Here is a 140,289-nt window from a genome sequence, read left to right on the forward strand (position 1 = left end):
GAAAGGAATAAAGAGAGAAAGAGAGAGAGAGAAAGAAAGGAAGGAAGGGAGAGAGAGAAAGAAAGAAAGAAAGAAAGAAAGAAAGAAGGAAGGAAGGAAGGAAGGAAGGAAAGAAAGAAAGAAAGGAAAGAAAGAAAGAAAGAAAGGGAAGAAAGGAAGGAAGGAAGGAAGGAAGGAAGGAAGGAAATTAAGAAGGGAGGGAGAGAGGAAGGAAGGAAAGTATAAAGAAAATAGGGAAGGAAGAAGATAAAATGGAGAAAACTTGGGAAAAAAATGACATTGATCATGTCTTAGCAATGCATACTTTAAAAGTCAGCCTTATCCTGGGAGTTCCCGTTGTGGCTCAGTGGTAATGAACCTGACTACTATCCATGAAGATGTGGGTTCCATCCCTAGCTTTCTGGCCTTGCTCACTGGGTTAAGGATCCAGCATTGCTGTAAGCTCTGCTGCAGTAGCAGATGCAGCTCGGATCTGGCATTGCTGCAGCTGTGGCATAGGCTGACAGCTGCAGCTCTGATTCAACCCTAGCCTGGGAACCTCCATATGCTGAGGGAGCCTACATAACTACAGTATTTAGATATCACATGCCCAAATAATTTAATTGAATTTTCTAACTGCCTCAAATAAATACACGGTTTCTTTTTTTAATGATCCAAAGAAAAAGTGTAGAATATGTGCCACTAACATCTTGGGTGTGATTACATAGAAATTCATCATCTGAAAGCCTAACATATATTTTGCTATAATTAAGTATACATTTAAACACATAGTAATAATAATGATTATATTTCATAATTTCTTCTGTTATAACACAAAAAAACAAACCAAGTAGTCAGAGATCCTGCACAAGCCTTGTGAGATAATTACAAATGGCAGGAAGTCATTTTAATGGAGAAATGTATAACGTTTAGAGGGCCTTTATGTAGCAATCTCATTATTTATTTATTTTTTTGCTTTTTAGGGCACACCCAAGGCACATGGAAGTTCCCAGGCCAGGGAGCTGCAGCTGCTGACCTACACCACAGCTCACGGCAACGCCAGATCCTTAACCCACTGAGCGAGGCCTGGGATTGAACCCACATCCTCATGGATACTAGTTGGATTCATTACTGCTGAGCCACATCAGGAACTCCCCATTTTTTTACTTTTTTATTATTTATAATTTTGTTTTTTATTTTTAATCTATTCTATGTTTCAGGGATTTTGTTTTGAAATTAATTTTTAAAGAAAGTTGCTTTTTAGTTTTCTACAGTAATTTGCTAACGAAGTTGGCTATAAATCTAGACTCAATTAAATCCACCTATTCTAAAGATAGGAAGTCATAGTATATCTGATGCCTACTAAACTACTAGGGAAAATAAGAATAACAATCATTATTTGGTGAAAAGAATATTTCTCACTGTATATGTAATGGCAAATTATTCCCTTGCGTAACAATTTGCAGAAGCTGGATAATATTTTTTTCCAGATACTCATTTAGCAAATATTTAATTGTCTACACAGTTACTAATAGTGTAATAGTAGAATACTATAATCAGACATATGTGTATATATAATAGTATTTACAATACATAAAATGTAAAGTTAATTACATTACTAAAATAATCCATAAATAGCTTCTCTGCACCAGACTTGAATGTATGTGCAATTACAGGATTATAAATTATAGAGATAATCCATTGTTTTCTTTCTCTGCATAGGTGTGACTGGAAAATCCAATCTGTGTATGTGTTTTCTCACCTCTCATCTCACACTATCCACCACCACCACGTTTAGGCAAAATTGTCAAAAAGACAGAACAAAACAAAAGAAAGACTGATGCAAACTGACCTCTGGAGTTTCAAGATATTTGCCTTCCTAATTGAAGTTTCATGAGATGGTTACAATTGCTAACTCTTAAGCTCTTCTCACTGGGGTTTCTGAGTAATAGAATTTTTTTAAAATTCTTTCCTAAAGAAATAAATATGAAGCACAATTTTAGGTGTGTTGTCTTCATTTCTATTTTCATATTGACAAACTAAGCTATATAACCACTCTTTTAACCACTTCCTTTTCTCATTTTGAGTTATGCTGAAGCAAATTTATATGAAAGCTTTTTAGAGGTCAGTTAATTCTAATTTATTTCATTATATTTCATATCCTATATGATTGAACTATTCATTCTAACAATATCCTGACCTTGTTACCAGTTCCCTGTGCCACCGTGCACAGGGCCAGAAGAGTCCACAGAGGCCAGAAGAGAAACATAAGAAACACTTTATAGCAGCCTGCAAAGAACTTAGAGATTCTAATGACTTCATTCTGTAGTGTCACCAATGACCGTCATCAAGAAGTACTTAGTGGGTGACTCAATTAAATTTCCCCAGATATTTATTAGATGACTATGTATTGAGTGCATAGGGGTCAAGCATTGTTCTGAATGCTGAAGACACAGCAGGAAGGAAAGAGATAAAAGCCTTGGCTTTTTTTTTTTTTTTTTAAGGGCAGTACCTGTGGCACATGGAGGTTCCCAGGCTAGGGGTTGAACTGGAGCCACAGCTGCAGGCCTACACCACAGCCACAGCAACGTGGTATCTGAGCTGCATCTGTGACCTACACCACAGCTCACAGCAACACCGAATCCTTAACGCAGTGATCAAGGCCAGGGATTGAACCCACATCCTCTTGGATACTAGTCAGGTTCATTTCCACTGAGCCTCAGTGGGAACTCCCAAAAGCCCTGTCTTCATGGAACACAGATGACTATGGGAAACAAGAAGAAAACAAATGATACCTTATGTCTCAGGTGGTGATAAATGTTATTTAAAAAGTAGAAGAGCACAGAGAATATCCTAAATAGAGAGTCAAGAACTTCTCTGATAGAGTGACAGTTAAGAAAAGATATAATTAAGCATACAAATGGTCAAGGAGGAAATTTTCAAGTTCAAAGGGGAACAAGTGGAAATTAATTGCAAAAGAAATATGTGTGTTGTTTTAGGGAAAATTTCAAGGAAACCAGCCTGGATGGAGAGGGAGGAAGTGGAGAGACAGATACTAGACCGCAGAGATGGGGTGGGCAGATTTTCAAAGCTACTTTGGTCAAGTTTAGACTTTGGCTCATAACGGAAACCATAGAAGAGGATAAGATCTTTATTTATATTGTGGAAAGAGGAAAGGGTGGAAATAAAAATACTTTGACTTTACAGAGACCATTAGTTACCTGCTCTTTCCATTTCCTTTTATTTTCTGTTTGTTGTTTATTTTATATCATTTTCTTCTAATCCATGATTTCATATTTATCATTTAGTACATCCTTGAAATAACTCAAATAACTCCTCTGAACTTCTGGCTTTTAAGTAACCTTCCAGGATTGCTAGAATCTCAATCCTGGAATGTCCTTATTTTCACTTACACTATAATCCTACTGAGAACACTCAACTTTACAGAAAAATTTTCCCTCATATTGCCTAAACATAGAATACAACACCACCTACTATGTTTTTTGTTGTTTTTTGTTTGTTTTGTTTTTAACTTCGTCATGTACTCCTCACCTTTAAATACATTGTGCAAAAATTTATTTGCTGAAGCGTCTAACTCATCTAACACATTAGTCAATTCTAGAAATGATCACCTATTTTGTAGAGACAATCGAGTTCATTTGTCACCACTGCCTTCAACCTCCCAAATTCATTTTCTGTAAATTGCTATATGTCTGATCAGATTTCTAACTTTGTCCCTCCAGTCTTACAGGTTCCAATGACTCTTCTACTTTCCAAAGATGTTTTGTCACTGTGCTGCAGTTCTACATACTGCTTTATCCCAGGGGGATATTTTTTAAATTAAGACATTCTTTCATATGAGGCTATGAATATAAAGTAAAATAAAATTTAATGCTTATAGTTGAACAATTTCTATTTGACATGTGATTTATATACACTCTCATTTAATGTAGCGCTGATTCTTATTATAACTCTTCAAATGGAAGTTGTAGTTTAAAGAAATTAGGAAAACCTCAAGGTCATGGCAACATTGGTTCAGGATGGTTAAGCTTCTTTCTTGAAAGTCTATCTCCTTGGCTTCCACAATTCTCAAGTTGCCTGGAAATTCTCTTCTCTTCTGTTTGCTTTACCTTCCAGGAGACATTCCTGGACTTCTGTATTTTCTCTCACACATTCCCTTGGTGTGATCTAGGGGTTCTCTCCTCAGCCTACTTCTCTCCCGACTCCACATGCTCTTTCATATATGATCTCTTCAATTTTCAGTGTTCCCTATAATCAACAAACTGATTATTTGCAAATCTTAAGCTCTAGTCTGGATCTTTATCTCCCTAATTTAGAATCATGCACTCTCTGGGACTTATCTATGCTTGCCTTTAACCTGTTTCATAAGTTACAAAATAACATGCATTGGGTTTCTTAAACAACTGACATTTATTTCTAGTAGTTCTGGAGTCCAGAAATCAGACATCAGGGTATCCGAGTGGTTGGCTTCTTGTCATAGGACCCCTTCCTGGCTTGCAGACTTCTTCCTTCTTACTCTAGCCTCACATGGTGGAGAGAGGAAACTCTAAGCTCTCTTCTTTTTATAAGACTTCTAATCCCATCATGGGGGTTCCACCCTTTGACCTCATTTAACCAAATGACCAAACTTCTAATAAAACATATTGAAGGTAGGACTTCAACATATGAATTGGGAGGAATACAAGCATTCAGTCCACAACAGAAGGTAAACCCCTTAGGAGCAGATAGAAGACAGAGTCACTTTTTGTCCCAAATGCCCAGAAGTTTTGTTGTTATCTGGTGGTCAGTCATATGTGGTTTTGTGTGGTCATTTGCAATGTTTTTCATTTTAGTAATTCCCATGGGATTATAACACAATGTGATTTTTTTATCTAAATAATAAAGATCATTGATTTTTGTCATAGACTGAAGACCATGGTTTCACTGTAGGACAAATGAAGGAGGATGAGCAGGGGAGGAGGATGAGGAAGAAAAACAAAGGGAGAAGGAGGAGAAGGATAAGAACATTCCAGCAATAATATCACCATAAATACTCATTCACAGGTTGCATGCAGTGTCACCAATTTAATGTCACACCTACGATACAGCGGGAGCTCTTTATTGATGTTTCCCTTGTAAATGAGGGAACCTGGCATTTTCAAACAGTATGTTGTTTGGTTTTTTGGACAAGACATCTGTATTCTTAATATAAAATATCAGGACATGTTCTGGTTCATCAGCCTCCCAAAATGATCTACTGTTCATGGAAGATGAAACCAGAGGTGACACAAAAGGGCCACTCCTTGTTTAGAGTCCACTGTTCTTATTTCTTACTGTCACACATAATCCCCACACTTCCTATTATGTTGAAGGGATAATGACGGGGGATAAAAGCCTATTTTTGTTGTTCCAAACTAAAGTATGAATGAATTAAGTTTAAATGTGTTTTAACATCTATCAATTTTGTTACCTAGGAGTTTGTGTTCATTGCTGTTGTTTGGTAGTGTCCTTGGTGTGTTGACTCAAATTTGGTTCACTAGGGATGAATATCATAGATGTATCAGAATAGTGCCTTGTAATGTTGCTAAAATGAGTCAGTGAAAACAAAATGAAGGAACAAACAAAGGGGAAAAAGTGAGGGACAAGAATGGGAGAGAAAAATAATAAGGAGAAGATGGAGGAAAGTCATTTGTTAGTTCAAAATGAGGAAAGCAAACCTTATTTTGAAAAATCAGACTTATTTCAAGGCTCGCTGAACTCTACATTTCTTTTTCCATCCAGAATATAGTAGAGATTGGATTTGTTTTGCGTGTGAGGAGACTGTCTATCTAGGAAGTATGGACATCATGAAATAAGAGTAAGAACTAATGAAATTAAATTTGACTTTAATTCTTTATTTGCCTTACTAAATTATTTATATTATTTTTTGGACTGCTCAGAGAACAAAAATAATTTCTCTTGGGATTGTTCAAATATAGCATAGAAGATCCACCTAATAAATATTTATTTAAACTCCTGATACAAAACAGTAAGTTCTATTGATAGAGTCAAGTCTCTAGAAAACATCTTTATGAATCTACCACCTGACTTCTCAGATTTATGGTACAAAAAAAAAAAAATCACCCATAGGTATTGTTAAAATGGGATTCCTAGTACATCTCTAAGATTGTGATTCAACATATCTGGGTAGAATGTTAATGAACTTATTATTCCAACAAGCTCTTATATGTTGATTTTGATGGTCGCATGTAATAGACTTTGAGTACAGATGAACTAAGATATGTAACCCATTTAAACTTTATGTGATTTTTCTAATATTCAATTCTGAGTACATTTCTTTAGTCCAACCAGTAGAAAGAGGAATGTTTTTTTAATAAATTTTCCTAGGGATGTACTGATATCTTATTTTTTTCATCTGTCTAGAATAATCATGCTAACGCATGACTTCCATTATGAAATAGTGGTTCTTAACACTCACATAAGTAAGTTAAATTCTAACATATGCATTAATTGTTATGTGAAATGTGTACTACTCAATTTCTATGGTCACTTGACTTTAAAATTAAGAATTTTAAAATTATTTTTTAGATAACTGAATTTTTCAAAAACACTTGAATATACCTTAAGATAATATTCTAAACACAGTGGAATAAAAATACAATTTTAATAATTTGTAGTAAACACATTTGAGGTACAGGATAACTTCAATTTTATTACACCAGTTATCAACATTCATTAGACAAATTATCACCACCATCAAGGCTAAAATTGTATCTGTCACCTCCCAAAGTTTTCTCTTGCCCCTTCTGCAATTATTATTATTATTCTGTGTGTATGTGGGGGTTGGATCTCTTAACATAAGATCTACCCTCAGAGCACTCCTTAAAGATGCACTACAGCATTGTTGGCTATACACATGGTCTGTATAATAGGCCTCCAGAACTGTTATCCTGCACGATGGAATCTTTGTACCTTTGGACCATCATCTTCTTATTTGCCACTGACCCCAGCCCACAGTTCTACTCAATGTTTCTGTGAGTTGGTCATTTAAAACTTCTACCAATAAGTGAGATTGTACAGTATTTATCTCTCAGTGTCAGGTTTATTCCATCTAGTACAACATTCCTCAAGTCCTTCTATGTTCTATATGTCCTGAGTATCATATTTTCTCCTGTGTTAGTGCTGAATAATATTCCTTTTGTGTATATACCACATTTTCTCTGTCCCCTCATCTGTCAATGGACATTTAAATTGTTCCCATGTTTTGGCTACTGTGATAATGATGTGATGAACATGAGAGTGCCAGGGTCACTTTGAGACCCTGACTTCAATTCCTTTGGGCCAATACTCAGAAGTGGGCATGCTGGCTCAGATGGTAGTTCTATGTTTAATTTCTTGTGGAATCTCCATGGTGTTTTCTTTATGGGATACACAAATTTATATTCCTACACCACCCCAGGAAATCACCAACACATCAAGCTTCTGATGTCCTCCATCAGTGGTGTCACCAATGACGTTCACTAAGAAATATTTACTGAGTGACTAAATAAATTTTCCAATAATATTTATCAAGCGACTATTTATTGAGTTCCTAGGTGGTGAGCATCGCTTTGGGTGCTTAAGATACATCAGGGAGCAAGAGACAAAAGCCCTACCTTCGGGGAATTTACCTTAGAGTTTGGAGTGGGAAACTAGAAGTAAACAAATGATACATACTATCTCAGGTAGTAATAAGAGCATAGAGGCTATTTTAAATAGGAAGAGTCAAGAACATCTCCATTCCATTCATTTAAGAAATGAAATAATTAGAATGTGAGTGTGAGTATGAAGGAAGAAAATGCCAAGTATAAGAAACAGCAAGTGAGATGTTCATTTGCGCTGGATATTAGATTCCAGTTATAAGTGATATCATATGGTATTTGTCTTTGTCTTTCTGGCTCATTTCACTCAGGATGAGATCCTCTAGTTCCATCCATGTTTCTGCAAATGGCATTATGTCATTCTTTTTTTATGGCTGAGTAGTATTCCATTGTGTATATATACCACATCTTCCGAATCCAATCATCTGTCGATGGACATTTAGGTTGTTTCCATGTCCTGGCTATTGTGAATAGTGCTGCAATGAAAATGCGGGTGCATGTGTCTCTGTTAAGTAGAGTTTTGTCTGGATAGATGCCCAAGAGTGGGATTGCGGGGTCATATGGAAGTTCTATGTATAGATTTCTAAGGTATCTCCAAACTGTTCTCCATAGTGGCTGTACCAGTTTACATTCCCACCAGCAGTGCAGTAGGGTTCCCTTTTCTCCACAGCCCCTCTAGCACTTGTTATTTGTGGATTTATTAATGATGGCCATTCTGACTGGTGTGAGGTGATGAAAATCATAGACTTGGAGAAGAGACTTGTGGCTGTCTGCTGGGAGGGGGAGGGAGTGGGAGGAATCCGGAGCTTGGGCTTATCAGACACAACCTAGAATAGATTTACAAGGAGATCCTGGACTTGGAGAAGAGACTTGTGGTTGCCTGATGGGAGGGGGAGGGAGTGGGAGGGATCCGGAGCTTGGGCTTATCAGACACAACCTAGAATAGATTTACAAGGAGATCCTGCTGAATAGCATTGAGAACTATGTCTAGATACTCATGTTGCAACAGAAGAAAGGGTGGGGGAAAAAACTGTAACTGCAATGTATACATCTAAGGATAACCTGACCCCCTTGCTGTACAGTGGGAAGAAAAAAAAAAAAGAATAGATTTACAAGGAGATCCTGCTGAATAGCATTGAGAACTATGTCTAGATACTCATGTTGCAACAGAACAAAGGGTGGGGGAAAAAATGTAATTGTAATGTATACATGTAAGGATAACCTGACCCCCTTGCTGTACAGTGGGAAAATAAAAAAAAAAAAAAAGAAACAGCAAGTGCAAGTTTATCACAGAAGAAATTTCATAGAGACCCGCCTAGATAGTGGATAAGGCAAGAGGTGAAAAGAGAGAGAAAGTAAGTCGGCCGCAAAGGAAGTGTGTGAGGATTTTTAAAGCTCAAGATTAGACCTTGGTTTGAGATGGAAGCCCTTGCAGAGAATCTGATCTTTACATGTTTTTTTTGGAAGGATGCAAGGGTAGAAGCAGAGATACATTTGCTAGGACTTTACAGAAATGTCTACACCCTTGATCTTTCCTTTTTTTTATATACTTTTTACACCCTCACCAAGTTCCCAGACTAGGGGTTGGATCTGAGAGTTGCAGCTGCCAGCCTACATCACAGCCATAAGCCACAGCAACACAGGATCCAAGCTGCGTCTGTGACCTACAGCACAGCTCAAGCCAATGCTGATCCTTAACCCACTGAGCCAGGCCAGGGATTGAACTTGCATCCTCATGAACTAGTCAGGTTTGTAAGCTGCTGAGCTACAGCAGGAACTCCCTCCTTTTCCATTTATTTACTATGTTATTTGTTAATTTTATTTCATTTTCTTCTCACCCAGGACTTCATAGTTATCATTAGCAAACACTTCACTACCTCAAAAAACTCCTCTGAACCTCTGGCTTTAGATAACCCTACTTGCTAAAATCTTAATCTCAAGAAGTCCTTATATTTTACTCACACAGAGGTCCTACTGAGGACAATTAATTGTACAGAGGGAAAGAAAAGTGTCTTTATGCTTTCTAAACGTAGAGCACACTGCCACTTACTAAAAGTTTTTTCATACTTGGTCCTATACCTCTTGCCTTTTCCTTTAATAAAACATTTAAAATAGCACTCATTTTCTAGATCATCTCACACTTCAGTCAAATTCAGAAAACAATTACCTATTTCGTACAGAAAATTGACTCCATTGGCATCCCTGCCTTCAACTTCCCACCCACCCTCTTCTGTAAATTGTTCTATGTCTGATCCCATTTTTAACATTTCCTCTTCAGTTTTAAAGATTAAGATGACTTTTCTAAAAATGTTCTATCACTGTGCCTTGGCTTTTATTTCCTCCCTGATCCTTGGAAAACATTTTAGGTAAGATGTTATTGCTAATAAAGATTATCATGATTAAAATAAAAACGATAATCCTCGATGTTTATATTTGAACAACTTCTATTTGCAATGTGATTTATATGCATTTTCATTTCATCCAGACTCAGCTATTATTACAACTATTCCAAGGGATAAAACTGTAGTATAAAGAGAGTAAGCAACCTTCAAGGTTATCGTAACATGAGTTCAGAATGGTTAAGCTTCCGTCTTGAAATTCCATCCCCTTGGCTTCTACAATTCTCAAATTGCCTAGAAATTCTCCTCTCCTCTACTTCTCTCTCCTTTCTAGGAAACCTTCATAAAGATATGTAGTTTTCTCTCACACATTACATTAATGTAATCTAGGGATTCTTTCCTCCGTTTCCTTCTCTTCTACTAAATTTTTCCAATATGATCTCGTCGAGTTGTATGTTTTCATTACATCAGCGGCCAATTACTCCTAAATCTTTGGTTCCAGCCTGGACTGTTTTCTCCCCATTTTGGTATCCTGTGTTCAACCACATTCTGGACTTTTCCAACTTCAGTTACTTTTATCCTTGTCTGTTTCATAAATTATAAGGAGTCTTAGCATAAGACGCCACAGCAAAATACAACTGACCCTTGAACAACACAGATTTGGCCTCTCCATGTCCGCTTGTATGCAAATTGTTCAATGGTAAATGCATTACTGCAGAATCCATGGGTGTGGATTGATCTGTGAATGTGGAACCGTGGTCTCCTTGTTGGGACTTAGAATCAATCTCTTGAGAACAGAAAGGAAGAACTGTACCATAGACCAGGTTGCTTGAACAACAGATAATCATTTCTCATCATTCCGGAGTTTGGGAAGTCCTAATCAGAGTGCAGCATAGCTAGGTTCATTGTGGGGGCCTCTTGCTGGCTCACACTCAGCTGCCTTCTTCTTGTGTCTAAAATATCAGTGGAAAAAGGAAGCCCTAGTGTCTCTTCTTCATCTAATAAGGGCACTAAGCTCATCCCAGGGTCTCCAGCCTATGACTTCATCGAAACATAATGACCTCCATGAGGCAACCACATAATCACCTCCTATTATAGTAAATTAGAGCACAGGGCTTCAACATGTGAATTTAAGGAGCTACAAATATTCAGTCTCTGACATAAGGTAAGCCATTCAAGAGCAGGGAAAGTAGATTGTCATTTTATATATTATTCCCATTTCTCAGTAGATTTTTGTTATCTAACAGGTGGTCATATATTCTACATTTGTCAACTGCACTATTTTCCATTTGAGTAATTCATACAGAAATAAAATTTTTTAGTTGAATAAGTAAACATCATGGATTTTGTCATAAATCATAGACCCTGATTTCGTTGTAGATGAAATAAAGGAGGAGGAAGAGAATGAAGGATAAGAAGAATATAATATGAAGAGGAGGAGGAAGAGAAGAAGGAAAATCCAGCATACTGTCATAAATACCCATTCACAGGATGCATCCTAATGCTGTCCCTTTCATGTCACACTTGTGATACAGAAGTAGCCCTTTATCGATTTTGCCCTTGTAAATGAAAGACTCTGGCATTTTCAAATGGAATGGTGACTCATTACAGAGGATATGATATCTGTTTCCTTCATCTAAAATATCAGGACATGTTCTGGTCCATCGGTCTTTCAAAATGACGTCCTGTTCCTGGAGGATGAAAGCTCAAGTGACGCAAGAAGGCTACTCCTTGTTTGGTGTCTTACTGTCACACATAATCCCCGTCTTCCTACTGTGTTGAAGAAGCAAATGGTGGATGGACTAATGCCTACATGTGGGGGCTCCAACCTAAAATATGAGTGAGTTAAACTTAATTTTAGGTGTCAAATTTGTACACAGGCATATGTCCATTTTTATAAGCTGGCTGTTGTGTGTTTGCTTTTTGTTGTTGTCAGTACGCCCTCCTGAGCAGCAGCTCACTTTTCATTCACTGGACTGTGAATGACAAAGGCCTATGAGAATAGCGCCTAGCAGCACTGCTTAAATAAATCAATGGAGAAATAAATGGAGGAAGAGAAGAGATAAGTGAGGAATGCAGGGAGAGAGAAAGAATAGAGAAAAAAGGATGTAAATCAAAATGAAAAATGACAGATTTATTCTTAAAAATCAGACTGGTTTCAATGATTGCTAAACACTAAACTCTATATAGCTTACATTCTATTGAGAGTATACTAGAGATAGGAGTTTTTTCTTTTTCTTTTTTTCTTTTCTTTTTTTTGCCTTTGTGAGAGACAATATATGAGAAAGATTTTTTTTGTGTTTTTTTTTTTTAGGGCCGCACCCTTGGCATATGGAATTCCCAGGCTAAACGTGGAATTGGAGCCCTAGCTGCTGGCCTATGCCACAGCCACAGCAACATGGGATCCATCCAAATCACATTTGTGACCTATCCCACAGTTCATGGCAACGCTGGGTCCTTAGCCCACCATAGAATCCATATCCTCATGGGTACTAGTCAGGTTCGTTACCTCTGAGCCACAATAGGTACTCCATGGTTTACCTAAACTTGAAGCGATTTTATGATATTCAGTTTTGAATACATTAAATTATCAAACCAGTGTCGAAGGGGTGAATTTGTATAAAATTTGCTCAGGGACTTAGTTAAACCTAATTTTTTCTTTTTTTGAGGATAGTCATGTTAACACATGGCTTCCATTGAGGGACATGAGCCCCTAAAACATAGGAAGGAAATTAAATTCCAGAACATAAGCAGCAAGTTACTATGTGAGATATAAAGTACCAAGCCCTACAGTCATTTGACTTTAAAAATAAGAATTATTATATCAGACAATCCAAACATTAATGGATTTTTGCAAACATCTGCATGCACTTTAAGACCTAAACTATTCTACAATCAATATAATAAAAGTATATTTTCACAATGAATAGGAAACACACTTGAAATAAATGATGACTCCAATTTTACCGTGTCAGTTATCACTATTTATTTGACAACACATAAGATTTGATAAGACGGGGGTTCTCCTGCAGCACAGCAGGTTAAGAATCCAATGTTGTCACTGTATCGGCTCAGGTTGCTGCTGTGGCTGCGAGTTCGATCCCTGGCCCGGGAATGTCCACAGGCCACAGGAACAGCCAAAAAAAAAAAAAAAAAAAAATGAGGAGATGGTGTCATTTTTAGCATAGACTTGTTTCGCTCTGACAGGATTCATTAAAATAGCATAAATGGTCTTCCACAGAAACATTTCTACCTTTTCCATTCACGTCTACATTTGGCCGAGTTCAGCTACTTTTCCCTTTGTCTTATTCAGAGATTCTAAAACTAACACAGGGATTAACCTTTGTTGGGCCCATTGGTTTCCTGTCACTCTGCTTCACAATCTTCTATTGTAAAAATCACCCTGTTAAGTTTATTTTTAGTATCTGTGGGGACAGATTTGGGGCAGTATTTTCAGTTCTATAATATGATCTTATAATTAACATAATTTATGAGAGCACATGGAGGATTGCAGTGTATTTAAATACTTACCAGTCCTCTAGAAAAGCACAACCTCTCCTAGAGCTTCAGAATTGCAGCTTCTCTGACTGGTGAGTCTCATGTTGGGGAAAATGGAATATATTTATGTGCAATATAGTCCAATAGCTTATTCTAAACTTTTACTTGCTAGAATAAGTTAGAAACCATTTATAAAATCTTTATTATGTAATTAATTTCTCATTGCACAACAAGCGACATGATGGTTCAGTGTCAGGATTTGAATGTGAGTTCAGGCTTTCAGTGCCTGTGAATTGGCAGCGATCATTGCACAAAGTGATTGAGCTGGAAAATGGAGAGGTGCTCCCTCTTTTCTGTTGCTGGGCTGCATATCCTAGCAGCCTTTATACCTCCTTGCCGAAATATATGATCAGAACTTTGTTAGTCATTTCTTTGACCCTTAGCCTTTTAAATTTTACAGAAAAATCATCTCTGGAGTAGCATCAGCTCTCTTTTTGGAAATGTGTATTATTGCAAAGGTTAAAGTAACATTTTTCAAAGTTACTGTATACCCAGCACTAATCAATTTGTTTCCCTTTGCTTTTCCTTTTCTTTTCTTTTTCTTTTTCTTTTTTTAGGGCCACACCCGTGGCATATGGAGGTTCCCAGGCTAGGGGTCAAATCGGAGCTATACCGCCGGCCTATGCCACAGCCACAGCAAGGCTGGATCCAAGCCACGTCTGCGACCTACACCACAGCTCACGCAGTGCCAGATCCTTAACCCACTGAGACTGAGCAAGGCCAGGGATTGAACCCGCAACCTCATGGGTCCTAGTTGGGTTTGTTGACCACTGAGCCATGATGGGACCTCTGGCTTGTCCTTTTCTTCATTGGAAATAGGTTCTGGTTTTTTTGCGTGGTTAAAACTGTATAACAGTTCATTTTGTTTTAATAATTTATTTATTTAAAACCTGTACATTTCATTATATTACTATTACTATTTCAGTACATTACATTACTATTTCAAACTGTTATCATTGTGTCCTTTGGGAAATATTTTGTTAGCATACTTAAATTGTCTAATTGTCTGTCCATGTATCTATCTATCGATCGATCTAGCAATCTGTCCAAGACAGCTTTCTGTGAATTTCCCTCAATCTTCTCATTCCTATAAAGTCCAGATATAATCAGAACTAAATGTTACATCATTGTTTGTATCATTACATGACTGAATATTTGGTTTCATTATTAGGTGATAGGAAAACTTCACCAAGAAATGAAAATTTTCATAGTTTGTTGCCACAGTCCCGTGTTTAAACAAATTAAGCAAAATCACCAGATAAGGAACATGGAGACACCCTCAGTCTTGAGTTAAGATTGATATGTTAGATATTAAGAGTTATTTAGCAAAAGAATATTTTCTTCGGTTGTAAGACAAATATGCTATTGTAATTTTTTTCAAAACTGATGATTGAAAGCATTTACTCAGTATTGCCTATGTTTAGAGAAATATTTTTATTTAGATATTTAACTAAATAAATAGTTTGATTCACTGTCTTTTTAAAAACTGGTATTCCCTGGTGGTCTAGTGGTTAAGGACCTAGCATTGTCACTGCTATGGTACAGATTTGACCCTGGTCCAGGAACTTCTGCACGCCGTGGGTGTGGCCAAAAAATGTTTTAATTTAAAAAAATAAAAACAACAGAACTAGGTTCATTCGTATCTACAGAATTATATAAACATATCAAAGAGTCCCAGATTAGGTTAATTATGTAGAATGAAATTATTTGGAAAATTAAATTACCAATTCCATTTTCAATATATCTACCAATATTTTCCCTCAAATTTCTTTTCAATTTGACTTTTCTACCCAGGGTCATTTAGTTTTCTAATTACACTGCAGCATTACAGCACTTACACAAGTCTTAGGCCAGAAACCTGGTTCTTTTTCACTAACTCTATCATAAAACTAGGCCCTGTTGCTTGTCATTCGGCCTTCTAATTCTCTTTTAAACTCTGCCTTATGAGTCCTAATGGCATTTTGTAAAGTCCCTATCATCTCACAACAATCTAAGTGGTCAGCCTGTCTCCAGTTTTGTCCTTTTAACAAGCTGAACTATTTCATGTTGATGCCATGTCTCTCATTTGTGTGTGTGTGTGCCAGCTAATCCCTTTCTTTAATATGCTATACAATGTAGCGCAAGGTTTACCGCTTTATTTACTTCAATGCTCCCATACTCTTAGTCCAAGATGTCCATCTGGTGAGTGTTTATAGCACGTTAATGTTTCCTGATGACTGCACTTATCTTTGCTTATCAAGGTCACTGGCTAGTCTCTAAGGGCCATGATGTCACTGTGTTTCCATAGTCTTTGTATTTCTAGTCTGTTTCGAAAAACCATTTGGAGAGGAGTTTGATCACTAAATCACTGACTTATTAGTGCAGAGATGAATGTACTACTAATTTTTTAATATGCTTTCACAGGACTCGCCCAAATATGAAGATCCCTCTTTTTGCCTTTTTAATGGCTCTTTTGGTTGCCATGATTGTAAGTATGATTAGAAATTGTAAAGAATATGATACCACGAATCATCCAAAGTGATTCTCTCACGTCATGTGTTCTGTCATATACTGCATGTACCTGAATGTGGCTTTACACATTTTATTGTTTTTATGGACAGTTGCCTTGAATTAATATGTATAAGTTTATTAAGGACCTAGAATAAATCTTGAATACCTCTCCCCACACACACACACATAAAACATACGGATACTGAAATAAAATCAGCTAAATGTAAAAATTAAATCTGTTAAGAGCCCAATTAACTGTGAGATGGAGAGGCTGATAAAGGACATACATATTACAAGCTCTACACTCACCAGCTGTTAGGAGTTCCTGGCGTGGCTGTCATTTACCGCTGTGTGTCACAGGTAAAAGGGACCTCTCTGAATTGCTTTCCTCTTCCTTCTCCTCCATCTTTGAAGGTAATGATCCTTTGCTATACAAAACCTTGTCAGTTTGATTAGGTCCAATTGGTTTATTTTTGCTTTTATTTCTGTTGCTTTGGGAGACTGACCTGAGAAAACATTTGTAAGGCTGATGTCAGAGAATGTTTTGCCTGTGTTCTCTTCTAGGAGTTTGTAGCACTGGGAACTCTGTCTGGTCACTTATGATGGAGCATGATAATGTGAGAAAAAACAATGTATACATGTATGTGTGACTAGATCACCATGCTGTACAGTAGACAATTGACAGAACACTGTAAACCAGCTGTAATGGAAAACAAAAATCATTATAGATAGATAGATAGATAGATAGATAAATATAAAGTAATGATCCATTTCTTCTGTTAAAAACAATGATCCATTTCAGTTTTGTATTCTTTGTGTCAAGATACTGAGATATTTTTCAAAAAATAATAATTTTCCTTTTACTAATCCAACTAGCCCTGGCAGATGTTTCTCAAACAAGTTGGTTAAGACATCAAAATCTGGGAGTTCCCATTGCGCTCAGCGGAAATGAATCAGACTAGCATCCATGAGGATGCAGGTTTGATCCCTGGCCTTGCTCAGTGGGTTAAGGATCTGCCGCTGCTGTGAGCTGTGGCGTAGGTCACAGACGTGGCTCAGACCCCACGTTGCTGTGGCTGTGGTGTAGGCCAGCAACTGCAGCTCCGATTCAAGCCCTAGCCTGGGAACTTCCATACGCCGAGGGTGTGGCCCTAAAAAAAAAAGACATCAACGTCAAAGTCTATCAGATTATTTTTTCTAAAAGAAAAGAAGGAAAAAACTGAGACTAACAGAGGAAAACATACTACCAGAATCTATCAGCAAAGTAAATATTTGAAATTAAGTTCCTTTTGAGCTACTGAAATATATCCATACCCCCCAAAAAAGAAAGTTTTACTTGAGCAAATTCAAATTTTAAATTTAACTTTCATCCTCTGTTCACAATGCTACATTCTCCTCCCTTGTACACACACAAGCTTGTTCCAGAGTGAATTGATATTTGTATCTAACCTGTTAATGATAGCAAAAATCTTTCCACTCATTTTAAAGATGTCATTAAACAAAACACACAAAGAAACTAGTTTAGTGTATCACTAAAAAGTAATTAAATAATTAATAATTTAGTAGACTGCCTAAAATTTTGCCTCCATTTTATTTAAGGATAATTGTTGCAGCTAAATACATTTTACACTCAGTCTGAAGTTGTAAAATTAAGATATTAACTGATTTCTTTTTTTCTTTTTTCAAGGGCGCTGATTCATCTGAAGAGGTAAGACAATTTCCCTCACCTGAAAAGGTGATCATTAGACATGTATCAAAATTTAATCAGTTCTATATTTTAACAGAAACATGATTGATATAGAAAAAATCATGAAGGATCCCCCGATAATGTGGTGGAATACAAAGATATTTTCTTCTGAGTGTTGATTATATGAGATGATTCCATGCTAAACTCTCAAACCTATTTTCATAGTGAATGGCTAATGTGTACATTTATTTATTTATTTATGATACAGTGGGAAGCACCCACAAGACTTGTGTACTAGTAGCATTTAGATGGAAACTCAATGCCACCTTGAAGAAACCAAGTTTCTCAGAACTCAAATATCTTTGGTAAATCATTGCCTTGGCCTAAAGAATAATTGAATTTATAATTTTATTAATCATAATGTATGCCTAACAGGGCATGGAGGTTGCAAAAAAAACGCATCTAATGAGGACAGTTCCCACTTTCTGATTCTTTTGGAAGATGATGAAGTCATTAGATGGTATTAAACTGACCATATTAAATAAGATTGAAAATGTCATTAATTTCACATTCCCTTAATGAAATGTATCCCTAATCTTTCATTTTATTTTGACATGTCATATCAATGTGATAAGGTCTCAAAAATTCTTACTAACCAAGTAAGTAGATGAATTAAAAATAGCATCAAATAAAAAAATGTAAAAGGCAAGAAGAACGATATTTGGATTAACAAAAGGAAATACTAAAGAATGTAGACGTTTTAAGAAATAACATTCTCATTAGACTTTAAGGATAAGAAGCAATTCCACCTACCCTGGAATTATTAGTAAATTCCTCCTTCTGGAAAGTTCACGGATGGGCAAAGGAGGATAAATTTAAAACTTTTTAAATTTAAAACTTTTTTGAGTGGTGTGCTATAATCCATAGCCCATATGTAACATACTCCAACAAAATTGTCAACATACAGAAAAAATGTAAAAGGCTTATCATTTTTACCTTTCTTACAACATTTTTCATATAAGAAAGTGAAAACCTATTCGAAGTTTGAAAAATAATCACCCTACCAACATTTACGACCTAAATTATAAATGGAAATTATTGTGGAATGCTGCACTCTCGTTGTCTCAATTCTCTGCAATTTTCTTTCCTTGTTTGTATACAGAGAAGGTATTACTGAGCTTCATATCTGCCATATCAACCACAGCCATATCCACCAAATCATCCTCATTGTCTTCCTTATCAGGAGGCATAAAGTGCCTCTCAGTAAGCACAGAACATGATCACAGAGGTACGTCAGGTCTAATGACATTTAACATTTTTCAGAAGTATCAATGGTGGTGACTTAAAACAAGAAAAAAAAAAAAAAAAAAAAAGCAAGGCATAAACCCCAAAACAGTCCCTGTTTGAGAAATGCAGCTTGGGAAGCTCTTTTAAAGTGCACTTATTTATCTAAATGTTTCCAAGAGAAAATTTCTGTCCTACTATGGTTAAGAGGCTGGGCTCTGGGGACCAGATCACCTGTGTTTGTATACTAGTTCTGACGACTAGCAGCTTCAGGACCTCCCATGAACTATTATTAATCTTTCTGAAAACTTAATTTTCTCATGGACAAAATAGGTGTAATAATAATCCACTTCATAAGCCTGGCAAAACTCCCAGAAGAGATATTACATGAGAGCCCTTAAACAGAATTGTATGAAATTGTGACTGCAGGCTGACCTGGCACTAAATTTGTGCCTGGATAGTGTTTAAATCTTTTCCATCTAAATGTAAAATTTGGAGATGCTGAACAAGCACCACGTGGAGAACCTGTCAGAAATGTAGAGTCTGGAGTTTCCCTGGTGGCTCAGTGGTAACGAGGATGTGGGTTCGATCCCTGGCCTCACTCAGTGGGTTAAGGATCCGGTGTTGCTGTGAGCTGTGGTGTAGTTTGCAGATGTGGCTAAGATTCCCATACTGCTGTGGCCGTGGCTGAGGCCAGCAGTTACAGTTGGATCCAGCTCCAGTTGGATCCCTAGCCTAGAAACTTCCATATGCCATGGGTGTGGCCCTAAAAAGACAACAACAACAACAACAACAAAAAAAAAAAAAAAAAAAAAAAGAAAAAGAAAAGAAAAGAAAAGAAAGAAAGAAAAGAAAAGTAGAGTCTGAAGCAACACACAGACCTAATATACCAGGATCTACATTTTAATAACTTCCCTCCATGATTCATAACAATAAATTTTGAGAAATTTTGCCTTGGGGATTCTGGTGAGCAATTAGGATAGGGACTACTGCTCTAATATAAACCAATGACAATATAAGGGATTAGTACCTGTTTACTAGTAGAAAGTCAATTTTATTTAAAATGTTCAAAGTTTCATTCTTTATAAAACATTAACTATTTCACTGCAGAGTAAAGCAATATTTATGGAGTTTAAAAAAAAGTCCTACAATTTAAAGGTTTAATAGTTGCAAAAGATTTTTCATTATTTTAAAAAGCAGGTGGAGAATTTATTTAAATTATATTGTCTGTTACCTTTAATGACAGAACAGAGCCTGATCTTGACACCCTAGACATTAGGTAAAAGGTGAAGATATTTGATTCAAGAGGGATATATTAAAATCTTATTTGGCAGAGATAAGTATGGACAAAATGTACAGGCTGTATTCAAGTGCCAGAGAGACTGAATTAGGTTGGTAAGAGAAACTTCAAAGAACTATAAGACGCCCTAAGAAAAGGCAGTCAGAAGACTGCAGACAGATTGAAAGGAGGAACTAATCAGAGAAGAAGAGAAAAAGAAACAGACCCAAGTTGTCAGGACTGGATTAGCAAAATCAATGTGCTCTTCAAACACAGTTTTCAGAAAACAGACATGGTTCTGCTGCTGTTTGTCTACCTGTTTCTTTGTTGTTGTTTTTACTTTTATTTTAATTCAGTGAGCAATTGTGCGTGTGTGTGTGTGTGTGTGTGTGTGTGTGTGTGTGTATTTATGCATATATGCCTCACTTTGAGTAAGGGAAGCTGAAGAAAATAATTTGGCTATGTTCATTTTGAAAGAGAATAGCATTCAGATTGAAAGGTCAAGTGGGCTAAATGCAAACATCAGCCACTGAATCTCATGTGAAAAGTAACAAGTGGAGATTTAAAAAAAAAAAATACACCTCTGAATTTTTCAGTATTTATTATTTCTTATGTCCCTGACGTACCAGGAAAAGTAATTGTAGCACCATAAATAGTTTGGCTAGGAGATTTGAAGACATGGAAATAAATAAAGGAGTTATTTTAAAGTTTGGAAAGAAACTGTTGAAAATAAACCCTGTTCCTTGTGTTACTATTTTAGGACTTCAGGATCCAGGTGAAATTGTATTCATTTGGTCATCAGATATTTCCTAACCATATCTGAGCAGTCAGTGAGACAGCCCCTGGGGATATAAATACCAGGAAGCATAAATCTCTGCATCTGACAGCTTATCTAGTTTTAAAGATGGCACAGGAAACTATACCCATTACTTGTGATGGAACATGAGAAAAAAAAATGTATGTATATATATATAAAAAACTGGGTCACTTTGCTATACAGCAGAAATTGACAGAACATTATAAATCAGCTATAATAAAAAAATTTTTTAAAGAAAAAAAAAAAAACCTCCATAGCAGAATAGTTCATAATAGCCAAAAGTGGAAGTGACTTAAATGTCCATCAATGAATGAATAGATAAACAAAATGTAGGATAGCCATACAATAGAATACTATTCAGCCATGAAAATGAACGAAGCGCTGATAGATGCTACAACCTGAAGAAGCCTTGAAGTTTATCCTAGGTGAAAAAAATATAGTCATCAAAGGCCATATATTTATGATTCCCCTTGGATGAAAATCTCAGGTTAGGCAAATCTATAGAGACAGAAAGCAAACTGGTTGGTTCTTAGGGCTGGAAAAGTTGAGGGGTTTGGGGAGTTTGGGGATCACAGCTAAAGGCCGGGGAGTTTGCTTTTCTTTTTTCTTTCTTTCTTTCCTTCTTTCTTTTCTTCTTTCTTTCTTTCTTTCCTTGCTTTTTAGGGCTGCACTTGCGGCATATGGAGGTTCCCAGGCTAGGTGTTGAATCAGAGATACAGTTTCTGGCCACAGCCATAGCCACAGCCACAGCACTGCCAGATTCGAGCCATGTCTGTGACTTACACCACAGCTCACAGCAACGCCGATCCTTAACCCACTGAGCAAGGCCAGGGATCAAACCCAAAACCTCATGGTTTCTAGCTGGATTTGTTCCCACTGCATCACAACAAGAATTCCTGGGGGGTTTCTTTTTGAGGTGATGAAAATATTCTACAATTGACTGTGGTGATGCTTCTGCACCTCAGTGAATTGTACACTTTGAATGAGTAGATTGCATGACATATGAATTATATTTTAATAAAGGTATTATCAAAAATAAAATAATTTTTTTAAAAGATGGCTGTAAAAACAAACAATCATCAGTCAGAATATCATTTGGTATAAAAGGTATGAAATCAAATGGGTTATTTCAGCATATTATAAAGTAGGAGTATGGCAGGTTGAGTGAAAGGGACTGTAGACAGAAAATACGGTGATCCACTGAGAAACCATCATGATACTTTAGTATGAGAAATAAGAGCTTGAGCCAAGACAGTGTTAGAAATAGCACCAACTTAATGTAAACTCTGATTATATAACTTTTTTTGACCACATTTTTTTTTTACATGAAGTGTTTTAAATAGTTTTTTGGTCAAGGATCTTTTGCCATGTCAAATAAAAGCTTGCATAATGAGAACAAAGATAATTGCAATAGGCAGAATGTTCAAACATCAGAAATCTGCAAGTGTAGCAAAAGCAAACAGAAACAGGCTTTCCTTTCTAGGTAGAGAAGGGTAAGCAAAGATTAGCAGAAACTTTTCGGGAAAGTTGGGCAAGCAGAGGGAAGTAACCTGAAGGGTCTGACAGAAAAAATGTCAATGGCAATCAGCCGAATCTCAGGATAAGCTGTTAAGGGGCACGTTCCAGTTCACCTTTTAGTGCTTGTTCAGACTCGGGGGCAAGCAGAGATCAGGGTCACTGAGGAAGAAGGGAAGCCTGATTCACACATGGAGAAGACACAGCAGGTGTAACATTGTGAACACTTGGTCAGACACAAAGGAATGCATATGGATGCAACTCAAAAACAAAAAGCATAATGGTTTAAAAAAAAAAAGCATAATGGTATTCGTAATGATGTCATTAGTTCAAATTTCATTTTTATTGTTTATTTAATTTTTAGAAAGTTTTCTCTTTATCCACAGGCTTAGTGACAAGTTCCATTTAGCTGGTCCTCATGATGATTCTTCTCAGTCTTCCTCATATCTACAAATCTCAGCCCTCAGGGAAAAAAAAAGAAAGAACAAAAAATTCAGTCAATACTGTTAGATGAATATCACACACCTGAGATCAAATATCAATACTTTTAAAACCATAGTAAAAATATTCTTTGAAGTATTTGATTGCTTTCTACTTCTATGTGTTAAAGGGTTAAAATAAAAAAAAAAACTTACCATGCATAATAAATTGATCTTTCAAGCATATACTGGATATCCCATTGTATTTGTTTCCTAGGGCCATAATAAAGTCCAAACTGGTGGTTGAAACCCAGAAACTTAGGTTCTCACAGTTCTGTTGGCAGAATCTCACTCTTACTGACAGCTCTAGACTACAGTTCCTTTTTTCTCCTTCTTAGTATCTGGCATTGGTGGCCAATTTTTGACATTCTTTAGATGCCTCACTTCAACCTCTGTTTCTGTTGTCATGAAGCCAGCTTCTCCTGCCATGTCTCTCTTTTTGTAACGACACCAGTCCTATTGGATTAAGAGTCCACTTTACTCCAGTTATGCCTTTATCTTAACTCACTGCATTGGCACTGACCCAGATCTCCAGAGAAAGTCACATTCCAAGCTATTGAGGCTTAGGAGTTCCCACCATGGTGCAGCGGAAACAAATCTGACTAGGAGCCATGAGATTGCTCAGTGGGTTAAGGAGCCGGCATTGCCATGAGCTGTGGTATAGTCCGCAGACGCGCCTCAAATCCTGCGTTGCTGTGGCTGTAGCATAGGCTGGCAGCTGTACCTCCAATTCGACCCCTGGCCTGGGAACCTCTATATGCCCCCCCACCAAAAATAACCAAGGTATTGAGGCTTAGAACTTCAGTATACCTTTGGGGGAAAGACACAATTGAATCCATGACATTAAACTTCTTCTTAATTTTCAGCCAAATTTTCTGCTACTATGATATGCCAATCCTTCCTACATTCTTCAGTGCATCAGTATTTCTGAAGAAAAGATGTACAATGCTAACTAATAATCTTCTGGGAAAATAATTTGGAAGAAAGCAGGTCATGAAATACCTGGATAGTTATTCAAAGGGCAAAGCAATAATTTAGACAATCTCATTTTAATATTGAAATATTCTGTCCTAAAAGAAACTTTTTTTTTTTGGTCTTTTCTATGGCTGCTCCCGTGGCATATGGAGGTTCCCAGGCTAGGGGTTGAATCGGAGCTGTAGCCACCAGCCTATGCCAGAGCCACAGCAATGCGGGATCTGAGCCACATCTGCAACCTACACCACAGCTCACAGCAACGCCCGATCCTTCACCCACTGAGCAAGGCCAGGGACCAAACCCGCAACCTCATGGTTCCTAGTCGGATTCGTTAACCACTGCACCACAATGGGAACTCCCTAAAAGAAATCTAATCCAAGCAGTTGCATGAGGCACTAGAATGCTAATCAAGATCTCATCTTTTTTGTAATCCTACTTGTAAGGAAAACTGATTCACATTTAGCATGTAGCTGGAAAGATAATCTAAGCTGTAAGATACAATTTTTATGAGATAGAAATTTTATTCACCCAAATTCGTGGAGATAGGGCTTCCCTTTCTGAGAAAATCAGCCTGAACTGAGGGCCAATCTTCAATCTCCAGAGGGCTGAGCACAACAAGGAAGTCTCCTGTGGAACCAAAGACTTTTGAAGGGAAAAAAAGAGAGAACTGATGGTTTAGATGCTGAGCAAAGAGTCAGAGTAAGGAAGTAGTAGATGCTGAGTTGTGTGTGTAGTGTGCTTTCTCCTAAACTGCCTTTTCATCTTCTACTTACATACTTCTGGTGTGAAAATGACATTTGTAACCTAAGAAATCCAATACAGAACTCTTTGTTGTGCCCTCCCTTAGTTCATTTCACTGTGTAGTTGCTCAGATTCAATACATGAGAATAATCTTTGACTTTTTTTCCCACAGACCTTCACTTTTTACATATGGCCAATGTATATCTGGTATGCTCTAACATTAACATACATATTTAAATTATATACATTTGAAGTTACTCTAATATATATTAAATATACCTCATATGTATATTTAGTCAAATATGTGTATATTTGACTAGAACCTCAACTCAGTACTCAGCAGTTCATTATCTAGTTTTAAAGATGGATATAAAAACATGTTAATTGTCAGCCAGAATATCATATGATAAGAGTGATGTGAGGAGTTCCTGTCATGGCACAGTGGAAATAAATCCAATTAGGAACCATGAAGTCATGGGTTCGATCCCTGGCTTTGCTCAGTGGGTTAGGGATCCGACATTGCCATGAGCTGTGGTGTAGGTCGCAGACGTAGCTCGGATCTGGTGTTGCTGTGGCTGTGGTATCGGCTGGCAGCTGTAGCTTGGATTGGACCCCTAGCTTGGGAACCTCCATATGCTACAGGTGGGGCCCTAAAAAGACAAAAAGACAAAAAAAAAAAAAAACCAAAGTGATATAATGGGATGACTTATTTAGGCATGTTATAAAAGGAGGACTTTGGCAGGTAGAATGAGAGGGATTATGAGAAACAATAAAGTCCCTGGGAAACTATCAAAATAATTTTGCATGAGCAACGGCAGTGTGAACTAAGAAAATGTTAGATATAGCAACAATTTAGTGTGGACAATGATTACATCAATTTTATAGAATAATCTTAATGTTTTCTTCATATGAAGAATTTTAAATAGGCACAGGTTTTGGTGAAGGATCTTTTGTCAAATCAAAGGTAAACAAAAGTACAGTCTGATAAAGAGAGACTATTCAGAACCAAGAGTTTTGAAAAAGGAAGAACAAGCAAATCTCAGAACTCTGCAAAAACCTCAAAAGCAAATAGAAACAGAAAGAGAGAGAAGTAAAATTAGCAAAAACGTTTAGGGAAAGCTGGGCAAGCAGAAGGAAACTGGAACAGGAGGGAAAGGGGCAGGGCACAACCTTTGAAAGGGAGGCATAGCTCTTGAGGACACCAAAAAAGGGATGGAAGCAATGAGACCCAAGAGGGTGGAAGGTTGACTTCCAATGGGCCTTGTGCCTCATTATGTACTCAGGGTAGTACATTAGCTAAATGACACTCCCGCGGGTGCCAGGACAATTCTGTGGCCAACAATAAAAGGCTAAAAAGTGGGAAGTAGCCTAATTCCTGGAAATCTCCACCGGTTTCCACCCCCCCAGAATAGTGGGAAAATGCTCCTACTCATCAGCTTATGAAATTACCCAGCCCATAAAAACCACAAGGCATTCTGGGGCCTCTCATTCTGAGATGCCCACACCCTGTCCATGGAGTGTGTTTCTCTCAGGGTTACTCCCTCACCTTTTGCGTCAGATCATATTTTGTCCGTGGAATGTATCTCCCAGGCTACCCTAGGCTTCCGACATGGCCCACACTTTGTCTATCTCCGTCCTTAAACAACTCCTTACCTAACACTTTGATGCCCACTTGAATCCTCCATCATTGAAACATAAAATCTGAACTCCAGTGTGTGACTTGAGACCAAGTATATGATTTTAAAATAAGAATGGGTTCAAGTCCTAATCTCTAATCTGGGTTTTGGCTGGACTTGTGTCCTGGCCAGTGAGTTCAAGTTCCAATCTGAATTGTGAGGAATCAAAATGACTTGTAGGATCTAACTGAAAAAGCGTCCCCTGTGGTCACCTGATTTCAGGATAAGCAGATAAGGAGGCACATTCCACCTTTTAGTGCTTGTCCAGGCTTGGGGTGAGCAGAGATCAGGGGCACCAGGGAAAGAGAGAGTTTTGATGAACAGGAAGGATACAAAGCAGGGAGTTACAAATGGGGACTTGTGAACACTTGGTCAGAGACAATGGGATGGATTGGCTATCACTCAAAAGCAAGCAAGCAGAGTGATATTAGCAAAGACTTCACCTGATTTAATAAAAAGTATATTTTCTCATTTTCTGCAAGATTGATAAGTCCTCTTTGCTTTGGCCTTATGATGATTCTTGCTACTTTCCTGCTGTGTCCAAACCCCAGCTTTCTAAATGACAACAGCGACAAAGAAAAGAAAAATGTTTTTAAATTCTGTCAGTTGTTTTCCATGAACAACACATATCTGAAATCAATTACCAAGATTTCTAAACAGTAGTAAATTTACTGTCTGAGGTATTTGAAGGTTTTCCACTTTCTTTGCTAAAGTACTTCAGAAATTAAAAAAACAAAAAATACTTTCATCATGGCTCAGTGGTAATGAACCTGACCATTATCCATGAGAATGAGTGTTTGATCCCTGGCTTCACTCAGTGGGTTAGAGGATTGGCATTGCTGTGAGCTGTGGTGCTCATCGCAGATAACAGCTCAGACCTGCCATTAATGTGGGTGTGGTATAGGCTGGTGGCTGCAGCTCTGATTTGACCGCTAGCCTGGGAATTTCCACATGCCATGGGTACAGCCCTAAAAAGACCAAAAAAAAAAAAAAAAAAAAAGAGAGAGAGAGAGAGATAGAGACTTGCCATGCATAATAAATTGATCTATCAAGCATATATTGGATATCCAATTGCATTAGTTGCGTAGGGCTGCCTTAACAAAGTGCCCAAACTGATACTAAGGGCCAGTCACCAATTGCCAGGGGTTGAACACAACAGAGAGGGCTACTGCTGGGACCAAAGCCATTTGAAGGGAACAAAAGGAGAGAACTCAGGCTCAGCTGCTGAGCAAAGAAGAGAGAGTAAGGGTTAAGAGATGCTGAGTTATGTGTGTTGCATGTGCCCTCCTGAACTGCCTTAGAACACTCCACTTACACACTTTTGGTATTTAAAAGACATCTGAAATGTACTAAATGCAAAATAAAACTCTTTGTTAGGCCCCTTTCTGAGTCTCAGTTAATTTCACTGTGAATTTGTTTAGATTCCAAAAGCCTAAGAATAATCGGAGATTTTTTTCTCATCTACCTTCATTTTTAACATATAACCGATGTATATTTGGTGGGCTCTAACTCTAATATTAATATGTATAACATATGTATATACACACACATATATATACACATATATATAAGTACATACATATGATAAAGCCTCAACTATTTGTGACCACAGCGAGTGTTATTCATAAAGGAGATCAACTAGAGCATGGTTCAAAAGATATAGATGGCAAGAGGGCATGTGGACATCCTACCAATTAGGCATTGTTAATAAATTAGGCACTGAGAAGGAAACTGGCTTTGCGATATACTTTTGAAAGAGGCTTATTTGAGCATCAGCTATTACACATGTGATCATTGGCTTAGCACACAACTAGTTCCTTCTACATGTACACATTTTTTTCAAAATTTTAAATTATGGTTCTTTCCATTTCTGGTGACATGATTCTGGCCAATTAACCCTATTTTCTCTAGTGTACTAACGTCCTAAAAAAGTTGCTGGAATAATTACTGTAATAAAATTTCAAGGCACATATTCGACGCCTGACAGAGAGCAGGTACTTAAAAGTGGTGGCAAGGATATTTATCACTTTCTAGAATTGGGGGCTAGGTGCTTTCCCATGAGTCATTTTTTGAAATCTTTACACAACCCTGTTGAATCATCCAGACAAAGAATCCAACATTGGACAGATTAAAGTTACTAGCCTCAAATCACAGCACTAGTTTATGATATAGAAAAGAAATCAGTATTAGAGCCATTAGCTTTCAAAGTCCATGCCATTTATAAGATTCCCACATTGCCTATATTAATTTCTTTTTGCTATAACAAATTACCAGAAATCTAGTAGCTTAACCTAATGCAATTTTTTAAAAAAGCTTTTGTTAAAGTAAAAGGGTGGGGATATGAGCACGATTATGAAACTTATCACCATTGTCAAGACCGTAAACATATCCATTGTCTCCCAAAGTCTTCTTCTACCCCTTTTATTACTATTATATTATTAATTATTATTTTGTGTGTGTGTTGCAGTAAGAACAGAATATAAGATCTACTTTCTTAGCCAATCTTAAGGATAGAATACAATACTCTTAGTTATAGGCAGTAATGCTGTATAGTAGTTTTCCAGATCTTACTTTGCATAATTGAATCTTTGTGACTTCTATCACCTTCCCATTTGCCAAATATGCAGCCTCTGAAAACCACAGATTTACTCTATGCTCCTATGCATTTGACTATTTTAGATTCTACATAGATGTGAGATCATAAAGCATCTGTCTCTCTGTGCCTGGTTTATTCCAATAAGCACTATATCCTTCAGGTCCCTCCATGTTGTCTCAAATGGCAGAATGTCTCCTTTTTAAAGGCTGAATAATACACCACATTTTTACTCATCTATCCATCTGCTAATGAACAGTTAAGTTATTCCCACATCTTAAATAATGCTGCCATGAACATGGGAATGTATGTGTGTCATTTTGAGATCTTGATTTCACTTCCTTTGGATGAACAGCCAGCAATGGTATTGCTACATCAGAAACAGCTCGATTTTTAATTTGTGGATTTTTAATTTTTGGATTCCATGCAAAGAGGTTGCATGGAATCACATTCCCACAATGAACCAGGGATGCCTTTTCTCCATAGCCTCACTGATACTTGGTACCTTCTGTTTTCTTAATATTAGCCATTGTGATTGTAAGACTTAAAACAGTAGCCTTCAGTTTTCCCTCTCCTGCCCTTTGTGTTACTGTTGTTATATTTTTTATTTATTTATTTAGGAATAATTGACACTAAATATTATGTTAGTTTCTAGTGAACTACATAAAGATTCACTACCTACATATGTCACGAAAAGATCCCTACAGGAAGTCTAGGAACCATCTACCACATCTTCCTTATAAGGACTCAAGCAAAATCACTACCTTTATTCTTGTTCTTGTGGTTGCCATATCTTTAAGTACATGAGAAAATGTAGAAGATAAATTCTTACTGACTACATCGATGAGATCCAATTTTTGTTAATTACATCAACAGATCTAATATATTTATGTTCTAAACTATATTTGCATTCACCTATAACTTGTCTATTATTTTTTTTACATAAATGTTTTGCTCAAGTTAGATCACAAAATTTCCTGATGGTGACCAAATATACTTTCATTTACATGAGGAGATATATTTGGCTCAAAATCAAAATTGAAAAAGATTGCTCAATAAAGAGGCGGGGTGACAGAGTACTCTTGAATATGAAAATCACGGAATAAAATTCAGTGTTTCCTGGCTTGGTTTCAACCATGTCTTTATACTCATCAATGACTTCCCTGGACCTCTCTTCCGCTTCTGGTAAAATTAGAGGCCCTTTCACCTCAGGGATTCCTTGTATCTAGCTACTGGGAAATGTCATTCATGATTAGTGAATAGTATCCAAATACTAATGTATGCTCTTTTCTGAATTTAAAATTACAAATGAGTAGCAGAGTCATCATTTATCACCTTGTAGTGCATGGAAAAGAAAGAAGGTGGTGGGTAACAGGAAAAAAGAAAAGAAAAAAATAGTTTAGTAAACCCATCAGCAAGCACATATTAGAATTTAAGAAGTTGAGGAGTATTTGTGTTTTGATCTATGTTCACTACTAGTTTTACAAGTCTTTAAATAGAAATTGCTGGTTTAATATACCAATTACTCCATGATCTGTATCAATTCTGTGTTTAATCACGATAGTGGCACCAGAGGTGTTGTAATTTTACCTTAGGAAACTGTTTGACAGTCTATATTCAATGTGCATCTAACATATGACACAGCCACACCATTCCTTGGTCTTATCCAAGAGGAAAAAAAAAAAAAAGTAAATCTTCAAAAATCCTTGTACAAATAATATAGCATCTTTATTCGTGACAGTCGCAAACTAGAAACATCCAGGGTGTCCTTCAGCAATATACAAATGTGTATATTCTTACAATAGACAACTCAGCAATAATTACAACAACATGGATTAAATAAAAAAAAAAAAACCAATATGCCACGGGACAAAAGCTAGACAGCACAGAACATACGCTCTATGATTATATAGAAATGATGTTCTAAAACAGGAAAAACTAATTATTGATCAACTCAGAAAAGTGATGGTTTCTGAGAGGGGTGATCAAGTGGGAAAGCATAGAAGGAAACCCCATGGGGCGATAGAAAATTAAGGCACCTCAACCCTGGTGACTGATACATTAGATACTTAAAATATGTGCATTTCAAGGAGTTGCCTGGTGGATCTGGCATTGTCACTACAGTGGCTTGGGAATCTGCTGTTGTAATGAGGGTTCATCCCTGGGCTAGAAACATGTACACACTGCAGGTGCAGCCAAAAAAAAACATGTATTTTATCATGGATAAATAACAGTTTATTAAAAGACTTTAATTAATGAAAAGAAAAAATTTGATCACTACAACTGAAGGTGAACTGTCCCCATTCAAGATCATTTCCATCCACAGTTCCTCAGAGGTACCCATGATTGTTTAATTAGAGTGTACACTTCCCAGGCATTATACTATACCTAAACTACACATGTGTATAGCTATTCCAATAGATAGCAGACATTTAGTTTAAAAAGGATTGTTTTTTTCTGTGTATTAAAGTAACATTTTGACCTTTAGTGACAATTGCATGTGTGTTTTCATAAGATTTCATTCCTAGATTTCTCAAAGCACACCAAAAATAATTGAATTCATCTTATTTTTAGAAAAATAAATTTGTTATCATTCTTTACAACTCACATTAATTTAATGTTGTTTTTTGCTGCCAAAGACCATTTCAGACTTAGAAATTCATCAGTGTCCACATTTTTTCCAATGAGTCAGTATTCACTAATCAGTAATATTTTTCATGATAATTAGCATCTCTTAAATTATTATTAGCTCTTACTAACCTGTGTTCCTGTTTTGTTTCTATTATCAGAAGTCCCTTGGCCCTTTGGATTGCTTATGATCTAAGTATCAATTCCCTTAACTCTGAGCAAACTCCCCCCATACATTATTTTCTTTCTGGACCTCTTGATTCTTTTTTTTTCCTTTTTTTTTTTTTTTTTTTTTTTTTTGGTACATTCCCATGGCATGTGGAAATTCCTGATCCAGGGATCGAACAGCAATCCAAAGCACTGCAGTGACAGTGCCAGATCCTTAACCCACTGGGTCACCAGAGAACTCTAGGACTGCCTGATTCTTAAAGACATTTCTGCATATAACTGTCTTAATAAACTATCAATACAATCAATGTAAAGTATTAAACATTATTAACATTAAACATATGACGACAGGTATCATATACAACGTTAAACATTAAACATATGATGACTGGTGTATACCCATTGGAAAAAATATGGGACTTCCTGTATTATAGGATTTCCTTCCTTTCTTTCTGTTGAACTATATCCTATAAAACTTATCTACTCTGGGTCTTTTATTTCTAACTGGTGGTAAGACCTTCCTTTTCTTTCTGTTCTCATATTAAGCTATACATCAGTAACATCAGAAAAGGCTGAAACGATAATAGCTAACACTGATAAGGGCTTTGTCTTTAGTCTGTTGTTTAATATTTTCCCCAATCCCACTAGATAGCTAAATATCATTGTACGCTGTTTATTTTGTATTCCAACTTAAACTTCTCACTGGTATTTCAAACTTTTTATAAAACTAAGCTCCCAATATTTTCCCCCAACCAGCTCCTCTCTCAATCTTTGCCATCTCAGTAAATAGTAACTAAATCATCGCAAGTGATCAAGGCTGGGGTAATTATTGACCTTTTCCTTTCTCTCACACTTCACCTTTAATCTATTAAGTTCTATCCTCTCTAATTTTCAAAATATATCTAGAATATTACAATTTCTCACTACCGCCTCTGCTGGTGTAAACACCTCTAGATTATTATAATAGGCTCCAAATTGATCATAGTTTTTCACTTACCCCCTCAGTCTACCTCTTAGTAGGTAATCCCAAATTACCTTCTACTCCATTAGTTTCCAGTGGAATTATTTTCTCAAAATCCTTTGAATACCCAAGAACTCTGCATTATTGTTTCCATTTGCCTCTCTGTGTTCGTGTCCACCAGCTTCACCATTTTCTAGCCACACTGGTCTATGAAAAATTTCTCAAATTTGCCAGGCAGACTCATAAGTCAGGGCCTTTGTAGATGAGCTCTTCTTGAACTATCCACATGCTTTACTGCCTTTAAGTTTTATTGTCTTGCTCAGGGAGACATTTCCTGGCCAGACCATCTAACAGTGACCACCCCATCTCTACAATACTCCCTAATCTCTTTCTCCAATTCAGTTTTCTCTTTTGCATGCATCATGATCAGGCCAACAATTTATTACTTATTATGGGTTCATCTCTCTCAGCCAATTAAAATATAAGCTCCATGAAAGCAGATTTTTCTTTCATTTATGGATTTCTTTTAGATACTTAGAATAATTTCTGGCATATACTAGGTTCTCAACAATTACTTACTGAATAAAGTAAAAAAACCTTAACTACAGTTCAAACTTCAGCATCTGTCCAAATATTTTGTTCATAGAATGCATTAAAAAGTTCAATTACAGGAGTTCCTGTCGTGGCGCAGTAGTTAACGAATCTGACTAGGAACCATGAGATTGTGGGTTTGATCCCTGGCCTTGCTCAGTGGGTTAAGGATCCGGTGTTGCCGTGAGCCATGGTGTAGGTCACAGACACGGCTTGGATCTGGCCTTGCTGTGGCTCTGGTGTAGGCCAGTGGCTACAGCTCCGTTGGACTCCTAGCCTGGGAACCTCCATATGCGGTAGCTGCAGTCCTAAAAGGACAGAAAAGACCAAAAAAAAGTTCAATTACATCAAAGATTTGAGATCTTTCTACAGATGGTTCAAATTTCAACTGTATCTTCATTAACACATGGGCATTTACAAGGCAGATAATGTGATGGAAGGGCCCTCCTGGTCAGATGAACATGGGACATTTCATGGTGCTCTGGAAAGATTTCTGAATGAGGCATATGACATGCCAAAAATCAGGGCCAGAAAAATCTTCTGGGAAGGTTTCGAATGACTTTAAATTCTATGTTAAATATCTTAACATTACCCTAAACTATTAAAAAAAAAACATAGAAATGTTTTGATTCAATAAAGTCACCTGTTTCATCCATTTTAGAAAGAAAATATTTGTGAGGAAGTTATCGAAAATGAACTCTGGAAATAACAGATAAGAGGTTGGACAAACTTTCAGAAACTGTTTATAATGATCTAAGCAAAGGTGATAAACTGGCACAGAAACAATGGATTGAAGAGGTCAGGAGGAAAAAGTCACAAGTATGAAGACTTCTGAGAAGTCTGGTGAAGAGTGAAAGGACAGAATGGATGGACGATGTGTTCAGTGATTGACACAGAATGATGAAATCATATGTGTGGAATGAAGAATTGAGGCTATCGTAAGCTAAGCAAAGGAGCAAGTACAAGTGAAACAAGTAAAACTGTAAGATGAATAAAGGGGAAACATATAGGTAAATTCTTAGAGGATAAGAGGTGCAGATGAACCCGCATCTCATAGAGAAGTGACTCATAAAACAGCTACAGTCATAGAAATGAATAGGCATGGTTGTCTGATTCTCATGCTCTCAAAAATTAAAAGCAACAAGAAAGAGCTGAAACCGTGGCTGCTAAAGGCAATTTGTCCCAATTGCTAAGGGAAATCATTTTAATTTCCCTATCCACCAAGTGTCAGGCCAACCTAAATGGCAAATACGTGAGGATGAAAAGCCAGATTTCTTCTCTGGAGGACAAAGTTATTTAAATAGTTCCACCAAAAAAAAAAAAAAAAAAAAATGATGGCTAGGCAGTGGTAAAGGAGACAAAGAAATCAGAAACAGATTAAAAAAGAGCAGTTCCATGAAACAATCCCATGGGAGAAATAGCTTTAATCTCTTTAGTACCCTCTGTAATCACTGGTCTTCGTTAGTTATAAGAATGTGATTATAATATGTCTTGATGTGGACCTATTTGGGTTCAACTTCTTTGGGGCCCTATGTGCTTCCTGAATCTTGATAATTGTTTCCTTTAGATTTGGAAAGTTTTCAGGCACAATTTCTTCAAATATATTTTCAAAACCCTTTTCTTTTTCTTTTTCTTCTCCTTCTGGAATTTCTATTATGCATAGACTAGCCCACTTTATGTTATTCCATAGATTTCTTATATTGCTTTCTTGCTTTTTCATTTGGTTTTCTGTCTGCTGTTCTGACTGGGTGATTTTCATTATTCTATCTTCCAAGTCACAAATTCATTTCTCTGCATTATTCATTGTGCTCTTTATTGCCTTTAACTCAGTTTGTGTCTCTGTAAATGAACTTTACAATTTTTCTTGGTTTCTCCTTATATTTTCTAGTTCCTTTCTAAAGTAATCTGCATTACCATTTATATCCACTCAGTTCCTTCATATTCACCCTTAATCCCTTCAGTATTTTCACAATTTCCCTTTCAAACTCAATGTCCATGAGACTGAAGAGGTCTGTTTCATTGTTTGCTACTTCAGGTGAATTCTCCTGTTCTTTTAACTGGGAATGGTTCCTGAGCTTCTTCATTTTGCTTATATTTTTTCTTTTTCTGTGAATTTGGGGAAACCAACTACTGTAGTCTTAGAGGATTATTTCTATAGAAGAACGCCCCTTTGTATTTTGTGGGAGGTTACTATTTATTTTTGGTGTGGGAGTTTGGATATTTGCTGTCTCTTTCTTCAGTGTGAGCAGGCTGTTATCCCCAGGATGCTGAGTGTGTTTCCAGGGAGAAGGAGGCAATAGGCAAGACTAGTAGTTAGTGCCTGGTTGCAGTGCTCCTGCCAGCAGCAAGAAAGTAAACAAGTGGGACCTAATCAAACTGACAAGCTTTTGCAGAGCAAAGGAAAACATAAAAAAAAGACAACCTATGGAATGGGAGAAAATAGTTTCAATTGTTGCAACTGACAAGGACTTAATCCTCAAAATATACAGACAACTTATACAACTCACCAGCAAAAAAACCAACAACACAATTGAAAAATGGGCAAAAGACCTCAACAGACATTTCTCCAAAGAAGATATACAGATGGCCAACAAGCACATGAAAAAATGCTAAACATCACTGACTAAATGAGAAATGCAAATCAAAACTGCTATGAGGTACCATCTCACACCCATCAGAATGGCCATCATTAACAAATCAACGAATAACAAATGCTGGAGAGAGTGTGGAGAAAAGGGAACCTTCCTGCACTGTTGGTGGGAATGTAAATTGGTACAACCGCTGTAGAAAACAGTATGAAGGTACCTCAGAAAACTCGATATAGAACTACCATATGACCCAGCAATCCCACTCTTGGGCATACATCCAGACAAAATTTTCATTGAAAAATCACAGGCACCCACATGTTCGTTGCAGCACTATTCACAATAGCCAAGACATGGAAACAACCTAAATGTCCACTGACAGATGAATGGATTAAGAAGATGTTGTATATATACACTGTGGAATACTGCTCAGCCATGAAAAAGAACAAAATAATGCCATTTGCAGCAACATGGATGGAACTAGAGACTTTCATACTAAGTGAAGTAAGTCAGAAAGAGAAAGACAAATACCATATGATATCACTTATATCTGGAATCTAATATATGGCACAAATGAACCTTTTCACAGAAAAGAAATCCATAGACTTGGAGAACAGACTTGTGGTTGCCAAGGGGGACAGAGAGGGAGTGGGGTGGACTGGAAGTCTGGGGTTAACAGATGAAAACTATTGCATTTGGAGTGGATAAGCAATGAGATCTTGCTATATAGCATGGGAATTATATCTAGTCCCTTGTGATGGAACATGATGGAGGATAATGTGATAAAAAGAATATATACATACACACACACACATATTACTGGGGTCACTTTGCTGTACAGTGGAAATTGACAGAATGCGGTAAATCAACTATAATGGAAAAAACAAAAATTGTAAAATAAAAAATAAAAAAAGAATGTAGTCACGTGTATGGTAAATTTCGCAAAGATTTCTGTGGAAACTCATGATGCTTTCTGGATGCTTAAAAATTAATGCTTCAGTTAACCAGAGTAATTTTTCCCCCCTAGAACTATTCTTTGTCCAATAAAGACATGTACCTAGAAACTAATGCTTTCTCCAAAAGTTTCAAATTAGCAACACTTGGATGAAATCTAGCTATGCTTGTGTATTGTCTACAGACCAAAAATTTTTTTTTTAATTTTTAGTTTAATTGACAATCAATATACAAAAATATTCTAAATAAATAATGGCTCTGCTTATCCTAAAAGTGGAAGATTTGGCAACAACGGGGCACATATATTACATGACAAATTGAGTGGAGCTGAGTATTGCCAGGTTTGCTCTTTCTGTAACACTGCATTATAGTCCCAGCGATATCTTTCTTTCCTTAAACTGGAACGAACCTACTTCAGGCGCTTATGTTACCTGCCTGGTTACTATAGCCATTTGGCTTTGTGACTTCTGAAAAGGAGGTGTCATGTCAATACCAATCTACTTCACATAAATTATTTCTAACCATTACAATTTTATAAATTGGACTAAATATGAATATTATTTTACATATGCAGAAATTACTGAGAGAAGTTAAGAAAGTAAATGCTGGAGTTCCCGTTGTGGTGCAGTGGTTAACGAATCTGACTAGGAACCATGAGGTTGTGGGTTCCGTCCCTGCCCTTGCTCAGTGGGTTAACGATCCGGCGTTGTTGCCGTGAGTTGTGGTGTAGGTCGCAGACGCGGCTCCGACCCTGCGTTGCTGTGGCTCTGGCGTAGGCCGGTGGCTACAGCTCCGATTAGACCGCTAGCCTGGGAACCTCCATATGCCGCGGGAGCGGCCCAAAAAAATAGCAAAAAGACAAAAAAAAAAAAAAAAAAAGAAAGAAAGAAAGTAAATGCTCATGAAAGTTACTGCTAATTAGTAGGAGAGCTGAGTTTCCCATTATATCACATAGACTGGCATATGGCTAACCATATTTTTAGTATTGTTAAATGATAAGCAATGAATATGAAGAATGTGGTTTTCATACATTAATGACATTTTAATTAACATATCCAAATGCCATTTTAGGTATTTATTTTAAACGCTTTAGACTAGAAAAATACAATGAGGCACTTCCAGGGAAAAAATGAAGAAACTTATCTTGAACCATACAACTAGTACATGGCAGAGGTGAACTACACAAACATGAAATAATCACTGCACATCATAAAATCCTCATTTCCTGTTATCATGTTCTAAATCAACCTCAGTAGAAGCACTCCTTGGAATACGGGGTACAAAAATTGGTTGGAAAGACAATTCTAATTGTCATGACTTCTTAGAATTCAAATTCTGTTTAGGTATTTGAAACCGCAGAATTACCATATTATTGAGGAACAAGGTTTAAATAGTGCCTCAGACCCATCTGAGACCTGCCACTGATAGGTCTGATAACCCATCTCAGACCTGCCACTGCCTGGACTACTTGTCTTCCTTTTAGGAAACAAGGTAATAGTTTCATTTATCTTTTTGTTATCCTACATGCCTGTAATACCATAAAAACCAATAACTTTAAAAGCTACTTTTAAAGAAACTAATGTCAGTGTACCTTATGATTCTTTGAGAAATTGTGTGATAACTAACATAGTCAACTGATTTATCTCCTTTTAAATGTTTCTGAATATAATTAACATATAGACAAAGGAAACTATGTCCATATCTTCTCTATCTTACGATGAAGTGCCATAGTCTGATTTTAAGGATGAGCTCATCATAATGAGGTTTTTTGGAAACCCAGGGCACTGCATATTTGATGTGTGACCTATATCACTTTCTTCATCTGTTAATCAGACACTTTTACCTAACATAATGGTCCTGGAGACTAGAGAAAGTCTTTACAAACTAGCATGATGTCTGGCAATAGCAGTTGCTTAGTAACCATAACTATTTCTAGTTCTCATTTATCAATATGCTAAAAGCATTTCCTTAACTCTTTGTCCATGTTCCAATTTCTTACATCCATGGAAAATAAAATGTCTACAGTAAAAATGAGGTAAATAGCTATATATATATATATATATTATACTTCTTTCAAAATTTAAAAGGCAGTCATATATTTATAATCTCATTTTAAAACATTGTCCTTAGGAAATATTTCTAAAGCAGGTGTTATATGTACCATCCTGTAAGACTGAACAAATATAGCTGAGATTCTTTAGTTGGCTTCAGAAATTAATAGCAAAATTAGGCAATGCAAATCTGAAGACAGAATAATTCTCATGTATACACATTCTCTAGAGGCTCGTAGGTAAAAATCCCCAGCAAGTTTAACAATGGATGAGTCAAATAAAATATTTCCCTTTAAAGTAATTCATTTCATATTTACAGTTCTAAGAGAGTAAAACACTGTTTTATACCAGAAAGGTATTAGAAGACTTTATTTTTTCAGTTCTCTGTTTATCTTCTGAAAACAGTTGAATAGACATGTATGTGGTCAGAAAACTTTGTGGACTTAACACAGAGTCACAGTATTAGAGATTGAGCTGGAAGGGATCTTGGAAATCAAATCTCATTAGTTAAATCTCTCTTTTGTTAGATATTCAAAATGATATTCAGTGATGTCCATTGACTTGCTCAAGATTGAACAGTCTATCTGAAGCTGAGCCAGGATCCATTAGCAGGTGTCCTTCTCTCCAACACAGTATTATTTCCACCTGCTAATTCGTTCCTTCATGAGGGAGTCAGACTCCATCTTTTGGCTCACCTGAAATCTGATTTTAAAATGATTTTCTCTTGTATTTTTGCATTTCTGATAATGATTCTTCATAAGATTAAAGAAGAATTATAAATAATATAGCCTTATTAGCATAAGCATAAGTTAATTTTCACCACCAGTATCTTCATGTCTAGACTAGTACCTGATATGGTAGTAAATATTCACTGAATAAATGAGTAAATTAACAAATAAATTAGCTATTTATACATAGAGTCAATTATACTATTAATTTGCTATGTCCCAAAGGAACTTCCACAATTTAGAAACCAAGATTTTACATTATGTTGCATTAATTTCTCCTTATGAAGAACTTGTCATTGTCACACACAGGTGTTTCTCAATGAATGTGCTTTTATCAATCTCCATTTCCCTTTCTCAATTACCTTTTACAAAACAAATGAATACATAGTTAATGAGGAACAAGGTGATTTTTAAGGAGATTAAAATTATTACTGATTAGCTCTATATCTATTCCACAGGATTAAGTAAACATGAAGTTCTTCATCTTTACCTGCCTTTTGGCCGTTGCTTTTGCAAAGCATGTAAGTATAATAAGATATTTATGAGTATCTATTATTATCTAAATATGTGAAGAATGAATCTTTTGTGCAGATAATGGCAGTGGTAGGCAGCAGAGAATGGAGACAAAGTGTGTCACCTTTGAAACTTATAATCAAAGATGGCATTGGCCTTGCCCTATACAAGCTACCAAGGTGGATAAAGATAATTCTTATGTGTTCTCCTTGTAGGGTTGGAAGTTTGAATTTACTGGGGTACTATTTTCACTCCAAGAACACCCTCCTGAAAGTAAGACATGTATTAAACCACAAAAAGAAAGATATCTTTTAAAGCTCAAGAGAGCCACAGATAAAATGTAGATTCCCAAACTATCCCAAACCATCTCTCAAGCACACTTCATCATTCTTGACTACAGCAGCTTGGCAACCATGGCACTTAGACAGGAAACAAGGATGCATTGAAAAGTGGTAACTTTGACAATGATTTACCAAATAACCTAAAGCAAAGTAATCCGTTAACTTCTCAAAGTATCATATTTCTCTAGTGAGAATGTAATGATAACATTTCCATCACATAATGGTAAGGAAGGACTAGATGCTTTAGGTGAAGAGCTTTGATGACACAAGCACATAATCTCTTAACATTTTCAGTAGTAACTCAGTTTCTCCCTTAACTGCAGCCTGTGCTGCCAGTCCCACCCCCATATCCGGTACCTCACTCCCTACAAGGGCACCTGTCATCAGGGTGACCAGAATTCTTTGCCTCCTATGCATTTCCATATCTCATACATCAATCTTGAAAAGGTTTGTTATTTCTTCAATGGAGAGTTAACCGAAGAGCATGCTACAGTAAGAATTTCAGTGAGGCAAAGAGAATAAAGCAATAATAATGCTTCAGTGATCCATCTTACACCATTTCATTGATTCTTCTCTTGTAATCTCCTAGTCTTAACCACACTTCTCCCTTTCTCTCTAAATCAGTAATTGTCCTCAATCTTTAAGATTAATTAAATCTAGCAATTCATGTAACACTGAATAAAATAAAATAGCAGGGTATTATAAAATTTTAAGATTCTGTAGCATATGTGCATGTCCTTCTTATTATATTTTAAACTGTGACAGGATTAATACTTAAAAACTAGGAACCTAACCACTGCCTAAAAGTAAGAAATATATTAAGCCATAAAAATGATTTATTTGAATGACAGAATGATTTGTTTATTAATATTATAGGGTATAATATTACAATCACAATGGAAAACTTTAACTAAACCCTATGTGTTCCCAGAAAAAAAAAAATTCTAAAAGTCCCTTGTCATCAAAACAAAAACAGCAACAAAACAAAACAAACAAAAACTATGAGGACAGCTTAGCATTTTAAATCTACCATAAAAATGAAACTTGTATTTTTTTTTTAATAGGAGATGGAGCATGTCTCCTCCAGTGAGGTAAGATACTTTAGTGTAAACATCAAATCCTTTCACCTAGTTAAAACATAATATGCCCTGATTATTGCCTTTAAAATAGGTTTTTTCACCAGTAATTCTAGAGATAGAGTCAGAGAAAATTGAAAAAGAAGCCATAAAAAAGCCTATATGTGAAGGAGTAAAGTAAAAATCTACACATTCAAATCACCAAGATTAGACCAGTGCATTTTTTTCTAAAGTTTTCTTAGTATTAATTGATTGATAGTTGTTCATAAGTCGTGAAGAACATTTTGTGAATAGAGTGACAGGAATCCATTCTGTGTTTCTGCAATAGGGACTCAAGTTTTTCTGGAACAGTATTAAACACTACTTTCCAAATGACTTTCTGGCCATAATAAGTCCATAACAGATGCCCACAGACAATGTTTATGTAACCTAAGAATTTTCTTGTTTTTCTGCAAAGCATTTAATTTCTTTCAAAAAGACAAATGGAAAAATAAAAAAAGTAAAGAAATTTGGAAATTGTACAGAGGAGATAGGAAATCTTTTCTTTCTTCTCTGTGGATGATTTTGAGAAAGCTTTTGATTCCGTTATTCAGAACCCAAAGCATAATCTGAAATGCATTAGTTATCTGAAATATATAAGTATGTAGACAGAGTGAAACTTTGACTGACTTTGCCATATAGTTCAGGTAAAGACTAATATGTGAATCCACACAACAGATAATGGTTGTAGATTGAAACTTTATTAATCTAGTATGAATACAATTTAGGTAAATAAATAATGGTGTCTTTCTTTTTCTAAGGAATCTATCAACATCTCCCAGGAAGTAAGTCCTAGATTCTTAAATTAAGTATATTTTAACTTTCTTTAATCAAAATCATAAAATAAATTTATTTATTTATTTTGTAGAAATATAAGCAGGAAAAAAATGTGATCAATCATCCCAGCAAGGTAAGGTTTAATTACTTTAGATGATTAATCTGATTAAGACACATTTTTCTATCAAACATGGGTCACTGTCTCACTCACCCCCAAAGAGTATTATTTTTAACTATGATTGTGAAGATGGCAATGTTTTCATTGTTTTGCCAAAATGCTATGGACTAACATGAAAGGAATTATAGAAAAGATTTTTGAGACATAATATTGATGCAGAAAATCTTTGAATTTCTTGTTAATTAGTCATCACCTTTACTTTTCTTTCCTAAGTTCTGTACTCATATTTTATTCACAAAATTATATTTCCTTTGCTATGACTTTGTGCTCAAGAACATTATATTGCATTTCAGTAAATGCTATATACCCTTGGTTTTGTTTTTTTTTAGGAGGACATTTGCGCTACTTCCTGTGAGGTATATGTTAATTTCATATCTGTAGTACTATGTAAAGTAAATATTATGGTATTTTGAACCAAATTTAAATTATTTCCTGGATTTGGAAAATGTATTTCAAGTCAATCAAATATGAAAACCAAGATTTTCATTAAATGAGAACAAAATTATATCCTCTTCTCTTAATTCTATGAATAATTCAAATGAAGAAAATATATCTTTGCATGAATCAACTACTACACTTGACTCTCAGATTCTATGAGGAATGAAGAAGTTGTCTTTCAGTCGTTTTTATTCTTTTTTTTAAATTTTTTTAAAATTTTTTGTCTTTTTGCCTTTTCGAGGGCTGCTCCTGAAGCATATGGAGGTTCCCAGGCTAGGGATTGAACCGGAGCTGCAGCCACCAGCCTACGCCAGAGCCACAGCAACACAGGATCTGAGCCGAGTTGGCAACCTACACCTCAGCTACGGCAATGCCAGATCCTTAACCCACTGAGCAAGGCCAGGGATCGAACCTGCAACCTCATGGTTCCTAGTCAGATTCGTTAACCACTGCGCCAAGAGGGGAATTCCTAGTCATTTTTATTCTTAAAGCCTCAAACTTATTTTCTTCTTTTATAAAATTATTTTTCTATTGCAATATTTTCTTAGAATTGACTTCCTGGAACTAAAACCAATTTGTTATCATGAAAACAATATGGATTTACTTCTAAAAGCATGTTTGTTGGCCTAGTGAAGTATGTTTCCTAATACACTGTAAAATAAATCATGACTATAAAATGAAAAAAAAAGTTTATGCATATATTGTCTAAATTTATCTTGTGTATTATTCATTTGTTCACTTGTTAAGCATTTATTTAATAAGAACTATGTCCCCCAAACTGTCTTAGTCTCTAGGAACACAACAGTCAATATGATGGTCTCTGGGGATGCAAGAGTAAATACAGTAAATGACAATAAATCCCACTGGTTGTATGTTTATCACCAAACAGGGAATTCTAATGCAATACATACAAAACTCATATAATGAAAATAAATCTATTCTACTGCTTCTCTTTATGGGAGAGGGATTGTTCCCTTTATACTCAGGAGAAAATATTGTGAGCAATGTTATGGAGATATTACATCTAATTCTTTTTCTCTCTTCAAAAGGAAGCCGTAAGGAACATAAAAGAAGTGGTAAGGAATTTTCATTTATTTAACAATTTTTGATTCATATTGCAAATACATAATATTATAATACTAATAACGATATATGGAAACATCTGTAAATTTCCTTTTTTAATAAATTGAAAAGAAATTTGTGTCACTTAAAAATGATAATTTTCCCTGCCCACTGCAGTAAAAGCCACCTAAAGTGGTCCATATTCTCATGAGACATTTCCACTTAATTACATGATCATTTTTGTCTCTTCCATTTATTTCCCAAAGATGATTAATAATAAACAGCCAAGAAACCTAATGAATTGCATTGCTTTTATTTCAATCCTTTTAACTTTCATACTAATGATCATGTACGTAATATGAGGCCTATCCCAAATAACCACCAACCATCAAAGAATATTGCTGGCATTTCTTCTGGTTACCAGATTTCAATTATATATGTTATTATTTTTTAAGGGATATGCCAGCAGCTCATCTAGTGAGGTAAGAAACGTTCTCTTTTAACATCAAATAGCAAGTTCATCAAAGAATAGATTTTCAGCAAAGTCATGTGCATTAGTTTGCCACTAATGTAAGCAATGAAGAAATCACATATCCCAACATACTGTCATTTGGGGGAGATTGAAAGTGACTATCTACACTGTGGTGTCCATTGATACTCTTTTGACAGAGATGGCAGGAATCTGACTCCAAAGGAAAGTACTGTCTAAATTACTTTACTGTCCAGGAGTTTCCGTCATGGCACAGTGGTTAATGAATCCGACTAGGGACCATGAGGTTGAGGGTTCGATCCGTGGCCTTGCTCAGTGGGTTAAGGATCTGGCGTTGCTGTGAACTGTGGTGTAGGTCGCAGACGCGGCTCGGATCCCGCGTTGCTGTGGCTCTGGCGTGGGCTGGCAGCTACAGCTCCGATTGGACCCCTAGCCTGGGAACCTCCATATGCCACGGGAGCGGCCCAAGAAATGGCAAAAAGACAAAAAAAAAAAAAAAAAAAAAAAATTACTTTACTGTCTAAAGCCAGTGCCAAATCAAGCCTACCGTTTGCCTTCAAACCTCACAATATGGCTTAGGGTAGGGCTTCTCAAAGTGTTATCCAGCATCCAGCAGTGTCAGCATCACCTGTGCAATCTGATACGCTTTAAAATTTGAGAACCTCTTGTTTAAGAGGGGGTGAAGGAGGGGATGGACTACAACATACAGGCCACTGAACAAGAAAGACAGGCTGTGGTAGAAATATCCAAGTAATAAGCACAGTGGGCAAAGGTTTCTGGGAAAGGAAGCAGCACAGCCATGGCCCAGGGCCTTGTGTCTACAGGCACAGCCTGGGGGCTTCCTACTCAGTGTCTAGGAAGCTGCTTTACTCTTTCTCTAAGTTATAGGTTCTGTCTCAAACAGAGAGCCAGTGGTGTCTTACAAATAACAGTTGCTTCCTCTAGAAAGGATGGGCAAGGTTTAGTTTGTCATGCATCTCACCAGGCCTTCTTTGTCATTGTTCTGTCACCTGCCTGCACTCCATAGGCATTTGCTATTAAATGAATGATGCAGACCTGATGAAAATTTTGAAAGGAAACAGACTGTCCGTTACATGATAATTACTTTGACACAGTGTGCAGGCTCTGAATATTGAATTTATTGAATTCCTAATAAATAATTTCTCAGTCGTAGAGGCTTGGGCCCTAAGTAAATGTAACCCATTTCCCTTTCTACTCTAGTAAAACTCTAAGGCTAAATCATGCAAATTAATTCTCCTTTTCTGCCCTTAAGGAATCTGTGGACATTCCCGCAGAGGTAAGTACTTTTCATTCAAGCAAAATGAAGTAAATATCACCTAGCACTATTTCCTTTTTGGGCATTTTTACAGCAAGTGCTTTTGTTTTCTTAACAGAACGTTAAGGTCACTGTAGAAGATAAGCACTACCTAAAACAACTGGTAAATTCTTCATACAAATTATAATTTCAATAAACCATCATATTGTCGCTGTTTCTCTTCCCAATTGTTCACATAACTCATTCCATCCCAGTGAAATATTTACCCCTGATTCACAGTAAGTAGTATATTTTTGACTTTAATTTCCAGCTATTCTTTTGTCAAACTTGTGGATTTATAGTTTAAGAACAATGAGTACTGATCAATTATCCAACTGATTTTGAAGTCACAAACCTCAGAAAATTTGTTTCAAGTTTAAGTGATATGAGGTAGAAACCAGCATAGGCATCACATTTTTTGTCCACTCAATTTGTTTTTGACAATAGTGCCGTAGACAAATATCTCAAGAATAAAGTTTTCCAAGCCACACGTAGGAGGTCATGTAACCCACTCCTGTGGACTAGAAAAGTCTGCTGTGTGCACAAAGACAGAGCGCCTGCTTTGGAGTCGGCATCTTATATTCCAACCCTAACTTCACACCAACCTACAGTTTCCTCAACTAAAAGTAAAGATAGTTCTTTATATTCACCCTGAGGAATTACATTAGATGATATGTATGTACATCGTATTTTAAAATGCTTTGAAAACAGTAGTTAGGTGCACCTAAAAGAAAATAACAATTATTGTTATCATATCTCTACACAGAGCAGACATTCCTTCTACAGGCTTTAGAACAGAAGTAGCCTTTCTTTGAATCATTAAAAATGGGACTCCCCAGATTAAATTTCTCTATTTAGGAAATTCTGATGACTAGAAAAGCCATTCTTAACTTTGTCAAAATGCTGCCAGTAGCATGCTTCCTTTGTACCACTCTTACTTAACTATGAATTCATCCAATGCTCATTTCCAGGCAATTCTGAAAACCAACTGACATTCCAAACACCCGCTTATTTTTAAATCTTTATGAAATGAAAATTCCCCTGAGTGAAGAAGCCATTGTGATTTATATTTAATCTTTAAAAAAAAAAAAAAAAGAGTCTTCAGTCAGATCAAAGACTCTGGAATTTACTAGACTATTTATTGAGCCTGATAGATAGATGATAGATAGATAGATAATAGATCTATCTCCCTATATATAGCACTATGAAAGCTGCTATGTATTTTAATGATATAACCCTAAATGGTAAATAATGCTCAAGGAAATTAAGCAATATAACCAGGGTCATGAATTCCAATACCCAGGATCAAGGGTTTAAAGTTCAGTTTTGTCTCTGAAACCAGACTTCATATATACCTGGAAAAAAAATGATAGGCACTTAACCTTCTAATTCAAAAAATGTTTCTTTCCTTTCTTATACATACTTTTGTTTTTCGTCACATAGATATTGTTCTGAAGGCCTTAATAATCAGATAGTTTCTTTAATTTTGCAATATATTATAAATGTAAAAATAGTTACAGTAAATATGTGACTCTTCCCCTTAGGTAATCTTGCCACCATTTATATATTACCTAATTAAATAAAGTTTAAGTAACTTGTTTCTACCAAAATCTGCTTTTGACCCATAGAGAAGATTCAATACCAGAGTAAATATTGCTAATCTTCTTTCTCTCTAGGAGAAAATCAGTCAGTTTTATCAGAAGTTCCCCCAATATCTCCAGGCTCTTTATCAAGCTCAGATTGTTATGAACCCATGGGATCAGACGAAGACAAGTGCCTACCCCTTCATTCCCACTGTGGTGAGTGCTGTTTTTTTATCTGCTGTCTTTTGTTTTTCTTTTTTGGTTTTAGTGAGGGATGAAGTCAGGATAAAGATATGTAAAAAAACCAGAGATGAAATGCCCTGACGTGTTTTAACTGAGAACATAGAACAACTGCAAATAAAATCATGTAGTTCAGAAATTAAGTCATAGACAATATAGTCAAAATATAGTGACAAATAACAATAGTAACCGTCATGATGAATAATTTAATATAAATTGAAGGTATCTGTCCTAAGTTTTTGGCTCCTCCAACAATTCTCTAATGCAGAAAGGGATGGTAACCACTATTTTCATGTCGTAAAACGTTCGTGTTTTAAGAAAATAAAAGGAAGTGAAGTAATTTGCTCAAGTTCCAAGTACCCTCTACCATTTTGTTTCATAAAACAGTCTGTCTCAAGGAGCCTTTTCTTATATGAGGAATAAATAACAGAAGTTCTCTTGGCCCTTCTTTTTTTTCAGATACAGAGCGGAGAAGAGCTCTCCACCAGTGAGGTAAGGCCTTTTACTACAAAGGTAGTACCTGGGTAACTAGCAAGATATTACACGCTAATTATACACTCTACTAGATAGTCTTTGATCTAGTTTTTTTAAGCAATAAATCTAGATTTACATAATATTGGAAAACTGGAACTTCAGACCTCTAAGAAATATCTGGGGAAGGCAGAACAAAAATATGTACATCCAAGGATACAAAGATTAGATTTGTGCTAGTTGACTTTACCAAAAATGTTAATACTATCTTAAGGTCACCATTAATAGTGCTAAGTACACCCAGGAGGCATGGTGTACATCTTAAATATTATAAATAAGGTGGGAGGAATCCAATGGATCTTTCTGAAAAAAGAACTCTAGTTTATCCAGATCCATAGGGTGCTGTTATCCAAACATCTTCCTGTACGTCAGATGTGATTAAACACAGCACCACATCGCACAAAACATAATCTAGTTTTATCCTTACTTATTTCATCTCTGATAAGGAATTAAAAAGCCCAGGAAAGAGAAATAACATTTTTAGAAATAAGACTAAAATGTATCATTTCAATTTTTTTTTTCAGGAACCTGTCAGCTCCTCTCAGGAAGTAAGTCAAACCAGTTACATTAAATATAGTTAAGAAATTACTTTTTATTTTATTATGTTTAAAAAATAAATATTATTTATTTTGTATAAACATAAGTAGGAAAGGATATGGTTATATGCACCAATTGGATAAAATTTATTTATATATTTACTGGTGCATTGATGAGATATATCACTCATCACTCAAAAAATATATCTAGCAAGTATGACATCCCTTACATGATCCTAGATCACTGGGATGCAACAGCAATTTTAAAAATCAATAAAAATAAATTTATTTTTCATTATAAAAGAGGGTTTTTTTTCTACATATGTTCAAGTAGAAATTAGGTATAACCTATACAATGAGAATAAAACGTCTAATTCTTCTTTTTTGTTTTAAGGAAAATACAAAGACTGTTGATATGGTAAGGTATTATTTCTATATGAAGCTATATTTAATTCATATTTTTAAAAACTAATATTAAAATATTGAGTTATGCCTATCTGAAATGTTCTGCTTTTAATAAAAGAGTTAGATTGCTAAGTTACTTAAAAAATAGTTTTTCCACCTCTTATCTTTGTTTCTCTCAATTATCTTAAATTCTTTCAATTAAGTGCTTCTATGTATGTAAGACCTTTCCACATTTCATATGGTTTATATTGCTTCTTTTTTTTTATTATCCAATTTTTACTATTTTTTAAACTGGAAGTTTTACTTCAATTCTTCCTTTTTACCTGCCATATTAATATCCTTATTATAATATGAGGAAGATCTTTAATTTCACAGATAGTAAGAATATACTGATAAGGATTCAATTACTCTGGTCCCCAAATTTTGATTATTTTTTTTATTTTTCAAGAATTCTTCCAGTAGCTCATCTAGTGAGGAAAATGATACTTTTAAAATAAACCAACCAACCAGTTTATTGAGAAATATTGCACTTTTCTGCTGCTAATAATTTTAGATAAATCAGGTATTGCTAATTTTTCTAACAGAGCCATATCAAAATAGCCAATGGAAATAAAGAAAAACTCTTGTATGAAATATACACAGACTCAAAGTCATTTTAAAGGTCTGAAATGAATTATATCCATAGCCCAGAGTAGCTGTTCTATCCCATGATTTTGATAATGTTCAGCTGGACTCTGGTTCCTTGGTAATAGCCATTTTAAAAATAAGCCAATGCCAAATCAGGACGCTGCCAACTGTCTTCACCAGAGCTCTATCCTAGGTCTCTCTTGTTCAGGGAGTTGAATACTGGATTGCGTTATGAGTTTTACAAATCACAGGTACAAGAACATTTGCTGTGGTTAAAGAGCCCAGTGAGTAAGCACAATGGGAAAATGTCCTAGGAGAGGATGAAGGATCGGTGTCTTGTGGCCTGAGGCACAGCCCAATATCTTCTTCCTCAAGGGTCTTAGGAAGCATGGTTTACCCTTTCTCTTGAACTGGGGGTCCATGGTTACTAAAGGAAACGACAGTCTTTCCAGAAAGGGCATGCAGGCGCTGCCACATACATTCCTCAACATACTGTTAGTTTTCCTTTGTCTCTCCCCCCTCTCTTTCTATCACCCATTGCATCTACACATGCTCCACAAGAACTGGACATTTATATGAACAACATAGGTAAATGGAAAACTCAAAACACATTTTCAGTCAAGTATCACATTGACAGAGAATGCTCTTAGAATGAATGGTTAAACTAATTAAATCCATAATAAATTCCTGTAAAGCAGTCCTTTGTTTCTTGGTAACAGTAGCTTGGCCCTGAATTATTAAAATAATTAACTCTAGTTCTTTGCTATAATGACACAGACAAAATTAGTGGTGGGGTATCCAAGTAAAGCTTATTCTCATTTTCTTTTCCTAAGGAATCAATGGAAGAATTCACTAAGGTAAGTAATTTCCATTGAGATGGAATTAATTAAATATCAGCCCATAATATTTTTGTATTTATCACAGTTTATTTTGTTATTGACAGAAAACTGAGTTGACTGAAGAAGAAAAGAATCGCATAAAATTTCTGGTAAATTTTCTACATGAACATTGATAACAACCAGATGCAGCTTGGACACTGCTGAATCACAATCCTCCCAACAACAACAACAGAAAAAAACCCACATTTAAAATAAATTCTAATTTCTATAAAAATCTCCCCTATACTTTGTCAAAACTATTACAAAAACATTCTCTCCTTGTAACAATTGCATCATTGCTGTGTATCCACCCAACCATTATTCCCACGTTATTCTAAAAACCCACTGATTTTTCATTTTGTGAAAACAGGAGATTGTCCTGAAGGCAGATACACACCTTTTTTTCTTTTTTCCACTTAAGTATTTTGGCATTGGGATCTGAAATAACTGAAGACTATTCTTAAATCCACAGTTCATTTTACGAATATACACATAGAGTAAATTTTATATGAATAAACTTTCCCTCACACAGGTCTGTTTGGTATCGTTTAATCCAAATAAAGCTTAAGTTTATTTGGTCATGTACAAGTGTGCTCTGACACATGGGATAACAGGATAATTATTTATGTTTTTTTTCTAGAACAAAATCAAACAATATTATCAGAAATTCACCTGGCCCCAGTACATCAAGACTGTTCATCAAAAGCAGAAAGCCATGAAGCCATGGAATCACATTAAGACAAACAGTTACCAAATTATCCCCAATTTGGTGAGTTCTCCCTTTTATTTTTTATTTAAAGAGAGAGTTATCTTCTGTAGTCAAAATAAGTTAAGGAAATGAAACAGGGAAATAAAATTCTAATAAGTTCTCAAGTCGAAGCTAAAGCAAAATTAAATAAAAATTGTAGTCTGGAAATTAAACTATAAATTATCTAGTACAAACATAGCTACTATAAGCAAACATAATTATAATGATAAAGTGTATTCACATTGGATTTAAACTTCTTAAGTGTTGGTTTAGAATATTTCAGTTGATTCCCATAGCAGTTCTTGAAGGTGAGTCAAGATAGGGAAGATTGCTTCCATTTTACAAAAGTATCTGAAATTCTAAAAAATAGCTAGACCAAACTCTAATTAATATTTCTCTTTTGTTTAATTTTTTTTAATGGGACTTAGGAAACTTTTTTAAACATAAGGAAAAGTGGGAGAGCAGGAAATTGAAAGCAGAGCACTGAAAATTTAGTGTAGAAAATATAGGATTGGAATCAGAAGATCTGACATAAATAAGCTTGTGATTTTGAGCAAGTCACATTCTTTCACAGGATTTTGAAAACTATGTTTTACTTTATTACATATGCACATAGCATTTAAAGATATCTTCCCCATGATTAAAGAAAATAAGAATTAGTATCTAGTTTCAATATGAGATGCCAAATGAATGTTCTAAATATTTTCATGGAGATGTAAATATTCTTTTTGTTTGTTTGTTATTATAAACATTTAGTTAAAATATATTATTCCTTTCTCTTTTAAAGAGATACTTTTAAGATTCTCAAATTAACTGCTTCTACTTGGTTACGGTAAGTGCCTTTAAGTTTAGAATTTAAATAGTATTTCTGTGTGAAGAATGTAACCTTAATATTGTTAAGTAATATAGTTTCAACTGTATTTAAATCATATTTGGTTTATGAAACATTTTAAATTTTGCTTCTGCCGTTTGACTTATAAATATAAGCTATCTGTATAATTTGCATGGATTTTATAAACATTTTTTAAAATATTATGAAAAAGCTTCTCTATAGCTAATGATACATTCAGCCAGAAGCACTGGCTCTGAATGGAAGTTTCCACAAGCACATTCACTAGGATGTTTACCTACTGCATTCGAGTTGAGCCAAGAAGTTCAGACTCAGCATTTCAGTTTGCTGGAAGATATATGTGATATCAAGAGAGTCTTTCTACACAAGCTAGTTTAAAACAAATTCTCCACATCATTTTTACCTGGAAAAATAATCATTTTTTTAAAATACACAAAACCTATTTTTCCTAGTTGCTCTCTTTGACACTTTAACCATTGCTTTGGAGTCATGATGACTATCCAAGGAAACTAATGCACATCAGTGTTGCTTTTTTGCATAGTTACCTTTTATTTTTTCTTACATTGTCCTTGCAATACATAGGTTATCTCCACTTTTGGAATTCTATCTCACTCAAAAGTTATCTTCTTGCTCTTTTTATATGTCCTACATTAGGACAAAGTAAATATCAGGAAAAGGAGTAATAACAGTAATAGTAATTAATTGAGGCCTTACAATACTAATCACAATTATAAGCCCTTTGCCTATATTAACAAATTTCATGTCCACAAAAAACCTAAGAGGTATTTAATATAATCCCAATTTGAGATAAGGAAACTGAAGCCCCTGGTAGTTAAATAAATTGTTTGTGATCACCCTGCAGAAGTGGAAGAGCCAGGAATCTAATACAGATTTCCAGCTCCAGGACACAAACACTGCAGTACTGAAGCCAGACTATGTTGAAAGTCCAGCTCGGGAATTTTTAGAGGATAATTTTCAGCTTTAGGTACATTGCCACAAATTTGATTTGCTTTGTCATGTCAGTTTGGCCCTCTGAACGACGAAAAAAGGGTCAAGTGAATACGCAAAATAAGTTTCTGTGAGAAAAAGAACTATTACGGGTAAAGAGCTGAAAATGCAGTTGTATTTTATAAATAGCAATATCCCCCCTTGCTATTGTTATTTATCTACTACTTTACATTTTTAAAAAGCTGATCATGTGTCTTCTAATGTGAAGGATGTGAGGGAGACAGAAAAGCTACCAAACTTTTCCTCATTAAGCTCTGTTCTAGACAAGGACACAGAAATATCCATACAAGTTGCTAAATGCTAGAGTAGAGGCATGAGAAGTATACAGTAGTGCAGAAAGTCAAGTGACGTGTCAGACTAAAGTCTTACACTAAGTCCCTTCAGAGAATTAGAAACAGACTAAGCAAAACAATGGCAGAGAAGAAAAAGCAAAAGGTAATGAACTGACATAAACATTAGAAAAGAGACAGAAACCAAAAAGTGCACAATAAAATATTTTGAAGAGTTTAATACTTTTAAAGTGATTTCTTAACATATCCCCAAATTGTTTTGCATGGTAATTTTTTAAACTAAAAAAACCCAGATTTCCATTAGATTAAAGGGTTTTAAATGTAGAAAGCAATGATATTTTGTGCCTAAGAAACTGTTGGTAAATAAGAATAAATGTTCTTTCTAAGTTGGCTGAAAATGGGAGTTCCCTAGTGGCCTAGCAGTTAAAGATCTGGTGTTGTCACTTCTGTAGTACAGGTTTGAGCCCTGGCCCAGGAACTTCCACATGCTGCAGGCATGGACAAAATTGAAAGCAAAAATTGGCTGAAAATGTAAATATTTATCATTTAATAAATATAAATATTACCTTTGTATGCTGGATTGAAGAATTTGGACAACTTTCACTCCTTCCTTAATCGTTCACAAATAGTTATTAAAATCCTACTATATCCTGGGTATCACACTGAGCACTAGAAAATATTAACTAATAATAGTTATAAATAATAACATTCTGCTAGACTAGGATGGATGAGTATGTGTGGGTTCTGTGTACAAATATACATTATTTCTGGAATATAAATCTAATAGACTTAACTTTTTTTTTAGGCTTGACTGGAAAAATCTCTTCTACAGTTTCTAATCTACCACTTTACTTCACATTCCCAGCATGTTTGGAGAGGCCAAGACAGAAATGTTAAGCAAAAGGAAGACTGTGCAGATATTTCCTGAATTATTTATAGTCTGCCTGTTAGTTCATGTTAAACATACTGGGTTTGTACTGTGGTTTCATCTGAGTTTAGCTGATGATGATTGAAAATGCTTTCACCACTCTTTCTGAGCTATAGAACTGCATTTATTCTCCCCTAAAAATAAAATTTCAAATGCATCCTTTGGTGTGTAATCATCATTTCCATAGATCATATTAGCTCACTAAGATACTGATGATAATATAAATAGTCCGTTAACAATGGCTTTAAACCAGCTTGGCTACCACTGAAATAATTGTACACTTTCTGCATATTTCAATTGTACTTCTCACAGTGGATAACCTTGAACACTACAAATTATATTCTGCAACCACAGCTAGGTTTACAGTACTATTCAGTCATCATTTTACTATATATACATATTTTTATTTGTGTTCATAATTTGCCACAGCATTAATCCCAAACCTTCACCAGAATCCTCTATCCTCCTTTCTCAACTCACATTGTCACCTAAACTGAGTCAGTCATTGAGAACATAAGCCTTCCAACCCCCCCCATTAATGATACCAACAAATGTAGAAAAAACAAAAATAAATAAGCAGGTTCACACATGGGATAGAAGGGAAAACTCTACAGCAGTGACATGTCCAGAGAAGACAGAGGGATAGGGAAAGCCTGAAAATGTAGATCAGGAAGGAAAGGATAAAAATGAGCTTAGAAATTTGTGTTAAGCATTTGCTTGAGATGGGAAGATACTGGAGGAATTTTCACAGAGGTGTGACATTGTATGATATATACCTTTAGTGAAAAGATTTGAAAAGTAAAGACTATTTTCTTTGACTTGGTAGAACACCCCACTCCTTTAACCCTCCCATTGTATTCCATTCTATCCCAGTCCTCTTAGCCTCACTGCCTTTCTTATGCAGGCTGAACATTGAAGGGTTTTCAGAAGGTGGTAACATATGCCATATATTTTGAAAGGGGAAGACAGATAGATAGCTAACAGAATTTTTCTTTGTCTTCATAGAACACTCCATCCCTTAACACTCTGATTATATTCCATTCTGTCAATTTCCTATGAGCCTCATTTCATTTCTTACCCAGCCCAGACTTCAGACTCAACTATTTTAAGTATTATCTTGATAGTTCATATAACCCTTCTTTCTCTCTGCACTTAGTCCTACTGGAAAACACCCAACCATGAACTAAATTTCTACTGTGAGTCCATGCAAGCAGCTGAATCCTAAAGTAAGTTTGTTTTCTAAATAGTATTAGTCACAAAAGACTGCTTTTCAAACAGAGTTAGATAATATCCTGAGTTAGCTGTCTTCTCTGTAAACTTCCAATGATCCCTCTGGAAAAAAAAATGCCTTTCTACTTGATGGACAATATTGAGTCCATCAAGCCCAAACACCATCCATCTCCCTAGTATGATACTTTGATAATTTGATCTAAATCCAAAGATAATTTCGATTGTCTCCTTCAAGTCTCAGAGGATATAGTGCTCTTCCTTTAGCTCATAGGTACCAACAAATGTAGAAAAAACAAAAGCTCTTTTCAGTGCTTTAAAAATCTCCTCTGCCATCTATTCCTTTCAATGTGTTCATTTGGGGCAAAATAATAATGACAATTTTAATATCTAAAACTAATTGAACAACTATGTGCATGGTAATTTATATATTTGTTTCAATGATCCTTACAATTATTTATATCACTCATATTACAAATAACTATGATTATTAGACCTTGCAGATGAGAAAACTGTAGTAGAAAAAGAATAAGTTGCCCCCATGTCATAATTTTATTTCAATCTGTTGATATTTACTTCCTGATAATTCTTAGAATTCTTTTTATTTAGCTATTGTAGGTATTTTGCAGAATTCCTTTCCTTTCTCCTACACAAACAATGATGTTCTCTTGGGCTCTAACCTTAGCCACTTCTTTTTGAATTCTACATATTTTTCCCTATATGATCTTATCCATTTTAACCATTTTTAATTCCCACATATGATCAGCTGATTGAACTCAGCTCCTAATTATCTAGATAACTTCAGCTCTAAATTAGAACAATTTACAATATACCCAGTTAACCTCTGAATCTCTCTATATGTTTGTTGGCTGCCCCAATTAAAATATAAGCAGTAGAAGGGGCAATATGTTAGCAGAGATTCACCTGCATTTCCAGTAGCCAAAAACCTTATCTGATATTTGGATGAATTCCATATATTTCAGACCTAATATTTTATTACAGTAAATTAAACTGGAATATAGCATTTATTATAGCTCCTTTTCATGATCAGTAAATAATCTTCAATTATCTATCAAAGACTCTCTAGGTTCAAGTTTTAATTATTGGTATAAATAGATGGCCAAAGAGCTTCCTATAATGAAAGATATTTGAAACATATTAAACTAGGAAACACACATTACAAAAATCTGACCATGGTTGTATCCTTATGGCAACAATAGTAGTGTATCTCTGTTAGGCATTTCTCTTGTAAATTAAACACTGTGGCATTTCCAAGAGCATATGAAAAAGTATCCTATTTCCAATATTAAAAATAGCAGAATATGGTCCTGTCTATCAGTATTCTGAAGTCACCTACTGCTTGTGGAGTATGAGATTGTACTTAACAAAAGAAGGATACTCTTGTGTTTATTCATGTCTATTCTTTTTAGTCCATAGATTTCCTATCTTGTTGAGTCACAAAACAACAGAATTAACAATGCCCATTTTTAGTTTAATAATCTCAAATAGAGGGTCAATTAATTTTACTTGCAACTTTTCAACATTTTCCTTCACAAAGTAGTACTTTTGAAGCTTTAAATTCCAAAGATCATATTTTAATTTTGTCTTCATATTAATTTTTACTTACTGAGTTGAAGTTCTCATATTCTCTAAAGTCTATAATGGTCTTCAGCAAACATTGTTTTAATGGCTAAGTAAAGGAAGGAATGGCGGAAGGATGGGAGGAAGGAAGGAAATATATGGTCAAGTTCTCTGATTCTTTCCTGGGCTACACTGGGTCTACTAGTGAGCCAATCAAATGCATTCTGTTTCTCTGTTGTTAAAATTTTGATTTCTAGCATTTCCCTTTGATTCTTTTGTATTGCTTCCATCTCTGGGATGAAAATTACCTATATGATCTTGCCTCTAGTTTATCTTGCCATAAGAACTTTAAATATATTAATCAATATTATTTTCATTCCCTGTTTGAGAGTTTCAACATCTGCATAATAATTGACTCCGGTTCTAATGATGGGTTATCTTCTAAATCTTTTCTTCTTGGCTTTCTATATGCCGTGTAATTTTAACTGTTTGAATCTGTTCTTTGGTATTCAGGAAGGTCTAGGAAGCTGAAGCCTTTATCCTATAAATAAGAAACTGAGGACATGGAACAGTTTTCGTACATAGGAGGATCCCACTGGGTCCTGTTCAGTTTCACTGCATCTTTTGTTTTTTTGTTTTTGTTTCTTAATGAACAGGATTTGAAATGCTAGAGAGTAAAAACTTTGAATCAAGTACTGAAAACCAAAACTAAATTTTAAAATGTCCTGAGTTAATACATTAGTTACAAGTTTAGACAGTAAATGTCGATTTGCCAGAAACATTTCTGGTCAGAATGGCAACTGGCAGTTGTGGCTTATGTCCCTTCGGAACACCAGGAGCACTGGTTTTTAACATGAAAGGATATAACTCAAGAATACTACAATATCTTACCATTGTTTATTATTCAGTATTATGTATAACTAGAGATATTTAGTTGTCAATAATAAATTCACAGGCTGGAAAGGTTTTTTTCAGCTTTTAATATGAAACTGAAACATCTTTGGCTCAAACCCAGACTAAACCCAGATTGGGACTTGAACACAATTGTTTTTGTTTTTGTTTTTGTTTTTGTTTTTCATTAGAATCACCCCACCTTGTGTCTGGACTTACTGAGGCTCAGCTTTTTTGCCACAACACAGAAGGAACTCAGAAAGAGGAATAGTGATAGGCAAGAAATAGATTTATTAAGATAGGACATTTGTGAGGGATACAAGCAGGCAGGTGAGGAGGCTCTGCCCTGAGGATCAGGTGGGCTACAGGTTTATAATCCAAGGAGGTGGGAGAAGTAGGAAAGACCTCCTTCTTCCTTATCCTAAGTAGATGTCAGGCTTACATCACTAGCTCCTCCTTTGTATCAGGTAAGAGAGTATTTGACCCTTTGTGGCCAAACTAGGACTGACATAGTGCTTATTCAAATCAGTAGAAGGATGGTAACAGATGCTAAAATATGCTGACTCATCTCAGATTTCCCTATGATGAGAGTCTCCTACTTTGGAATGTAATCTTTCCTTTAAGTTCCTGTCCTTGGTCCTAAGGATCATTATCTTGAACTTGAATGCAGACCTCATTTTATCTTCCACTTAATAACCTGAGGCATATCCCGTGCTTTTACTTAGGGCTATAGTTAAGCAAGCTTGCTTAGTTCCATGGCATTCTGTTCTGACAGCTTTCCAGAGCAACCATTAACTTAAACAGTGGTCTCCCAAAGTTCTCTAGGTTTCCTTCTCTATCGATGGTCCCCCTACTGGAACTTCTACAACTAGCTGTGTAACTATCCTACTCTATCCCTACCAATAATACATAATTCATATTTGTAACACTAATATAGGAAGAGACACCACACTGGGTTTTTTTGTTTTTTTTAGTTGTTTACTATTATTATTATTTAATAGTTATTTCCCCAATACATTTTTTTTTCTACTGTACAGCATGGGGACCCAGTTACACATAGATGTACACATTCTATTTTCACACATTATCATGCTCCATCATAAGTGACTAGACATAGTTTCCAGTGCTACACAGCAGGATCTCATTGCTAATCCATCCCAAAGGCAATAGTTTGTATCTATTAACCCCAAGCTCCCCAGCCACCCCACTCCCTCACCCTCCCCCTTGGCAACTACAAGTCTATTCTCCAAGTTCTTGATTATCTTTTCTGTGTAAAGGTTCTTTTGTACCTTATATTAGATCCTAGATATAAGTGATATCATATGGTATTTGTCTTTCATTTTCCGACTTATTTCACTCAGTATGAGAGTCTCTAGTTCCATCCATGTTGCTACAAATGGCATTATGTCATTCTTTTTTATGGCTGAGTAGTATTCCATTGTGTATATATACCTCATCTTCCTAATCCAATCATATGCCAATGGACATTTGGGTTGCTTCCATGTCTTGGCTATTGTAAAAAGAGCTGCAATGAACATGCGGGTGCATGTATCTTTTTTAAGGAACATTTTGTCCGGATATATGCCCAAGAGTGGGATTGCAGGGTCATATGGTAGTTCTATGTATAGATTTCTAAGGTACCTCCATACTGCTCTCCATAGTGGTTGTACCTGCTTACATTCCCACCAACAGTGCAGGAGGGTTCCCTTTTCTCCACACCCCCTCCAGCATTTGTTATTTGTGGACTTATCAATGATAGCCATTCTGACTGGTGTGAGGTGGTATCTCTGGGAGTTTTGATTTGCATTTCTCTACTAATCAGGGATGTTGAGCATTTTTTCATGTGCTTGTTAGCCATCTGTACATCTTCCTTGGAGAAATGTTTATTCAGGTCTTTTGCCCATTTTTCAATTGGGGTGCTGGTTTTTTTCCTGTTGAGTTGTATAAGTTGTTTGTATATTCTGGAGATTAAGCCCTTGTCTGTTGCATTATTAGAAACTATTTTCTCCCATTCTGTAAGTTGTTTTTTTGTTTTTTTTTCTGGTTTCCTTTGCTGTGCAAAAGCTTGTCAGTTTGATGAGGTCCCATTGGTTTATTTTTGCTCTTATTTCTGTTGCTTTGGGAGACTGACCTGAGAAAATATTCATGATGTTGATGTCAGAGAATGTTTTGCCTGTGTTCTCTTCTAGGAGTTTGATGGTGTCTTGTCTTATATTTAAGTCTTTCTGCCATTTTGAGTTTATTTTTGTGTATGGTGTGAGGGTGTGCTCTAGTTTCATTCATTTACATGTGGCTTTCCAGTTTTCCCAGCACCCCTTGCTGAAGAGACTATCTTTTTCCCATTTTATATTCTTGCCTCCTGTGTTGAAGATTAATTGACTGCAAGTGTCTGGGTTTATTTCTGGGTTCTCTCTTCTATTCCATTGGTCTGTATGTCTGTTTCGGTACCAGTACCACACTGTCTTGATGACTTTGGCTTTGTAGTATTGCTGAGGTCTGGGAGAGTTATGCCTCCTGCTTGGTTTTTGTTCTTCAGAATTGCTTTGGCAGTTCTGGGTTTTTGTAGTTCCATGTAGATTTTTGGATTGTTTGTTCTAGTTCTGTGAAAAATGTCATGGGTAATTTGATAGGGATTGCATTGAATCTGTAGATTGCTTTGGGTAGTATGGCCATTTTTATAATATTAATTTTTCCAACCCATGAGCATGGAATGTCTTTCCATTTCTTTACATCTTCTTTAATTTCCTGGATTAAAGTTTTATAGTTTTCAGCATATAAGTCCTTTACCTCCTTGGTCAGGTGTATTCCCAGGTATTTAATTTTTGGGGTGCAGTTTTAAAAGGTATTGTATTTCTGTATTCCTTTTCTAATATTTCATTGTTAGTATACAGAAACGTGACTGATTTCTTGCTACTTTGCTGAGTTTGTTGATCAATTCAAGTAGTTTGGGGTTTGAGTCCTTAGGTTTTCTAATATAGTATCATGTCATCTGCATACAGTGACAGTTTTACCTCTTCTCTTCTATTTGGATGCCTTTTATTTCTTCTGTTTGTCTGATTGCAGTGGCTAGGACTTCCAGTACTATGTTGAATAACAGTGGTGAGAGTGGGCATCACTGTCTTGTTCCAGATTTTAGTGGGAAGGCTTTCAGCTTTTCCCCATTGACTGTTATATTTGCTGTGTGTTTGTCATAAATGGCTTTGATTATGTTAAGGAATGTTCCCTCTATACCCACTTTGACAAGAGTTTTGATCATGAATGGATGTTGGACTTTATCAAATGCTTTTTCTGCATCTATTGAGATGATCATGTGGTTTTTGACTTTTCTTAAGGTGTGTATGACACTGACTGATTTGCATATGTTGAACCATCCTTGTGAACCTGGGATGAATCCCACCTGTTCGTGGTGTATGATCTTTTTGATATGTTGTTGGATTCGGTTGGCTAAGATTTTGTTGAGAATTTTTGCATCTATATTCATCAAAGATATTGGCCGATATTTTTTTTGGTGGTATCTTTGTCTGGTTTTGGAATTAGGGTGATGGTGGCATCGTAGAATGTCTTTTTGAAAAAGTTTAAGAATGATGGGCACCAGTTCCTCTTTGTATGTTTGGTAGAATTCACCTGTGAAGCCATCTGGTCCTAGACTTTTATTTGTAGGGAGTGTTTTTATGATGTATTCAATTTCATTTCTAGTGATCAGTCTGTTCAGTTGGTCTATTTCTTCTTGATTCAGTTTTGGCAGGCTGTAAGTCTCTAGAAAGTTGTCCATTTCTACACTGTTATCTTAAAAATATTTATATTTTCCAGTTATATTTCATGCTTAACACAAAATGAAATAAAGCATAAGATTCCTTCATTGAAGTTACTAATTGACGAAAAATTCAGTTAAGTAATGAATATCTGTAAACTGTCTTTAGGAGTTAAGTTTAATGTGGTTCCTAAATTTGTCTTTAACTGTCAAAGTAAGGAAACTTCCCTGTTTTTATGGTTCTGTGAAATGTGGGAAGTAATTTACAGCCAAATAAGCCAAATGGATAGGTTTTAATTTCTTCAGATTTAATGCAGATTTATTTCAAAACAAAGAAGAAACAGTAAGGGCTTCTTATACATATCCCTGGAGGAGAAGAAGTGAGGCATATGGTTCAGAGTAAGACCAGGATCCTCAGCTATTAGTTGGAAACAGGATAGCTGTTACACCCCATAAGATGCTCTCATTCTTAAAAGATTCTCTGATGGAGATCAGTTAAATAAACTTTGTGTGCCTACAAATATACAGCATCTTTACATTGTCTCCTGGTTCAGAGAGTTTGGTAACACAGGTATTGTGTAAATCTAATCCCCATACATCTGAATTCCCACTTCCAGGCTGCATGAGAGAAGACTTATCAAAGGAATTTTTTTTTTTCTCCAAGTCAGACTGGACTTAAAGAGTCCACATTAATCCTAGAAGGATGTGCTTTTCCTACTCAGGAAGTCTCGTGTTCTACTGAGGAGCTGAAGCGTGGGGTCAAGTAAGTCCTTCCACTTAAAAGCTATTTGAAGGGGGAAAAAATCTGAGGAAAAGGGGATAGAAAAAGCATTATTCGAATGGGACGTAAGTGTATTGTTCCTCTTGGAGCACTCTAAAATAACCACAAGTAATATATGAGTAGATAAATGGACACAATGAGACACTGGGGAAGAGATTTTTAAATGCTGATACATCTGGAATCTTTCCATTTCTGAAGTGATTATTTTAAGGACTCTAAAATTATAGTTCTATTATCTTTCCTTAGCTGTCATTTATTCTGACTATAATAAAAACTTATTTTACGTTATTTATGAAGAAATACTTATTCATCCTTAATGGAATTGCTAATGCATTAGAGCTTCACTAAATTAATAGTTGTCATATTAAGACAAATGTCAAATTTAAGTGGAAATATGTTTATTGAATTATCTATGACAGAGTAATGACATAATCTGGTATTATTTAAACTATTCATGTGGAATTTGTTTTAAAAGCACATCAAAAAAGGTGAATGTGCACTTTCTGATATAGCTTCTTTTTCTCTATTTATAGATTTGGGCTATAATATATGATCAAATTAATATGTTCTCAAAATAATTGTGAGATAAAGGAGATATAAATTTTTCAATTGTCATAAAATATGTAAATTATTAGACAATTTTTACACAATATGACAAATTAGACAATTGCTATATAATTTGGCTTTGAAAATTGGCTCCAGCCGATCAAATACTCCTGTTTCAGAAACCCAGATAGGGATAACTGTAATGCTTTAGAGAGAAGACTAACAGTTAACTTTATATTATTAATCTTTAGGACTCTAGAATGAGGTATGGGCTACTTTAAAAACAATTAGACCATAATAGGGAATAAAATACCTTCCTTTATGTATAAAACTGTGATATTTTTGTTTCACTAATTAAACTTTTTTTGTTGTTGTTGTCTTTTGTCTTTTTAGGGCCACACCCACAGCATATGGAGGTTCCCAGGCAGGGGTCTAATCAGAGCTGTAGCCACTGGCCTACACCAGAGCCACAGCAAGGGCAGATGCTAGCCACGACTGCAGCCCACACCACAGCTCATGGCAATGCCAGATCCTTAACCTACCAAGCAAGACCAGGAATCGAACCTGCAACCTCATGGTTCCTAGCCAGATTCGTTTCCACTGCGCCATGATGAGAACTCCTCACTAATTAAACATTTTAATTTTTTTTAAAATAATGTTGGACAATAATGGAGATTTTGGTATTGTAAACAATGTTAGAAAGAATCACTTGATTAATTTGTTCCTTCTTATGTTTGTTTATAATGGCCCATTCTAAAAGGACTTAAGGAAGCTTGCAAAGTAGATAAACAGGACTTTTTTTTTAAGTTGCAAATATTTCTGAGAGAGATATTAGACTAAGGAAAATAAGATAAAGCTAGAGATGAAGTCAGCCCCCTGATTGAGGTGCCATAATGCCCTAGAAAGTTCTAAAAATGGGCACGATATTTGACTCTGAAATTCCTGGTAGGCAAAGAAAAAAATAAATGCAAAACCAAGAAATAAACAATAACAGTGGAGTTCCCATTGGGGCTCAGTGGGTTAAGGACCCAACATTGTCCTGTGAGGTTGCAGGTTCAATCCCTGGCTTCACTCAGGGGATTAGGGATGCAGCATTACTGTGAGCTGTGGCATAGGCTGGCAGCTGCAGCTCTGGGAACATGCCACAAATGTGGCCATAAAAATTTTTAAAAATAAAATAACGGCACAAAGGAAACTTTCCACAGAAAAGAAAATCATGGACTTGGAGAATAGACTTGTGGTTGCCGAGGGGGAAGGGGAGGGACTGGGAAAGACTAGGAGTTTGGGGTAGACAGATGCAGAATGTTGCCGTCAGGATAGATTATCAGTGGGATCCTGCTATGCAGCACTGGGAATTCTGTCTAGTCACTTATGATGGAACATGTAATGTGAGAAAAAGGAATATATACATGTAAGTGTAACTGGGTCACCATGCTGTACAGTAGAAAAATATATAAATATATATAAAATGATTAAAAAAATACAGACATAAATGAATAATATCAGTGTATCTATGACATAAAAATATACTAATAGTTTAAGGAAAACCTAGGTACTAGAACCTGTCAGGAATGTCTCCAGTACTGCTTATAGAGAAAGAGAATGAAGCATAGATTTTTGTCCTGTATGTCTTTACAACATAAAGACAATAGCAATAATATACCTGTTAGTCTTTTTCTTAAAGGATCTCTCCAAAAAAAGTTGTACAATACCAAAAAGCATTATAGCAAAGACCATTCAATATTTGATCAAAATCGTGTCAAACAAATAAGCAGCTTTACCTAAAATTAAAAATTTGTTTGATAACTTCCAGGCCGTCTTCCAAGAATATAATTTTCCCAGCCTAGATTTTAAGAATTAGGCAGGAAAGCATTTCCTGTCTCATCAAAAAAAAAAAACTTGAAAACTCTTTCTGGTTATTAGAATACATTTGGCATTCAAGGAATACATCCTCACTTCACATAGAAAATTACAGACTACAGAGATAAAATTAAATTATGGAAATAATTATTTTTAAAATGTCATCAACTACTTAGAACTAACCCATTAAATACTTTGGCTACATTGAAAATCTGAATAGTCATTTAGCAATACATCATGAAACTGATACTATTCTTATTAAGCATTTCTTTTTTCTTTTTTTGAGGTACTAAATAATGTTATAAAAATGTATGCACTTTTTTTTGGTTAAGAGTGGAGATGAAATCCTGTGAAATTGTATTGTGATGATCATTATACAACTACAGATGTGATAAATTCATTTGAGTAATAAAAAAATAAATAAAAAAATAAAAGCTTCTTCTATAAAAAAAAAAAAGAGTGGAGATGATTGGCATTTTTGAAGAAGAAGCCATAGACTTTAACAATCAACCAAGTAGAGATTGCTTGTACAATCTCTGAAGAAAACTGAGCCTATTCGAGACACACTCCGAATATACGCCTGCCCCGCTATTTTCAGAGACAGAGGGAAAAAATGGTGATCAAGAGCCTTAATATTTACGCTATGGCACATGGTGATGACAGCTTTAAGACTGGAATTTTTCCAAGTAGGTGATACCATGCTCCCAGTGAATCCATAAAAAGAAAATCTTAATAAAGCAGCCATAGAATGGCTATTTTGAAGCAATTTTATTTCCTAGTAAGCCCTCCAAGACAAATTAATTGCAAATTTTATCCCTTGGTAGGTAAAGAAGGTGATTTCCACTTCAAGAAGTTTAGCCAGAAGCCAGTAAGTTGTTAAAAGACATCTGCCAACAAAGATAATTTTGGCTTTAGTTTTATTCCTGTTAGGTAATGCTGACAGTGGTTAAATAGTCGGACCACATTTTCTGTGAATGGTCTTCCTAGTTAGACTAATAAAGCCATATATTCATTTGCTATTCTCTAGAAAAGAAATATAAAATATCTTGTCTATCTTCTGAAGCAATCTCTTTACAATACTAACGTTCATAGAGTCAATCAAAATGAAGCTTCTGCTTTGGGCCTGCCTCATGTATGTTGCTTCTGCAAAGGTGAGTAGATGGATTTTTTAAATTGCATCAATAGTACAGTCATTAAATAATTGTAGATAGGGATTCATGTTAGTGATAGATGCAGCAGAGAGACATGTTAATAGTCATGAGGCCTGTTGCATCAAACATTTCAAAAGAAATTTTGGAAGTCACAATAATAAAGTGTGATCTAGAAAGGGGTAAACAGCAAGGAAAAGAGATGAGTTCAGAAATTAAGTGGGCTTAAGGAGGATAAAATTATAGGGAACTAGAATCCCATGTAGATAATCTTAATAGTTTACATCTTCAAATTATGGAAACCTGGATTAGGCTTCCCCTGATAGTGCAGTCCCATTGCTGGAGGCATTTATGTAGTCACAGGGAATATTGGATGGAGTTGAGATAAATGGACAGGAGTTACCACTGTGGCTTAGCAATAATGAACCTGACTAGGATCCATGAGGATGCAGGTTCGATCCCTGGCCCTGTTCAGTGGGTTAAGGATCCAGCATTTCCCTGAGCTGTGGTGTAGGTTGCAGAGGCGGCTCAGATCCTGCATTGCTGTGGCTGTGCCTGTGGCTGTGGTCAGCAGCTGCAGCTCTGATTGGACCCCTAGCCTGGGAACTTCCATAGGCCGCAGGTATGGCCTAAAATAACTAACTAACTAACTAACTAACTAACTAAATAAATAAATAAAGTAAATGGAAATAATGACCATCAGTGTAGTGTAAATAGATGAGCCTCTAATATAAGAAATAGCTGAAAATCCTTAACCCTAGCCAAAGCATGTATTAAATATTCTCTTTTGCAAAAAGGAGAAAATTATGACATCTACCTCATAGGATTGCTTTGACTATTAACTCTGACAATTATGTAATGCACTTAGCAGAGTACCTAGGATATTGTAGGAACTCAAATTTATCTGATATTATTAACAATTATTATCCAGTTACTAACTGACATTACTAATTATTATCATCATCTTTGCAAATGTCAAGATACTTATCAATCTCCTAAAATCACCTGAATTAAACTAAGGCTTAAAATAGTAAATGATGACTTTTCTACACTATTCTGCCATCCTTATCTCATTCCATGTTGGATAATCTGTGAGCAATTCATGAAAGAATTTGAAGCATGACTGGAGAACAAGTGGACATATAGTCATTCTGCAATGGCAAACTACAAACACACACACACACACACACACACACACACACACACACACAGAATGCAAATAAAACCTGAGAGGTGAAAGAGAACAGCAAAACCAGATAAATGAGTAAGACTGAATGATCCTTCAGATGGTAAGATTTATGTACATCTAGAAAATTATAAACCAAAATCCATCAGCTAAGGTAAAATTTCCTAGGACAATAGTCTAGGTCAAAAACATATAATGATAATAACAATAAACAAATAATTTATACTAGTGATTCTTATCTCAAAAAGAAACTAACTATACTAAAAATAAAGTACTAATTCTTCTGTAATATAAAATTCAGATACAGATGTTTTTCAATAAATAACCAAAGTAAATTTTTTTCTTTTGTTTTAGAAGCGTTTCCATGTCATTGATGAGGTAAAACATTTTTTTCTTTTCATTTAGGTATAAATATATTTGCTTTTACTTTAAAGCATATTTTACATTTTAAAACCCGATTTTGTACAATGCAATTTTGTGACTACCATTGCTGTTAAAATATTAGTACTATTACTCTCTTCTTAATTGAGAGAAACAATATATTTGGGTTCAATATATTTCAACTGTAAGGTCTTTATTTCTTTTCAATGAGCAGAAGCATTAAGTGTACTCCCTCTGTAGTGTGATAAAATTTTTGCCATGCACAGGTTTCTTCCTCACGCCTCTGTAAAACTGTATGGCAATGTCGTACTAACTTTACTTCAGCAAACTAAGTGATGAATACCGGAAGGCTTTGCCGGTAATTTAAGAAAGTAATTTTGGAACATGTTCTCTTCTCTTGCTGTGATGGTCTCATTTTAAAATGCATCTTTAGGAAGTTCCCGTTGTGGAAATCCACTGAGCCACAACAACGGGAACTCCCTAAAGCTGCATTTCTTATCACGTTTCTTTTAATGCTAACCAATTGATGGAGTTATTTTCTTGACATGAATTCCAAGTTAAACTGTAAATAACAGGCACTATTTATAAACACAGACTCAGTTTCCTGCTTGTTGGAAAATGCTGCCTTTTTTATCAATGATTCATTTTTATGATATAAAACTTTATTTATAGAATTACTTTTCATTTAAAAGTATTTACCTAATGAATAGGCAGTGAAACTGGATATCAGTATGAATAAACAATTACAGGATGTATAAATGTAAATATGCTCATCCTTATAGATACATTTTTTTTTTTTGTCCACGCCCAGCATATGAAAGTTCCTGGGCCAGGGATCCAATCAGCGACCCAAGCCACTTCAGTGACAACACTGGATCCTTAACCTGCTGTGCCACAAGATAACTCCTATATAAAGATGCATTTTTATTTATTATTCATTTATTTATTTATTGTGGCTTTTCAGGGCCATACCTGAGGCATATGGAAGTTCCTAAGCTATAGGCTGAACAGAAGCTGAAGCTGCCGGCCTACACCACAGCCACAGCAATGCCGGATCTTTAACACCCTGAGCAAGGCCAGCGATGGAACCCTCATCCTCATGGATACTATGGTTAGCATTAAAAGAAACATGATAAGAAATGTTAAATATTGCTTATTATATTTTAAAATTATATTTCTGTTATGCAAATTTTTAATTTCTTGAATTATAATTAGACCATGCAATGAATACAAGAATCTAGAATCTTGATGTATAAACAAACACATACCAAATTTGCTCATAAAACTGACAAATGTATGATAGGAAACAAATCTTCATGTAAGTGAGACCAAGAAATTAATTTTCCATAAATTCTTACATAAGGTTGTGACCTCCCTGACAATTTTCCACACATGTAATAGACAAACCCAGAGCAGTTAAAGGAGAATGAGGAAGTCCTTCTACTAAAAATCCCATGTGAAATGTAACAGTAAATGCATTAGTAACATTAATAATTGTCTCCTTTAAAAAGCAAACACAACAGGGAAAATTAAAGATGAAAAGCCAGTGGTATATATTCTGAAATGATCATCACCATTAGTTAATATCCATTTCCACACATAGTTACAATTTTTTCTCAGGATGAAAATTTTAAAGATCTTCTCTCTTTGCAACTGTTTTGTTGGGGTTTTTTTGTTTGTTTGTTTTGCCTTTTCTAGGGCCGCACCCACGGCATATGGAGATTCCCAGGCTAGGGGTCTAATGGGAGCTGTAGCCACCAGCCTACTGTCTACAGCAACGTGGGATCCCAGCCGCGTCTGCAACCTACACCACAGCTCAGGGCAACACTGAATCCTTAACCCACTGAGTGAGGCCAGGGATGGAACCCGCAACCTCGTGGTTCCTAGTTGGATTCATTAACCATTGAGCCACTAAGGGAACTCTTCTATGCAACTGGTAAATACAGGAGACAGTGTTATTTACTATAGCCAATTATATCTCAATTGGAAAAGAAAAAGGCAGTAGACATCATCCACATGCAGTCTCCTTGCCTTCTTCGGAACAATTTGAGATGCCTGGGCTCCAAGTAGAAGCTTTGAGGCAGGGTGAAAAGAGTTCCGAGGGAGCTAGAAGAGGTATAACTCAGTGAGGGCTTCCTTGAGGCCCTTCAGAGACCTGGAGAGTCCTGAGGGCACTGGGCTGGGGATGGGGGAGGGGCGGGGCAGGGCAGCGGGGGACAGTGCAGAGGAGGAGTAAGCCCAGGCCAGGACAAAAATAGACGAAAAGAACGTGCACATTCTAAAATTGAAAATAAATTGTTTCACTATCTGACCACTCTGTCCCCACCAACCCACCCCTGCACAGATAATTAAAAACTAACAATCACTAGCAAAGCTTGAAATCTTCCATCTCTTCCATTTTCAATAATAGTGCATGTTCTTTTCGTCTATTTTTGTCCTGGCCTAGGCTGGCCTACTGCGCAGTTTATGACACTCCAATTTGCTGACACACAAAATACTTCTTTCGGAATGGGGGCTTATTCCACTTCTTAAGAAATTATTAGTGCCTGCTTCAAAGACGATACGAGCACATTAGCCTTGAGGTTGAGACGCAAGTGGAATTCTTAAACAAAAATAAACTTCACTCGGAGTTTCCGTCGTGGCTCAGTGGTTAACGGATCCGACGAGGAACGATGAGGTTGCGGGTTCGATCCCTGGCCTTGCTCAGTGGGTTAAGGATCCAGGGTTGCCTAAGCTGTGGTGTAGGTTGCAGACGCAGCTCGGATCCCACTTTGCTGTGGCTGTGGCATAGGCCGTTGGCTACAGCTCTGATTTGACCCCTAGCCTGGGAACCTCCATATGCAGCGGGAGCGGCCCAAGAAATGGCAAAAAGACAAAAAAAAAAAGTAAAAAAAATAAACTTCACTCATTGTATAACGTCAAGTCAGAACATAAGTAATACGTAGATAGGGTAGAGGTAATCAGCATTAACTTCTTTGCTCTCCTTCAGGATCACAAAGACATTCATGGCCGTCGCTACCCAATTAACCCATCTCTGGATATTATTTACCCCATGCCAGAAAGTGAATTCACCCCTCCTGTCTCTCCTCCAAGGAAGAATCTCCCCCATTACCCTGGGAATCCTGACCCTGATACAGGGATCCCCCCTTACGCCTGGATCCTCGGTGCTCCTGGAGCCCCCCTCTACCGCATTCCTAATTTTCCCATGCCTTCTTGGTTGTCGCGTCATCCTCCTCCTGGTGGGGCTTTCAGCCATGTCCCTTCCTCCAGCAGAAGCAGGGGGCCTTTTCTCCCAGATGAAAAGGTTATACCTACCGCAGCTGAACTCTACATAGCTATGCCTCTTGCCCCTCCTACTACACCCCCACCCACTATCCCAGACCTGGCTCTGCCTGCTGTGACTGAGCCTGATGAAGCTGAACCTGCAGCTGCACCCCTGCGGCCCTAGAACCTCAGCCGGCTGCTTCTCTTGACCAGGTGGGTCGCCTCAGTCTTCCTCCCGCAACGCATGAGATTTGCAGGAGCCGGAAGGAAGGAGTTTCTGCACAAGCAAACATATATCGGCTCACATATTTTGAGCAGCTTTACTGAGATTCAATGACAAACAGCAGACTACCAATACTGAAAGTGTATACTTTGATAAGTTTTGACACATATATATAGTTTGACATATAGACACACACACATCCATGGAAAAAAACCACCAGGTTAATGAATATATCTACCAAAGCCAGAAGTTTCCTGCCATTATTTATTAATAATCCCACCTGCTTTTTCCTGTCCTCAATCTATTTTCTGTCAGTACAGATTGTTTTGCATTTTCCAGAATTCTTTGTAAGCAGAATCACATGCTGTATAGACTGTTTTGTGTTTGGTTCTCAAACTCAGCACAATTATTTTGAGATTTATTCATGTAATTATACAGATCAATAGTTCAGTCATATTTTTGCAAAGTAATATAGGATAAAATGGACATATTGTAATTTTTTACCCATTCATTTTTTTTGATGAACATTTTAATTGCTGAACTGGATGTCATGCAAATGACAGAATCACATTCTTTTTATGGCCAAGTAATATTTCATCATATATACCACATCTTTCTTATCCATTCATCTATGGATGGACACGTCCATTGCTTCCCTATCTTGGGTATGTAAATAATGCTGCTGTGAACATAGGATAACCTTGTGAGATCTTTGCATCTATGTCTTTGTGTCCCTCTCTTTCCATCAGACTCTCTTCCCTGTGAATTTCAGCCATCTTGGTCTTCCTGAGCTCCCAGCTCCAGCTCCCTTCACTCAGGTCTGGAAATAATCCATGCAGTGAACTTGAACAATCAGAGTCCATTGCCTTTGCTTCCTGTCTCTCAGGGATAGCTCTTCTTCATAGCCTGATGCTCAGATCTTGAGAAATTACTGTTTCTTGTATTTTTAGTATTTCTTAAATTTGTTTCTGGGCAAAGGGTAAATTCAGTTTCTGTTACTCATCTTGACCTAGAGTAAAACTTTAAAAAGAATGATTTTTTTTTGAAAAATATGTAGAAGCACTTTGTCCCTAAGTTTTAGATGTGACTCTTTTATAAAAGGGAAAGTGGGATTCCAACACACATCAAAGATTCTTTGAACCCTGGGCATAGGCTGAAGACAAATGGGAGGTTAAATCCAACAGTGAATGATTTATAAAGTAAATTGCTACTAATTGAATACTCCTAGTAGTTGTTTCCTAGGAGAAAGTACAATCATTTCTTCCTGTTCCCTTGTCCCTGATAGGGATCAGGATCAAATTAAATGGTTACTTGGAATTGATCCAGAGAGGTTTGAAGACCCCTGCTTATTCTCCAATGCTCCACACGTTAACATGTCCCTTCAGTAGGTTTCTTTGACACAAAGCACTCTCCCTCTACCAGTATATACCCACCTGTAGTTCATGGCTCACATGGGGGTAGGGAGAAATTTTAGAAAGTATGAATAAGAAGAAATAAGACTTGATAAAAAGAGGCCTTGAAAACACAGCTAACTATCTTAGACCGATTCCTATAGACAAAGGAATTTATTAAAGACTTTCATTGAAAGGAGATTTTGACCTATTCTCTGTTTCCAAGAGCTAAGTCTGATGTCAACATAGAGAATTATAAATATGAGCTATAAAGAAATCACCAGGGCACAACTTCTTAGAGATTAAATGTTTTCAGAAAAGATATGTTGGGGAGTTCCCTTGTGGCACAGCAGTTTAAGAATCAGGCATTGTCACTGCAGAGGCTCATATTGCTGCTGTGGTGTGGGTTCCATCCCTGGCCCAGGAACTTCCACATGCCATGGGTGTGGTCAAAAAAAATATATGTTCAATACTATGAAATGAAATACATTTTATCATTTATGATAGATTTTTTTTTTTAGGTACTTTTTTGTACCTAAAAAGAGAAGAGAGCACCATGTGTTTATCTCTGTAAGTCACGCATGATCATGAGATTTAAAAATCATATATTAAATACTATGAAATGAAATACTATGAAATGAAATACATTTTATCATTTATGATAGATTTTTTTTTTTTAGGTACTTTTTTGTACCTAAAAAGAGAAGAGAGCACCATGTGTTTATCTCTGTAAGTCACGCATGATCATGAGATTTAAAAATCATATATTAAATAGACAGAATCTCATCATTTGAACCTCCTTTTGAATCTATTTTTACTAAATGAAAATGAGAAAGTGGGGTATGGAGAGACACTGCTAGTCTGTTCCTCAGATTTCTGAAATTAGGAACTCATGTCCTGTGTAACAAACAAGCAACTTTTGGACAGTTCTTGCTCACATTGATCCAAATTGATTATGACTTGGATATTTTAAATAACAGAGGTCAACATAGGGAAGAAACTTCCACAAGGGGAAGGTGATTGAATTATGGATGAGCAAGACCCTTGTTAAGGTTCTCACAGATCATTCTGTATGTTATTTATTCAACCATTATTCTTAGCCCACACTGAGAAGCACTGTTTCAGAGAACAAACAAAGAGACCATTTAGATCCCAAATCTCCTCTCCTGGCCTTTCCACCACCCCAGCCTTGCCTCCCACCCACCATCACACACTGTCCTGGGAAGAAAGGCACAGTCAACAAGCTCGAATGGAGTCATCCCATCCATCTTAGCCATCTAAACAAAAAACTTGCTTCCCTCATTCCAAGTTCTCATTCCTTTATCCCTTCCAAAGCCTGTTTTTACTTTTTCACAATTTTATTGTCAGAAATATTCACTGGACAGGAAAACTGCAAGGCTTTATTTGACTGTCAACCAAATCAGCATTTCTACTGAGGTGGCATTGGTACTTAAGGCAGAATTGAAAAACAAACTTGATACCACTTACTGTTTGGCCGTGGTGCTTCTCATAGCAGCTATTACAAAGGAGATGAAAAGGCTTAAATTTTGAGTTGAGCCCTGCTTACTGTGATATTCTTTGGGGTTTTATTTATTTTACTGTTACATGAAAGGATATTGATTCTTCTTTGTTGTTCAAATTATCCTTGAATTTGTTCAAGATATTCCATAAATTTAACAACTTCACATGTTTAGTAAGCATTTGCATTTCATTTCCTACTATATTAATTACTTAATTTACAACAGTTAAAGGCAAATTCTCTTATGGGAGAGAAGTAATTCTCCTCCAAATCATTCAGCATCAGGATACTGTTGATGTAAACCCAACATCCACATGCAAATAAATCATACTATTTAATTAGCATTATAATTTTAAAGTAACTGTTAAAGAACGTACTATATGGACAAGATAGAGGAAAACAAGCTTGTTTCTCTTATATGTCTTTTTTTTTTTTTTTTTTTTTTTGTCTTTTGGCCATTTCTTGGGCCGCTCCCGCGGCATATGGAGGTTCCCAGGCTAGGGGTTGAATCGGAGCTGTAGCTGCCAGCCTACACCAGAGCCACAGCAACTCGGGATCCAAGCCGCATCTGCGACCTACACCACAGCTCATGGCAACGCCGGATCGTCAACCCACTGAACAAGGGCAGGGATCGAACAGCAACCTCATGGTTCCTAGTCGGATTCATTAACCACTGGGCCACAACGGGAAGTCCTCTCTTATATGTCTTTTAATTGTAGTGCGCATTTGTAGGTCACCATTAGATATTGTCCCTTAATTGTAAAGCAACAAAAGCAGTTTTCTATAGCACAAGTAATTAGGTCTTTTTTACACAAAACTAATATATTATTTTCCTTTTTCAGGAATAATGGGTACAGAAACCAGTGAAAGCTACCAAAAAAAAAAAAAAAAAAAAAAAGACTCATTCTGTTACATTAAAAATGTCAGTCTCACCATATTGGTTGATTTGTGACAGTTTTTCTTTGGACTAAATTGATACACAAAAGATGTTTATGGTATATTTTTTCTCAACCCACAGTTTTAAAATGCTACTTCCTAAATATGTAACCTCCACTAAGAATGAGAATATATGCGAATGCTAAATACATGACCCACCTCCATCCAGCACAACTAAGAAATACTCAGACTCAATAAGAAAATCAGTCTATTTTTCACTTAAAAAAAGAACTTAAGAAGAAATAAATTTGATTTTTTGAGAATTTAATATTTAAAATAAGTTTGTGTTAATTTCAGTGTAATTTTTCAGCACTGACCAGAAAACTACTTTAACTAGTGGGCTTGAAAAATATTTAGTTTCATCTATTCCTGAGCCTTCCAAGAAGGAGCAAAAACTGAACTGTTAACTTTCATGTTGTAAAGACATGGAAGCTATTTCTTCTGGCTGTTTCTTTCTCATCTTGGGAAATTACTGCACAAAACTTGGAGTCATCCTTTACCCATTCCTTTCATTCATAAATCACATCCAAGATGTCAGTATATATTGTCAGCTCTACCTTTGAATTAGAAACAGAATCTAACAAATTCTTACCATTTCCATTGCTACCATATGGCTAAAACCACCATAATTTGTGGCTTGCAGTACTACAGCAGCACTTCTTAACTGATGCCTCTGCAAACACCCTTGTCTATCCAGCATCTGTTCCAATCCTAAGCCTTTAAACCCTAAGTCAGATCATGCACTTTCATAACTCTCAAGAGCTGCATGATGTCCATATCAGAATTAATGCCTAATCTTTACCGCTGGTGATGAGACTTCCATTTCTTTTATGACTTCATGTTTTATTTATCTTAGCTCTTCTCTCAAATGTTACTTAAAACAAGGTTATTATTATAATATATTAAAATATAGAACCCCCAAATCTGAGCAGTTTAACCCAATAAATAATTATTTTTCTTTTTTTTTTTTTTGGCCACACCCATGGCCTATGGAACTTCCTGGGCCAGGGATCAAACCTGAATTGCAGCAGTGACCCAAACCACTGCAGTGACAATGCCATATCCTTAACCCACTGTGTCACAAGGGAACTCCAATAATTATTTTTCAATTACACCACAGCCCAGTGGAAGTTGGCTAGTTCTGCTATGGCACTGGCTTCAAAGAGCGAAACAAAAATCTGAGTTTTTTTGCCATATGGCTTTACCATCATAAAACACTTTGTTTTTATCTAAGCTGATAGGGGAAAGAGAAGAGGTGAAAGATTTCAAGGAAAGTTCTATGGCCAAGACTGAAAGAGGTTTTATCACTTCTCTTCATCTTCCATTATTTAATAGGCAGTCACATGGCCCCAATGTAATAATAAGGGTAGCTAAGGAAAACTAGACTTGTGAATACATAGCATATATCTCCACACCTCGCCTCACTGGTTAAAACACATCCATTTCACTCTGCCTCCCAAACAGGACGCGGACACTTTCTTGCCAAGTAAGACAAAATTCAGAATTCCAATGGTCTATCATTCTGTATATGTGATTCATCCTGTTCTTAAAAATTGAGTTGAAAAGAAAAGTTATCTGCCGAATAAATATATCCAATGTGCAATGATAAAACTGAAACAGGATGAACAAAATAAACACTCCCATTTAGAAACATTCATCAAGGTTCATAGCAATTCTAAAATCTCCTGGAACAGACATTGTAACAACATGAGGTAAGGAAAGCTCCCTGATTTTTCTCTCTGAAAATTCATGCTAATCCATTATTCTCTTCAGCCATACCTAAGGTAGATTTTCCATCCTTGGTGGCTTTCAAAGCCTATGGTCTACTGTGAAAAACTGGAGACTCAGGAATTAGTTATTTTAATTCTCAAATAGTCAAATGAGATTTTTAGTCTGGGCTTGGGGTTTTTCTTTGATAATCAAGTTCAATAAAAAATCTTGTAGGAATCTAATCTATTTGCCTCTAGTCAATGACATGTACCAGTAACTACATCAAATATCTTTTCCTAAAATAATTTTCTGTCCCTTATGCTTGTTTGTCTTAAATTACTGGTGACTTCAACAAAGTTTTCAGGAAAAATACATGGGAATATAACACTATTAACCTGACTTTTTTCCCTGAGTCATTTAAAAACATGTATATTTGGCTTTTGTTGTTCAAAGATTTTCAAATCCTGTTGCTTATTGTTTGTTTTGTGTATGAAGTCAGCTTTCCAGTGTTCTATATTCCCTCTATTCACTTTTTTGTCTGCTTGTAAACCAGCCATTTTTTCCCTCAATTCATTTTCTTTCTTGTAATACTTCATCATATGCACCCAATTACAACTAACTTACACATCAGTAAGGTTCTATTTTCCAATGGCTTCCTAAGAGCTGTTAGCTTGCCTAAGAGTAGACATATCATCTCAAGGATTTAATCAGGTGACATGATAAAAGGGTAGCCCAATTTAACCTCCATTGTTTATTTTTAAAAAGTCCTTATTAAATTTTAAATCTTTATTTAAGTGCTCTGTCCAACTCTCAAATTGTTTAAAACCCAAATCATGGTTCCTGTCAATAGTTCATTTAAAAAAATGAATAACTATCTAAAAGTAAATTATGAAAAATATCTATATATATAGTGTTTGGTACCTACCAACTTTCAGATACTATTGGCAACATTTCTGAGATAATTGCAATGTCATGAAGGAACTCAGTGACTGTCTCATTGGTCTGTAGTTTTTCTCTTCTCTTTTGTACATTCAAATGGATCCACAATGTACTAAATTTCCTATCATATCCCTCATAATATTCACATCCACACCACTCAATAATTGGATAAAATTTATAAACTAGTTTAAGTGTATGATATTTTAATACATTCCTTTTTCTTGGAAATACTATAATGCCAGTTTGTGGAAAAAAAATTCCAATTAAAGAAACAGATGTAGCTTGCAAAACCTGGCTTGTTGATTGCTACCAATGCTTATATCTAAAGTTGAGAGGATTCATTCAGACTCCCAATTTCTCACACCACACTGCTATCACCTGCAAAATTACATTATTTAAAATTCATTTGAGCTTATATGTGTTGTGATCTGATCCCAGGCTATTGGTAACCAATGCTGTGCTTGGACTGTATAGTATAATAGAAAGATACCCTCAGGAATAAACATCAGGAAATTTTGAAGAAAAAAAAAAGTTTATTGCTTATAGGTACTGGAAGTTATATATCATACTAGGGCCATACAGCAAGTTTCCAGGTAGAGAGAGAAAAGGCACAGGGCTGGGGTTCGCTTTCACTGGGGTCAAGGATGGGGGCCTAGGGTTTCAAGGGCTCACTCTTTACTGGTGAATTTAAAACGTAAGATATTTAAAGCATGGGGAAAGAGAAAAAAAACACGTGGCCCAAATGATCGGTTATCAAAATCAACCACAATCTTTAAAACAAAGGTGTCTGGGGTAGAGGATGGGGAGGCTGGCCCCACTTCCTGTAACTGGCAAATACATACATATATATATATATATATATATATATATATTTTTTTTTTTTTTTTCAAGAGAGTGCCACCTTTGAAGTGGATGGCTCTTTGAAGTGGATGCCCTAGCAATCAAAAGCTTAAATCAAGCACTTGCATTACAAAAACGAGAAAACCCAACTCTCAGCATTTACACTGCAGTATTTCTCTAGAGATGTCCTGTTAAAGGACAACTAGTCCTTTAGAGATGACACATTATCCCATCGCTAGCCATGAGTACCCACAGGTTTGCTTGAGCTCAACAAATACACTGACCATCTGTTTGAGTCCAGGCATGGTGTTAGATCACAGGAAACAAAGGTGAATCCACCACAGTAAATGCCCTCAAGGAATACCTGTGATTTTCTAAGGTATTTATTTATTTGTATTCCTTCAGAATCAGAAGTAGCTCTTGTCAGAAGAAGACTAGTTAATAGACAGTGTTCTAGACACAGAAGAATTGTATCCTAGGCCTGTGTCCTGGTTCTAACAACAGTTAGCTTCATGACATGAGGTATGTCACTTAAGCTCTCTAAGACGGACTTTTAGATCTGAAAAATAGGCTTAATAGTCTCAACCTATTAAAAACTAGTTGAGTCTATGGAAAGACACAATACCTAAAAGTGCCTGATACACGTAAGCTATGGTTATTGTAGTTCAGATGCCCTGTCTCTAAAGCATCAGGTAACAGAGCCTGGCACACAGTGGTTACTTTAAAAATGTCTGGTAAGTAAACAAAGATTTAATATAAACAGGTTACTTGCATCCAATAGTATACATCTGCCAAGTGTCACAAAGTGTTCTCTCTAGTATCAAAAGTAGGTATTTTGATAGCTGTTGAATATTTGCCAATCTCACCATCAACCCTGACTGCACATTGGAATAACTCTCTTCTATATCATTTTTAACAAGGCTTATACAAAAATTCTAATTTAATTGGTGCGATGGATCTAGGTAATGGTATTTTTTTAATGTTCCCAAGATAATTCTAAAGTGCACTAAAGGCTGAGAAGAAAGAGGAGAAAATTTAATCTAAATAATTTCTAGAAAATAATTTCATCCACTTTTGCACACAAAGTAAACTCCTCCAAATTCTATGAAAGATCACTTACTCAACAATAAACCTGAGTTTTCTGAAAGTTAAAAAAAAATAGCTTATTTATGGCTGAATATTCGTAACATTGAAAAAGATTACCAGCATTTTAAAAGATATTCTGGAAAGATTATCTAAACTTCAGTAGCCTAAGAATATGGATTACACACTGCACTAAATGAGAGGCTAAACAGGGCCCCTAAGCATTCGCAACCATTAAGAATTTTTTGGTGAGGTAATGATGAAATTAAAGTATTATTTTTACAATGATAATATGGAGACAATGTACGTTCTATATTTGAAAGAGAAAAAACTGAAACTGAGAACACTACCCAGAAAACCTTGGTTAGTAACAGTACAAATAAAGAGACATATTGAGAAAGGAAGAGAATGAGACAAAAGTAAATAAGATTTGCTGACTGGTTGGATAAGAGAAATCTTTCCAGGGATGGAAAGGAACAAAAGAAGAATCCAGAGTTTCTGTATTGTTTTACCAAATGAAAGTGGAAAAAGAATAGGTAAATCATAAAAGAAAAGATAATCCTTTATTGTTTGTTTGTTATGTGGAGTTCTGCTTTGTTTTTTTAAAGGGAGAAAATAAAGAAGACAGTTTGGTTAGGTCAATTTTGAAATGCCAAAAGCGACAGAAGATCATCTAATTAGAATATCAGGTTAGACAAAGATGGAGAATGAAACATCATGTGAGAATTGAAAACAAGGGGTGAAGATATGACATATTTTCATCCAATATACATTGAGCATCCCCCATGGGCCAGGTCATCTTATAGGTGACACTTGAATTCCTAGAAATAAAGTCTAGAAGAATGAAATAACAGCAACATGAATGTCTGCTCCAAGTGTCATGTTAGACAACAATGAGTCCAGATATAGACAAAGTTTAACTTTAGTAATTCATCAGATGATAATTAAATATAGACTACCCATCCAGTATATGACATACAGAGACAAAGAGGGCTTCACCTCTATGAGTTTATTGCCTAGGTTTAGAGAAATAAATTAGCAATTTTAACATATGGTAAGTAGGAAAATGGCATGATCATATGTATTATTAGTAATATAGCATATGGAAGTATTGAAAACAGAATGGAGGGAGAAAATAGTAAGTCATAATAGAAGTAAGTTAGGAAGCTGTCAAAATAATTTAGACAAGTGATGTAAATGATGATAAGCCCTGATGAAAACTACAGTGAAGGGGATAGAAATCACAATAGCTCAGGGAGTCCCCGTCATGGCTCAGCAGAAACAAACCCAACTAGTATCTGTGAGGATGTGGGTTTGATCCCTGGCCTTGCTCAGTAGGTTAGGGATCCAGCATTGCCAAGAGCTGTGGTGTAGGTCACAGAGGTGGCTCAGATCCTTAGTATTTAAATAATCATGGGAGCTCCCGTTGTGGCGCAGCAGAAATAAATCTGACTAGGAACAATGAGGTGGCAGGTTTGATCCCTGGCCTTGCTCAGTGGGTTAAGGATCCGTCATTGCCATGAGCTGTGATGTAGGTCACAGATGCAGCTCGGATCCCCTGTTGCTGTGGCTCTGGTGTAGGCCAGCAGCTACAGCTCTGATTAGACCCCTAGCCTGGGAACCTCCATATGCTGCAGGAGTGGCCCTAAAAAGACAAAAAGACAATAAATAAATAAATAATCATGGGCAGGATCAAAATGAACATCATAATGATAATGATTTATCTGGTCAGAACCACCTGACCATAGAACAATCTCTTCTTGATTTTTCTGGTGATCAATATACCTCGCTTTTGAGCACACTATTAACAGGTGCAAGCTAATTTATGAGTTACCCTGGAATGTAAAAAATCAGCTCTAAATTGCTTTGCTTTTAATTATTTAATAGACTCAGATTAAATATGAGTAATAAGTAACATAGTGTATTGTTTTAGTAATTACACAATATGGATGCTGGGATCAGATCAAACAGGTTCAAATCCCAGGTATGGTAATTAAAAACAATGTAGTTCAAGGGAAATTATTTATCTGGTGATAATTTTCCAGTATTGGAACAACACTAAGCATCGACCTAAATAGTATTGTGAGTACCATATGAGATTATGTAATACATCTGCATTGTAGTAAGCAACCACTAAATTCTGTTATTGCTGTGTCATTTACATATTGATGTTTCCTCTAAAAAGTTTCTTAACTATGTAAATAAAATCAAACAGTTGAATACAGAAAAATATTCATTTCTGGTTGAACCCTCTGACTTATCTACAATATAATGGAATTCCTTTGTGGTACAGCGGGTTAAGGATCCAGTGTTGTCACTGCAGCAGCTTGGGTTGCTGCTATGGTGTGGATTCGATCCCTGGCCCGGGAACTTCCATATGCCACAGGTATGGCCCCCCTCAAAATTTCCAGAAATAGTTTAACATCAAATTATTTCTGCTCTTCTATAGGAACAGACCTTTGAAAATAAATGTTGTCTGGCCTACTGTTTTCCAGGCATTATCTTTGATGTTTTCACACAAGATCTATTATGTTTTCCTAACAGTAAACAAGGATAAACATTATCCCAGTCCTCCTATCTTTTTTTTTTTTTTTAACTACACCCATGGCACATGGAAGTTCCTGGGTCAGAGACCAAATCTGAGCCACAGCTGCAACCCACACTGCAGCTCCTTAACCCACCTTGCCAGGCTGGAGATCAAACCCTCACCTCAGCATCCAGCCAAGACACTGCAGAGACAATACCAGATCCTTCACTCACTGCACCACAGCAGGAGCTCCCCACTCATCCTTCATTCCTATTTTTCACATGCCATATATGAGATTATTCGTAAATCATAATAGTCCTAAGCAAAACACATCCCAAATGCAGTCACCCCTTATGATATGCTCCAAGTCCTTTGGTTACAACCACTATCATTTTCTCCCCTGAGTTTCAGAGTAGCCCCTAAACTGGACTGTCTGCCCATACCTCTACTTTGAGAATTTATTTTCAACACAGTTGCTCGAGTAATCTTTCAGAATACCAGTGCTATCTTGTTGCTCTTCACTCATAGCTTTCTAAGACATTCCCATATCGAAATAAAAGTCAAAGTCCCTTCTTTGACCATATCTCTTCTTGGCTTCCTCTACTCAATCATACTGGTCTCCTTGCCTTTTCTGAACAGAGTGGAGATGGTTCCAATTCAAGGCTTTTGAGCCTGCTGTTTCCTTTGTCCAGAATGCTTCTTTTCTTTTCTTTTTTTTTTTTTTTTGGTCTTTTTTGAGATTTCTTGGGCCGCTCCCGCGGCATATGGAGGTTCCCAGGCTAGGGGTCTAATCGGAGCTGTAGCCACCGGCCTACACCAGAGCCACAGCAACGCGGGATCCGAGCCGCGTCTGCAACCTACACCACAGCTCACGGCAACGCCGGATCCTTAACCCACTGAGCAAGGGCAGGGACCGAACCCGCAACCTCATGGTTCCTAGTCGGATTCGTTAACCACTGCGCCACGACGGGAACTCCCAGAATGCTTATTTTCTATATGGTTTGCATCCTCACCTCTTCTGGATATTACTTCATATGTATGGTTGCCAGATTTCACAAAAATAAATGAATGAGAAACAGGTAGCCAGGTAAATTTGATTTTTCAAATAAACAATAAATACTTTAGTGTAAGTATTCCCATGCAATATTTGGTATATACTTACACTGAAGTAATTTCATTTATCTGAAATTGGATAATATCCATAGGGAAAAAGGAAAAGAAACTATCCTATGCTTTACAGCTCTTCTACTTAAAATAATCCCTCAATTGCTTAAGCAGAGTGGACACAATCTATGTGGCATCATTGTCCTGCTAGTGTTCACAGGCCCCAGATTTAGATAAGAAAGAATCACTTACGGAATAGTCTTTGGAAAAGGCCTTTTTCTATTTGATTTCGCTGATACTTTTCTTTCTTTCTTTTTTTCTTTTTTACATTTTTATTTTTACATTTTTTTCTTTTTTAAAGATTTTTATTTTTTCCATTACAATTGATTTCTGTCAATTTCTACTGTACAGCAAAGTGACTCAGTCATACATATATATTCTTTTTCTCACATTATCCTCCATCACGTTCCATCACAAGTGACTAGATATAGTTCCCTGTGCTGCACAGCAGGATCTCATTGCTTATCCACTTTTCTACACACACAGGCACACACACACAACTGACTACATTCATCCTAAGCATTTGCCCTTCTTTGCACAGCCATGATTGCCCCTCAGCTTTCTGCAACAAAGGACGGAAGAAGAGTAGAAATCACAACTTTGCCAAAATGAAGAGTTAAGATTGAGATGATTGCAAAATTACAGTTTCTTGTGAAAATCTAGGGAGGTCAATTTTTAAATTGCAGTAAAATTATCCTTTCACCTATTGACTAATATTAAGACTGTTCCCATATCTTGACTACTGAAGAATGAATAATAATAATGAATAATGGCGCCATCAACACTGGAGTACACATAGCACTTTGAGATACTCAATTTGTTTCCTTTGGATATATGCCCAGAAGTAGGATTGCTCCACCATATGGCAGTTCTATTTTTAATTTTTTGAGTATAATGGGGAAGAGGTGCAAGCCACCACTTTTCCTTTGTGTGACATAATTTCAAATACTTGTCATCGTGGTCCTATTTTACACAGACCAAAAGAGCTCAGTGTTTTACCCTACATGCAAAAATCAGTTTTGTAGACATTATCTCAATTGTTTCCCTGAGATGCCCTATAAATCCTCCAAACACCTCAACTTACACATCAAGACACAATAATATAAATAGTTGGCATTACTTATTTACCTAGTTTAGAATGAAATGTTGCTTATCTCAGAACAGTTGTTCTTTAACTCCATCAATCCCAAGGGTCAAAAAAATGACAATATACAAAGGACAATTTTTAATTTAAAATTTTTTTATTTTAATTATTTTTTTTTTCTTTTTAGAGATGCACCTGCAGCATATGGAAGTTCCCAGGCTAGGGGTCGAATTGGAGTTGCAGCTGCTGGCCTACACCACAGCCACAGCAACGCTATATCCTTAACCCACTGAGCAAGGCCAGCGCTCAAACCCACATCCTCATGGGTACTAGTCAGGTTCTTAACCCACTGAGCTGCAACATGAACTCCAAGGATAATTTTTAATAATACCATCTCCAGGAACAATTATAAAATAGTTAAATGTCTTTAGTGTCCCCAGGGTCATAAGCCTATATCCTTCTACCCCAAAACATGTTTACTCTCTACCTGTTCTCTTCCTCTCTGAATCTGGTCTTTCAAAGACGCCTTAGCAATATGAGTGACACTTTCCAACTACTGCTCCTTCCTGAGGGCAACCTGCGCTTCCACCTCTAACCACCTGTGATTCTAAATCCTTAGCACTTAATCATTTAGGTAAAGGTTTAAGCATTCTTTGTCAAAAGGCAGCATTTAAAGGATCTCAAAACTTTGAGGTTGCATTTGAACAGAATTCAAAAATTCTAATAAAAATGAAATTACCCTCTTGGGGAAAATTCCGGCATTAGTAAGCAGGTGATAGGCAGAACTCATGGATGAAAAAAAAAATATATGGCTCTTGAAGTTGCCAAGCACATAAACAACTGGCAAAAATACTGTTCAATCATGCCTTTGAGGATGTACACAGGTGACAGGCCTCTGGCCTGTCCTTTTAAGCTTCAGGGACCAAATATCAGCAGTGTCCACAGGACAGTTTGAATAAACCACTGAGTTTATGTAAGATAGAGTCAGCCCTCCTGACTTTTCCTCATGGCTTTGTTTCTCCTGGCTTCTCACTGGTTGACAAACAACGTGTCTCTGTTCTTGTTTGTGAATGTCTGTATTGATTTTGTCATCACATTTATTTTCCTTGTACTAAACTTTAATCCCTGGTATATGCCCTGAGTAAATTTTTCCTTTGTTGCCAAAAATGACCTTAGTCTATGCTTTTCTTAGTGACTTTTTACGGAAGTTGGAGATACCTCCCAATATTGTCAAGGGGACTGAGGGATCATTTTGCAGTCTTCTGAGTCAGCCTTGAATTTCCTCTAGCATTTAACATTTTAGATGCTGGTCCCACCGGAAAAAAAAAAAAAAATGTCTAGATTTTAACTGATTCTCACTGAAAGGGATACCACTAGGTTGCCTTGTCTTTCAATGGTTCCATGTACTTAATAAGCAATAAAATAGCCCCCATCCATCACACATTAGATTTCAAGAGATACAGAGCTCTTTTGACAGAAACAGCTTGAATATTTTGATTTTTGCACCTCTGTACTTTACATACAGAAAATATACCAGATATGCATGTACATTTATGATTACCAGTGAGCTCTGTAACCACAAATAAATCCTGCAAATTTGGCCCTTAGCCTTAGCATTCGTAGCCTTTCATATTTGTCAGTATATGCAGCTAAAACTAAATTTTAGTTATCTGAAGTTATTCAGAATATATTTAATGTGGTATAGATCTTGCATGTCTGGAAAATTTAGAATGTAACATGATTATTTACGGTTTATATTTTCTATTAGGAAAAAAAGACTTCTGCTGGAAAAACAAACAAACAAACAAAAAAAACCCCTCTATTATGTATAGCTAAGGAAGAGCACGCCCTCAGGTGGTGATTCGCAGATACTGCAGGCATTGGTAACCTAACCTGCTTTATGTTGCGTCGTGTCCCTATGGTGCCCATTGCAGCCGTTGCTAGTCAAGTTAGGCTTAAAATCTATCTCAGTACAACTTTCTTTTTTCTTTTCTTTCTTTTTTTTTTTTTTGTCTTTTTGCCATTTCTCGGGCTGCTCCCACGGCACATGGAGGTTCCCAGGCTAGGCGTCAAACTGGAGCTGTAGCCACCAGGCCTACGCCAGAGCCACACCAACGGGGGATCCAAGCTGCGTCTGTGACCCACACCACAGCTCACAGGCAACGCCGGATCCTTAACCCACTGAGCAAGGCCAGGGATCAAACCCGCAACCTCATGGTTCCTAGTCAGATTCGTTAACCACTGCACCATGACGGGAACTTCTCAGTACAACTTTCCTAGTAACCATATGCAATCAGTTGTGACTGGCATTTAAGATACAATTTTTGCTCCTTTAGCCACAGAATCATTTAGGTAAAACACCCAAAGCGAATTAGTTTCACTGGGGACTTATGAATAGGACTCATCTGTTCAGGTTTCTGATTTCATATTTCATTCATTAATTTTCTTTACATTTTTATAGTTCTATGTTAACAATTTGTTCAAAAACAGATAAAAAGTAAAACTTAATTCTGAAACAAAATCACATCCCCATCACAGATTTTCTCTCTCCTCTCTTTCTCTCTGTCTTTATCACACACACATACACCATGCTTGAGTATCATTTCATTTAGAGATCTCTTGGCATGTTACCTGTAGCTTGTTCTTATCAAGAAAATCTAATGATATTTATTCTATCAGAACCCACCCACATATAAATAGTGTCATATAATTTGTTGTTGTTTGTCTTGTAAGATTTTTATTTTTTCTATTATAGTTGATTTACAGTGTCATATAATTTGTAACATTGACTGGCTCTCTGCATTGTTCATGGTACTGATGATTTGCATCTTAAAGTGAAACCACGTATAAATACATATTTTTGAATGGGAACCCTTATGTAGCTGTTAGTGTCTCAAGAATGAAGTTGTAACTAGAAATCATAGAGAACTGAGAGCATCAAGACCATAATTAGATTAGTGGAACTCAAAAATTCCTGAGACATCAATAACAGAGTTACAGAACTTTAAGTTCAAAGGGAGGTTATGAGCGGACACTGAACTGATTGTCTATTATAGAAGTTGAGCACCAGGGGTTGAGAGGCTGAGATGAATGGAGGACTATTAGCAACATTAATAGTAACAGTGACAGCTTCTACTGAATGAGTACCCAGTACATATCAGACAATGATAAATTACTTCCCATGGATGAAGGAGAAAAGGCAGAACACTCCAGATTGGTAGGTGGCAGTTTTTTTCTGTTTGTGTTCTGTTTGTTTGTTTTTGTTCTTTTGTTTTTTAGAGCTGCACCCACTGTATATGGAAGCTCCCAGGCTAGGGGTCAAATCAGAGCTACGGCTACCGGCCTACACACAGCCACAGCAACACATGCTCTGAACTGCGTCTGAAACCTACACCATAGCTCATGGCAAAGCTGGATCCCCGACCCAACGAGAGAAGCCAGGGATCAAACCTGCATCCTCATGGATACTAGTCAGATTCGTTCCCACTGTGCCACAACAGGAACTCCTGGTAAGTGGCAGTTTTAATAAGCAGGGGAACTTACATACAAGACTTGTCTTGGGCAACTAAGACAAGTAATCTCTGCACCTGCCCACTAGAATCCCAAAAGTTTATACAAAGGCTTTTAATTGGGTTCAGTCACGTATAATGTCCAATTTGTCTGATGACACATGGTTCTCTCAAGACCGTGCCCTTGAAAATGGCCCTGGTTGTGGGGTGGTGGGCAGAAGGCACACTGCAAGGACAGGGGAGGGGGTGAGGAGAGGGTGAGGAGCCTCTGATTGACCAGGTCCAGCTCCCTGGTCAGTTGATTGTCACACACTTTTGATGACCTCCTCCAACACAATAGTTTCACTAGACAGATATTATGAGCCTTCTTTTACAGATCATAAAACTAGGACCTGGAAAGATTCTGTAGTTCACTTGAAGTCAATCAGGTAACATATCACAGAGCTAGGACTTTCCGTTGCCAGTACAGTCCCTGTGTTAGTGTAATAATAAAGATAGGCTAAATTATGCCCGTTACAAAACTCAAAACCTCAGTGGTCTGAAACTACAAGATCTGTTTCTCCCTGACACTGTGTATTTACTATGGGTCAGTATGTTCTGCTCCATACTGGCAGATTCAGGTTGAAGGTACGTATGTTGATGGAAAAACTGCAGTCTAGACATTGACCATGACCATGGCAGAGAGAGAATGTGGTGAATTATCTGAAAGCTCCCAGCCAGAAGTGACACATGGTATTTCTTACTCATATTTAACCTACCAAAGCAAGTCACTAAATTGAAGGGCTGGAAGGTAGAACTTTCCATACGACCAGGAGGAGGAATGGAAATATTAGTAAATAGTACTAATGACTAACATGTGTAGCTTTGGCTTAAGGAATGGATGCCAGCTGCCAATAGGATAAAATCTAAGCATGTTTGTCTTAGAAAACCCTGTATGATGTGGCCTCTGCTATCTGCCATACATCATCCCATCAATTTCCCACAGGCATCCTCTATTCCAAAGATCTCAGGTGGATAACTATGTCTCCCAGACATCGAGCTCTGTCGTGACCTGTGCACCTGCATGCAGCGTCCACCCTGTTTGGATTCTCATCCCACCTGTGTGTGTCTGGTGAATTGATTTTCTTCTTTCGAGGCCCAGCTCAGGGTGTTTCTCCCGCATGAAGGTTTATCATCCCACTCCACCCTGATCCCCATGTGCCATGGCCTTGCCTCTATTGTATCCCCATCACAGTGTCACATTCATTTGTTCATGTGTAAGTCTCATTTATGAGACTCTAAGTGTTCTGAGTGCAATATCTCTAGATCATTGCTAGTCCTCAATAAATAATATTTGGATGAAGAAATAAGCATCTGCATTTTATTTTTATTTTATTTATTTATTTGTTTGTTTTGTCTTTTCTAGGGCCGCACCTGTGGCATATGGAGGTTCCCAGGCTAGGCGTCTAATTGGAGCTGTAGCAGCCGGCCTACGCCAGAGCCACAGCAAAGTGGAATCCAAGCTTCATCTGCGACCTACACCACAGCTCAAGGCAACTCCCGATCCTTAACCCACTGAGCGAGGCCAGGGATCAAACCTGCAACCTCATGGTTCCTAGTTGGATTCGCTAACCACTGTGCCACAATGGGAACTCCCAACATCTGCATTTTAATGGGGACACCAAGATTCAGCAAAGAGAATACATACATCACAATTATTAAACTACCATCAGTAAACCATTTGAAAAAATGCGAGACAGCAGGAGATAGGCATATGAGCAGTAGTTTTTTAACCTTTACTGTTGAAACTAACATTTTAAAGTAACTTTTTCTTATAATGTAATCAGGTAATTTTTAATTGGGTCACATGTACATGAATCAGTTTGTGAGGGATTTTTCGAACAATCATTATCACTTAGAGACTTTTCCCTAGCAAATCAGATGTTTCAAGTTTCCCCTAAAATGATTTCTGAAGAACTATTACTATGGTGAGCAATGAATTTTCTCATCTAGTAGCAATTACTTTCCATAGGTACCCTGGAGGCAAGGATATAATCTGTCCCATTTTGTAGCCAAGGGAACAGGTACAGAGAAGTTAGTTAACTTGCCCCAAATTATATGGCTCATACATGCCTGAAAGGGGAAGCAAACTCAAAACATCTGAATAATGAAGCCATGCTACTAACAATGTTGTTTGTGCAATAAATCTAGTGGATGTAGTGGATAAATTTACCGTAGCCGTGCATTTACGATGTAATAAATCTCCCTATCCTGTGTTTTATCAGAGGGTCTTCCCATCCTTCACAATGATTTTATCTAAAGAGAATTGATAAGTTATAAATTTCAGGGGGGTTTTGGGGTGTTTTTTTTTTTCTTTTTAGGGCCTCACTTATGGTATATGGAAGTTCCCAGGCTAGGGGTCCAATCAGAGCTGCAGCTGCCAGCCTACACCACAGCCACAGCAACACCAGATCCAAGCCGAATCTGTTACCTACACCACAGTTCATGGCAACGCCGGATCCTTAACCCACTGAATGAGGCCAGGGATCAAACCTGTGTCCTCATGGATGCTAGTTGGGTTCATTTACTACTGAGCCACGACAGGAACACCTAAACTTCAGGTTTTATCTATATAGCTGTAATTTGGGACTCACGCATTTGGCTGAAATTGTATTGCATAAACAGCTGCTGTTTTTGCCAAGTTCTAGGGCCTATGTTGGCCTGGTGCCGCATGGTAGTTACACGTGCAAAAATCTTATGACCATCCTGCCTAGCCCAGCTGGCATGTGTCATTGGGTAGACTACGTCCTTGCATGCTTTTGTACTTCTGACATTTAAAGGAAAAAAGTAATGCACTTGTTTTCTAGGAACTTCCCCTACCAGGAATTTCCTAATATCACAATGGAGGTGCCAGAGAGTTCTCAGACACATTCTCCTAAATGTACAGAATCAGCCCCAGGCCAGGTCTCCAAGTCATTCATTTCTGGACTCCAGTTGTGTCCATAGGTGCCAAAATCATCTCTATCAAAAGGCACATCTAATCTTTGAATCTAAATCATTTCTCTGAAGTACATGTGAAATACAGAATTAGAATCTTCTTTTTACCATATGATATAAGGACATTCTATATTTTTTACAGGCAATTTTTTTTTTCCAAAATTCTACTTGGAATAGAGAATTCATTTGTTTATTCTAGCTTTATAATAGGTGTATTCACTTGTTTATTCTAGCTTTATAACTAGTTTATTCACTTGCTTATCTACCTTTATAACTAGTTTATTCACTTGTTTATTCTAGCTTTATACTAGGTGTATTCACTTGTTTATTCTACCTTTATAACTAGTTTATTCACTTGCTTATCTACCTTTATAACTAGTTTATTCACTTGTTTATTCTACCTTTATAACTAGTTTATTCACTTGTTTATTCTACCTTTATAACTAGTTTATTCACTTGTTTATTCTACCTTTATAACTATGTGTATTCACTTGTTTATTCTACCTTTATAACTAGGTGTATTTACTCATTTATTCTGGGCTTAGAATTTATGTGGAGGCCCCAAGCAAATGCAAATTGCTTCCTTCAACAAGAAAACTGCTCCACTAGGGCAAGTAAGTAACATGACTGCTCAGAAATCTTACCTTCCTGGGAAATTGGGAGGAGTAATTATTGCAGGAGTGCCCAAGTATTCAAGACTGCCTTCCTTGCAATCAAACGGCCAGGGCGCCTCAAATTATTTCCCACAAATTGTTTCATCCACATTGGTTTCTAGGAGAGTCATTTCAACCCAACCTAACATTTATTCAAAGTCCAGGCTTAGACGGATAAGCCATCTTCAGACATTCTGCAAATCATTACATAATGTTTATTCATGGATGACTTTAGCCTCTTTATCGAAATTAGTTTCTTGACTGTTTCTTGGTAATACTTTTTCATCCATTCAAACCCTCATGGTCAGAATTTATTTTGTAGCATTTCTAATTAATTTATCTCCAAGATGCTCTTTTTAAATCTTTGCCTGGTAAATGACAGCATGAGAAAATGACATTTCCCACAATAATATAAAATAGGCATCATGGCAGCAAGGAAAATATTAATAATAAATAATAAATGAAGATTAAATTTCTTCAATTCTTATGTGCACCTGGATGTTATAACAGGATACAAAGGAAGAAAAATACATTTGTGGAAATGTGGGTTCACAGCCATCAGATCCACGACAAAACACTATTCGATTCACTAAGTGAGATTTTTTTTTTAATGTGTACATATATAAAACTGTATACATTAAAACTATGGGATGAGTCTTTAATCAGCTAAGTGGTTTAGTACAGTATAGTGGTTGAGAAGAGCATTTTGGGGTTGTATAAATCTCGGTTCAGATCTTGTCCCTGGAACTCATTAATAACATACCCTTTGGGAAGGTTTCAGAATTTCAGTGATCAATATTTTAACTACCTATAAAATGAGAATATCAGTGTCTAAAGCTCAAGTGGCAGGGTGATTAATACAAGTGAGTTGATGTATGTAAATGTACAAGCTACATGTGAGCAAGAAATATTTTTGTTCTACTTCACATCATCATTCAGAAATAGGTGCTGCAAGTGATTTTTTAGAGGAGTTTGCAAGTGAATGTTTCCATGTATGGTACACATATTTATATACAGAAAGAGAGGGAGAGCACACAAGGAGGAATATGCTCTGCAAGGAAACAGCATGTACATTTAGAAATTTGATGAGGCACTGACATAGTTATGAATATAATTTCAGAAAGAAAGTAGAACTCTTTGTAAGTCATCTTACTAAAATAGTCAATTAAGCAGATACTTTATGAAAACACAATACTGGTGTTTTTACAGAGTTTCTATGTTTCTGAAAGCAGTCCTGGTGAGGAAAATTATCTGTGGCACTGGCTTATTAGTTCTCGGCTTCTGCTGCCTTAAATAATTGTTTTTGTTGGTGGAAGATCTTCTTGGCAAACGAACAGAGAAATTCAAACTTCCGTCACTGAAATATGACCAGAACAATAAGCACTGTTTTTAGGTGACCTTCACGGTCTGTAATCTCAACAAAGCGTACTTAAGCTGTATTTTCAAACAATAATCTCAGATATATTTCCTCATGTCAGAATGAGTTTCTTGAGACCATTCAAGAAGCAGAAATAAGTTGTCTGACTTAGTATCTCTGACTTAGAAAATTCTCAAATGCTCTGAGGCAAGTTTCTGAAAGTCCAGAAACTGAGAGATACTAATTATAATAGAATATATGTCAGGGATTATATTATTCAAGACATTTGGAAAATCTTGAACAAGTGATAAGAAGAGAATTTTTTTTTTTTGTCTTTTGTGTTTTTTTAGGGCCACACTCGTGGCATATGGAGGTTCCCAGGCTAGGGGTCGAATCAGAGCTGTAGCTGCCAGCCTACACCACAGCCACAGCAATGCAGGATCTGAGCTGCATTTGCAGACTACACCACAGCTCACGGCAATGCTGGGTCCTTAACCCACTGAGCAGGGATCGAACCCGCAACCTCATGGTTCCTAGTCAGATTCGCTTCTGCTGTGCCACAACAGGAACTCCAGGAAAGGAATTTTAATCAAGAAAATTATGATATTTATTTAATGCATCTCAAAAGTACATGGGAAAAAAATGACTCATGTCTTCATTCTGAGCAAACACATAACAAATGATTTAAAAATAAGTATCTCCTTTGGAAAAAGACCTAGGTTCAAATCTGATTCTATTGCTAACAAACTATGCCACCTTGGGAAAATTACTTAATCTCTCCTGAGTCTCAGTCTCCTTGTAAGTATAATGAGGATAATGATACTTTGTAGATTCTATGACAATCAGTTGAAAAAAAAAGTATTCAGAACACACAGCTGAGAACCTGATGTATGGCACTGAACAAATGTTAGTTTCGTATATCTCTAAATACCCACATCCGCAGCATAAATTGACAGTCATGTGAGATATAGCATGTAAAATACTTATAAATCAAAAAAGGTGTATCATTTGGATGATTCACATATTATCCATTATGTAAAGGCATTATGTTGCTGGAGCTGACTCTTTCTGGCCCTTGAAATTTAATATTTAGCAACTTTAAAAGCCAGTTTTGAAACAGTTGGTAACTTGAAATGGGCCTGCTGAGAGTATTTACACTATGGGAAGTGGGAGATACTAAAAATGAGCATTTTGTTGTTGGTGGTGGTGGTGGTGTTGCATGTGTGTTTGTCAAAGATCTGGTTTACCAGTGCACCATCAATAAAAAGAAAGGCTAGAATTTGGGAGAAAGAGGGGGCGTTAGAACCAAGTACATTTTCTTAATAAAATTGTTGAAATTAATTTTTCAGAATTCTTTAAAAAAATTTAATTAACAGACTATAGGGAGTTCCCGTCATGGCTCAGTGGTTAACGAATCTGACTAGAAACCATGAGGTTGTGGGTTCAATCTCTGGCCTTGCTCAGTGGATTAAGGATCTGGCATTGCCGTGAGCTGTGGTGTAGGCCAGCAGCTACAGCTTGGATTAGACACCTAGCCTGGGAACTTCCATATGCCATGGGAGCAGCCCTAGAAAAGGCAAAAACACAAAAAAATCAAATCAAATCAAATCAAAATTAACAGACTATATTAGTTGATAATCTATATCTTTCATTTTGTTTCAGGGACCTACCTCTACCAAAGTGCTCCATGGACCTTCTGACATTATGCTGACTCTTTGCTTTTCACTTTTGTTCTTCTACACCAAGTGCCATCCGAGGCACCATGCTGGTCTCGGTCTGAAAAGGGTATTTTTATTAATGATACTTCACACTTTCACTCATTCAACAAACAAATATTCTGTGAAAACCTTACGCCAGGACCTAGGGATGCTCTAGTTTGTTTCAGTCTAATGCTTAGTTACATTAACCTCATAACTTTTTATGTGAACAGAGCATTAATTAGCTTAACAACCCTGTGAGGTTACCCTCATTTTACAGAAAGGTAAGCTGAGCCTCAGAGGAGTTAAAAGGTGCCCATGATTCAAAGGCTTGCAGCTGGCAGTTGGAGTTGGAGCCAGGCAAAATGACTCCAGGGTCCAGGCTCTTTATCTCAAGCCTTGTACAGCCCCACTTTGAAATGGAGACAAGTTAAAAAATGGTAACAAATGAAGGCAATAAACTGGGAAGGTTTGTAAGAGTTTTTGGAAATTAAATTTCTATAGCCCTGGTTTGTTATGGTCCTAACTTGATACTTTAGAAATGCACGCAATGCTAAACTTGTGGGTGTTTGCTTTGCCAAACTGCCAGATGCTTCTCACCCTAATGGGATCTCTGTTCTCCCTCTGAAACTTGGTCAAAGATGCATTTTAGGTAGGGAGACACAAGTTTTATCAACCATCCTATGACAATAACCAGCAATAATTTTCTACCATGGACTCTATACGTAGAGGGTGTTCTTCATTAGTCATTTTATGACCCATTATATCAGATAATATTGGTTCTTATTTAATATACATCTAATTGCTAAAATATATAATAGAAGCAAGTGTAATGAGAAGTTGAGTTCTAGGTATTAGACTATGGCCTGCGACACAGAAACAGCATTCACAATTCAGCACACAATGAATGAGACTAGTGAATTAGGTGCTTTTCTCAGAAGTAATCTATTCTCAGTAGTGATTCAAAGCTGGCTCACTGATGAGAAATAATTAACACAATGCACTGCAAAGCAATCACATGTCCCAGAGGTAATATTTTTATGACTACAGCCTTGGTGACTGTCCCCCAGGAAGCAGACTGAGGTGGAAACAAAGGGCAGGAAATGGATTAAGGGCCCTTGAACTTAACACCCCTGGGACGGAGGGGAAGGAAGCAGGAACAGGCAATGTGAGCCATCGAGCTGCTGTGTCTCCATCCCATGGGGAACTCAGGAGCTAGGCTGGCCTCTAGCAGATTAGGCAGATGGCGTTTATTGGCTAGAGAAGTAGAACACCTTTGAGGGAGGCTGTCGAGGCAAATCCTGAAGAGGCTGTCTTGTTGGCAGCCCTGCCAGCGCTGGGGTGGAAAGCCCTTCGTCCCTGAGTGGGGCTCTGGTTGGGGGCACTTTAACACCCATTACAAAGACTAGCACAGGATTCTCAAAAAGGAGAGTTCAAAACAAAAGATGACTTGTCCCGTCATTGACGCTGGGGGACAGGCTAATGTGAATATGGGTGACAACTGACCAACACTGGTAATTTGATGAGATTGGGCACGTTCAGGGTGGTATGGCTATAGACACCACGGGGAATTTGGACAGAATTATTCCCAAGGTGAAGCATGATGACAAAATAGTGTCTAGCAGTACTTTTACTCATATTTGCCTTCATCATCTGAGTCTGTAACATTGAGTGACCTCCAGGATGTAGTTCCCATTCGTGGCTCTGTTTTTCATAAACTTCATTACTGATTTTTTTTCCTATTTCTGATTCTTCTGTCTGCCAATATATCTCCCATTTCTGTCCTTGACTTTATAATCAGATTTGATACTTAGCCTTATTTTCCAAACAACAAATATAAGTTCCCCTTTCATTGATCAAATAGCAAGCAGAAAAACAGGTAGACATTTCTAAGACCACTAAGGCATGGATTAAGACATTACAAGCAGAGAAACACATAAGTACAAATGACCACTCCTTTCTACCAAATTCTTCATGTAAGATCACCATGAGATAGCAGATTCTATCATAGAGAAGTATTTAAACCAAGTTAGATACATATGTTTTGACATAGGAAAGACATTACATTAACAATTTTGTTGTATGATACTTAGAATGAATTTCTAGAAAGAAGAGTAATTAGATTAAGCAATATATCTTGTCATCAAATAACATCAACAACTTTTAATATTTGTTAGTGCTGTAAGAAACATTTAATCTCATTATGCCAATGTCTGTCTTTGGAATTTCTGAGTCAGAACAATCATCATGTAATTGTCCAACAAATATTCAAATACCTGTTATGGGCTAAGCCCATCTAAGCACTGAGGATAAAGGAGTGAACAAAACAAAGATTCTGCTCTAATTACATCAGAGTCTAGTGATGGAAGGTAAAAAATAAAGACAAAGTTTTATGAATAATTTTTTTAAATAAATTACCAAATAAGTCAACACATATATCACTGAGGAGACAGCGGCACATGCTTTGCAGAGAATTTAAATATAATTTAAATAGAGGGAACAGTTCATGACTGGGTAAAACTGGGAGCATCCTCTTGTGGGGTGACCCCTAAACTGAATGATGAGATGGCGTCAGCTCTTCAGTGATCAGAGACAGAGCATTCCAGTCTGAGAGCAAATACAAAGACCTCCAGGCAGGAATCAATTTAACATAATCAATATTCAGAAAGAAACCTGGTATGGCTGGAGCTTAGTGAACAAGGACCCAAGCACAAAGCAGGGCGTGAGAGAATAACCAGGGGTCAGATCGTTTATAAACCAGGATAGGTGTAAGGAAAAAAAAAAAAAAGAAGTGGAGTAGGAAATAAAGGAAGAAAAAGGAAATACATGGAAGACAGCCAAAAGAAAAGAGGAGAAGAAGAAAGGAAGATAAGGCAGCAAACGCTTTGAGCAACGATACCACTGCTATCAGAAAGCATAGAATCTTGTTAAGGAGGTGAACTTTTCGTGTAACAAAATGGAAAACAAGACCAGCCACAGAATTCTGAGGAAGAACTAAGGCAGACTGGCCAGGGGTCCTAGGCTCCCTGACGGGACATTCACAGGAGAGTGGATGATCACAGCATGGTCTCAGCTACGTGGCAGAGGAGAAAGCAAGAAATCAGCCAAAGACATTAATCGTGAATCAGCTTACTAGAACCATGAGACTGGGATTAAAATGGATGTGTTCATTTCTGGGAGGTTATGGGACAGACACCAGCTTGGGGCCAAAATCAGATACAGGTCCAAAATGAAGATACAGGGTTCTGTATTCATAAAAAAAGCAAAGAACACAAATAAATACTGTAGAGGTTCAGTAGAAGAAGAAACCAGCTCAGATCAGGGGTCAACAGAAGCAACTTTCAAAGAAGGTAGGTGCTGATCATGTCCAGACCAGGACGGGCTGATTTGGAAAGTCGAATTCCCACTGCACATGCTGCTGGCCGCACCACGGAACTCAGCACTCTGTAGCCCGAGCTTCGCGGTGTGCTGGCTTCTCAATCACTCTGAAGCTCATGGGTCCTTTGTGAAAGGAAGAGGTGAACATTACTTTATTTTTCCTACTGCCTCTATTCCTGAGCAAACGACTCCTGGAAATTATACTTTACAGCCATAATTCATATCACACACCTACAGATATTAAATAAAATGCAATTAGACTCATTTAATCCAGCCAGATTCAGAGTGGACATGTGATCTTTAATACCCAGGAATATTCACTATTAAACAGAAGGGGACACTTTAGTAAAGTCTCAGAGAAATTAAAAGTAAACACAACGTAATAAGAGGAGATTCGATGAAGAGCTTGTTTATTCTCCATAGTTACCACACAGGCTACTCACGAATTAATTGTTAGAATCATAAAAGCTTCTGCCTTCATTGAAATGAGATTCATTGTTCAACTCTGGCAATATATGAAAATATGCGCTTTTAGTCTTTATTATTTTTTTCTGTTGGAATTGTACCTTCTCTCTTCTGTTAGGAAGCTTGGTGCTTTAGAAATGCGACTTGGTTAAGACTCTAAAGACCTGCCTATGAGCCACAACTCTGGTACTTTTTCTGACAATAGGAAAAAAAAAAAAAAACAGTAATTTCCGTGAAGGCAGAAACCATGCTTATTTTATAAACACTAATTTCTCAGGACCCAGCAAGGGCACAGACTAGAGAAGGCGCACAATAAGTATTTGTCATATGAATAAGTGAATGGATGATATGACTGAACCTTCTGTAGCTCAGCTTTCTCATTGAAACGTGGCAGTGATATGTATGTCCTGCTTACATTGACATGTAATTAGAAGTTCCTGGAAAAGTATAATTCAGAGGCAAGACATTTATTTTTATTATAAGCAGTGCTAAAATTCAAATTCAATTCTTTGGCTCCACAGAATCTACTTCACAGTAGTTCTCTGTAAGCCTCTTAATTGATTTTCAGGTTAGCTGAACAACAACAACAAAAAAGCAGAGATAACATTTTCAAAGGACTAACTTATAAGCCATGGTTGTTTCTGCTTCATCATTTCTGTTACTGGAATAGAGCAAAGATATGGATAATTTCAAGGGTACATAATCCAACAGTCATATGTACTTGGCATTGATACGTGTTTTTGTACTTTTATTTGAATAAAAAGCTGTCTGGTGTTCTGGTAGTCGAACTAAAACAAACACTGAAGTCACATTGACACTACCTGGTTCAGGATTTCCTCATTTTAGATTCCTCTGCTTAATGTCCCTATACCTTTATCCATACAGACTGACATTGCTCTGGGTCTGGATCACCTTCTTTCTCCCCTGAATGAGGGAACCCACTTACTTAACTCAAGCCAGTGGAATGCCTACTGGGTGACTGACATGAGAGAAAAGTGAACAAATTCAGTTAAGTTGAATTGGAGAAACAAATACAGACAATATTTATCCTACAGTGTGTTAAGAATTAAACTAGAGCCCCTTGCTACTTTTATCCTACTCAGAGATAACTTTGCCTCCAGTGACATAGGAAACTCACGTAGGAAAACATAGCCTAGCTTTTTGTTCTTCAACTTGCATAACTAGAGAGTTTCGAGTGCTTTTCTTTAGAATATTCAGGTAAAGGAAAATAAAAACAAAAAGAAAACATAAATCTCTTCCCAACCACCTTCAGGTCTGAGGAATGCAGCAAGATGAAACTGTCCAACATCAGGGTAATGATGTCCACGTTGACTTCATTTTGGCTCTGTAATACAGGCCCTAGCTTTTTCAGTGCTTGACCCTAACAACTTTCTGGCTCAGTTGTTTGGCAGTTAGCTGCCAAAGACCCTGCACAATGCCATAGGTAATCTCAGGGGACTGAGAATTCACAATGTACTAAATTTAATTTGACAATATTCAGAATAAACTAAGGGCAATCATTGTAAATATATCATCACTCAATTTCAATATTCCTAGTTCACCTACTCAACCAACCTACTGGACTTCCCAGGCAACAACTAGTCAGCTTAATCACTTGGCTCTAGTGAAATCTGCATCAATATGTGTGGTGGTCTATTTAGCTAATCTAAAAAGTTAACTCTTCTGTATCTTGGGAAGGTTCTTTTATAACCGATATACAATCCTGATAGTAGATTCTCTGCTTTGGTAAAGAAAAGAGACTTGCTATCTTAACTTCTTTGTTTTGTTTTGTTTTTGGTCTCAGTTGTTTTCTTAGCTAGATAACAAAGGGTATGATCATTTTAATAGTAATGAACCATACAAGTTCTACTCGCCTCATTCTGCTAAGAAAGACAAATTTATCAAAAGGCACAATGGAAATTCACTGCTAATATAATACCACAACAAGTGTGATCTTTGGCTATTTATTGGAGTTAGGTCAATATTAACAATAAAGGAAAACCAGAAAAACACAAAACTCACTTTATGAAGAAAATTTAAATTATGTGCAATAGTAATACTTGGTTGTATTTTGAATGCTCAAATAATCTTTAGCAAAAGAGAATTTTTTTAAAGCACAAAACATTCACTCTCCATAATTTTTAAAATGAAGGATATCATGCTTCATATTTATTAAATTATTTATTCCAAGCAACATGATCACATGGAAACGTATGTCAGAGATATAGAAACTTAGCAATTTTTTAAGGATTATTCCATAAGTAGAAGGAGATATACTGGGTTTTCAAGGCTGAACCTAAATGAAATTAGTTCCTATTTACTCCATCTAGCACTGAAGAACCAAAGAATCTTTACTGTCCCTAACTAGGTTTTGAATTTTTGTCTTTTAGATCAATGACTTATATCTAATTATTTTGTATTTAACTCTTGAAATCAAAAGAATCACCCATTAATCCTTGAATAATTTTTTTTAAAGTTTCTCTATCAAGGTATCCATTTTAAGGACAGTAAAAGAAAAAACAGAAAACTTATTCTAGATGAATTCGTCATAACCAGAGCAGAAGCCAGGAATGATGACAGGGAAAGGTTTCTCAGAGGATAACTTAATGACATTACTAAAATTATGGGAATCCATATACCACTTAGATGATTAGGAAAGGGGTTATTAGTTAAGTCATTGTCTGAAACCCACTGAATCACTGGTCCTTTTGAAAAATGATTGGTCCTCCTTTTCTAAAGATGGGGTTTTTAAATTTAAGAGAAGTTCCAAGCAGCAGAGTTGAAAGATCAAAAGGACACAGACCCTGAATGAATCTAGATTTCTCTTCATAGGTAAAGGAGTGAGGTAAGATATCAAATCTTTGCTTTCAGAATTTTAACAGAAATTAGTCAAGCTTTCAGAATAAACTACCAAGATCACCCTAAATGCATGTGTAGGTCAGTGATTTGAGCTAGGGTAGGAGTTTTCACATCTGGAGGACTATATTTCCATCAGTTACACTACAAATCAAAATTACAGTTTTACTTATAACATCTTTCCTTGAATTAGAAAAAGTTTGACTCAGTTGCTATAGTTTTAATATATTTTAATGTTATCATAGTTTTAAACAGAAACTATCTGGTACTGATCTGGTCAGATCTGTATTGTAGTATTCTTACCACTTTGTAAAATAGAAAATAAAATTGTCTTCATGATAAGGACATAGTTCACTGATCCCAATCAGGGGCCTCTCATGGTCCAAAAGACCCACTCCCTTCAATGTAGAACCACACAAAGAATTAGGCCGTGTTGTTCATAAATTTATTCAACTACATCGTATGCCACTGAATGAGTAATCTGGGCAAGCTAAAAGGACAAGGAAACGATTTCAGTTTTTATAAACAGCTGCTCTGAGAAAAAGAATGAGTTCTGTTACAGATATGAATAAATGTACCTTTTTACTTTAAATCCCATAAGTAAAGACTGTAGAATTCACCCAACTACTCTTCTGATTGAACAATACCAAGTAATTATTGTTATGGTTTTTACGTAGAAAGTTTTTTTTTAAAGTTAAGGTTCACAACTTATCTTTTAGATGTTTCATCTGAAAATGAAAACTATGATCCTTCTTGGGATACTGGGAGCCACAATGTCAGCTCCGGTAAGTGAACTCATGATACAATTGAAATCATTGTGCAAAACGCCTAACAAATCCCTCCTTTGACCATTTCTGTTTCTGTTTGTTTGCTTAGCTTATTCCACAGCGCCTTATGTCTGCAAGCAACAGCAATGAGGTTAGTTTAGATACTTAAATAATGTCACCTAGCTTTTTTATTTGTTTGTTTTCTGGAAACACAGTAGGGAAGAGATAAAAGCCTTTTGTTGATTTATCATGCAATTCTACCTACTAGCTCTTTATATTGGAAGGCATTTCCAAAGTTCTTGTTTGTTTTGTATGCCAAGTTGTTTCTAGAATATTATTTTGCCTCCCTTGCTTGATTGCAAGTTCTTTATAAGAAGACAGATCCTTGTATACTTTTCATTCTAACAGCACCTAATATGGTGTACATAGGTGTTTAAGAGCATAAAATGACTGGAGTTCCTGTGTGGCACAGTGGGTTAAGGATCCAGCCTTGTCACTGCAGTGGCTCAGGTCACTGCTGTGGTGTGGGTTTGATCCTTAGCCTTGGGAACTTCTACCTCTCACATATGTGGCCACAAATAAATACATAAATATATAAATAAAATGACTAAGTAAACCACTGAGATGGGCTAAAGTTGTGCAATTTTATATACAGCGTGGGAGAGGTAGTTAAATCCTAACCTCTAATCACTGTAATTCAGTATAAGCTTAGTGAGAAAAAAATCTCACCTGAAACAGGAAACCATCAGCAGCCAGCTCTGACTTGTTCTGTATTTGTAGTAAACATCATTCTTAATAGTTTTAACATGTGTAGTCATCATGTTTTCATGTTATCTTTCTTTCTTTAGTTACTTCTGAATCTTAATAATGCTCAGCTTCAACCATTGCAGCTACAGGTAACCTCGACCTCAGTAATTATTTCAAGAATGTTTTTCTACTGTTCATTTCCCGGGGTACTTGGTATGAGAACAAAATGTTTTCTATTTCCACTTCTGAAATCTCAACTCTTAAAGTTATGAACTTGTCCCAAAGTTCTAATGATCATTTGTTTAAAGATTAAAGTTAAAAACTCTAATCTGATTAAAATTTATTTATTGAGAACTTAGTATATGCCAGGCACAGATTCTCACAACTCTGAGATAGGTAAATTAACCATTTTACACAAAGTCATACTCAGCTAGTTGGTTTAAAGAAAAAAACAAACAAAACCGAAACCAGTCTGGCATCTGTAGAAACTGTACCCCTTATCCATTTCATTCTGCCCCACATTTCTCATTATGACCATTGGGAATTTAGCATCGTTCATGCTGTTTGCAGGACTCATAATGTGCCAGGGTGCTGTCCTTTTTTCTAACAGTAATGGAAATATAGAGATTGTTTACATTTTGTGTCTTTCTTGCTCAGGACTGCTTTTAAATTCTTTCTGAAAAGAAAGAGAAATGCCTCCTTCCTTCCTTTTGTATCCTCCCAGGGCCCATGGATACCCCCTTTCCCTGTGATTCTACAGCAGAGGCAGCAGCAGGCTCAAATCCCAGGACTCTCCCAATTCTCTTTGGCAAATCTAGACTGGTTTGCTGGACTGGTCCCAAACCAGAGAGCCTTCCCAGGACAGGTCAGCTTTGCTCAAGTCACTGAGGCAAGACAGCTGGACCCCTCACAGCCTCAGACATCACCACAGACCCAACAGGGCCCTAATTACGTAAGTCGGATCTCTTCCATCTTGTTACCCCGAGGAGAGAGAATGTGAAAACGAATATGAATTCATTTTAAAATAAGACAGGAGTTATTGAGCAAGAATTCTTTCGCATAATATGTTTCTGCCATCACTGGAAATGCTTTCTGATTTTTGACATGAAAAGTGTCATTTAAATTTTCTATTTTGGGATCATAGTCACAAAACCAAGGTGTTGAAATATGTCTTGGAAAAGATAACCAGGGAAATTTCATCTTTAAAAAAAAAGGGTAAATTGCATTAATGTTGGTACCGATCATAGATGACATTTTGTCATCATAGAAGACTGCTAATATAAATTATATGGCTAGGTCTAAAGAAAACAGCTTTGGAATATTAAATTAAAAAGCCAAGTATAACTTCTTTATAATTCATTTTTTTTGGCAGGTTATGCCCTCTTTGCTCTCCTTCAAAATGCCTCCAGAGCAAGGACAGGTAAATGAAAAGAATACCATCATTTCCATATAGAGATGGCTGTATATACTCGCTGCCGAATGCTTTCTTTTGTATTTGCAACTCTTTATATTTCATATTTGTATATTATCCATACAAGGCTATTACTGTCTGGATACCACCATCTGGCATCAGTTTGTTAATGTTAGGCTCACTTAATAGCTTCTAAAGAAAGGCTAGCTGAGACTGTCCAAGAAGCCCGAGTTTCCAGGACATTCCTGAGTTGGGACTTAAGGAGCTCACCAAGCCCTAGATAGCATCTTCATCCTCTGCACGTAAAGTGCTGACATTGAGAACAACTCTGGAGAAATATGATGGGCTAACTTTGCCCAACCCTAAATTCTGTCTCAGAGGAAGATACATTAAATTGATGAAATATGATATGATTAAGAGAGTTATAAAATTTTTCTCAAAACACTTCCAGGTTTTTGTATGTTTTCAATTTAACTCCATATCACCATCAAATGGTGATGATTTCCATCCAATAAGAGAATCTTTAAAAAAATGAATGCAAGCTATTAGAGTCATTAAAGTAATATAGAAAACCCTCTCAACATTAGGCTAATTAATTTTATAATAACCTGGTTTCAGAAAAATTAGGGATATAGATAAATTTTATTATTCACCAGAATATTGACCATTTCATTAAAAAGTTATACCACTTGGCTCTAGTGTAATCCATAATTATGTGATTTTCTCCACCCAATTACAAAACAAAGTATCTCTAGACATTATCTCATTCTATGCCATAGCATTTAGAGAGTTAGATACCTGACAAGTGAAATTACTTCATCTTAAAGATCAAGAAACTGAGTCTTAAAAAGATCAAGTTCCCAACCCTAATGAAAATAATTGTTGAGTTAGAATATAATTCTTGACCATTCCTTTAACCACTAAACCAGTAGCTCTCCACCTTGGCTTTGCATTTGAATCTCTGGTGATGATTTTGAAAATTACAAATGCCTGGACCCTGCCCATACCCTATGAATCAAAACCCCATGAGTAGATCACAAATATGATTATCTGTTAAAAAGTTCCATTGGTGGTTTTGATTCTTAGCCATAATTAAGAACCACTGCACAAAATATACCTCTTTTCAAACCATGGTTATGGTTTTTTAACTCTTATATTCTATATAATCTCATATTTAATTATACAAGGAAACAAAAGAGAATATGAAACTCTATACATGTACAATGATTCCCATTTTCTATAAACATATATGCATATAGAAACACACAGATATAAGTAGAAGCCAATACATGATAATGTGGCTAGGGAAATTGCAGGTGATTCTACTTGCTCCTTGTCTATTTCTGGATTTTCCAAATATTCTACAATGCATATGGATTGTTTTATTTATTTATTTATTTATTTATTTATTTTGTCTTTTTGCCATTTCTTGAGCCACTCCCGTGGCATATGGAGGCTCCCAGGCTAGGAGTCGAATCGGAGCTGTAGCTGCTGGCCTACGTCAGAGCCACAGCCACACAGCAACTTGGGATCTGAGCCGCATCTGCGACCTCCACCACAGCTCACAGCAATGTCAGATCCTTAACCCACTGAGCAAGGTCAGGGATCGAACCCACAACCTCATGGTTCCTAGTCAGATTCGTTAACCACTGAGCCACAATGGGAACTCCTGGTTTGTTTTAATAAAATGGTAATTACTAAAGGTAAAACATTTTTTTTTTTTTGGTCTTTTTTGTTGTTGTTGTTGTTGCTATTTCTTGGGCCGCTCCCGCGGCATATGGAGGTTCCCAGGCTAGGGGTTGAATCAGAGCTGTAGCCACCGGCCTACGCCAGAGCCACAGCAACGCGGGATCGAGCCACGTCTGCAACTTACACCATAGCTCACGGCAACGCCGGATCGTTAACCCACTGAGCAAAGGCAGGGACCGAACCCGCAACCTCATGGTTCCTAGTCGGATTTGTTAACCACTGTGCCACGACGGGAACTCCAATAAAACATTTTTCACTATTAGTTCATCATGACAGAATTTCTAATACCTTGTCCTACAGAATGAAGAGTTTCAAAAAATATTGGGGCTCTCTTCCTACACAGGTTCTCTTCCTGCACAGGCTCTCCTCCTCTTACATATTTTCAAAGTAATTTACGCATAACGTTTGTATATAAAGTCCAAGGTGCCCTTTTTAGTTTTAGTTGAATTCACTACTGGTTTTAGCTGAATTCACTACTTCCTGGAATATTTGACCAAGCAACCTTGAGGCAAAGTCCAGTGTTGGGTGCAATGGAAGTTTTTTTAAAAGTTGGGCAAGGACTGTTCTTTTGTTCATAAAACTGCTAAATATAAATCAGCTTTAATAATGTTGACACTAGAAGTTAGTTGTTGTTTTTTGTTTTTTTTTTTTAAAAAAAGGCCCGCACTGACCTAAAGAAAGCTCTTCTGTGCTTTAATGTTTACACATAGATGCTCCAATATTATCCAGTTTACATGCTCCTACCCTGGGAACAAGCTCAGCAAACAGCTGCACAGTCACCTCCGCAAACAGGACAGCAGCTCTTTGAGGAACAGGTACTACAAGTGTTTGAATTTAATCTGACTGGTTGCACCTAGAATAGAAAAGATAAGGTAAATTTTTAGAGAAGAGACTATCTGATTATACTTGGTGCAAAAACTGAACAGCTTGTATTGGTGGTCATAAAAGGATAGAGTGCTTTCTTTTAATGTGTTACTAATTTGTAAATATCCCCCAAGGCTGAATTTTTAAGAAAAGTCAGTGAACAGCCTTCAGTCAAATTGGAGGCCCAAAGGTGAATCATCCTGGAAAATGAAGTTTTCTAACTTTTAAAAATCTACCAGCATCCCTTTTGTCATACCTATGCATGGTTATTATTTTTTTTAAAATAGCTACCATGATAAAAGATACTTGTAATCACTGGATCTTGAGCTACAATTAAATAACTTGCAATAAATTTGTAGAATTATAATACAAATTCAGATGGCTCAAACATAACTAGAGTTTAGTTAGAATGGAAATTTTCTTAATTTTTCATCACTTAAAACTTGCCCCCCAAAAAAGAGAGTTCCCTGGTGGCCTAGTGTTGTCAATGTTGTGACAGAGGTTTGATCCCTGGTCCAGGAACTTCTGCATGCCAAAGGCATAGCCAAAATAAAAAATAAAGTAAAACTCAAAAAAATAAAACTTGCTAAACCAATTAGAGAAAACTGAAAACTATGCTTTAAATGATGGGTAGACGTACTTTCAATTAAGTCACATTAATTTAAAGAGAAAGGGAGGAGTTTTAACCTAGAAATCATATAGTGTTAAAAGGATGCCTGGTAATTTAACAGTAATTTTTACCACCTAGGACATAGAACCTTCAAAAAGTATTTAGTTAAATATGAAAACAAATAATTGAAAGTAATCATTGATCACATGATAAAAATCATCAGAACAAATCTAATGTCTTTTTCAAAATTCTGACAGATGCCATTCTATACTGAACTTGGATATGTTCCACAACAAGTAGAACCTGTAAGTGAATGCATGCTTTTCATTAAAAAAACATAATAATAACTTAACAGCAAGTATTGGAATGACTTCTCACAGGGCCTGGGCTTGTGTCAGGTGGTTTAAGGGAAGGTTCAAGGAGTGATGGCTCATTTTGAATTGAGTGTTCTCAAGAAGAGAGGATTGTCCTATGATTGGATAACTTACGGATTCTTACCTAGACAGCTAAGAAAAACAGAGTGAGGCAAAGGCTGTGATGGGTAAAGAGGCAGGAATTCTTCAGAGTAGCCAGGACCTACGGTTGCCTGGCATTTTCACACCTTGCACAGAGACCTTGCTCTAGACAAGAGTACAAAGTGGTATTTTGATTGCACGTCATCGTGCTCGGAGGCAATCCTGTTTGAGGCTGGTGTTCTGTAGGATTGCTAATGTGCAATAGAACACCAGGGCCCAGCAGAGAATGTCAGGCCAGCTCCTGACAACACAGAAGCAGAGAACTGGGGGGTCAGGCCAGGTTCTCAATGTCGGGAGCTGCTTATCTATTTCTCAAATCTAAATTATTATTTTCATTTTTAAGACACTGCTGAAGAAGCTGGGAAGGGTTTAACTGCCATAGGTGCAAAACAACTTATGTTATAGTTTAATAATTTAGATATTTTAATTGTTCAGGTTATGCCAGGAGGACAGCAGCAACCAGTCTTTGATCCCTTCCTAGGCACAGCTCCTGAAACTGCTGTGATGGTAAGTTTCTCTACTGCACTGCTAGCTACTGGAAATCAGCAACTGACAGCCCACAGGTCCCTGCTATTGTTCCTTTTAAAGGAAATGTTATTTTTATTCCATCAACAATTATTACCCCTTCCCTTGTAATCTTTTTCACTCAAGATTCAATTCACTCCAGTTCATCAAATATTTATTGAGGAGCTATATGCCTGACACTCTCCTCAGGTACACTCATTTAAAATCAGGTATTAAGAGACATCCATATTTGCTGGTATATATTCACAGTCTTTCTAAGGGATGGATTATAATTGAGAAAATTAATAAAGGTACTTGCTTCTCAAATTAAGTCCTTGCCTTGAATCTCAATCCTATCGCTTTATATGCTTTACAATTTTGACCTCAAGCTTGAACCTGTAACCACTTTGTTTCTTTCTCATCCTCTACAGACAGCAGAAGTGTTACCGTATTTTCAGAAAGAAATGATACAGTTTAAGCACAGCAATGGAGGAATTTTCATTCCTTCAACTTCACAAAAACCCAGCACAACAAATGTTTTCACTTCTACTGTAGACCCAACTATTACCCCAAAGGTCATGGAAAAGAAGGTAATCAAAGATTCATTTTAGTAAGAAATTGATGTCTAATAGAAAATATAAGGTTAGTGCTTAACTTATAGGCCTCATTCATGGAGTTAATGATATAATAGAATATACGGTCTTAACCTTGAATAAGAAGACCAATAATTGCTTACTGATTATCAATTTTCTGAAACATAATTTAATTTTGATTTAACAAGAGCTTTTTATGAATGTCCTTTTGTCCCTAGGCCAAGACTGATAGCCTAAAGGAACCGTAAGGCATTATCCTAATCATTCAGAATTTGGGGTAGGTATTTTTCAAGTACAATGATATACCTAAACGTAAAGAAAAAAAAATAATGATTACATAACTAATAAAAATGAAAAAAAAGTTAGTGCATGTATTTTCCTATGAAGTTAACAATAATTATGATACTCTAGCAATTTTTAAAAAATTAAAATAAATCTTTGAGGATCATGTCTATAAACCTGCCATAAACCTATGCCATAAACTTGGCATTAACTGAAAACACAAATAGTAAATATACTAGGTCCATGTAAAAGATGTTCTATAGACAGTATATACAAAGTTCACCCAAATCACCACTTTACTTTGCAAGTTTAAAGTTATAATAATGCTGCAGTGCATGTGCAATCTCTTTAAAAAAAAGAAAGAAAAGAAACTTGTATATAAAATAAAATTAGGGAGTTCCCGTCGTGGCTCAGTGGTTAACGAATCCGACTAGGAACCATGAGGTTGTGGGTTTGATCCCTGGCCTTGCTGAGTGGGTTAAGGATCCAGCGTTGCCATGAGCTGTGGTGTAGGTCGCAGAGGCAGCTCGGATCCCGCGTTGCTGTGGCTCTGGTGTAGGCTGGTGGCTACAGCTCCAATTAGACCCCTAGCCTGGGAACCTCCATATGCCATAGGTGTGGCCCTAGAAAAGACAAAAAGACAAAATAATAATAATAATAATAAAATAAATTTTTTTAAAGTTATAATAATGCCCGTATCTGTACTAGTTTGGAATGAAATAAAGCCTCAAAGAGATTTTTAAAAATTGTACAATCACATGGAAATTTAAAATGTCATGATTTTATATTGATTGCTGTCCTAATGGGCTTTTTTGGCTATGAAGCTAGTGGATGTTTGATTGAGTAGGTTGAGATGGCTCCAAAAAGTAAAAAAGTACGCACTAAAAAGCAAACAATTTGGCCTGAAAGGGAAAATTAAAAGGCAAAGATTCTTGAAATCTCCTTTCTGCTGCCTATGAGACTCTTCTGATTTCTGCTTCTATGAAAATGAATATTTAGCATTCTTCAGATTTTAAAAAAAGTCTAAAAATACAACCAGAAGTGAATAATGTGAGGATTCTTTAGAAAAGTCTCTTCTATAATAAAGTATTTTGTACCACGCAAGTCAATTTAATAAAAAAAAGTGATTTCGGTATATACGACCTTTACTCTGTGGGCACCAATGCCAGAAGAAGTAGTTTTCCATTTATTGTTAAGCAATTTACAAAATATCTAGGAAATTTTAAGAAAATGATCTCATGGTATTAAAATGCTATTCTATTTTATTTTTCAGAGAAAAAGATGCAGCTGTACCTTGCATATTATGTTAGGCTATTTGCTTCCTCAATGTTAATGTCAGTTCTTTGGAAAATACGTTTTGGATCTTCTCCTGAATTTATTTTTACTTAAAAATAGTATTATTCTCTTTAATGTCATAGAAAAGTAATGCAACGATTTAATTAGCCTTATCTTTACAAAATTGTATTTCTTTTCAAATATCCTCTCATTGCATGATCTGAAAAGTAACAACAAGATAAAGCTATTTTCACTGAATCAGTTGTACAATTACATTAATAAATGAAGGCTCTGGAAAATAGTGGCATCAGTGAAAATAAAGGTAACCTGTCTTTGGATTTATGAGTATGATGACTGAGACTGATGAACTAAAGTATGTGCTTAACTTTGACACATCACCTCATTATTCCCCCCAGGCCCATTCAGCTAGATTTCTTCTGATGCATTCCCCATTAAAATCAAAATTATTTGGTGGCAGATATCATAAAGTGCATGAACCCAATTTGACACAGCTACATGGAGAGAAAGCTGTCATCACTTAAATGGATGCATCTCCAGAAAGATGAATACTGGTTTGAGGCAACATCCTATACAAAATAGGGCATTGATTTTGGATTTCATTAGATGTGCCTTCCATCTGGCTTTGACCTATCAGCAAGTCGCCAGCTGAGTCTGAGTTTTCACAGGTGTAAAACAAAGATAACTGTGTCTATCTTTTCAAAAGACAACTATATCTATCTTTTCAAAATTTCTGAAAGGACAGCATAAATAGCACATGTTAAGATACCTGGATCATACAAAGTACAGCTGACACTTGAACAACATGAGTTTGAACTGTGGGGGTCCAGTTACACCCAGATTTTTTTCAATAAATTCCTACAACCATACTATACAATCTGCAATTGGTTGAATCTTTGAATATGTAACCATGGAGACAGAGTGCCAACTGTAAATTAATTAATTTATTTATTTATTTATTGTCTTTTTAGGGTTGCATCCATAGCATATGCAAGTTCCCAGACTAGGGGTCGAATAGGATCTACAGCTGCCAGCCTATGCCACAGCCACAGCAAAGGCAGATCCAAGCTGCGTCTGCGACCACAGCTCATGACAACACCAGATCCTTAACCCACTAAGCAAGGCCAGGAACTGAGCCTGCATCCTCATGGGTGCTAGTCAGATTCACTTCCACTGAGCCACAATGGAAAATCTCCGACTGTAACTTTATACACAGATTTTAAGTCTTTGCTCCTAACTCCCATCTTGTTTAAGAGTCAGCTGTACTCAGAAAATGTTAATATTCCCCTTTTCACTTGTGACTATGGAAGTTTTTCTTATTTTTTTCAGCTTTGTATCTTTCGGCTAAAATTTTAGCCAGAATTTTGGATAAAATTCTGTGAAAACAGAGAAAATCATATTCAATATACTTCACATATTTGTATGTAGATGTGTGTTGATGTGTAAACAAAAAAATGAATGAGTTAATGAATGAGTAAATAAAGAAATGATTATGTAATAGGTGGTTTCAGACATATTTGGTTAATATTTTAGACTTTAAAGTTGATCACAAATCCTACAATCATATCTTTTTCCACAATTTAGTAACGTTCTGACTCTGGAATCTGCTACTTACCCTACAGAAGAGTAACCCAAAAATCACCTATTCTACCCTAATCTTATACTTTATCCTTTTCCTCCTAAATTGGTGAGTTGAATGAAAGCAATTCTGCATAATTGACAGATCTCTCAATAACAGACATGACATAGGTAGTCAAAGAACCTGATGTCTGATAAATCGCAGGTATTCAGCACTTAGGAACTTTATGTCCCCAAATTCCAAAAGTTCATGAGGTCACTGAAAAATTGTCCAAGGTAATGCATGCTGAGCATTTAGAAAATATTCTTGAACACAGCAAGTACTCTACTTCTCTATTGGAGGAGGAGGAGAAAGGGGATGGTCAGAGACTGAAGAAGAAAGATGGGCACAACATAGCTGTTCTATCTGAGGGTACACTGAAGAGAAGCAGAGCTCAGGGAAAGCTGCCAAACTCTAAGAATCATGCTCTAATCATCAAGAGCTTGGCAATATCAGGGGTTACAGTAATAAATGCTTTGAAAATTACACAGATAATATAAATACAATATTAACATATAAAGTCATAAAATGGATAGGTTCTACATAAATAAAATGATGCAATGATAAACATTGAGAAACTAATTCAAGAATGAATATTTTGATAAAACATTAATATTAAGCTAAGCATGCCAAATTTCTTTCTTTGTTGCTGGCAATATTAAAAGGACCTTATTCTTTTGTGTGTGTGTGTGTCTTTTTAAGGCCACACCTGAGGCATATGGAGGTTCCCAGGCTAGGGGTCTAATGAGAGCTATAGTTGCCAGCCTACGCCAGAGCCACAGCAATGCCGAGCCACATCTGCGACCTACACCACAGCTCATGGCAACACCAGATCCTTAACCCACTGAGCAAGGCCAGGGATTGAACCTGAAACCTCATGGTTCCTAGTTGGATTCGTTTCCTCTGTGCCATGACGAGAACTCCTAAAAGGAAGGACCTTATTTGCACAGATGGCTTTACCAAATCCAATTTAGTGACTCAGCTTAAAAATCATTTCCCAAATCTCAGACTGTTCAGAATCCAATCTGTTTCAGGAAGATCTTAATTTGAAGATGTTAAGTTTTGGTAAGGTATTCTCGGGCAAAACCTTTGTTTGAAAACTCTAGTCACTATCAATGAAATATTCTATATTTTCACACTATTTTATAAAAGCTTTTAAATTCTGTAGTTTTTGTTACCAAAGTTAGAAAGACAAGAGTTCAGAGTTAATGGAAATTTCACTGGGATACAGGCAGAGAACTATGTTTTATGGGTCTGTTTGTTTTACCCCTGGCATCCCAATCTCCCCATCCCAGGCCAGTGAAGAAAGGCAAAGCCGAAAAACAGTCAATTCTGAACAAATTTGACCAGGAAAAATTCTATGTAGAGTAATTTCTCTAGAATCAGCTTTGCATATATTTGATAATCTTCACTTTAGCCTCAAAATTTTCCCTACCACCCTTCTCCACTGGGTGCTTCCTATCGAAATGTATTATAATAGCCTTAGTTCGAAACTGCTGTATAGAATTCATGCATGATCTCACCTCCAGTCCAGCATGTACAATCCATCATCATAGTCTAGCAACACTTTCAAATGTGTAGTTTAAGTGTGTAGTTTGATGAATCTACTTCAAATTTACATATACATATATATGCACATATACGTATAAACGTATATACCTTATAATCACCACTCCTATCAAGATACAGAACACTTATACCACTCAATCCTCCTTCACTTTTCCAGTCAATCTTGTCTCCTTATTTTCATGCCAAGCCACTACTTTAAAAAATAAAATTTCTCAGTTCCCATTGTGGCTCAGCAGGTTAAGGACCCAACATTTTCTCTGTGAGGATGTGAATTCAATCCCTGGCCTTGCTCAGTGGGTTAAGGGTACAGATCCAGCATTGCTGCAAGCTGTGAGGTCGCAGGCGCAGCTCAGATCTGTGTTGCTGTGGCTTTGGTGCAGGCTGGCAGCAGCAGCTCAGATTCAACCCCAGGCCTGGGAACTTACATATGCCATAGGTGCAGCCATTAAAAAAAGAAGAAAAAAAAAGAAAAAAAAGAAAAAAGAAACATAAAATTTCAACACGTATTAATTTTTCCTATTCTAGGACTTTATATACATTAAATCATACACTATGGATTATTTTGTGTCAGTTTCTTTTACTCCATGTTATGGCTTAGGTTGTATGTTACATTGTATGAATGTACCACAGTTTCTTTATCCACTTTTCTATTGAAGAACATTTAGTTGTTTCTAATTATTGACCATTAGGCATAAAGCTGCCACAAATATTCTTGTACCAGCCTTTTGTAAACTAACGTTTTCATTTCTTTTGAGTAAATACCATGAAGTGGAGATAAATCATAGGGTAGGTTTATTATATGTAACTGCTAAGTAGTTTCCCATGCGGCTGTAGCATTTTATACTCTGACCAGCAATGTGTCCCATTTCTAGTTCCTCGTCCTTCTGGCCAACATTTAGAATTGTCTTTAATTGTCTGATAAAGGAGTCCATCAATTCTACATTACACTTTAAAAAAAAGTTTGACTTCAGTAAATTTTTTGCTGAGTTTTCTACATATTTGATTTCCATTTTTTCTTTACTCTATGTACTTTGTGTTTAAATTGCACTTCTTTTCTAGTTTTTTTTAAGGCAAATATATGTAATAGAAGTCAGCAAACTTTTTTTTGAAAGGGGCAGACAGTAAATATTTTTGGCTCTGTGATCCATACAGTCTGTTGCAACTACCTAACTCAGGTGTTGTACAGTGAAAGCAGCCCCAGATAGTATGTCAAAGAATGGGTATGGCTGCTTTCCAGTAAAACTTTATTTAATAAAAAGGGGAGGGGGTAGATGTGACCCTTAAGTCTAGAACTTTCCAACCCACTGCTTAGCTCATTGATTCCAAACACTTTTTTTTTCAGCTATGCCCACAGCATGTAGAAGTTCTCAGGCCAGAGACTGAACCCCATACTACAGCAGTGACTCAAGCCACAGCAGTGACAATGTGGGATCCTTAACTTGCTGAGCTACCAGGGAACTCCCACTTCTTCTATTTTAATATAAGCCTTTAAAAGCTAAAAAAAAAAAAAAAAAAAAAAAAAAGTCTAATTATTCCTTTCTTTTTCAACTCATGGGTTAGTAAGAAACGTGCTGATAAATCTCTAAATGTTTAGGGGTTTTCAACGTATGTTACTGCTATCAATTTGTAATTAAGCCCATTTAAATCATATTCTCTATCATATGAGAACATATTCTACATCACTGTATTCCTTTGGAAGTTACTGATACTAGTCTATGGCTCAGGCTTTGTTCCATCTTGATGACTATTTCCTGCTCACTTTATTTTTATTTTTGTGTTTTTCTTTTGAGGGCCACACCCACAGCACATGGAAGTTCCCAGGCGAGGGGTTGAATTGGAGTTACAGCTGCTGGTCTACACCACAGCCACAGCAATGCAGGATCCAAGCTTCGCCTGCGACCTACACCACAGCTCATGCAATGCCAGATCCTTAACCCACTGAGTAAGGCCATGGATCGAACCCACAACCTCATGGCTCCTAGTCAGATTTGTTTCTGCTGCACCACAACGGGAACTCCCTGATCACTTTAAAAGCAATGTATATTCTAAAGTTGCTGGTGCCCATGTTCTACAAATATCCATTAGATCAACTTAATTGTGTCATTCAAATTTCCTCTATTTTGTCAGTTAAAAACAAATGTGAAAACCTGTAACTGTGATTGTTGATTCATTTATTCTCCCCTACTTCTGTCAATATTTATTTCATCTATTTCGAAGATCTGATTTTAAGTGCATACACATCTGAGACTCATATTTTCTTGAAGATTGGCCTGTTAATTAGTAGGACATGACCCTAACTTATCTCAAATAATATGCCTTGGGGTTTTTTTGGCCACGACCATGGCATGTGGAAGTTCCTGTGCCGGGGTTGAACCCATGCTACAGCTGTAACCAGAGCCACAGCAGTGACAACGCCAGATCCTTAACTCGCTGAGCCATGAGGGAACTCCTAACATGCCATGATTTGAACCATACTTTGTCTAATATTAATGGACACATGTAAGCCTCTTCTGCTTAGTATTTACATGACATAGGTTTACCATCCTTTTCTATTTTTAAATATTTATTTTTTAAAATTTATTTTCTGTTATTTCCCCCAACACACTTCCCCCCCCCCCCAGTGTACAGCATGGGGACCCAGTTACACATACATGTATACATAATTTTTACTCCCATTGTCATGCTGCATTGTAAATATCTAGACATAGTTCTCAGTGCTACACAGCAGGATTTCAAAGTAAATCCATTACAAGAGCAATAGTTTGCATCCGTTAACCCCAAGCTCCCAATCCCTCCCACTCTCCCCCTCCCCCTGAGCAACCACAAGTCTATTCTCCAAGTTCTTGATTATCTTTTCTGTGGAAAGGTTCATTTGTGCTGTATATTAGATACCAGATATGAGTGATATCATATGGTATTTGTCTTTCTCTTTCTGACTTATTTCACTCAGTATGAGTCTCTAGTTCCATCCATGTTGCTACAGATGGCATTATGTCATTCTTTTTATGACTGAGTAGTATTCCATTGTGTATATATACCTCATCTTCCTAATCCAGTCATCTGTCGATGGACATTTAGGTTGCTTCCATGTCTTGGCTATTGTGAAAAGAGCTGCAATGAACATGCGGGTGCATGTATCTTTTTTAAGGAACATTTTGTCCGGATATATGCCCAGGAGTGGGATTGCAGGATCATATGGTAGTTCTATGTATAGATTTCTAAGGTACCTCCATACTGCTCTCCATAGTGGTTGTATCTGCTTACATTCCCACCAACAGTGCAGGAGGGTTCCCTTTTCTCCACACCCCCTCCAGCATTTGTTATTTGTGGACTTATTAATGATGGCCATTCTGACTGGTGTGAGGTAGTATCTCCTGGGAGTTTTGATTTGCATTTCTCTACTAATTAGGGATGTTGAGCATTTTTTCATGTGCTTGTTAGCCATCTGTACATCTTCCTTGGAGAAATGTTTATTCAGGTCTTTTGCCCATTTTTCAATTGGGGTGCTGGTTTTTTTCCTGTTGAGTTGTATAAGTTGTTTGTATATTCTAGAGATTAGGCCCTTGTCAGTTGCATCATTTGAAACTATTTTCTCCCATTCTGTAAGTTGTTTTTTTGTTTTCTTTCTGGTTTCCTTTGCTGTGCAAAAGCTTGTCAGTTTGATGAGGTCCCATTGGTTTATTTTTGCTCTTATTTCTGTTGCTTTGGGAGACTGACCTGAGAAAATATTCATGATGTTGATGTCAGAGAATGTTTTGCCTGTGTTCTCTTCCAGGAGTTTGATGGTGTCATGTCTTATATTTAAGTATTTCAGCCATTTTGAGTTTATTTTCATGCATGGCGTGAGGGTGTGTTCTAGTTTCACTGATTTGCATACAGCTGTCCAGGTTTCCCAGCAATACCAGCTGAATAGACTCTTTTTCCCATTTTATATTCTTGCCTCCTGTGTTGAAGATTAATTGACCATAGGTGTCAGAGTTTATTTCTGCGTTCTCTATTCTGTTCCATTGGGCTGTAGGTCTGTTTTGGTACCAGTACCACACTGTTTTGATGACTGTGGCTTTGTAATATTGCCTGAAGTCTGAAAGGTTATGCCTCCTGCTTGGTTTTTGTTTCTCAGGATTGCTTTGGCAATTCTGAGTCTTTTGTGGTTCCATATAAATGTTTGGATTGTTTGTTCTAGTTCTGTGAAAAATGTCATGGGTAATTTAATAGGGATTGCATTGAATCTATAGATTGCTTTGGGTAGTATGGCCATTTTTACAATATTAATTTTTCCAATCCAGGAACATGGAATATCTTTCCATTTCTTTACATTTTCTTTAATTTCCTTGATTAAAGTTTTATAGTTTTCAGCATATAAGTCCTTTACCTCCTTGGTCAGGTGTATTCCCAGGTATTTGATTTTTTGTGATCCAATTTTAAAAGGTATTTTTGTATTCCTTTTCTAATACTTCATTGTTAGAATACAGAAATGTGACTGATTTCTAAATGTCAATCCTGCTACTTTGCTGAATTTGTTGATCAGTTCAAGTAGTTTCTGGGTTGAGTCCTTAAGGTTTTCTGTGTATAGTATCATGTTGACTGCATACAGTGACAGTTTTATCATTTCTCTTCCTATATGGATGCCTTTTATTTCTTTTGTTTATCTGATTGCTGTGGCTAGGACTTCCAAAACTATGGTGAATAGCAGTGGTGAGAGTGGTCATCTCTGTCTTGTTCCAGATTTTAGTGCAAAGGCTTTCAGCTTTTCTTCATTGAGTATCGTATTGGCTGTGGGTTTGTCATAAATGGCTTTGATTATGTTAAGGAATATTCCGTCTATACCCACTTTGGTGAGAGTTTTTATCATGAATGGATGTTGGACTTTATCAAATGCTTTTTTTGCATCTATTGAGATGATCATGTGGTTTTTGACTTTTCTGTTGTTAAGGTGGTGTATGACGTTAATTGATTTGCATATGTTGAACGATCCTTGTGAACCTGGGATGAATCCCACCTGTTCATGGTGTATGATCTTTTTGATATGTTGTTGGATTCGGTTGGCTAAAATTTTGTTGAGAATTTTTGCATCTATATTCATCAAAGATATTGGCCGATAGTTTTTTTGGTGATATCTTTGTCTGGTTTTGGAATTAGGGTGATGGTGGTGTCATAGAATGTCTTTGGGAGTGCTCCTTCTTCTTCAACCTTTTGAAAAAGTTTAAGGATGATGGGCACCAGTTCCTCTTTGTATGTTTGGTAGAATTCACCTGTGAAGCCATCTGGTCCTAGACTTTTATTTGTAGGGAGTGTTTTTATGATGTATTCAATTTAATTTCTAGTGATCAGTCTGTTCAGTTGGTCTATTTCTTCTTGATTCAGTTTTGGCAGGCTGTAAGACTCTAGAAAGTTGTCCAAATCTTCTGGATTGTCAAATTTGTTGGCATATAATTGTTCATAGTATTCTCGGGTTTTTTGTATTTCTGCAGTATCCATTATGATTTCTCCTTTTTCATTTCTTATTTTATTTGGGTTCTTTCTCTCCTCTTCATAGTGAGTCTAGCCAGAGGTTTGTCAATTTTGTTTACCTTTTCAAAGAACCAGGTCTTGGTTTTATTGATTTTTTTCTATTGTTTTTTGAATCTCTATTTTATTGATTTCCTCTTTGATCTTTATCTTACTCATGTTTCTCTTCACATTGTATAAATCTTTTGCTTTTTACCATCTTTTTCTTTCAATTTGGCTTTATATTTAAAGTGCGTGTCTTATAAAGAGTATATAATTGGTTATTGCTTTTTTATCCAGTTTCAACATTTGTCTTTTTTAAATTTTCTTTTTTCTTTCTTTCTTTTTTTTTTTCTTTTCTTTTTTTTAGGAGTTCCCATCATGGTGCAGCAGAAACAAATCTGCCTAGGAACCATGAAATTGAGGATTCATCCCTGGCCTTGCTCAGTGGATTAAGGATCCAGCATTGCTATGCACTGTGGTGTAGGTCACAGACAGGGTTCAGATCTGGCGTTGCTATGGCTGTGGTATAGGCTGGCAGCTATAGCTCTGATTCGACCCCTAGCCTGGGAGCCTCCATATGCCATGGGTGTGGCCCTGAAAAGACAAAAGACAAAAAAATAAAATAAAAAATTTTCTTTTTAAGGTGTAACCTGGAGCATATGATAGTTCCTGGGCGAGGGTTGAATCAGAGCCTTAGCTACCAGCCCACACCACAGCCACAGCAGCACCAGATCCTTAACCCACTGAGCAAGGCCAGGGATTGAACTGGAATCTTCATGGATACTAGTCAGATTCTTAATCTGCTGAGCTACAATGGGAACCCCTCAGTATTTGTCTTTTAATTGAAATTTTAGTCTATTTAAATATGGTATGATTATTGGTATGGTTGGGTTTAAATCCACCCACTTGCCTTTTTGTTCTGTATTTGTTTTCTGTGTTTTTAGTTCCCTCCTTCCCTTCTTGAATTAAACATGTATCCTTCCTTTCTCTTTCCTTTATAGAATACTTAGCTAATAGATATATACCATTTTGTGTTTCCATGAAAATCATACTATATATCCTTAATTTATCTGGTCTATTTAGAATTATTATCCTATCTCTTACACATAACAAGATTATTTTACATTAATCTCCCCTACTCTCCATTTATCTCCCCTACTGTTCTTTGTGCTAATGTTTTCACATATTTTATTTCTACATAAGCCTACTGATTTATAAAGAAAAAATACACTTATATGTACTAAATATAAATAATATAAGTCTTTTTTTATAATATAAATCTTTTTTTTCCTGAGTTGCTTATGAGACTTTCTCTGTATCTTTGGTATTAGCTGACTGACTGTAATAGACAAAAGTGTGATCATCTTTATAATAATCCAACTCATTGTACACTGAATTTCCTGGATTTAACATTGGTTTTTGACCAAGTGTTGAAAATGTTCTCAATACTTCTTTGACTATTTTTATTTTCCATTTTCTCTCTTCTCTCTTTCAGGAACTCCAGTAACTAGGGTGTTAGATTATTTGATATTACCCCTCGGCCATTGAGCCTTTGTTAAACTTTTTTTTGAGTGGTTCAGTTTGGAACATTTCTATTGACTTCAAATTCACTGAACTTTTCTTATATCCAATTTGTTTCTACTGATAATCTCATCCAATGAGTTTTTTATTTCAAGATTTTGAAAATTTAAGTGCTGGGATTTCCATTTGATTTATTAACAATTTTCTTATCTTTCCAGAAATTTTCTAACATTGTACTCAATATATTAATCATGATACTAAAAAGCATTCAACATATTTAATCCTACTTATTTTAAAATTCTTATCTGTTCATTCCAGTAAATTGTGGGTCTGTTTCTATTGACTGATTTTATTTTTGAGTATGGGTATCATTTTTTGTATGATCAATTTGACTCGCAGCAGAGTGTCTAGATTAGACATTCTTTCTGAGTGTGTCTGTGAAAGTATTTCCTAATGAGACTAACATTTGACTCAGTGGACTCAGTAGAGATGGCCCTGTCCAGCATGGGCAGGCAGCATCCAATCCACCAAGAGCCTGGACAGAACAAAAGTCAAAGGAAAGATAAGTGTTGGGTGATCTAAAGCTTCCTTTGCCCAAATAAAATGTAAAAAAGAAAATGCATGATCTTTTTGAACACACAGTTACTAAAGTATATAAAATTAAAAGTCTGTCTTTTTTTTTTTTTTAAATAGCCACACCTGCAGCATAGGAAATTCCCAGGCTAGGTGTTGAATCGCAGCTAGAGTTGCCAGCCTACACCACAGCCATGGCAACACTGGGTCTAAGCCATGTCTGCAACCTACACTGCAACTTGTGGTAATGCCAGATCCTTAACCCACTGAGTAAGGCCAGGGATTGAATCCACATCCTCAAAGACAATGTCGGTCCTTAACCCACTGAGCCACAATAGGAACTCCATCTCTTTAATGTACTGCAGCCTTTTGTTCAAACAGGCTGGAATGTAACCTCTTTTGGTATAAAAAAAATTTTTTTTAAATAACAGATTCCATAACATTTTAAAATCTCTATGGCCATCTTATACATGATTCACTAAATGGATCTTTCCTTGATTCATTTCATGTTGCTTGTATTGTGGTTAGGGACTGACTAATTATGTGTTCCAATTACAGTTTACTAGACCTGTGATCTTAGATACCTAACTTCTAAGTCACCTTTTCCTCATCTGAAAAATAGGAATAATTGCATAGTTTACCCATAGGGCTGTGGTGAACATATACAATGTATTCCATGTAAAGCACATAAGTGTTTTGATACTGTTACATGAATAAGGTAAAGCTAACAGGACATTTTCTAACTAGGTGACTCCTTTAAGATTTAGTATAATTAGAATCTGTTAAATACATAAAACTTCTTATATTTTGCTAATCTAATAATAGAAATAAGGGGAGAAATTTGAAGTTCTGGACAATCAATGTGGAAAAGATCAGATATGTACCTGAAGGAGACACAAAATTCTAGACTTCTGATTATTGCAAACTGCCATGTAGAAAATACCCATTTTTATTTAAACTGTTAAAGCTATAAGGCAAACAGGAAAAATGTTGTCATTGTCATTTACCTGAATGAATGGGCGATTATACAAGACTAAGGGAATTGCCCAGGGTAAATGAGTGAGTGTGATTCAGATCCTGAATGCAGGACTCTGCAGGCCACTTCCTTCTCTGCATGAGGAGTGTCATTGGGGGAAATGTACTCAAGAGAAACCACAGGAAGTGCCTACAGAGCTCTGTGTGACACAGAGAGGGTAGCAGTATGGTAGACAATGTTTTATATCAAAATATTTAGATTCTATTAAAATATTTTAGAAAAAATGTAATAGTTCATAAAAAAGGAAATCATTGATTTTTTAAGGTTTCTTATTTAATCCCTACTAGTTTGAATTTGAGAAAATAAATTATTTATTTTGCAGAAGGCAAGGACATTTTGGAATGAAAATATTTGGAATATACAAACATAAGCTGTTTGTAATATACATCAAATATGGCAATATGGACTACATAAGCTATTTGTGACATATCAAATATGGGGATTTCCATCATTTGAGTCATATGAAAAGTAAATTATTAATAAAATGTGATATGCAATTCAAATTTTCCTAATAAAATTATGTTGCATGCATATGGGGCACAGGTAATAAATAGGGATTCTCAGCAATTGCCTTTTGAGTTTCATGCTAGGTTTAACTGATAAAGACACCAGGACATAGCCAAAGCAATTTCTCAAAAGCCTAATTTGTTCACTCAGTAAGTATTTATTAAGCACATACTTGGTGCCAGAGTAAGCAAGGTCCATTCCAGGGAAGAGTGTGGTGGACATGGCACTGTCTGGCCATGACTTCTGGGCCTTGCTGATGCTGACTCTGGGCATGAGAACTTTATGACCACTTTCCTTTTAACAGCTGGGGGTCAAGTGTGCCATGGAGACTGGTGAATTGACAACCACTAGGATTCTATAAAACGTTGACACATAGGTTTCTAACTTTTTTTGCAGGAATCCACAGTTACTAAAGTCACTTCTAGTTGGATATACAACATTTACGGAGGCTTTGAAGAAATCCAGAAATTTGTCTGCATACATTCCCTTAGAGGGAAGACATCAGAGGATTTCTTAAAATAAAAATTCTTCCTTAGCTTTGACATGCCTGTAAGCCTAATAATGGCTAGAGCATTTCTTATAGTTTTCAATTCACACACACACACAAAAGAGTGATAATGCCCAAAGAAAGTGAGTGTATTGAATTTCTACAAACTGTCTATTTCTAATATAGATCAAATTTGTATATATTACAAGATGAGTAAATAAGATGTGGAACAAGATACTTCTGCTCTCGCATTGAGGTAACAGTGAGTTAGTCTCCTACTGTTGCTTCCCATAGCCTGGCTTACCATGTGCATTTCCTTACCATTAATTCTAATCCTTTAATGAGAATAAACTCAAGGGATTTTTATTACATTAATTGCTAAACTTGTTCTGGTAGGAATTTTCATCCCCATTTAATACCCAGTCTGAGAGAATTACAGTTGAAAGTGTACAGAGAGATCATCAAAACCATTCTGTCGGCTACAGAAAAATCCCCTCTGTTCCACCTCAGTCTGTGGTCATGCAATATCTTGAATATCTGCAGACATAGGTGTTTTTAACTTGAAGCATTTTTTCCTTATAGATTATTTTAATGCCTTGATATATTACTGTTCACTGCTGCCATCGAGTTCCCCCAAATGAAACTAAACTTTCTTTCATATGGCAGACTATCCAGCTTCTGAAGGCCACTCGTGACCCCTTAATGGGCAAAACACCCTGGTTGCTCTTCCTGTGGTTATCCTTGCTCTTTGAAGGACAACCATGTGCTGAAGACTTTGGAGAGAGGGTTCTTTATCTATAATTTTTGCTCTGTTAGGCAAGGGTGTTCTCGATTTAATAAGATTCTATGCATTTGAATTAAAGTTAACACAGCAATGGAACAGCAGCTTCTCTTGCTTGAATTCAGCCAGAATCACAGCTTGTTAGTTAGCACTTGGGGGGTTGTGTGGAGGGTGAAGTTAGATCACTAATCAGAAAGAATAATTACTCCCTCTGGACACTGCTTGACTTCAAAATTCCCTACTCATTTTCAGATTTAACTGATATTAAGCCCCTGTCTGATTCTAATTACTATGTAAGGTGGTTTTGTACACCTTTATATTGGTTGAGAAAGCTAATTATCTGAGGAAGCCTGAGGCTGTGTGGCAGGAAGAGGTCTCATTTACTCAAAGCTTCAGCTTTGACACTGATGAAACCATCATTTATGAAGTTGGACTGTATTATGATGTTTTTATACGTTTCATTTCACTTTATTCCCAATTCTGGATATAATTATCTTTATTTTCACTTTAAAGATAGAAAACTGAGATGAGAAGGTATTTGTCACTGACAACCAATCAAGACAGAAAGATGTACGAACCCATCTGTCAAATCCACAGCACCTGCCATCTCATTTAGCTTGGGAGTATCCAGAGCTGACATCTTCATTATTTCTGTTGCCTTGTGTTAGCTAGAATTTCAATAACAGGATAACCACCTCGCTTAACCCGGATTACTTGTGGGCCTATACAAATGGAAATCAAAGATTAAGAAAGCAAAAAGTACTCATTAGAAAGACAAATACTTCATTATCTTGCTTATATGTGAAGTCTAAAAACAGAAACAAATACAAAAACCTTACAGAAACCGGGAATAGATTTGTGGCTATCAGGAGTTGGGAAGTGGAGGAAATGGGTGATGTTGGTCAAAGGGAACTAACTTCCAGTTATAAGATTGTTAAGTTCTGGGGAGCTAATGTACAGCACGGTGACTATAGTTAACAATACTCGATTGTATACTTGAAAGCTCCTGGAAAGTTAAATCTTAAATATTCTCACAACACACACACACACGAATGCACAAAGCTAACCTCGTGAGGTGATGGATGTGTTAAGTAACCTTATGTGGTAATCATTTTCTGATACAACTATATATATATTAAACAATTACATGGTACATCTTTAATTTACCCAATGTCATATATCAAATATGTCTCAATAAAGATGGAGAAATCTTATGTATTTTTAAATGTTTAATAAATGAAACTAGTATTATTTTTAAAACCCTGTTTCAGTTGTATGCATGAATGTACATACTCAGTTATGACATATTATGTATTTTTTTCCTATGAGTTGAATTTTAAAAGATTTAACAGCTGGCTTAGAAGAATATGACCAAGAAGTGTTGGAGAGAGAATACTGGAGACAGAGAATCTAATTAAGAGGCCACGGTAATGGTCCAGGAGAGAATGAAGAACTAAGATAAGAAACTGCAATGAGAATACACAAGAAGGAAAACTTAATTATCCTCAGATGCCAAAGGGGAGGGATAAGGAAAAGACAGGGTGAGTCCCATGTTTCTGGTTGGATGAATGAGTGACAAATGACCTGATGAAAAATTAAATAAAAGTGAGGAGGGATTTGGAGGGAAAAGTAAATTCAGTTTGAATTATCCCCATCATACCCCTAAACAGAATATGCAGTTAAAGCCTTCAAGTTAAAGACATAGGTTAGAGAGTCAGAAGTAGATGATATTACACAGAGTGAGGGTGGACTAAATAGATAAGAGGTCATGTACAATGAACTGAGGGAAAAGAAGCAGCAAATATTTAAGGATGTTATCAGAAAAGTTGAAAAATAAACAAGAGAGAATGGTTTTAAGAAGCCTGGAAATAGAAAACTAGTTTTCTGAGTGGGAGTAGTCACCTCTATTAAATGCCAAAAAATGTCAATAAAGGACTGAAAAGCATTTATAGTTTTCACAATTAAGTGGCAGCTGGCAGCTTTTGTCAGGCAACTTCAGATAAGTATAAGAAATTGAAACAGTTATAAGGAAGTGAATAGTAAGTTACACAAACTCACATATGCATGCATGCACACACACACATACACATACCACTCACACAATCTGTAATCCTATCTCTGAGGAAATCTACTCTAACCCAGCTTAGTCAAAATGAAAACTGATATACAACATGCTAGTTTTAACAAATGAGGTTTCTAACTGAAGTAGTCTTCATTAAATCACTGAAATACAATTGATGTTGAATTATAAGCAAAGAAAGTTTAATGTTTCTCTGGTTTTGCGATTTTTCTTTTTCTAAACTTCTGCTACAAGTGACAGGATAAAGCACCAGTTAAGAGTGTGGATTTTGGGATTTTGGAATCAAATTGCCGGTATTCGATACCATCTCTGCCAGAAGACTAGTTATGATCCCTTAGACCTGTTATTACTCTTTAGTCTCTTTATCAGTAAAATGAGGATGTTGTTGATAATAGTACTTTGTTTTAGGAGTTGGTTGTTTAACGGTTAAATGAGATCATACATGTAAAGTGCTTAGGTTTATGCTTGAACACTTAAAAGTCCTCAAGAAATGTTACTATTTTTCTGAGTCCTCTTGAGAATAAATTCCTAGAAAGAATAAAGGGAAAGAAGGGATACTGATATTTGCTACAATTTGTTTCATATAAACTCTGCTGAAATAGAAACTGAACACGAGTATGCAATATTTTTGAGGGCTCAAATAAATATGATCAAAAGCTCAAGTTTTATTCGTACACATTCAAAGTGGCTTGAATTTTTTGAGGGCTCTAGTTTTTAGTGCTACATTTGATGGTTATACACTTTGTTGTGTCAGGTGCATCTTTAAATAAAAAACAGAGTATCGTGTTCCATAAGGAAACCAAGACGCTTTGATGCTTCCAAACATGACCCATTGATCTTTGACGCTTTAACATTGCTAATTAAAATCAAAGAGCTAAAAGTGGAATTATGTAAAAGTTTTCACTTAAATATTTCACTTTTCACTTAACATTTTTAAGATTAAAAAATGATTTTTAAAATGTTAAAACCTTTCCAACAGATTATAATCAATTATAACCAAGTGGAGTATAATCAATTATAACCTAGTGGATTATAATCAATATCCATAGTTGCTGAGAAAATGTTTTTAATTATAGATATTAAAGAAAAAAATTAAGAGCACATGGCAACATTATGTGAGATGAGTTTTGAATATACAAGATATACAAATTTGAAAATAAACCACAAATAGTTGTATTCGGTAGTCACTCACCCAAAGTTTCAATGAAACTGTAATTATCAGTTATTCCCCAATTTCAACACATTATGATATTTGATGATTCAACTAATAACTGATCCCAGGGAGAAGCCTTCAAACCACAGACTTCTTCATTCCATTCACTTCTAAGCGTATAAATAGCTGTAACATTCCAGGACCAGTCACTTTCCATTTGTTATAGCAGCATCCAAGAGAAGAAACTAACTGGAAAATTTGAGGTAAGGGAGATCTTAAATGTCATTGATATTAATTCATCAAGATATATTATATACCTTATATAAAATATATTCTCTAGATAGATATATATGCATATCCTATAAAGTGTCAAAATCAGAATTATTGAGACTATTATGTAATGGTTGCTTGAATTATAAACTTCAAGTAATGAGACAATCATTTCGGGTATATTTATTTACAAAACTTTTTCATAAAATCACCACTACCCAGCTATATAGTAAGTGCATATTTTAGAATGACCATAAATAAATCTTTGTGGGAGTGGAGTGCTCATGGCACATGAGGCTGCTACAGAGCCTCTGACTCTACAATTCTAGTTTTATGGATCTAAGTCAGCAAATAGAGGGGACATGCATTATCGGTTATTCTCTAAAGTATGAACAAGGGCCAATTTATTTGTAGCCTCCTGTTTTATCTTTGAAATTTGCTGTATTTATGTTCCATTCTATCACATACCACATTGATTTTAAGTTAAAAATTACTTGGGTTTTCCTATAAATCCTTGAGTGAAATTGATGCTCTAGAAAGATGCATCTAATTTATTCAGAGCCATTGGATTTATTCCTGACTAGACAGCAACACATTGCTATGGGTACCACAGCTTGAGGAGTAGAAAAATAAAAGGTGATAGTTGTTAATGATGCTAGTTCCTGACTATAAGACATGATCTGGAAAAGTCTGTGGTGTGGTTTATTTACCTCTTTACTTAATGTGGTTTTAAATAATCCTTCATACCAGTTTGAAGTCTCTCAATTATATGTGGTCAGCTTAAATTCTATCCTCTCCAAAATTTGTCTCAGTTTTCTTCTAAACCCTCTCACTATTTTGCTATTTCTATGTATAGTATTTATAAGCATTTGCCTTGCATTATAACCATATCTGTCTTTCCTTACTAGCTGCCAGAGGGCAGAAACTATGTCCCTGACACACTTAGAAAAATGCTGTGCACTTAGAAGTTATACTAATCGTGGGTATATGTGTTTGTGAGAAGTGTATGTGAGGGTGTGTATATTAGTGTGTGTAAAACTTTTACTGTTAATTGCCTATATGGCCCATCTTCCTACAGAATTCCGAACGTGACTGGAATTTTAAATTCCTGTTTTGTCACAATCTTAACATCATCTGGTATTTTTTTCATTCCAATTTGAATTTTGATTAATATGATACAAAATAAAGACAAACTTCAAAACTTTAGTACATTTTTCTTTTACATTTTCATTTTCTATCTCACAGATATTTAGAAAACATCAGGAGGTGATGAAATCCTCCTAGCATCTCCATTAATCACCTCTTAGCCACCCCCAAATAATAATAATGATATGGGAAATTGACATTTTCCTCAATGTAAAATTAATTATATTATCTTCAGAGAACTTTGCAATTTATTGACCTATTACCATGTGCTTACCAAGGTTCATGAAAGCAGAGACTTTCTCAACTGCTATCTATGCCATTACCTAAAACAGTGTTTGGCAATCAGTGATCAAGAAATACTTTGTGAATAAATATAGAGCAACTTGAAGAAAAGTCCCCTAGCCAACCCCCCTTTCCAATTTGACCACCTTTCCCAGACACCCCCATCCCCTGTATATTCCCGTGTCAAGAGCATCCACATCAGGACCAAGAAAAGAATTAATGACTAATGACACCGTCCCATAGGTAAAACTGCCCATTCATGTTTGATATCAAGTAGTACATACATGCATATTGTATTCAAAATACTTTAATGCAATTTCTCTGCTTTATTGTCTACTTCTCTATTATATAACATGACCATTAGTTAAATATTTATTTACCTCAGTTTTCCCTTTTATTGCCAATTAATTATACCATACACTATAACTATATGTATCATAAGATGAGTCTACAACATAAATTAAAATAGAACCAAATATTTGGAAGTGTCTTTTCCCAAATGTCAAAAATAGATGTCTCTAAACAGCATGGAATTTTGGGAGGCTGCCTGGGAACCAAGGCAAATAATCTGTCACCTAAATTAATTTCATGGTCATCGTTATATGGAATGTTGTTTTGAACTTCTTGGGATCCCTGATTAACTGCTTATCCCCACACTAATAGTTAGTAAAAACTGAGGCCATAGTTCAAGTCAGAAACTACTCTCATCACCATATACAGAAAAATATTATTCATAATTAATATGTGAATATTCATGTTTAAAAGAATTGATGAAACATGGTTGTAAAATTGCAGAACACCTTTGAATGTACCTAAAAAAACAATGTTCTCCAAATGGGTTGATGCCCTAAGATTAAGTAACTGGTCCATGGTCAAAGAACTACCTGTGACATAATTTGTACTACAACTAGATCTTCTGAATTTGTGTTAACATTTGGTCTTTCTATCACTCCTAGAATACTTCTGAAAAAGATGAAAGTTCTCCTTCTGCTCACAGCCATGTTGGCAGTAACCACTGGTTTCCCAGTGAGTATTTCTACGTTTCAGAGTATTTATGGAGTTTTTTGGTTGTTGTTGTTCTAATTCATAAATCCTAGGAAATTTTTCCTCCTCACACTGTATTCTACTTGGTAGACATGCCTAATGTCTGATTTTTAACATTATATTCTATAAATCTTAAAATCATATACTGTTCAGTGTATTAATTCCACATAGTCTTGGTACAGTGGTGAATTTGAGGCATTTGAAATAAATATTAACACTTTTTAGAAAAAATAATTCCTACAAAAATTTTCTGGAATCTCAAATCCTAGATTTTTTAAAAAGTGGATACTATGAAATAATATTACAGAGTGTCTAGTCAAATTCTTTCATGCCCATGTATATATTTCTCAGTTTGTGTGTTTTATTAGCATGAGTTGAATTAATTTCACTTTTGATCTTTAGGTCTCTCCAGAACAGGAAAGAGAAAAACGAAGCGTAAGTTACACTCTCTCTTTTTAATATGTAAGATTTCCATGTGAAATATCCTTAAGTGTAGTTAAAGATATTCCTTATACAAACTTCTCAAACTCCAGAGAAATTCTTAAGGAATTCTAGTATTAGACTTAACAGAGGTTTAGTCTTCAGCGATTTGACCTCTACTTGATAGAAATAAAATTATCTCAGTACCTCGTGTAATAGTGGGACCAGTGGAAGCTTGAATCACTCTATGATGAATTAGGTTATATTATTTTTAAATGAAATTATCTAGCCTAGTAAAGGTTCATAATTCCTCATGTCTCCATTTTGCTTTATCTCTACAAAACCCATTCCAGAAAAGGTAAAAAATAAAATAATGAGAATAATAAAAACTTGAGAATTAGGAAACACAGACCTGCTATAATGACCCCACCAGTGACAAATTCACTAAGGGTTTATTTTGGTCTAAATAGTTAATCAAAAACACTTAAGCAGAAGAAAATAAAAATCTTAAAAGGGAGGGTCTTATTTAGGAATTTGTTTATATTCAAATAAATCTCATTATCTGAAAGGAAGCATGATTTATCAGCCAAAAGTGTAGAGTGCTAAGATACAGAAATTAATAGGAATATAGATGAGAAGGTGGAGAGGGAAAGAGAGAAGAAAGAAAAGAGAGGAGGTTATGTCTAAAGGCCTTGAGTAAAGACCTTGTATAAAGGCAAAGGGACAAAACTGATGTCTCTTCTTCAACCCCTGCCCCCTCAGTCTAATACCTACAGAAGTGATTATCAGGAAAATTTGGCTATGAATAGAAAGGTACAAGAACATAATTATCTCTAAATAATTTCCTAAAATTTTCTAAAATGATGCAAATTAATCAAAGCCCTGTTCATAGTTTACATAGAAAAGGTAAATGGTTTCAGAGCTTCTAAAGCCTCTACTTAAAAATGAAGACCCACATGTTAATTTAATTTCTTTTTCTCAACAGATCAGTGGAAGTGATGAACTACCTTCACAGCTTTTTGTGCCCCCTAACATATATCCATTTTTCCCATATCCACCATTCCTAAATCCATGGTCTAGGTATTTTTATCCTCCCATTCCAGTAGCTCTGTCTGGACCTACAGCTATCCCTCCTAAAGAAGAATTATTAGAAAAGAAAAGTCCCAGTGCAATTTAGGACAAAATAGGTGGTGAGTATACAAAGCACAAAGTTTATTTTGTTTTGTTTTTGCTTTTTAGGGCCACACCTGTGGCATATGGAAGTTTCCAGGCTAGGGTCAAATCGGAGTTGTAGCTGCTGGCCTACATCAGAGCCACAGCAATGAGGGATCTACGCCCATGGCAATGATGTATCCTTAACCCACTGAATGAGGTCAGGGACCCAACGCACATCCTCATGGATACTAGTCAGGTTTGTTACCACCAAGTCACAGAAGGAACTCCCCAAAGCATGTGTGTTTTAACTTTTGCTGTCTGTGTATTGGAATGCATCATCCCACAGGGAAAAAAAAAAAAGTTACAATATTTTCATTTAGCCCCATTAAGTTACAATTTATTTCAATCTTTTTCTCTGCTAGAAATTGTTAGGTCTCTGCTGAGGGATACAAACATGTATCCTTCCATAGTTCAACCAACACACCAGTTTCAATCCCTCACCTGCTGTGATGTGATAGAAATAAGTTTTCTTATTAAAATATTTTTGCAAAATATTTTTAACATTTTCTACTACCATCAACAACTGTGCATTTAAGGGCTGAATCAGAGTACTAAAGAAGGCAAAACTTTAACCAAAATGAAGATCATAATAAAGGAACTTGTGGACCTAGGATCAAAGAGAGACTTCGGCTGAATCCTTAGAAAATCATGCATTAATTAGAAAACTCCTAGCTTCTGACTGTCACATTGAAACAAAATCTTAAAGGCTGAATGCCCCAGCTATAATAGAGGTCCCTATCATCTCATCATGTCAAAAACAAATTGATGGTCTCTTAATCACCAATGATTTTTGGAAGTGAAGACTGTAAAAGTCATATTAGGACCCAGAGGATTGTTCTAGGAAACAAAAAACTTGAATATGAACCACTAAAGGCTTCTGCCTTCTTCCCTGTAGCTACTCAGTCTTCTTGAGCAGGAAGTGTCCTAGTCCTTGAACTAGGGGAAATATTTTTGGGGAAATATTTGCAATTTAAAAGCAAAAGACTTACATGTTCATAAGTAAATGACCTATTGAGATTAACTGCTCTATACCTATGATTTATTTTAGGTCAAATTGAATGTGAGCCACTTCCTTGAAGAATAAATTGCCTTGTTAATAAAAGAAAAATAAACGTGATTGAAGCAGCATACAGTGTTTTCTCATTAATATCTCAAGCAGCTCTCTTTAGTAAACATGAAAGAAAAGATCTTGGCTACCCATTTTCTAAATGTGCACTGCTGGTAGGAATGCAAAATAAATTTTAACAGATTTTAATATACACTTCCTGATGACTAACCATTATAGGGAAGGTACTGGCGAGGAGCTGACCAAAATCAACCAGCCCTGGAATCACCTTGAATGAAAGTCTATCAGTAGCTTATGCTGTGAAGTTCTACTCCTTGTATTAATGAGACTAGAAGATGATTTAATTTAATTCAAAAACATATTGGAGTAACTGAGTCTGAATCACTCAAATACCTATTTAAGTCTGTAATTTGTAAGATAGTAAGACTGATGCATTGGTAAATGATATCAAAAACAACCAAGTCTCAAACTTAAAAAAAAACATATGGGTAATGGGTGGGATCCTAAAAATAGCATTTAAGTCATGCTTATAGGTTACAGAGTGCTTTTCCAGATCATTATATCACTGAATCTCCACATAATCTTGGCATAGGAATCATATTTTATATGTGGCAAAATTGAAGATCATGAAATTCCTGTGTCCTACATAGTCATAGACCCAATACGTGGCAGAAAAGAAGTAAAAACAAGTATCCAAATCTTACACATTTGTTTCAGTAGTTCATCTAGTAAGACAAATTCTGTGTCCTGGACTCCACAATGATGGTACCCAAAACAAGTTAAATCCATCTGTTTTCACTTTATTCAGGAAAAAAATCAAACTCATGCTAACAGGGTAACATCTCCACCACTCTTACGCTAATTTAGCTGCCACACGGCCAGTGGAATTATTTTGGAAAACATACAATGGCCTGTATATCCTGTTCAAATGCCTTGTAAGGCTTCTTATTGCCTACAATAAGAAGTCCATTTTCCCCTACATGGTATTCAAGGCCTCCAGCTTCTTCCCAAATCTCCCCTGCCCGCCCTGCCACCAGTCCAGCCTCCCTTGCATCCTCCACTGTCACACTGCCGCTCCCATGCCCAAAACTGGCCCTAACTCACACACAACTGGGCCTTTGCTCATGATGCTCTCTCTTCATGAAATATCCATCCCTCTCTTTCACTCTTTAAATCAAATTTATTGTTCAAGATCCAAATCCAATATTATTATTTGCATGAAAAACTTTCTCCAATCTCTCTAAATAGAATGAATACGAATCTCTCACCATTTTGAACATCTCCCACTGAATTTTTCCACTGTATTATGAATCTCATTCTACTTTACCTTCTAATAAAATAAAATAATTCATTTGCAGGTCTATTTCTTTCTTAAAGAGATTGTAAGTTCCTAGAGTATCACAATAATATAACTATTTCCCAGTATTTATCATAGTACAAACTACCCAGTGAATGTTTGGTAAGTGGACTATATTAATAAAAGTTTCAAAATGACTGATTTTCAGAAAAAGAGCTTCGTCATTAATCTATATCAACAGCTGAGTTAGCATAAGATTCCTTCTTGTGAGAGGAAAACAAACTTCTTAAAATCAATATTTAAATGGAAAGTGGTAAATAGTTCTCTTACTTAATTACAACATTATCACAGTAAATTGGGTAACTTTGTGTCTACCTGTACTTTGCTATAGAAATTGCATAGCCCATGAAACATCAAGTCATGAATAAAATTCTTTCTCCTAAAACAATCCAAGCAACACACACACACACACACAAACACACACGCACGCACACACGAAACGTCTTAAAACATTTAACATTTTCATCAGCAATGGGAAAACCAAGCTCAGAGGCTTTCAGTTTACTAAATATATTTTCTCTTCCATATAAAGTAAATGCATCTAGTAAAGGTTTTGTGAACTTTATTGCAGAACAATTTGTCCTAATGATCAGTTACCATAAATCCCATGACGAACACTCTAGAAACAAATCCCTGAAGGAGAAAAAGGTGACGGGTGGCAATGAAAAGAACTTTCCTGCAGTATATGACAAAAGCCATCCAACAAGATTCTACCGGCACAATAAGCCTTTCATTGTGTCACAATGGCAGCCTTTGTCCAACAGGTAAATTATCAGGAAATTAGAAAAATTCTCCTTGAGCAAAGACTGCATCTCTCCACCCCAAGTTTAAATTGTTCATTGCTGAGACCCTTAGCATCAGTAAGCTGGCGGTAGATCAAGGCCAGCCTAATGAGCCTCTTGGCAAGGCTGGAGCAGGGAAACTGCTGTCTCCCTTCACTATTTTCAGGGATTAGAGGCTCCTCAAACATTAAACATTCACTCTTTGGTATTAAAGTCAGTGCTCCCAGTTAAAACTATGGAAGTGACAGCAAGAGGACCAAACTGTCCTCAACATAACTAGGTCAATTAATTTTACAGGAATTATTTCTCAACCTTATAGCTGACAGATTGTAGCTCATCAAATGACTGATGCAAGGCAGCCATGGGAAAGCAAGATGGAGGAGCATAAAGAAAGTAGGAATTCAGAGCCCTGAGGGGCCAAAGGAGAGATCTTCACTACCCTGAAGGCTGGGAAGGCCAGCTCTGCAAGTAATTCACTTACCTCCCTTTTTTTCAATTACTGATGTACTTCTTAACTCCCAGATTAGAATTCTTACTTTATTCACCTCAAATTATGTCATCGTAACCTTTGGTGGGGGGGATGTCATTTACTTTTAACTACTAGATTTGTGAAGCAAATATATTCTATTAAAATGAATCAGTTATTCCCCAGTGGATTTGGGCAACATTATTCCTGGTCCTGACATGTTTGATTGCTGTGGTTGGTAGGAGAGTTCCCCAATAAACACGTCAGTCGAACTTCCATTTTCTTTCATTATCCAGTGTTGGCTAATGGAGATAGGATCCACTAAAACACTGTTCACCAAGGTATGTTTCCTGAAGCATTAATCTCAATAGTTGGCCCCCCAACACATATTTATCCTCAAAATGTCTCTTAGAAATTTACAGTGTACATACACATGGTAACATTCTTGAAAATGCCAGTTAAAAAAAATCATTTTGCTTAACTACATTGCTCAAAGTATATTGAACCATAGAATGATGCCAGTCTCCTCTAAAACAGTTGGCAAAACCAGCGTGTCCCTGAGCAAACCATGCCATTTTAAAATGTAATCAGCTATAGAGATACTAGGCACCACATTCACATGGAGTTAATATACTAATTACTGAAAGAAGCGTCCATGGAATAGCAACCAAAGAGCTAAATTCAACTCCACTGTTCTGTAATTCCATTGGGAGGACTCATATGTCTCCCATATAATCTTTCAAATTTCATTCACTAAAAATCTAAATATCAATTTTGTGTCCATTGTGCTAAATGCTGGGGATTTGAACTCAAAAGGATTTTTTCCCCCTTTAAAGATGTTACAGTCTAGTGAGGAGGAGATTAACACATATACAATTTCAATAAATGTAATAAGCACTCCAATACGGTATTCATAGAGTTTTTTGGTTTTTTTCCTTTGTTTGTTTTTGTTTTTCAAGCAAAGGGAAAATTAGTTCTTCCTACACAAGTTAGAAAAGGTCCCACTGGTGACTTTCAGCTGAATCTTAGTGGAGAAATAGGTTATTGGCAATTAGATAAGCACAAATTAGATGCTCAATAGAGGTTTACCAGATGGATAACTTCAACACTCAAATTTTTATTTTTAATAACATTTAGTCTCAATCAGTAAAGTAAAAGAGAGAAAAAATAGAAATAAAAAATTTAGAATCTACTTCTAATGAATATACAAATGAGTACATACATTTCTCTTAAGCTAATAACCTCTGACCTGAGAAACAAAAGGAAAGGTTTCTTAGTAATATATCTTAGTAATATTCTTGTTCAGTACATAATATTTCTGTTACACAGATATAGAGCACAAATATCACCTGATGAGTTATTTTCCTATGTAAATGGTTAAGATATCCAGGAGAGAGTATTTTTCCAGATTTCTATGTCAGTTTATTAATACCCAGGCAGAGTTGAAACTTCTAACCAAAGTTGGGTCAAATCAAGGTAGCTGAAGGAAGTTATAGTTACCAGCAACAAAACAAGTGCAACTGAAGTGCCCCTCCCTCCAACAGCTTAAGTAAGCCTCCAGTTCCCCTCAGCAATCCAAGACTCTGGTACTGGAACAGAAAGGAGACCAAAGGGCAACACTGAAATCCAGCTGCAGTCTCCCCAAACAGGAGCCCAGTTATAGCCCAGCTCCTCCTGGTAGTCAGGGGAAGTTAGTTCTAATGCTCTCTCAGAAAACGTTATCCCAGAAAAATCCATCTCTTAGCTATATACACTAGCTTTTCAGTGAAATAAATTAGAATTACAGGGAAAACAGAAAATAGGCTTGTTCATTTTAGAAGTTCCTCATGACCAGTTTCTGACTTTATCCAAAAGAAAGCAGTGGTTTCCAAACTCATCTGTACAAAAATCATTCAGGCGTTTATTAATTAAATTAAGCACATTTCCAGAGACACTGCTTGCCTTAAAAATTCTGACTCAGTACTATGGAGTGAAGCAAGAATTTGCAACTTAAATAGTTCAGATAATTATTTCTGAAACAAATATTTAAGTGACTCACATGCACCAAAGATCCATACTCTGTGAACTTATCTTCTAGTGGAAGAAGACAAAAATAGGAAATGATCATATATAAATTTTAAAAAGCATTTCATATTGTGATAAGTTATGAAGTAATGTAAAAAAGGCAAAATAATAGAGTGCTGAGGGAAAGGAAAATGACTATTCAGAAAAGGTGCCAAGGAAAACGTTTCTGAGAAGAAGACATTTAAGCCGAATCATATAAAGGAGACACTAATGAGAAAAACTGAGTTAAGACAATTCCAGAGACTATGAACACAAGTGAAAAGTTCCTGATTTCCCCAGAAATCCCAGAGTCTGGCATCTTCTAGGAACAGAAATTTTGCTGAAGCTAGACCACAGTGAGAGAAAGATTGGTAGAAGATAAGAGGAATTGAGAAAGACTAATTGGCTCTGATAAAATATTTAGAATTCATCCTAAGTGCTATAGGAAGCCACTGTAAGACTTTAAGCAGGAGAATAATCATATCATATATACGTCCAAAAAATAACATTTTTATAGCTATGTGAAGAATGAGTGTAAGATGACAAAGGTGAATGTAGTGACGTCAGAAAGGAATCACTGGGATAGGCAGGTGTGTGATGTCAGTAGCTGGGACTCACTAAAGCAATAAAGGTAAGACTAGAAAGAGGTGGCAGATTCAGAATATATGGTTAAGACAGGGCTTATGATTCTTCTAACAGACCGTTGGGGAGACGGAATGAAAGATGATCCATAGGATTTTCTCTTGAGCCACTGGGGGTATCATATGGCCATTTATTAAAAAGGAGAAGACTAGTGAGTTGACAGGGATATTCAAATATATATATTTGGAAGTCAAATATTCAGATTTGCTCATGATAAATTTGGAATGTCCTTTCCAAACACAAATGGAGGTGTTAACAACAGCTGTTAGATACATCAATCTGTAGTTCGGTGAAGTCAGCAGCATGTAGATGATATTTAAGGAATGGAGTAGGTCAACTGGAAGAATCCTAAACATGGGGTGAGGGGAGGTGGAGGCCTGGTGAACTCAGGAAGAATCTTTGGAAGCTTTCCCAACTTTAGACTTTATAAAGAAAATGAAAAAAAACCAAAAGAGAAATTAAGAGAAGCCAGTGATTTGAGAGGAAAAAACAAATAAACAAAAAAGAAATCACTACAAATCAGAAAAACTGATCACCATTACAAAGTCTGCTGAGACTGATTAAGCAGAGGACCTAAACATTAGCAATGGTTTTGCCACCTGGAGGTTATGGTTGACCTGGCTGTGTTAAATGGCCAGAAAGTAATAAATGACCTATTGGAAGAAACGAAGGACACAGTTACATAGGGCTCTAGGTAATTAACACTTTACAGAAGTGAAAAGTTTTCTTGATTACCCTGTGGATTTTGTATTATCTGTCTTTAAAAGGGACCTAAAAACCCTGGAATCCTAAAAGTTACTAAAACATGAATTTATGTGTGCACTAATACTAATGTCATAATGGCACCCCCATGGCCAGATGACTTAAATGTATCCTCACAGCCATGCTACCAATAGCCAGCAGACAGCATGTTCGCTTTAGGTATTCTCTGCAAGCAGAGGTCATGACTATCCGCTATATTCCCCAAAGTGCTTTGTTTTTTAAAAATAACCGTATAAATCTGCATATTGTTTATTTAACTGAATGATCTACAGGAGAGCAAAACTATAATATTCTACTTTGCTGGTGTTTGAAACAGTCTTTAAGAGCATTTCATGCTATTGTCCCATGATTTTTACATATCACAGCAACAGTTTCTGAAACACACAAGTTTCCAAACTAAAATGTTACTTTTCTGATGCCTTAAGGATTAATCATATAGAAAGTTATGTTAGACACTTACCTTGTGACTTCTATCAAAAATACTGTACTTCAAGCACACAGCAGACATACTCAGATTAGCCTGCTATCAATGAAGTTGCTAAAAAATAAAATGAGACAGAAAAAAATAATAAAACCACATTGTCTGAGAATACCACTAAAAGAAGGAAAAAATACAGATTAAGTACATATCAGATGTAAGAACTACTAACAGAACAAGAGAAAGCTGTTAGGGGTAAATGAATGCATATGAATCAATAATAATCATTTCACTTATCACAAAATGTTTATTTCATAGTGCTGGAAATACAAATTTCTTACTAAATACAATAGCTCCACTATATGAAAGTTATATAAATGGACACTGCTTATCAAGATCTAAACAAAAGGAAACCATAGCTTGGCTGAGAAGCCCTGCTGTTCCTCCTCCCATATTCCAAGGATGTTTCAGGAGTTGGCCCCTCAAATGAATATGTGACCAGATCAAGGCTGGTGAATCAGTTCTAGATCACAAACACAGTAAGTTTTGAGACATTGTTCAGCACCACCCTGACATCCTAGGAGATTTCATTTCATAGGAGTTCTGATTCCTCTTTTGCTTTTCTTTGGAAAATACCAGTGTATCTGAATAGCTCCAAAATATAATTAGTCTAGTTCATCTACAACAATGACTCAAAACTCTTTAGCTCTCTTAGATTGCCTTGGGTCAATA

The 140,289-nt window shown here is 36.3% G+C and overlaps 3 protein-coding genes across 6 annotated transcripts; all 3 read left to right on the forward strand.

Moving 5' to 3' along the window:
• Positions 1 to 13,449: 13,449 nt before the first annotated feature.
• Positions 13,450 to 54,728, forward strand: CSN1S2 (alpha(s2)-casein). 3 transcript variants are annotated; one of them, XM_021100497.2, is made up of 23 exons: positions 13,475 to 13,548; positions 15,920 to 15,983; positions 17,694 to 17,714; positions 18,856 to 18,981; positions 38,283 to 38,430; positions 40,177 to 40,239; positions 41,637 to 41,663; positions 42,449 to 42,472; positions 42,556 to 42,597; positions 42,972 to 42,998; positions 44,130 to 44,156; positions 44,598 to 44,624; positions 45,906 to 45,929; positions 46,027 to 46,071; positions 47,624 to 47,746; positions 48,230 to 48,262; positions 48,826 to 48,849; positions 49,232 to 49,255; positions 50,703 to 50,726; positions 50,813 to 50,857; positions 51,388 to 51,516; positions 52,283 to 52,327; positions 54,449 to 54,728. In XM_021100497.2, exons 6-22 carry the CDS (start codon positions 40,189 to 40,191, stop codon positions 52,292 to 52,294), a joined length of 708 nt encoding a protein of 235 aa, XP_020956156.1. In that variant the 5' UTR covers positions 13,475 to 13,548; positions 15,920 to 15,983; positions 17,694 to 17,714; positions 18,856 to 18,981; positions 38,283 to 38,430; positions 40,177 to 40,188; the 3' UTR covers positions 52,295 to 52,327; positions 54,449 to 54,728.
• Positions 54,729 to 55,599: 871 nt separating this feature from the next.
• Positions 55,600 to 75,255, forward strand: PRR27 (proline rich 27). Of its 2 annotated transcripts, XM_084973764.1 has the most exons (7): positions 55,604 to 55,797; positions 62,686 to 62,784; positions 66,301 to 66,359; positions 67,897 to 67,920; positions 70,913 to 71,400; positions 73,482 to 73,530; positions 75,163 to 75,255. In XM_084973764.1, exons 3-5 carry the CDS (start codon positions 66,312 to 66,314, stop codon positions 71,369 to 71,371), a joined length of 531 nt encoding a protein of 176 aa, XP_084829890.1. In that variant the 5' UTR covers positions 55,604 to 55,797; positions 62,686 to 62,784; positions 66,301 to 66,311; the 3' UTR covers positions 71,372 to 71,400; positions 73,482 to 73,530; positions 75,163 to 75,255. The 2 variants fall into 2 exon arrangements, with proteins under 2 accessions (XP_084829891.1, XP_084829890.1); XM_084973765.1 differs by lacking the exon at positions 62,686 to 62,784 and having other exon boundaries at positions 55,600 to 55,797.
• A 26,970-nt stretch (positions 75,256 to 102,225) lies between these two features.
• ODAM (odontogenic, ameloblast associated) lies at positions 102,226 to 111,149 on the forward strand. The gene is given in 11 exon segments (NM_001078686.1): positions 102,226 to 102,279; positions 102,371 to 102,412; positions 103,110 to 103,157; positions 103,733 to 103,960; positions 104,381 to 104,428; positions 106,879 to 106,983; positions 107,900 to 107,947; positions 108,593 to 108,664; positions 109,093 to 109,251; positions 109,473 to 109,531; positions 110,810 to 111,149. Coding segments are annotated over 10 exon segments (831 nt in total). The 5' UTR covers positions 102,226 to 102,228; the 3' UTR covers positions 109,503 to 109,531; positions 110,810 to 111,149.
• Positions 111,150 to 140,289: the final 29,140 nt, after the last annotated feature.

Source organism: Sus scrofa, chromosome 8 (assembly GCF_054392235.1).
Source record: "Sus scrofa isolate SSC_HxYL_T2T_F1_AM1 chromosome 8, Sscrofa_HxYL_maternal_Yorkshire_Landrace_v2.0, whole genome shotgun sequence".
NCBI lineage: Eukaryota > Metazoa > Chordata > Mammalia > Artiodactyla > Suidae > Sus > Sus scrofa.

Excerpts from the sequence above, each read along its gene's own strand:
- CSN1S2 (XM_021100497.2), top strand. The coding sequence starts at position 40,189 with ATGAAGTTCTTCATCTTTACCTGCCTTTTGGCCGTTGCTTTTGCAAAG. Across the intron at positions 45,930-46,026 it reads CTGTGGACATTCCCGCAGAG|AACGTTAAGGTCACTGTAGA; the intron begins GTAAGTACTTTT and ends TTTTCTTAACAG. Across the intron at positions 50,858-51,387 it reads AGAATCGCATAAAATTTCTG|AACAAAATCAAACAATATTA; the intron begins GTAAATTTTCTA and ends TTTTTTTTCTAG.
- PRR27 (XM_084973765.1), top strand. The coding sequence starts at position 66,312 with ATGAAGCTTCTGCTTTGGGCCTGCCTCATGTATGTTGCTTCTGCAAAG. Across the intron at positions 66,360-67,896 it reads TGTATGTTGCTTCTGCAAAG|AAGCGTTTCCATGTCATTGA; the intron begins GTGAGTAGATGG and ends CTTTTGTTTTAG. Across the intron at positions 67,921-70,912 it reads GTTTCCATGTCATTGATGAG|GATCACAAAGACATTCATGG; the intron begins GTAAAACATTTT and ends GCTCTCCTTCAG.